The sequence below is a fragment of the Opisthocomus hoazin genome, chromosome 6, assembly GCF_030867145.1.
Source record: "Opisthocomus hoazin isolate bOpiHoa1 chromosome 6, bOpiHoa1.hap1, whole genome shotgun sequence".
Taxonomy (NCBI): Eukaryota; Metazoa; Chordata; class Aves; order Opisthocomiformes; family Opisthocomidae; genus Opisthocomus; species Opisthocomus hoazin.
The window spans coordinates 22105927-22250105 of NC_134419.1; the positions used below are offsets into that span (position 1 = coordinate 22105927).

The following is a 144179-nucleotide window of genomic DNA, read 5'->3' on the forward strand; positions in this document are numbered from 1 at the left end:
ATCAACTCCATGCTCAGAGACCATGAAAACGAAGAGAGCTTTAGGACTCATTAGGGAAGGCATGGGAAACAAATCAAAACATAACTGTGTGATAGCACTCATATATACAATTTGAGTAGTTTGGTCTGTCCATCTCTGAAGAGACAAATAGAGAAGGGTAATGAAGATTATCAGAAGCGTGAATGGCTAAACATGGCAGCAGTCATACAGGGAAAAACACAGAAGGCACAGACATGAGAGGCCTAGAACACTGTGATAAAGGCAGGAAGGTAAGAACAAAATACAGAATGATATCAAGAAGCAGGCCTAAAACAAAAACAAGCAGCGGTTTCTCACAGTGACTAATTAAATGGGAGGGCAAAAGCATTAATAATTTTTTTTTTAATAATTCATTGCACATTTCATAGATAAAATCCAATCACTGCAAATGTTCACGGTCTAACTACAGTTTCTAGCTTAGGACATCCTTGCACAGATTCCAGCAAGTAGCAAGATGATCTTGCTGGGAAGAGAAAAATGTCACTTCAGTCTTGTTACACCTCTTGCTCCAAGCATTCATTACTACCATTTCTGGAGACAATACTGGGCTCAGCAGATCTCTGCTTTGCCTTGTTGCAATTCTGATGTCCCATACATCAAAACTATTCAGTTTGTGCCAGATGAATCTGAACTGTCCCACAATAATACACTAGCTAATCATTAATTTAGAGGAACAGAGACGTAAAATGGAGCATTCACAAGTTGGACGATGAATATCCCTGCTTCCCATAAGCACATAAGTGCTGCTCCACAGATTTCCCACGTCCCATATCAACAAGAACAGAATTGCAGGAAGGCTAATCGTCTTTTTCATATGTCAATAAAGAAGCCATGCAAAACTGCAATCCACCATTAAAGCCAAATGATTTCTAAGGTCCAGCAAGGCAAAAGTCTCTCTGAAACAAAGCCAAAGCTGGGGTCCTTCTTAGTGCAGTATCATTTGTCCAGGATGACCATCACAGACACACGGTTCAGTGTCACACAGATGTTCAGCTTTTGTGGTTTACTATAAAGTCACTTTTGCACAGCGCAAGGAAGACCAGCAGAAGTTATACAGTGCTTGAATTAGCTCATGTATGAGCTAAAACTGATGGTACCAAGTGTGTCTGAAGCACTTATCCTGTGCTGATTTTGCTGTGCCGTTCCCTCAGGTGAGTGCTACAGCTCCCTCCTTCACACACATCCCTTAGAGAAGTTGGGATCAGATTGATGTGAGCAAAGAATATCTCAGAATTAGTAGCAGATCATCCCTGTTAACCATCCTTACGTTCACCTGGAGTTTTTCTCAGTTTAGCCTGCACCGAAGGCCTAAAATCACCGAGATACTAACTTCTGCATTGAAATGAGAAGGTTGCAGTTTCTCCTCAATGACTGCCATTCATCTTAAGTTGTTTAAAAAGGGATCACAGAACCACAGGATGGTAGGGGTTGGAAGGGACCTCTGTGGGTCATCTAGTCCAACCCCCCTGCCGAAGCAGGGTCACCTACAGCAGGCTGCACAGGACCGCGTCCAGGCGGGTCTTGAATATCTCCAGAGCAGGAGACTCCACAACATCCCTGGGCAGCCTGTGCCAGTGCTCCATCACCCTCAGAGGGAAGAAGTTCTTCCTCATGTTCAGACGGAACTTCCTATGCTTCAGTTTGTGCCCGTTGCCCCTTGTCCTGTCGCTGGGCACCACTGAAAAGAGTCTGGCCCCATCCTCTTGACACCCACCCTTAAGATATTTATAAACATTTATTCGGACCCCTCGCAGCCTTCTCTTCTTCAGGCTGAACAAGCCCAGCTCCCTCAGCCTCTCCTCACAGGAGAGATGCTCCAGTCCCCTCATCATCGTATGTAGATGTACCAAGGTAGAGCACAGTTTACACACATGACAAAAAAAACAGGTCACAACTGTTCAAACAAAAGCTTAAGCATAAATATCAAGGAAACACCCATTTCATAACGTCTATCTGTATGAATCTGTGTAACCTGAATCTAAAGATCAAGTTTCTTAATAAAGCTTCAGAATTTTTCCAATTAGTTCATCTAGGAAGCCTTCCTGTTTTGGGCATCCTTTACATATCTCAACCTCTCACTGACAGATTAAAGAAAGCAAGCAAAATAAAAATGCTGTTATTTGAACAACAGCACCACGCAGTGTTACAAACCCTAATGCAAAAGAAAAGGCAGGCAATCTCTCTCTAGCCTTCCCAAACGCGGTAAAGGAAAAGCATGGGCATTATTACACTGAATAACAAGTCTCCCCATCTTGTAATTTTTGACAAAGCAGAAAACAGTGTAGGGTTCAGTGTAAGGAAGAGAAACAAAGCACACAATTTCTTAGTTTATTCTGCAGCCTGCATGTCAGCTAGCAAAAAAATTATTTCAAGTAAAGCTAAGTAGCAGTGAATTCCATTGCACTTGAGATATTTGCATCAGTTAGTTTTCATTCTAAACACACACAAGAAACATGATTTTTAGTTAAGTCAAGAGCAGATGACCAGTATTTGGAGGCTGTACTTAACAACTCAATCAAAACAGTAAACTATTTGTTGTGAGATCGATCACAATTTTCTACTTGACTGGCAGTGTTGTTTGTCTAGAGGAACCCCAAAATAAATATGCTAAAGTTCTTTTGTCATCATGAGTTTAATCTAAGAGCAAGAGAACACCACAACCTTCTCAATCTCTTTTTGTGATGAAGTTTTCTTGATTTCAAGTGATTCCTTTATGAAGAAAAGCAATGGGAATTTTCTTCTATACAATATTTCATTATTCAAGAAAAAAAGCAAACAAACATACAGCATCCACCAGTGTCTCTAGAACCAAACTGCCTGTTGACATATTTTTCTGCTGATATCGAACACTCAGATTTTTTTTTTTTTCCCAAAGGAGTATGCCACAAATTTTGGAAGTCACTAGAATAAAATGACATCACTTCCTCTTACTAATCATGCAGGAAGAGGGCAGGGGTGGTGGCATGAACAGACATTACAAAAAATTAATGCCTTTCCATCAAATAAGATACAATACTGCACACAAGGCCTCACTCAAGAAACTGCACAATATTGCTAGCACTGGTGGTATGGTTTGACCCCAGCCAGCAACTAAGCACCACACACTCACTTGCTCGCTTCTCCCAAGCAGGATGGGGAAGAGAATCAGAAGGGTAAAAGTGAGAAAGCTCATGGGTTGAGACAAAGACAGTTTAATAGGTAAAGCTAAAGCCATGCATGCAAGCAAAGCAAAACAAGGAATTCATTTGCTGCTTCCCACTGGCAGGCAGGTGCTCAGCCATCTCCAGGGAAGCAGGGCTCCATCACGCGTAACGGTTACTTGGGAAGACAAACGCCATCACTCTGAACACACACCCCCACTCCTTCTTCCCCCTGCTTTATATGCCGAGTATGACACCATATGGTATGGAATATCCCTCTGGTCAGTTGGGGTCAGCTGTCCCGGCTGTGTCCCCTCCCAGCCTCTTGCGCACCCCCAGCCTGCTCGCTGGTGGAGGGGGGGGTGAGGAGCAGAAAAGGCCTTGACTCTGTGTAAGCACTGCTCAGCAATAGCTAAAACATCCCTGTGTTATCAACACTGTTTTCAGGACAAAATCGAAACTTAGCCTCATACTAGCTACTGTGAAGAAAATTAACTCTATCCCAGCCAAAACCAGCACAACTGGGAAGGAACAAGTTATCCAGACCAACTGACAATTTTGCCAACTTTAAAGCTGTATTAGATGTAGAACAAGGATGGTTTTTTTCTCCTTGAGGAAAGGAAACTCTGCATTACAGAGTGAAACTATTTTAACATTCAATTTCAATATGAGTTTCTCCAGGAAGCATTTAGATAGCTTTAATTTATAAAACAACAACTACCAAACAAAACAGACAATCCATTTTGCTGCTAGGCAAGAGTATTCTTTTCTAGTTTCTATTCGACAGTGTTTTCACCTAACTAAAAGGTACAAAAACTTTTACTAAGATACTTACACTCATGGTTTAAAAGCCCTGTGTTCATTGTTACATGCAAATGAAACAATACACAGTACAGCTATGGTATTACAGAAAGAATCCAGCATTGACTTTAATTTAAAAAGCCAGTCGCGCCTAGGCTGAGAGGTTTTCTTCTATAAACTCATGATATACGAAAAATTTCCAAAAATTTTAGCACTAGATAGGCCTGTGATTCCCAGGCTTTTGACATCAGAGTTCTCTAAAAATCCACAAATCCACACGATTAGCAATAAGCTGCTTGTCCTTCAGCCTGGGTTTTTCATATTTCTTCACAGCCCCCCTTTTCCAATCTGCACATGACTTTTCCAGCTACCAGAAGGAAGTGGGGTGATTCAACCTACACTCATTTGCAGCCTGCTGCTGACACAGGGATTAGGCCCAGCTCTGTAAATGCCCTTACAGCTAAACTAGTTACTTGAGTGCCCAAAAAGAAGCTCACTGACTACAAACAAACTTGTAGCTTTCTGAATATGACTTGTCCCTGCAACAGGCTGCACTGTGGATTTGGAGAGATGGCAGAAGATACAGAAACAGACAGCTTTATTAAATGGAGAGAACCACTACCTGACCCACATGTATGAGTATTTTAGAGCTGGCCATCAGGTAGTAGAGCAATGTTGCTGTAATAGTCTACACCAAGCCAGGCCTTGTTATTTGCTATTCTATCCAATACTCCAACACCTTTATTCCCAGCTAGCTTAGTAGCCCTAGGCTGAAGACATATTTTGAAGCGTTACAACTAGAAATCAATACTTTCCCATATCAAAAATGAAGAACTGTTCAAAGCTGCAAAAACAAATGCAAAGCACTGTACTGTATGGCATATTAAGGGTTCACTTCTGAGATGCCATTTCAAGAGTGTCCTTTCATACTTTGGCAAACCATGAACCAAAACAGCTAAACAAAAGTCTCTTTCCGTTCCCTGTACCTAGTCATAGATTTAAATAATAAATTTTTAACTAAAATATGCCGTCCCATATTCCTGTGAAGACAGTTCTATCTCCTAGAGATGCCAGTTCAAAGTACTCTCACTTAACATTAATAAAAGCTGCTTTTCCTGAAGTCAAATCAACGCTAATCTACATTTCACTCAACAGTGCAAATACAACTGCAACATTCCTGAGCAAATATTCTCACTTCAATTTAAACATCAAGTGGCATAAATCCATATGCTGCACACAGAAGAGTAATTCAGAAGCTGCAAGTGACCAAAGACAGCAAAATACAGAAATCCATACACACAGATAAGTTCTTCTTGTTTGAGTTTTGGATAAGTACAACTGGTTTTAATGCATTTATATTGCTGTCCTGGGCTTGGCCAGGACAGGGTTAATTTTCACCAGAATCCAGGAAGGGGCACAGCCGGGTGGGCTGACCCAACCCCAACCTGGCCAAACAGAGCCGGGTATTCCATACCATGTGCTGTCAGGCTGGGTTCCGGTGGGGGGGGGGGGGGCATGGTGGGAACTCACTCGCGGCTCGGGAACACGGGCGCCGGTCCGGTCCGGGAGAACGGCTCTCTGGGTCGTGCGGTTCTTGTTGTGTTTTTCTCCTTATCTGTATCGTTGTTGTTCCTGTTCCCTTTGTTTGCTGTTTTGTTAAACTGCCCTTATCCCGACCCACCAGTTTCTGCCTGTTTCTTTCCATTCTCCTCCGCACTCCTGCAGGGGGAGGGGGGGCCGCATGGCACTTTTTGTTGCTGGCCGCAGCCAAAACCAGAACATTTTAATTTGGCACCCAAGCTTGGGGCGGGGATAACAGCAGGGCCGAGCAGTGTGTGTTAAAACTACTTTCTTAGATTTTGTTAAATTTTCTTATACGCATTTTTCTGTGTTAGTTAAATAGTCGCTGGTAAAAATGTTTCTGACTTTGATCAGATGGTTGTGGTTTTTGAATCCATACTTTCTGTACATGTTCCCTGTGGCTGTTCATCATCGTGGGGAAAAGGATCAGGATGATGATTTTACTGTACTGTACGATGTCGACATATGACATGATAACATCACTGTGCATGAGATTAGGCTTGTATTTGCTTGTGGCACTGCGGTCATTTCCATACCTCGGATCCTATGTCTTAGAATTTGTTAATAATCAAACCCAGCCTGTGGGGAAAACTGGAGGGGATACCTTTCCCCACTCTTTCGCCCCCCCTCTCTCCTTCAGGGTGGTCCTAATGGCTTTTGAGAATTTCGAGTACCCGTGGGATGCTCAGGCCAGCACGCTCCTATTGTTCTGCCTCCTGGATGGGTTGCAGGTTTTGTTTAGGGTTAAACAAGTCTTTAAGAACATCGTGCAGAGACCTGCGCCGGGGCTGGATAGCTGTGAGTGGCTGGGTGTGTGGGACAGCATGGGCACGTACCTAGGGCAGTGGGCACCCCCAATGTTTTTTGAACTCACCCCTGAGCAAGCCCAGCAGGCAGTCACAGCCCCCCGACCGGCACCACCGCTGCCGCTGCCACTGGCGTTGTCCCGGCTCCCCCGGCGGGCACGGCAGCTGCTGCAGCTCCAGCTCCAGCCCCAGCTCCAGCTGCAGGCATCGCGGCTGAGCCCAATGACCAACCTGTGCCGGTAGCAGTCGCCCCTGTAAAACTAAAAAAAGACGCAAACAAAGCAGATCGCTCCGGGAGGGATGACGATGAGCCAGGGTCACCACGGGAGATAGAGACAGAGATCATCACCCGGTCCCTGTCCCTGAGCGAGCTGCAAGACATGCAGAAAGATTTCAGCTGCCACCCTGGCCAGCACATTGTCACCTGGCTGCTGCGGTGCTGGGATAACGGGGCCAGCAGCTTGGAATTAGAGGGCAAGGAAGCCATGCAGCTGGGATCCCTGGCCAGGGATGGGGGCATTGACAAGGCCATTGGGAAAAAGGAACAAGTCCTCAGCCTCTGGAGGAGACTTCTGTCAGGCGAGAGGGAGAGGTACCCCTTCAGTGACGATTTTGTATGCTATCCTGGCAAGTGGACCAATATGGAAAGGGGTATTCAGTACTTGAGGGAATTAGCTGGGCGGGAGCTGGTTTACTATGAACCAGACGATGAGCAGGTACCCACAGACCCAGATAAAGTCCAGTGCACACAATCCATGTGGAGGAAGTTTGTGCGGAGCGCACCATCCTCATATGCCAACTCACTGGCAGTAGTAGACTGGAAAGGTAAGGAGGCATCAACAGTGGATGAGGTGGCTGTCCAACTCGAGCAATATGAGGAAAGTCTCTCTTCCTTCCTTGTCTCAGCTGTGGAGAAACTGGCCCGGGAGGTGCGGCAAATCAAAGAGAACATGTCCTACTCCCCACCTGTACGGGCCAGCATCTCAGCTACTAGGGGCAAGTGTTCCTCTGCTCAGCAGAGAGGATACAGAGGCTACACACCACGGGGCACCTTGTAGTTTTACCTGTGTGACCACGGAGAGGACATGAGGAAGTGGGATGGAAAACACACCTCAAACTCTAGAGGCACAAGTGCGTGAGCTGCAAGGTAAAACAATCACAAAAGGGGATTCTGTTAGGAAAAATGCTGCTCCAGTTTCCAGCAGCCAGCTCTCCAGACCAGGCAGACAGTTTGATCTTGATTCCGATCCTCTGGAAGGGACCTCCAAGTCATTTTTACAGCAGGTGAGCAGCAAATTCTCTGACCAGGATTAGAGGGACCCTGCCTCCAGCCAGGTGGAGGAAAGGGACAACCAGGTTTATTGGACGGTGTGGATTTGGTGGCCTGGCACGTCAGATCCACAAGAGTATAAAGCTCTAGTGGACACTGGTGCACAGTGTACTTTAATGCCATCAGATTTCAAAGGGTCAGAGTCCATTTGTATTTCTGGAGTGACAGGGGGGTCCCAAGAGCTGACTGTATTGGAGGCTGAAGTGAGCCTCACTGGGCAGGAGTGGCAGAAGCACCCCATTGTAACTGGCCCCGAGGCGCCGTGCATCCTTGGGATAGACTATCTCAGGAGAGAGTATTTCAAGGACCCAAAGGGGTATCGGTGGGCTTTTGGCATAGCTGCTTTGGAGACGGAAGAAATTAAACAGCTGTCCATTTTGCCTGCTCTCTCGGAGGATCCTTCCGTTGTGGGGTTGCTGAGGGCTGAAGAACAACAGGTGCCAATTGCGACCACAACAGTGCACCAGCAACAGTATCGTACCAACCAAGACTCCCTTCTCCCCATTCATCAGCTGATCCGCCAGCTGGAGAGTCAAGGAGTGATCAGCAAAACTCACTCACCCTTTAATAGTCCCATATGGCCAGTGAGAAAATCTGCTGGAGAGTGGAGACTGACAATAGACTGCCGTGGCCTGAATGAAGTCACACCACCGCTGAGTGCTGCTGTGCCAGACATGCTAGAACTTCAATATCAGCTGGAGTCAAAGGCAGCCAAGTGGTACGCTACAATTGACATCGCTAATGCATTCTTCTCCATCCCTTTGGCAGCAGAGTGCAGGCCACAGTTTGCTTTCACCTGGAGGGGCATCCAGTACACCTGGCATCGACTGCCCCAGGGGTGGAAACACAGTCCCACCATTTGCCATGGACTAATCCAGGCTGCACTGAAAAAGGGTGAAGCTCCAGAACATCTGCAGTACATCGATGACATCATTATACGGGGTGACACAGCAGAGGAAGTTTTTGAGAAAGGGGAGAAAATAGTTCAGATCCTTCTGAAAGCTGGTTTCACCATTAAGCGAAGTAAAGTCAAGGGACCTGCACAAGAGATCCAGTTTTTAGGAATAAAATGGCAGGATGGGCACCGTCAAATCCCAATGGATGTCGTCAACAAAATAGCAGCTATGTCTCCACCAACCAGCAAAAAGGAAGCACAAGCCTTCTTAGGTGTTGTGGGTTTTTGGAGGATGCACATCCCAAATTACAGCTGGATTGTAAGTCGTCTGTACCATGTGACCCGGAAGAAGAATGATTTTGAATGGGGCCCTGAGCAACGACAGGCATTTGAACAAATTTAATGGGAGATACTTCATGCCGTAGCCCTGGGTCCAGTCCGGTCAGGGCAAGATGTTAAAAATGTGCTCTACACCGCAGCTGGGGAGAATGGCCCAACTTGGAGTCTCTGGCAGGAAGTACCAGGGGAGACTCGAGGTCGACCCCTGGGGTTTTGGAGCCAGGGATATAAAGGATCCGAGGCCCGCTATACTCCCACTGAAAAAGAGATTCTGGCAGCCTATGAAGGCGTTCGAGCTGCTTCAGAAGTGGTCGGCACCGAAGCACAGCTCCTCCTAGCACCGCGATTGCCGGTCCTGGGCTGGATGTTCAAAGAGAGGGTCCCCTCTACGCATCATGCCACCGATGCTACGTAGAGTAAGTGGGTCGCGCTGATCACACAGCGGGCCCGAATGGGAAACCCCAGTCACCCAGGGATTCTGGAGGTAATCATGTACTGGCCAGAAGGCAAAGATTTTGGAGCATCACCAGAGGAGGAGGTGACACGTGCTGAAGAGGCCCCACTGTATAACCAGCTGCCAAAAGATAACAAACAGTATGCCCTGTTCACAGATGGGTCCTGTCGCATTGTGGGGAAGCAGCGGAGGTGGAAGGCTGCTGTATGGAGCCCTACACGACAAGTCGCAGAAACTGCCGAGGGAGAAGGTGAGTCCAGCCAGTTTGCAGAGGTGAAAGCCATCCAGCTGGCTTTAGACATTGCCAGTCAAGAGAAGTGGCCAGTGCTCTGTCTTTACACCGACTCCTGGATGGTGGCCAATGCCTTGTGGGGGTGGCTGCAGCAATAGAAGAAGAACAACTGGCAGCGCAGAGGTAAACCTACCTGGGCTGCCCCATTGTGGCAAGATATTGCTGCCCATCTGGAGCAGTTGGTTGTAAAAGTTCATCATGTGGACGCCCACGTCCCTAAGAGTTGGGCCAGTGAGGAACATCAAAACAACCACCAGGTGGATCAGGCTGCTAAGATTGAAGTGGCTCAAGGGGATCTGGACTGGCAACATTAGGGTGAACTATTTATAGCTTGGTGGGCCCATGACACCTTGGGCCACCAAGGAAGAGACATGACATACAGATGGGCTCATGACTGAGGGGTGGACTTGACCATGGACACCATCGCACAGGTTATCCATGAATGTGAAACATGCGCTGCAATCAAGCAAGCCAAGCAGGCAAAGCCTCAGTGGTATGGAGGACAATGGCTAAAATATAAATATGGGGAGGCTTGGCAGATTGACTACATCACACTGCCACAAATCCGGAATGATGGGGAAGTCTGATGTGTACCTCAGGAGGATTTGATTTTGGGTGAGAATAGTCCATAAATAAATTGTATAAAGTTAATTGTTAAATAACCTTGTCACTCTCTGTTATCACTGTTATAATTGTTACATGTTATACCAGTAGTAGCATAGTAAGAATCATCCAGACTAAAGAAGGATGGACTTTTTGATGAAAACCTAGCAGAGCACAGCGATGATGGAACTGGACCTGATTTTTTCAACAACTGGCACCCAGCAACTTCATCAAGATCAACATCTCCTGCAGACTGTGAGCTCCGGATGCAGCAAGTGACCGCCCATCACCACACATCACCTCTCCTGCCACGGAAGACCATTACGACAGATGGAGCCCGAAGTCATGGATTAAATGAACTCAACAGACACTTTAGAGTGATGATCCATAGACTAAGGGAATGGTATCTGGAGAAAGGAGAAGAGGTGGTGATCAGCTGGACAATGGGGGATCTGCGCATGACGTAGATGGTATGGAATAAGGGGTGGATAATGTCCTGGGTTTGGCCAGGACAAGGTTAAGTTTCACCAGAATCCAGGAAGGGGCACAGCCGGGTGGGCTGACCCAACCCCAACCTGGCCAAACAGAGCCGGGTATTCCATACCATGTGCCGTCATGCTGGGTTCCGGTGGGGGGTGCGGCATGGTGGGAACTCACTCGCGTCTCGGGAGTGCGGGCACCGGTCCGGTCCGGGAGAACGGCTCTCTGGGTCGTGCGGTTCTTGTTGTGTTTTTCTCCTCATCTGTATCGTTGTTGTTCCTGTTCCCTTTGTTTGCTGTTCTCTTAAACTGCCCTTATCCCGACCCACCAGTTTCTGCCTGTTTCTTTCCATTCTCCTTCGCACCCCGGCAGGGGGAGGGGCAGCCGCGTGGCGCTTTTTGTTGCTTTTTGCCGCAACCAAAACCAGAAGAATTGCAAACATATTTTCTTTGTGGTTTAGAAGCACTGAGGTGGATGAGACAGAACACTATTTTGAACAAGGCAAATGGTGGTTTTACTAAAGGACTCAAGTTCCCAAACCCACATGCTTGTGTAAGTGTATTGCTCTTAGAGCAGAGAGAATAATTTTTGCATTTGACTGCAGAGATAGACAACAGCATTTAGCTCATGCATCAACTTGCATTTGTGACAGTTTTTCACTAAGGTTTTTTTTTAATGCATAAAACTGTCATGAGCAGGAAGATGTCACATCACGTGCCATAAACACAGTAAAAAGTGAACAGATATGATAGGTTCAGCATCAACCTTTCCAGATTTCCCAATAATATTCACAAAAGGTTTAGGGAACTGACTATCAAAACAGCATTTTCAGCACATCTTTCAAGTCATCTTAACCTATAAGCTTCAATCAAGTTAATTACTGCACTTAAAACATAGGGACTTCATTCCTTACTCAGGCAAAGACTCCCATTAAAAGTCCCATCAGAAGACAGCTTTTGCAGGACTCCAGCATCCTCTATAGACTTGAGTTCGGGTTCTCCCTAACACCGAGCGTGACACACATGTGCTATTACTCTTCAATTACATCTTCAGGGAAGTGTTGAGGAAAATTTGTAATAGAAAGCATTCCTTGCAGGTTTTTCAATTGCATAATATTTAATCACAAAATTCTCAATGACTTCTTTCACATTTGGTTGATTACTGTCAGGAAGGCAATGAGGAATACTATATTTCCACAGACATAGACGGTTAACACAATCTGTTTAAACAGACGACCCTGCAAGAGAAGGGGGAGAAAAGCCATAGAAGTGTCAGTCTTTTTATTGGTTTAAGCAAAGAATCACCCCCTTTCATAGTAGTTATTTACAAAATTGTGACTTACCTCTGCTTCTGCAGATGTGAGTGACTGCAGTATCTGTACTCTGTCATCCTCTATCACTTCAACTGTTAGTAGGAAGAAAAAAAAAAAAAGTTGTTTGCTCTTACAAGGAAGTGGGGTTTCATTTTCATGTTGCAGAATTTTTGATCCTGTGACTAAGTAACTAAGTCTTAAACAGCACCAAATTTGAAAAATTGTTCTAGAGCTGACCTACAAAAAGTAAATTCTGGACACTGAAGTGCCCAAGAATTTCATCTCTTTTGCTGAAGTGAATCATCAAAACAGTGATGTTTGAGCTGAACAAAACATGTGTTTGATCTGAAACCTTTTCCTTATCATTTTAAGACAAATAGACTTCATTAAGTATTTTCCATTAGCCAAAATCAGAACATTCACTGTTCAAACATTTCAGGGTCATTTCTTTATTTCTGGGAAGTAATTACTACAGTTAAATCTAAATTCACATATTTTTAAATCACTCCTCCTCCACGTGCTGCCTTATGTCACTTCTTAACTAATGCTTCTTCAGTTCTGCAGATGTCTCATCTCTCCCTTAGATACAGGTCATTTACACATGCACAGTCATCTCCTCTCAGTGACACCAGGCAATGAAGCTAAGAATTTCCTATGAAGTTACAACCAGTCTCCCCACTAGACATAACAGAGTCAGGATTTCACCTTCATTCCCTTGTTAACTCAAAATTGCATGCGTTTGTGCTCAAGTTTCTGATTATTCTGCTCATGCAACAACAGACAATCACACCAGCAATTTGTCACAATAAAACGCAGACTAAATCTGCATGAATTAACCTGGACTTTAGCTACCCAGCTGTGACCAAAATCACAGCAAAGTGATACATTCTTGGAAAATACTTACACATTTCAGTCTGCCCTTATCAACTGTGGTTTGAGAAATAAGAGGTTACTAATTAAAATGGGACAAAACCAATTTTTCTAGAACACTTTGGTCTTGAAAACTGGTTTACTCCCATTTAGTTTGTACAGAAGATATGACAACATTACTTGAGAGTTATTTCTTTCAGCTTGCAAGCTAGAAGCCAAAGAACACCTCCTGAAATTCAATCTACTCAGTTACAGTTTTTGTACACCACAACTCTCAGCAAGCAAGGTTAACAACAGGAGTTTTGTTGGGTTTGTACCTTTACATACGAGACAGTAGCTGTGTATTTCCAGAAGAACATCAATACCAACATGCCAAGCTACAAAACCAATCATTGTATAGGTGTCCCATGGGTCTGGTAGGTCAAGTGCTGGTAGATCCATTCCCAAGTACATAGTCACCACTAGTCAGTAAAAATAAGATAAAAAGACACTAGGAGTGCTGTGTCAGGTCTCTCAACACCTTTGGCAATAGATCTCCCATGAACTGCCTACAGCTGCTTGGGGAATGAGGTTAAAGGAGACCATGCAGGTAAAAGTTGTTTGTTTGGGGCTTTTTTTAAACAGTGTGAGTGGGAAGGCAGGGAGGAAAGGGGAAGGCCAAGATAGTCTTCATCCTGCTCACGGTGCTATCACATCTCAGTCCCACAAATACTAGCATTTGTGACTCTACCAACAAGGCCACAGTCACCGCAACTTTTGTGCTTAAGCTGCCTGTGGAAACTTTTCACAATTAACAGAATTAAGCCCAGCTTCTGGTTCTGTAAGTGGTTTGCTCTCCCATTAAATAACATTGAACTATGTTACTGTAAGTAGACTTTCCTCAAACCTTCCAAGACAAAAAGATATTACTCAAGATAAGAACAGGGCCTCATTACAGAGATCCTTCCAAGTTTTCTGTAATCTCTTTAGTTTTACACAGTAACTTTTTCTCCCTAAAGCTGTATGTGACAGCCACTTAAACTCACACAGAAAATGGCCAGCAAGAAAAAGAATGTTCAGAGATGCCTGGACTGGATTTCCATAGATGTTTTAGACAAGCAATAGCCCAGACAATGAACAAAGTTCCTTTAAATCACTTTAAAGAGAATTACAACTACTACTCCTACTCACCAGCTAGTATTCTAGCTGTTGTACCAGCACTCCAGTGAAACCAGTTAAACAATTGCCTCCTACAAAACAACAAAAAGCATTGTATTGATTACATAGTTTGGGGGAAAAATAATGAAATGAGCAGACATTTTTACCTACTTTAAAGCTATCTTTTCTATGTAAAAAGAATTTCTAAAGAAACAGGCATATTTAATTCTTGTGGCTGTAACTTAGTGATTTAGTTGTGAGTACCTTGGCGCATGACGAGGTGGTCTCAAACCTGCCATAAGAGCTTGAAAAACTGTCAGAGCCATCACAGTACAGCCGAGATAGGGATGAAAACCTGCATGCTAAAACACAGGACATTTTTCTTTAGTATCACATCCATATAAAGATAAAGGAAAAAAATATCAAAAAGTGGATAGTTTTATGCTTGTGTTAGTAAGTTACAATGGTGGAGCAGCAATACGTTTAGACCAGCAGAAGCTACAGGCTACAGTAAGCTGCCCCGCAGCTGGATGGAAGTGCTTCTCCTTGGCAGCATGAGGAACTGGTAAGTCTGCCCAGGCTTTGTCCCACCTTTTTGCTGCATTGAGAAATTCTACCAGCTGAAGAGCAGAGAGCAGTAGAACTGTAGAAGCTATGCTCTAAGCTCTTCGTTCTCAATCATGTGTCTTCAGAAGAGGCCTATTTTGTAACTCCTCCCAGCACTGGTCACCACTTTCACCCTATCTGTTCTAATCTTAACCCTAAAACATTTTATTCCCTTTCCACAGTTCCTAGCTCATACCTGTGACCACATTCTTCTCCCACCTTTAATTCAGATACTCTCTAGACTTTCCAGTTTATGGTATCATCTTGCACCAAATATTATACAAGCAACAGCAACATGTATACAATCTCTATCTAACATTCCAGACTAACTGGATACAGTTACCCAAGTCCAAGTTCATAACAACACTTATTCCCAGCAGGTTTACCACGTCAATAAGTCGGCCATCCCATGCTCATACCCCTCCCAAATTCAAGTTCTCTAAGGAAAAGGGAAGAAGAATGATTTAGTAAATAAAGAAACTTAGAGCAATTACTTTATGTGGGAGAAAGAAGGAAGGAAGGAAAGTACTGAAGTTTTTAAATTGTGCTTAAAGGAGTCCTGCTTAAGCACAGCTTTCACAGCAATTACCCCAGCAACAGCTGTAATCAGTTAGAGTTGTCAGTGGACCTCCTTCTCATTCATTTGGTCCGTCCTCTACATTTCAGTTCACAAACAAAACAAAAGCACACACTTACTTGGCTCCAACCACCTCGATATACAAAGGGCAACACAAAAGAAATGCCTGTAAGCATGACTGTGGTCAACATAAGCATACGATGCACCTAGAAAAGTTAAGTCTGCTTTTAGAAACTCTCCAGCTTTCTTAATATGCCATTAAAATACATTTAACAGATGTACAGTTAAAAATGTTCTTAGTGTCCTCTTTAGAGTTTGCTTTTACTAGTAAGTAGGTGAACTTCTCATCTGTAATTGTTCTATTTGATGAGAATAAAGAAAGATAAAAATCACACCAAGTTTAACCTCCTATTTCTTGGATCTCAGAGGTTTATATGCTTACAATAAAGCTAGAAAATACAGCTGGAAATATGGTGAGATTTTGCCTACCTGAAACCACATCTCCTTTCCAAACATGAATGAATGAGACCAGACAGGTTTGAAGAATCGTGCAACAATAATGCCAATACTAACTGTGGTAATCCAAGCAACAAACATTAGTGCTCCTGCAAATTGAAAAAATATGAGGTAAACATGAGTAATTTAGCTGCATATGAATCCAGCTTCAAAGACTGTATAGTACTTCAGTCTGTACACATACAGTCAGAGTTTACCAGTTATAGTTTTTAATCACCTGGTTGAGACTACAACTTTATAGCTTTTATTTTGCTAGAGGGCAGAAACATCCATATAAAAGATAATCATACTATGCCCACACGGCACAACAGAGCAGCTCTTGGCTACTGCAGATTCCATGCAGTCAGTACATACTGGTGAGAGATGCTGTTCTGTCACCAACTTAGCCATCAGAAGATGAAAGGTGACAATATCTTTGACAAAAAATGAGTGATAGTTCTCTCCTGAGCCTGTTTTAAAGTCCAGTACTGTGTGAGAAAAAAATTCTCATTAACTTCAATGGCTCTGGACTGTCAGTTGAGGGGTTTTCTCATTTCAAATAGAATTAAACCAATAATGTAACTAGAACAAATCAAACCAGAAAGATGTAAGTTTATAATTAGGACTGGTTTCTGTTTAAGCAATAGGCAAATGCAGGTTCATTTTCCTGGGCAAAAAGAATCTTGTAACGCTATTCTTGAAATCAGTAACTATTAATAATTCTACTCTGTCTTCACAGTCTCAGATCTTGCTAGCCAAGGGTATATATATGACACAAGTACCAGAAAGAAAGAGGAAATACTTGCTCTGCAACAATGAGGAAAACTTACCTCTTCGGTCTCAGCAAGTCTAGAGCTGGAAGACAAAACTAGAAGTTGCAGCTTACCATGAGCCTTGATAAGTCGTGGGGAGCGGGAACCTCCAATATCCTGAGGGAGGCCTGTGACATTGTATATTCCATTGGTGATCAGAGGCTGACGACGATGTTTGTATATTAGTCCACCTAAGCAGTGACATTAAGTGATTTATTTATGGCTAATGAAAGACACTGAACTTGTAAGCATGCCCACTCCTTATTTATGAATGCAAGCCCATTGTGACCACCAATCATAATCATACAAACTACATTTCTGACATGCAACATGGTAAGAAGTCAGTCTGAGAATCAAAATTTAAACCTAAGATGTCAGCTGAGCTGTCTTGCATACCTTATGTACAAGAACAAACTCATCCCTCCACAGAAAATATCTTTCTCCACTACATACACAAGATGTGAAGAATAATTCCCTCTGATGCTAATCTCCATTTCAAAAAGACATGGCCAGCTCTCAAGAAGCTAACACTTCCTAGCATCAAGTGGGCATGCAACACACATATATGAGTAAGTCTGACTTCCAAAAGCAAATCCATGATCCAGAGAGGCAGTAAAGATGTCTGAACTAAGTGCCCCAAACTTGGAAATCAGAGTCCTTAGTTCAGGTAAGAAGTGTCAGTTAAGCCATATCTTACTTAAGGGTTCCTAGCTCATTTGGAGCTGTTCAAATAAAAACAACCATATGCAAGTGAGGTTTACCTTCACTAGCTTCCCCATCTGCGAGAAAGATGTAGTAACTGGCATCCAGATTAAATCTCCCTTTATAAGCAGGAAGAATAATACTCCTTCTGAAAGAACACTGAAGAACACCATCCACAATCCTCCATGATATGTCTTTAAGGGCACTCTGTGAAACAGGAGACATTCAACACCCAGTCTTTTCAGACTGAGAGAGGAATTGGCTTAAAAGCTCCCTGGTGCACAAAGAAAGAGTGGCAATGATGGTGGGAGGAGGGGAGTGATAAAAACCTCAAGCATACCAACTCAGAAGGTATGTCAGTAAATCAACACAGCAACACAGAGGTTAGACCTTTTACCATCAATTTCTCTAGCTCATAACAATCTCCTCTTCCCTTCCAACCTTTAACCCAAGACACATCAATTGCAACTGCAGCTCTAGCAAAGGGACAGGGTAATAATGGGCACAAAGTTCCTCACAGTAACCTCGCACCATGCAACTTATTTTTTAAAAATTTAAATTTAGACTTCCAAAGGTAACATTTACTAGGAAGAAAGAGCCCAACCAATCTCATCTTAGAGAATTAATGGATCCATCTTACTATTTACAGATGTTGTGCAAAAAAGCACAAAGCAGCAGTACACCATTCATTACTTCAAACCTATATTTGTGGAAGTGTCTTAGTTGTTTTCAAATGTACCTCTGAATCCAAAAGAGGACGACTTTGTCCCTTCAGATAGGCAGTGCTTACATGAACACGGTGGTCCTCATTAACACACAGATATGCATCATCACCACCCTGGAGATTTTAAAAGAAAAAAGTATTTATAGCCCAATAAAAACCATTTCTGGTAATCTCCAAAAGCTCTTTGATTTAATATATGGAACAAGACCTGATACAGAATTCTCTAGCTGTCAAGCTATTATTTCCCAGCTTTCAAACACTTTAGGATTACAGGGGAACCCCATTAAGTCAGACAGATGACACATAGTAAGGCACATTATGAATTACCCTCCTCCCCGCCTCCCACGGTCACAACCATATTATTCCTTTAATTATCTAGAATTTACTAAATTAACCAGTCAAGACAGAGATGGATGTTGATGTTATTCAGAAACCGTCTTTAGTTAAAAGTTGATTTTCATCATAGCTGTAAAGTCAAAGTATTGTTAAAAACCAAGTGTTCTTGCACTAGGGACATGAGTATAAACAGCATCTTCTTTGTGCAACAGCTACTTTATGGATTATGCATTTGTCAACAACATCAACCCTTCACTTTAACACCAATTAGAAAAAAGGATCTCTAAACACTTTAAGATTGAATGGAGTCACTCCTATACAAACAATGATGAAATGCAAATGGTTTTCAGAAAGCATAGCAACTCAGCTTCTGACAGGTGATGTTTTTTTGCTAGGTAACAAAGAAAGATTGATCTAACCAGGAATTCCAGTCAGCTAGTGTGCAATTAGACAGGTTGGATTCTGCTAAGACAGATATCCACAGGGAAATTCTACGGCAAACAGCCATTCCTGACCTAAAACTGAATATCCACCTATAAAAGACAACCTGTGCTTCAGCACTGCAGGCGAAGTTATTTTGTGTGACATCTAGCAGCATTTAATTTTTCCATATGCACGTTTTGCTGGAATACCATTCAAACTTTACTAAGATCACGAAAGCAACAAAAGAAGTAGAATAGGACACTCACCATCCACTGGTCATGGGACAATGCAAATGCTAAATATCCTTCACTTGGACCACTCATTTCAATAAATACTGAACTTTTCTCTTGTTGGAAGGATAGAAAAAAACAGGAAGCACTTTCAGGATCACACTTTGAAGGGTTTCTAATGCAGAACTTCGTACTTCCACAACCTGATGCATTAAACTAGACAGTTAAGCAAACAAACATGTCGTAAGCAATGAGAGTTTCCCTCTTCCTCCTCCCTTACTAGGCGCTTCTAGAATAAAGCGTACAAGGAACAGCAACGAAATTCCATCTATGTCTACATACCAGTCTCTCAACCCATCCCTACAACTACCCCAGGACTAGTAGGTGAAATTGTGGCGAGCTCCGAACTGTACTTTTACTCAAGCTGAACTTTCACTTTAAAGACATTATAATAGAATAACTTTGAAAAGAAAGTAAAAACTTTAGAGAAACTTCCATTTGTTTAATTTTTAGAGAGGTAATAACAGCTGTAGGATGAAGGAAAAAAGAAGGGAAGACCAGCTTTTTGTTTCCTTTTTAAAGTAGCAGATCCACTGATATACAATGAGAAAACACATGGATTAAAAGTCACACTTTTTCTGGATCAAATAATGATGCTTGCTTAATCCATTCAAGAATCAGTAATGGAAGTCAGTAACACGCGTGAACCCATAGAAGAAGGCTGCTGAGCCAGCAGTTACTAAACAGGAAGTTATTAGTCAAAACCAGAGCAAGTCTTTTCCCATTCTCTTCCCAGGTATGCATAATATTTTTTCAGCACAGAGTTCTAAACGTTCTATCAACCTTTTGACCTGTGTCTGCGCCATGACAACACTTAACCCACACAAGTTCAGGCAATTCAACCAACACAACAGGGTTATTGTTCTTAGTCTCTGGTATCTCAGTTACTCATCCACTGTCTCTCCCTTTCTGTCAATAGGCTGTATCAATGTGATTTCATTAAATTCCATTGATCACAAGCATTAAAGATAGCATTATTTAAGCTTATAATTACTTACTGGCTTTGATAAGTAGGAAACGGGGTATGAAGTTGATACAGCCTCTGATGCTGCATGCAAGGGTGTTGCTGGGGACAGCGCATTAGCCTGAGAAACAATGGGACCAGGAATCTTCACCCAGAAAGTCTTGTATTTCTTCACAACTGTGGCTCTTAAAAAACACAACACACACAGAGTCATTACTGTATACATCAAAAGCTGATAGTTACTTTTAAAAAAAAAAAAAAAAAGGAAAAGCTTCTATAGTTCATACAACTTATTTGTAAAACCCCCATCTTTATGCAGACCTTTAGCATTTTAGGGATTAAAGTAGGAAAATATCTGAAATCTCAGTGGAAAAATAATTTTTAAAATACACTACTGCATGCTCTGCTGGAGAAGAAAAATTTCATGCCTGTGGCACAGATTATAACCTCAGAGAAGAGTTGCATAGCTTTTATCCATTAGTTTCCAAAAAACCTAGCAGTGTAACAGGAGGGTATACATATCTTTTTATTAGGTACAAGGACAGAAAAAGATTTTTAACCCTGTATATTAAAGGCATGAGAAGTGAGCAGTTAACCACAAATACTAAAGAAACCAGTCTCCAAACCCCCTTCTACTCTTTCTGCAAAAATTGAAATAATCATCTCCAAGTCTTCCCTGAAGAAGTGTCTGCATTAATGTAGACACTGTAGCAAGCAAGAGGTGTCGACTTTTCAGGCCCTTAGTCCAAGGATACTTTTCAGTTGTTGGCCAATATTTGACACAGACAATAGTACACGTTTACCTTATTTGCATTTTAATAAACTAGAACTAATACTAGATTTACTTACAGAAACTGTACATGTTTTGGTGCATCTCCAGGAGCAATCCAATAAACTTTTATGTATTTCTTTTTTGCTTTACTTGTGTGACTGACAGCTGAATTCTGAAAACATATACATACCAAGAGTTACACAGTGGATATGCACTAAAGGAGAATTCAGCTAACACAGTCATAGCAGGCTGCAGCTAAATCCTAAACAGACACCACACTGTTACACTGCACAGATCCAGCCAAGCTGGCTTTTCCCCACTAAGTCATGATCAACTCAGATGAAATCTACCGCTGAAACTTTAACATACTAACAAACATTAAGGCTAAAAAGAAACAACTAGTGCTCTTTCAATCCAAAAGAACTCCAGTGATGTGACAGAGGTCCCTGCAGTGTTTATGCAGAAATGGCGTGATAACGCTCCATTTTTTGATGGTAAAGGCATGAAGAAACAGTGCAATAACCATACAAAGAGAACAAAATTAGTATTCTAGAGGACAAAAACTAAAAGTAGTCTTGGGGTCAGAGAGTTATTTGTACAAGATAAACAGATCAGATACAGCACTGAACTAAGTCCTCAGAGCAGAGAGGGCACAACCCAGATATCCCCGTGGCTTGGTGACTCCACCACTTCCCTGGGAGATATTCCAATGCTTCACAACTCTTTCAGCGAAGAAATTTTTCCTAATATCCAATCTAAATCTCCCCTGACGCAACTTGAGGCCATTGCCTCTCATCCTACCACTAGTTACTCGGAAGAAAAGACCAACACTAGCCTCACTATGACCCCCTTTCAGGTAGTTGTAGAGAGCAATAAGGTCTCCCCTCAGCCTCCCCTTCTCCAGACAAAACAGCCCCAGTTCCCTCAACCGCTCCTCATAAGACTTTTTCTCTAGACCCCTCACCAGCCTCATTGCTCTTCTTTGTCCACTCCAGCTCAGATGACATTCTACATGTTGATGAAATTCAAGCAGGTTGCCAAAACACTAGTCAGAGTCATATCTCTTGCACATAAGGCAAGTTCAATTTATCTAAAATGGGTATTGAAGATTCTGACCTAATCTGTCACCGAGAAGGCTCCACTAAGTTACTGACAGAGCAACACTAAAGATTGTTCCAGTAGTTTTTTTACCATAAAAACTGACCTAAACGTTCCTTGCTGTAAGACATTTTCTCTATCCTTAACAAGCATGGAAAATGATTGATAACTCTCCTCTTCAAGGCAAGTAGAGCATACCCTCCTATTTTTAAGTACAGTAACCAGGAATACACAACATTCATTGTGCACAAGTAAAAATTGTTATGAATGCTGCATCTTCTTGCAACACCCAATAGCATTCTATCACCAGGATAGTTTAAATGGCTTGTAAGAATAGTCTGACAAAGTTGTAGAGAGCCATACCTCTATACTGCAATTTAGACCAATTTCCTGAGAGACTTGCTGAGCTCAAAGAAGATTACATAGCTTAGCTCTGTCCCATTACAGACACGGTCTAGTACAAACACAGAAGTGCCTGATGATGGGGAAAATCTTTTTAGCAAGGCCTGTTGTGACAGGACAAGGAGTAATGGCTTTAAGCTAAGGGAGGGTAGATTTAGACTAGACATAAGCAAGAAATTTTTTACAATTAGGGTGGTGAAACACTGGAATGGGTTTCCCAGAGAGGTAGTGGAGGCCCCATCCTTAGAAACATTCAAGGCCAGGTTAGATGGGGCTCTGAGCAACCTGGTCTAGCTGAAGATGTCCCTGTTCACTGCAGGGGCATTAGGCTAGATGACGTCTAAAGGTCCCTTCCAACCCAAAGCATTCTATGATTCGTTCTATGTCTCATTTTACGATGCTAGACTATACCTTGGTACGGCCACATGTCAGAAGCTGAGAAAGTCTCCGGTCAGCTAGCATGAAAAAACCAACTGCAGGGCTATCCAGGTGTTCTGCATCCCGGGCTTGCATGAAAAATCCTTCAAAATCTGGTCCAGACAAATGAACTGAATTAAGAAGAAAAATAAAAGGAAATTTAAATATTCTGCAGCGGAAGAACAAAATATTTCAACAATGGCCACCAGAAGCTCATTTTACAAGTACTGAATGACTGCTAAATGGATTCACCTGAACAAGATTCAGCTGCTTAGTATAGCTAATCAACATGTCAAAATGCAAAGCAACAGTAAATTAAACTCTTCAGCTATAACTGGCACAATACCTTCTATGTTGTCCCCTGGTTTAAATGCAGACCCATTCACTGTAATGGTGTGTTCAGGTGATAGTTGTGGAGAACTACCATGACAGGGTATCATGCTTGTGCAGGCTTCTCTTACTTTTCCACTTGGATAGCCTTCCACAGACATGCAGAAGCAAATGAACAACCAAACAGCAAAAGTGAGGCCAGGCAGCGACATCTATATAAAGTAAGAGTTACAGGCAATTAAATACAATAAACACTTACATTACAGGTCACCACTCGTGTTTAGAAGAGTCAGTTGAATACTAAAATTTGAAAACATGTTTAAAACAACAGCATGCATGACAAGACACCATTCCCAGCTGCAGAAGCAAAAAGTAATGTGCACTTTCAATAACTACCAGATTTTGTAAGAATGTTCACAGAATCACAGAATGGTAGGGGTTGGAAGGGACCTCTGTGGGTCATCTAGTCCAACCCCCCTGTCGAAGCAGGGTCACCTACAGCAGGCTGCACAGGACCGCGTCCAGGCGGGTCTTAAATGTCTCCAGAGAAGGGGACTCCACAACCTCCCTGGGCAGCCTGTGCCAGTGCTCCGTCACCCTCAGAGTGAAGAAGCTCTTCCTCATGTTCAGACGGAACTTCCTATCCTTCAGTTTGTGCCCATTGCCCCTTGTCCTGTCACTGGGCACCCACTGAGAAGAGTCTGGCCCCATCCTCCTGAAACCCACCCTTAAGATGTTTATAAGCATTTATTAGGTCCCCTCTCAGCCTTCTCTTCTTCAGGCTGAACAAGCCCAGCTCCCTCAGCCTTTCCTCATAGGACAGATGCTCCAGTCCCCTCATCATCCTCGTAGCCCTCCGCTGGACTTTCTCCAGTAGCTCCTCATCTTTCTTGAACTGGGGAGCCCAGAACTGGACACATCCCTCGTCCTGCTGGCCACACTCCTCCTAATGCATCCCAGGATCCCACTGGCCTTCTTGGCAGCTGCTGCCTCATGGTCAACCTGTCATCCACCAGCACACCCAGGTCCCTCTCCGCAGAGCTGCTCTCCAGCAGGTCTGCCCCTGGCCTGTACTGGTGCATTGGGTTGTTCCTCCCCAGGTGCAGGACCCTGCACTTGTCCTTCTTGAACTTCATCAGGTTCCTCTCTGCCCAACTTTCCAGACTGTCCAGGTCTCACTGAATGGCAGCACAGCCTTCTGGTGTATCCACCACACCTCCCAGTTTGGTGTCATCAGCAAACTTGCTGAGGGTACACTCTAACTCTTCATCCAGGTCATTGATGAAGAAGTTGAACAAGACTGGTCCCAGTACTGACCCCTGGGGGACACCACTAGTTACCGGCCTCCAACTAGACTCAGTGCCACTGATTACAACCCTCTGAGTTCTGCCATTCAGCCAGTTCTCAACCCACCTCACTGACCACTCATCCAGCCCACACTTCCTCAGCTAACTGATGTTTATTCACAAACATCGTTTCAGGTCACCAAGGTTACAGATAGTAAATGGATCCCTCCCTCCACTGGGTGGATTATTTCTCTCAGTGCATTTTGGCATCACTTTCTAAATTTCTTTTGCTTACATTTCTCCAGTTAAGCCTCTCCTGTTCTCTCTCTGACAAAAAAAACACACCAAGTCCCTTAAACATCCACACAGGACAGATGGATCTTAAAACCTGTTTCATTGATGTACAAAGGTCCACACTACTGAGGAACACAGCTAGTATCAAGCCCACTGTTTTGTTAATCATAGCTCCAAACTATGCATCATTACAGACTGCCTTTTATTTCCACGACTCGTGTCTTTCTTCACATATGACAAATAATTCCCAGGTAACAAGTTCTTCTTTCTGCAGGGAAATGGAATTTGCCAATGTCAGAAGTAGATTTTATATGTGCAAAATTATATGTGGGAATTTGGTATAAAGGTTTAGACAAAGAAATATTTTTGTTTGTTGCAGATAATCACAAGACTCCTTCCATTGAACTCTTCCTTTTGGATATTGGACCAACAGACAGTTAGTAAAACAAAATCATCTTGTCACACTCTCATTAAGGGAACAGTATACATGAAAAACATGGTGTAATAGGACTGAAGAGCCTAAAACAGTTATATGAACCCCTAATCTCAGCATTCGTCATATAATGTTTTACTCTGTCACAATACTGTTTTCAAAGTAGCTATGGAACTTGTTTTGTTACTCAGCAGCATGAAGGATTTACAGTTATATCATTGTTTACAGAACATCTTAGCCAACAAGAGAAAGCATTTGCATGCCCAAAAGGCTGGAAGAACAGAGATAAACTTTCTTTCAACCCTTAGGCACAAGAAGTGGGTAATCAGCTCTGGTGGAACATATACAAGGCAAGTAGGTCTGTCTTCTGGAAGATCCATGCCCATTTTGCACCAAGTGATAAGAAGTATCAGGTTACGAAGCTCCCTGATGGCATGCATGGACATGAAGATAAGAAAGGCACAGAGACATTTAAGACTGAACTCCAATACCTAAAAAGCAGTCAAAGGAAGACAAGGCATTTCATTAGTCTTATACACTCTAAGAGTCACTATTAACTTTTCCAAAATTCTCACACATTCAGTGCTAAAAATCCACAATATTTAGGGCAATGGTACATTTGTACTTCAATGTAAGAGCCTCTCGGCCACTTTACACCAGCAAATAGAAGAAAATCAGAGGGGAAAGGAGACTGCACAGTTACATTTCAGGAACTAGAAAAAAACCCAAGCAACGCTCAAATGCTCCTTCCAAATATACAAGATAACATTATGATAATATCTTCAACTTCTACTTAAAGTAAATCTTTACTTCTAATACTTCTGCAAACTGTCACAAATCTGCACCAACATGATTTCATTCAGAAGTTAAGGAAATCTATAGGAAGCTAAAAATGAAGGTTCGGTACAATGATGGCATTAAAGCAGATTTTACATGTACCAGTAAAATCTTCAAAACAAGTTGCTGCCAGAAGAGATAAGGCTGCACACCACAGAGATGAGAGAAAAAAAAAAGAGTATGTTAGTGTTCTAGTTTAAGTAGCAAAGGATGTGGCAGGCATTTAAAACGAAACAAGAAATACTCTTTGGCAGACTCAACTGACGCAAAAGCTGGCAGAAGAGAAAGAGGAAGAAGCAGAGATGAAGAGACTGAAAAAGGCCAAAACCTGAAAGTAGTACTGTACTTAAGAGAAATTTTCTAAAACAATTTTTTAAACAGGATTAACTGTAGAAGAGCCATCTTCGCTATGCATGTTCAATGATGAGGGCTAGATCCTATAAAGAATAGTAATTTCCATATTAAAATTTAGCCTTCCTCAAACAACACCTATTCAATTGCCTTGAGAAGTCCCTTTCCTCCTTTAACGTGGAAATATGTTGTGATAGCACTCTACATTTTCCACTTGCACAGCAAAAGAGGCAGAAGAAAGATGGGAAGCACAATACCAATCATTCTGTGGTTAAAGATTCATTTTGTTTTTTTAGGAAAATATCTCCAAAATTGTTACCATAATCAAAACAGTGCAATAGGTCAACATTCTAGATAAATCAAGCTTTAAGAGATTATTCCTTAATTTCAGATTAAGGAACTCTGGGCTTTCTCAAATACCATTGTAATCCCTTTTTTATAACACAGCAGAACTTCATATTTTAAATTGTAGTTTGGAACAGCCAAGAATAGAAGCTTACAATCACTCATTCGCTGCCCCTAATTCAGCTAGAAAGCCAGTGTGCCTCCCCACCCACTTTTTGCAACATGTACACTCACTCTTGGCCTTCAGCCAAACCTGTTTGAAACAAGCCTGATACCAATCATAACAAGCAAGAAAGACAAGGGTACAAATATAGAATATTATAAATATTCTATATAGAATATTAGAAACATAGAGGAAGGAAGAGGGGAAATCCAAGAGATGCCCAGAACTTCCTTGTATTAGCAGGTTAAGATGTCTCTTTTAGCTCTAAAACAGTATCTGTTACCAGAGCATGAAACAGTATGTCATGCCCTTGTGAACATGACAGTCTGGCTAAGAGAAGGAAAAAGTGAGTTTAGTGGTTCGAAAATGAACAATATTAAAAAAAACCTAAGCAAGCTACACAAACTAATGAATTGACAATAAGCAATTCTGAGAAGTGACAAGAAGAAGTATCCTTACACTCAGGCTGAAGATCAGTTAGCAATTATATCCATCCTCAGCCAAGTATTTGCACAATAGATCATCTGTTTTGCTAAACAAAAACCCCAATCAACCAACCAACCAAAGTCAGCCACTGGCCAGCAACAAGTCACTCCTATATAAAACAGTCACCTCCTCTTCTGTAAGATTACATGGTTTCCTCTTTTCTCTGATTCTGGAGTTCTACAGCCACAAGAGAGTTATTTCCCTCCAAGTGATGTTGTCAGGAATGACTGCATTTTCAGGCATTTAGCATGTCATATATACCACAACACAGAGCAGTTATTTAGAATTAAAGGAGTAACTAGGTTTAAAATTTTAACTAATCACAGACAGTGGTAAAGGAATCAAGGTTTGTAATAAGTGAATGTACAATAAACTGTAAAATATGTGACTGTTTTCTGATATTCCCCTTTGCAGGAAAAACAGAGGAAGACAACTAATGCTCACAACTACATACATAAGTACAACCTCGAACAAAAAGCGTTAGGCTTAATGGCATAGAAAGGATTTGTTACAGAAAGGTTAGGTTTAGGAAAGCTGAATTGTGACATGTGAAACATGCTTAACCTCACCACAAAAGAATAAATGCCTTTTAAAGAATTAAGTAAAACAAAAACAGTTCTCCACTGGTAGCAAGAAGGACCCCAGAAACTGATCAAAGCTATCACATCCTACAGAACTGTTACTCACTCTGTTATTCTACTCCTACCAGAAACACGGCTGAGTTAAAAAAAAACAAACACCATTACTTTGCATTCTAATAAAGATGAATCAGCAGATCTCTGCAAGATTGTCTTTTCTAGATAAAAACAACATAACAAACTGTGTCAAAACCTTGAATCACCAAGTATTGCCACTAAAGCTAGATTCAAAACAAGAATCTACATTAACTCAAGTTTTGAGGTGTGTAAGCTGTGGAACAGTCCACTATTACCTACAGCATTTGAAAATACTCTCCGTTTCCACTATTATAACACTATAACACTATTATAACACTATAATAAATTGTAGATTTGTCCTTGACAGTTGTTGCTTGCAAGTTGTATTAATAAGCTTTGGCCATAATGGCTTATTTATAACCCTTTAAAATACAACAACTCATTGGTTACAGCCTACAAATTAGTAGACAGTCAACTTCCCCGCACTAAAGAAGAACAGGAACTTCAGGACTGAAGCATAATGACGTGAAAAAACATAAAAGCTAATTCCTGCAGCATTTTTCAACTGGCAATTCTCCAGTGTTTTTGTTAACTTACTATCGTTTGAACAGCCTGGAAGTACAACAAGGAGTTTCAGGATTTCTGCACTATCCAGGGACTTGTTTTCCAAGATAAAAGCATTACATTGAAATGCTGGTGTTAACCAAGGGCCTGAGAGTACATATAATCTCCTTCCTCTGTCCTGCCTGCGTGCCAGGTGCATACCACATGGTAGTATGCATCAGTAAATGCATCATTCAAGGTTACAAGGATGTGCTGCAGACCATACTAGCTCCATAGTCAGAACATGATCACATAGCATTGTTAGTTTATTTTACTTAATTTTGTACTAGGCACAGACTTTTCAATAGGTTATACAAGACCAAAGACAGCGTAAAATCCAGGAGTTCTTTCTCAACAGACGGATTAGATACTAGCACATACCACATCATTACAGTGTAAGACAGTTATTCACAAACTATTGCTTTTCATACCTTCATTTAGAATGGAAAAAACACTTCAATACTCATTAGTTTGAAGCACGACTGCAAATTTATTATTCCCTCCATACTTCAATCTTCAGTATAATTCTCACACCCTCTGGCAAGAAAGAAAGCTTCAAAACAAGTTTGTTCAAAGACACTTCATCATTACCTGTAATTCTAATGGTCTTTTAAATATCATGTTACTCTTGGGGCAGAGGGAGGGAGGGCAATAACTGTATACTTCGAGCCATGAAGTATACATGATACAGCTCTCGTTAACGGAAGCCAAAAAATATAGAGCGACAGTCATCTTCTCATCCCCCTTGCCTAACTTGAGTAAAATGCTTTAGAAAGAAGTTAAACTTTTCCAAGGAAGATGAGTAATCAGAATGTCCATTAATAACTATTTCATATGGAACTTGAATATAACTGTAAAGCTCAATTTCATACAGATATTACTCAATACTGACAGATGACTTCTAAATTAATCTGAAGTTTCAGTCAAGCATTTCTTGAGCCATACTAACAAGTTATTTTATATGTTTGTTGGGCAGGTCAGAACTCCAGACAGAAATAGAGCTTTTTGTTAGAGCATCCCTTTTTTGGAAATATACACTGCATACAACCCATGAGAAATTTGGAGGAAAGTCACACAGGAAAATCAGAACAGGGGGTCCAAAGGTACTCCATGTGTGGCCAGTTATTCCAACAGTAGTGGGATGCAGAACAGTTATTTTAAGTAAGAGGCATCCAAAAGAAAGTGTCACTGACAACCTGCAATTCCTGGAAAAATGAACTAGAAACAACTATTTCAGCCAGTATGAATGAAGTAGATAACATTCTTCATACTTATGATGGACCATGACAAGACAAGGATACCTCTGTGATAATTCAGACACTAATGGTGAAAGACCAGAGTAATTATCTGTGGCTTAACCTCAAAAGATTCTGCCTGGCAAGGCAGACTGCAAAGAGAAATACAGGTTTGGTCATAGTAAAAGCTACCAGCTTCTGTCAAGTGTGAATGCAATACAGCTACACGTGCCTGAACATTTGGCATTTAAAATCCTGTTCATTCAGGAGCTATCTCCTCCACCTCCTAAGGAGGAAGGAAGAAAGAATAAGAAATAGTTGGGAAAAAAATGAGTGCTATAATTTTAGGAACAGAATCTTTAAACGCCTGAAGTACTATAATTTTAGGAACAAAATCTTTAAAAGCCTGAACCAACCGTACCAGATTTCAGTGGGAATCTTTTCATGATATTTAGTATACATAGGAATTAATTGCCCCAATCCAATCTCACGATCTTACAGGAACTGGATTTGGATAAATGGAGAGCAATAATTTACTTCCTACTGTGTTGAAAAAGCTCCAACAGTCCCTGCAGGTATCAACAGCTAAGAAAGCCCTGCTAGCCTAATTCCCAACAGCACAATGTTCACACAACTTGGGATCTCTTCCCAGAAGTTATATTTTTTCTGCTGTTTAACAGAACTTCATTAGCTGGAGAGTATGAGATCTAAAACTAGTTTCAGAGAGGAAATGGAGATGAGAGGAGGGGCAAGACAAACATGTTGCCAACCAAAAGGTACAAAAACTATCATAGCCAGGACTTCTCTCCTGAGCACCATCAGACAAGAGGGCAAGCAGAAACGGAAAACCCTGTCAAAAGGAGAATAAGATGTATTAATAGAAGGTGTCTCTTTAGAAATATACTCTTACAAAGCACAAGTGGACAGCCTTACTGTCCAAGAGTCACCTTCCCTCTGAGTTTAGACAAGGAGCTTGGATTAACTTCTCCTGCTCATTTAAATGTGGTCATATCACAATAACTCGATTGACCAAGGGCGGAAAACAAGTAGTGTTCACATTCACAATACCTCATTACTTTTAAAATACCGACACACACACCATGCCCACAAGACAACAAAACATACACATCTCAGCCTCCTGGTCTTTCTACTCAGGAAACTTTCAAAGAGAAGGCTTTTGTGTTTCAAAATGAATTTTTGTAACACTTTAATTGTAGGTACTTACGTTACATACAGTCTTTCTGTTACCCGTGACCAAGTCTGAGTAAAATTGCCCTTGGCTTTCTACTTATAGTAAGACAACTCATATTACATTGTAACCTCATTTATTTGTCCTGCCTCTAACAGTGTTAGCCTTTATCAAGCCCAGGATCAAAGGAAGTTTGTCTGAAATAAGAAACAGTACACATACAAAAGAGGAAACATAAGAGCATCCTTTACTTCACGAACACATTTTATACCGCTTCCCAATCTATGCCCTATACTTCAGCTGAAGCATGTGAAGTTGTAATGAAGCACTGACCCTGCAATTTCATTTGCTTTGTCAGACAAGTACTTCCCTCAGGCCTCAGAGTTCCATGCTAAATAATTATTTTAATAATTTTCTAGTGCAGTTGAGGGGGAGAAAAAAACTCAACCCAAAAGCAAACAAAGTACAACATTTGACACCTTCTTCAAAGCACAATGTGGTACAAACTTGCAGCATGATTTAAAAACTTGTTATGCATTTAATCTCTATGCAAGCAACACTTAGGATAGGGATAAGCGGTCTTGCAAAGGAATATAAGTTCATATTTTTTCCATTTATCCCACCAAAAATGACTAAGAGGCAAGGATTTTTCCCTGTTTCAGTTGTTTATTTTGATTATTAACCATCTGTTGGGCAGTTACTCTGCATATAATCTTTAAGGCCTCAACCTTGCAAACTTTCATCTATAGGAAGAACTCAGAGTTGCAGGCTGATCTAAAAGCTACATAGTTCATTTCCAACAAGAAAATTCAACTACAGTATCAACACATTTACTGTAACAGTTACCATACAGCCATCTCCTATGCACATTAATGAATAAACAAAACAAGAAAGTAGTATTAACTTATTAGTTAATAGTATTACTTAATTGTAACATTAAGAAGGAAGCAAGAAACAAGAGGAACACAGTAGGTGTGGTTTCCAAATCAAACCAACCAAGCTTACCTTTACTCATTAAGGCAAGCAGTTTTAAAAGTTTTCTCTAAACCAATTCAGAAATGCCTGCATGAAAGGCAGCAGCTGCACTACAACGTGCTTTAAAAGCTTCACCAAATGTTAATTTGCTGCAGAGCTGCTGTAGATATTCAGCTAAGCGTATACAGCTTTCAAAACGCCTGCAACATCCGCACTTTGAGCACTGACTGGCGCCCTTCTAACCAAAAGGCTCCGGAGCTACAACAGCACCTCCTCCCCGGCAGCCCCACGCCCTCCCCCCGGCACTGTTCCGCGGACAAGGGCCGCGGGCAGGCCGGCAGCCGCCCCGCCCCCTCCCTCCCTCCCTCTGCTCCGCTCCGCCGGCGCTGCCCGCCGGGCCGCTCTCCCGCGGCGGGGAAGGCGGCCGGCAACGGCCCGCGCCCGCCCCTCCGAAGCGGCCCGTGCTCTCGCGCAGGTCGGTGCCCAGCGCCAGTCCCCAGAGGGGCTGGGGCCCTGCGACATGCGGCGCGAGCACGTGACCCCTTCGCAGCCCCCGCCCGTCGGAGGTGGCGAGGCAGGGCCCGGTTTGCGTCTGGAGCGCTGTCCCGCGCCTGCTCCGGGCTGTCCTCGTAAGAGCTCCCAGAGCTCGCTGGCGGTGCCATTTGCATGCCTAAAGGTGTTCACACGCACAGGCTTGCAAAATCAGGTTTTTCTTACCAAGAAAGCAAGTAAGTACTGGCTGTAACTGGAGTTTTGCTGGCAGAAACTGCAGTTGCTTAAGCAGGCTTTTCACATTCTGTTTTTCTTCATTTTATCCCAAGTCCTCAGTTGCTCACAAATCAAAGCGGCACGGAAAGACAATTATTTAATAGAAATCCAGCAGGAATTTTGCTCTCTCACAGAACAGACATACTGTGTTTGTGTTAACAAACATTTTGACTGGAGGGCTCTGGTAATTCAGTTGTTTATTAGTAGGTCTGAGAAGTTCTACTGATCTCAATACTATTCATTTAGTCATATTTTCTTTAAAAGCACTATCTACTAAAATATAGCAGACTTGCAGATGCTCTGTTAGTGTTCTACTGTTTTCTCAGTTTCTATAAAAGCAGCGTCAACCTTAGAGGTACACTGTAATAGCGCATTATAAGACATATTGAATGTGAAAAACAGTAATGAACTACTTTGCCTCATCAGACAAATGATTTGACTGTTACACTCATATTATCTTGCTTGTGGAAGTCACTGAGAAGCTGAGATGTCATGAAGTGTACAGCAACTGAAGAAACGTAATGCATAATCAATAGCTTAAAATTAAATACGGGTATTTCCTCCTAGCTGGGGGGGAAAAAGTTCAGTTTACAACAGCCATTCATAGAAGTCCCCAAAATATAAAGAGTTTGATAAAATTGTAAGCCCACGTGCCTACATGCTTTATTAAGTGCTTGTGTATTTTGAATTAATTTATGCTGATTAAAAACAGCCTTCCTTGCAGATATGTTATTAGTATGACAAATACTAACACAAATACATTTACAGTATGAAAACCCTGGTGACCGCAGTGACCAATATTCTTGAAAATATTTAGGTTCACAATTTACACAGATTACAGCGGAATTAATATCCAAATATTTTTAAAGATCTTCTTTTAGGGTCTTGGCTCATTAACAGAATGGGGTGTCTACATCTGAAACATTGTTATAAGAATATATGGAAGTAATGTCCTCATTAAGACCCACAAGGAGGGATGAAAATGCATCCTACAATCCTTTGGAAACAGTAATCAGAGTTTAAGAAGAAAAATCATTTATCCGTGAAAGGTAAAGCAGGTTAGGGAGGGAATACTGTTTTGTGTCTCATTTTGTATCTTCTTTTATTTCAGCAGAGGTTAGCTATTGCCAAAGAGCTGTAAAGCAAGAACACCAGGAAAAAAAGCAAGAGAACCAAGAGAATACTGATTACAAGTACACATACTCCTTCTGCATAGGCAATCATCAATCTGTCTGGAAGGACTCTTTTCAAACATACTCATCTTAAAAAAATTAATACTCAACAGTTCTACAGCCTTAATAAAATATTTCCGTGAAAGAGTACTGCATGCTAATTTAAGTGTCAAGATGCAAATTGTATCAAGGAAATCAAATGCAGTAGGATATATGAACCATAAAAAGCCCGCAGATGCTTCTCCTTCATTAAGTGTACTGCAGTTGAAGTTCTGTTCGTATGTCCATAATGATTCTGTATTTATTGCAAAACAGAAGTTTCTAGCTTAACCAAATGATCAGTTAGAGACATAGAGGGCTTGGGGCTGGTATTTAATCTTTCTCCAAGCCTGAAGAGAGATAAAGTCTTGTAATCTACTATTGAACTAAGTCAGAGGATGAGGACGTCAAGTGGCAAATTAACATCATAACATCTAATGTTAAAAGAAGCTGATTACTGTTTTTGCATAGTTTGTTACAGGACCTCAAGGAAGTAAGTGAAAGCTTGTAATTTTGAAAGCAACAGCAATTTCATAAAGGAGACTGCATGCTGGGTATATAAAGAGGAATTTCTGTTGCTTAAGAACTCAGGAAACAATTAAGTAAAATATATATAATTTTGGAAGTTAAATATTGTGCAGTCCAAGGCATATACTAACAGCTATGCTATTTTTTAAGCCCAAAGTAACATGGAAAACAATAAGCCATTGAAGCTAGGTCTGAAGAGAACCTGTATTATTATGTGGTTCCTTGTAATCAATCTTTCTCTTAAGGAGGAAGATTGATTAAGCTAACTTTACAGCAAAACTGTTGTATTTTATAATGTCAACCCTTGCTCAAGCTTCATATATGTGTGCTTTAGGAAAATGGTTTCTTTATGTTACTGGCAAAATTATCATGGTAAAAGACTGCTTGAGTTCAAATCAAGTGATGTGCAAAAAGGCTGCATCCTTGTCAGATTGTTTTGATGATGGATAACTTGGATCTAAGAAAGTTTTGTTACTACCGTTTTCTATATTGATATATTTACAGGTGTTTGAAAAAGTGCATTTAGATTTGGCCAAATACATGCAGGAGACTGGTCTTCCTATGAAGGTATCACCTATATTTACTCACCTCCCTCTTGTGTATCCTACACTTACAAGACTAGACTTCAACATTTTTCAAGCTTTTCAGTGTTATCGCCTTAGCGAAAAATGTATTAGGGAAATAATAACAATAATATTATCTTAGATAGGAAGAATTTTTCCTAGCAAAGCAATTTGCATATGTTTTTTTTTTTTTGCCAAAGAGAGGGGAATGTTGAGGCATTGAAACAATCCTGACCACATGAAAGGAAATAAATGACGATAAAAATCACAATGTAGGATGAGGTATTTTTCTCCATAATTAAATATTTTCCCTTGAGCTTTGGCACTGTTTCATACTTCTCTATTTTACCAGCTTACTTACTGTTAACCTACAAATAAGATAAATGTATTCCACTGCCCTCCAGAAATACCCTTTCTATGCATGCTTCTCTTTGGTCTTTATTTCTCTCTACATTTTCCACTTACACAGCCTTTCTCAGTCCTTTCTACTTTCACTATTTTTAATTTTTTGTATGTCACACACAAAAATTCACACTTGGAAACGTATTTATACGAAAACACTTGCTCACCTAGAGATGAAAGCAAAACGCATTTTACGGCTTTCAGTCAATTACACTAACTAGCCACCTGGTGGCATTAGCCACCAAGTAAAATAAGGCTTTTCACTTTACACAGAAATTTCTTCTTGTATCTCTCTTTGACACATCAACAGCTGAAGTACGCGCACAATAACTTTCTGCGAAAATGTGTATCGAGTTTGACTTAAAGTCAATTTAAAAAAAAACAAAACAACTTACTTTCTTATATGAAATGAAAGAATAAAGTTTGGTTCCCTGATACCAACTTGAGCCAGGTCAGTATACTTGCTATGATACAACGACAACCAAGCCACTTTTCTGAAAGACTCTCCACTTTATTCAGCACACAGCACAATTAAATCAACGGATAAAGGACTGCAGTAAAAATCATTTTACCCACTTCAAGAGCTGTGGGCCATCGCCATCTGATGCACACTACTGGAGTTCTAGCTGACAGAAGTACTGAATTGTTAACTTCATTGAGTTTTCTGTTTTTCACCATTTCTGTGGTGCTTTTTCAAATTGTTAATTTTATTATATCAGCGAGCTGTGATGAGATCCTATTATTCAATTTCACGGGGAGCAAAGAGCTTGCTGGCAAAAGCATTGACCTGTAAGTGCTTCAGTTTAAGACACTTCAGACGTGATTGAACGAGTCATAATGTGAAACCACAAGATTAATTGAAATCCTGTACAATGTTCTTCCACACACTGATCAGTTTCTTTGCCAGCCGATCTCAATTCACCTCTGCCCCACAGCTTTTTTCTTCTTTTCTTTCACTCAGCCTAGAAACTAATTTTCCCACTCCTTCTCACTTGACCTCAGAGGTCCTTTCACAGACAACCCTTTTCCAGCATTTCACCTTTTCACCTTAAAAACACATTCTTTGTTCAGACAAAAGAATTTGTTCCTGGTATGTCTGTGGGTTTTGTGGCTGCTCTTGAGTTCAAGCACAAGCAATCGTTCTGTAGGGATGATGGTGGACAATGCTGTTAATTGTAGCAACATGATAGTACGTGCCCAGTATCTCCGTGCGGGAACCATCTGGTGATGTCCAAGTATGCTCAGCAGGAATGTTTGCAGGGATTTTAGCTCTTACTTTTGCAAGTCTCAGCTAAATGCTTGCAGAGACTTTCAAAAGCTTATAAACTGGTCAGGCTATAACAGAGCTGGTAAAAGACATATCCAACATAGGAGAGGTGTGAGAAGAATAAGAGAGACAAGACTGTTTCGTGCTAGTTTTCAAGTCCTGTAAGCAGCAATCCTCACTCGATGCACAGAGGGGAATATGAAGTGAGGTGAAAGTGACCCAGTCCAGAGATGCTATGGAGAGCTGCCTCCTGCAGAGCCAGGTTAGTACATCGTCTCTGTGCAGGCTGGTACTTCCAAGGAAGTTCCAAACTTTGGGGGAACCTGCTGCACAGCACCTGCAGTGAGCCAACAAATATGTCACTGATATACTTGGAGGCGAAATATCAGTACTGCACTACTGTATGAGACAGTGATTCCTCCAACAATAAGAATCTAGCTGAAACGGAGAACCAGTGGTTTGCACAGAGGTAAGATACTCTAAAAAGCTAGGCAGCAGCAGTTTGCCGGGACATACAGCAGTGATTCCTAGCTCCTGTGAGTTCACATAGGAGCTGCTGTCCACTTATGGGCAAGCTACTTCTGATCAGCAATCCTAAGCTCAAGTTCATGCCCAACCCAAAGATCTGACAATATCAATAAGACAAACATTAAGTAAGGACTTTGAATTTCTGGTAGCTGCATTTGGTGATGGTTCAACTGTAAATGTTGAATTAGGTGCACTGACAGTTATATAGCAAAAGATTTGTCAGTCTGAATTTTAGCATTGTAGCATTCTAGTGCAAACCACTCTTGCATCATCTTCCCTGCTCACGTTGAACTTGGCTGTAGAATGTAAAAATTGGCTGAAAAGAGGCCTGGGACTGAAAGTGATTTGGCAATGAGAAATCAGGAATTTGTTCCAAGGCACGAAGATGAGGAAGAGATGAAAATTATCTTTTAAAACAAATGCTTGCTGTAGTCATACATTTGGTGAAATATTCTCCTTCTGCAATATATTACAGCATGGTAGACTGTTCAAATTACTATGGCTTGAATTCTGTCTGCACTGAAAGATTACAAAGCAGGCCCGCAAACCTCAGTATTAGCTTTCAGATAACCTCAGGTTATGTGGGACTAGTACGTAGTTATTTCTTCGCCTAAAAATCAGATGCAAATCTTGTACAACAGGCACAAGTCCAATCAGTTGTTTACCATTTGAGCTTAAAGAGTCCTCTAGATAAGATTTGATGATTATTATTTTAGTGGACTAGGAAAATATCCATGGTATTATCACTACAGTTTGATACAGTGGGAAGGAGCATCATAAAGAAAATGTAGTGTGCAAGAGACACTCTTAAAATATTTATTTTTAAAGAGGAAACATAAAACTGAAAGAGTAGATCTGCTTGATAAAACCTTACTACAGTTCCTTTAGGAATAGACACACTGAAGTCTTAAATCCCAGCATATCTCACTAGTGTTAAATGGAACAATTTACAGGAAAAGTGCTGGTAGTGATTCACCAAACTGCTGTAATATGTTCTCCTTGTGAAACAAAAATTGGCCCAGTACATGTGAATTTACTTTACACTTAACTAAATTAAATGGGACAAGAATACCATTCAGACACTTAGTCTAAAATTTTGTTTGCCAAGTCACCACATTTGCAGACAATTACTAATACAAAATTGACATGATGCTGCCAGCTAAAGCACAGTCAAATGTATCTTAAGCAATTATATGAAAAGCTACTTTTAACCATAGAAAATTTTATTTGGACCTCTTTAAATATAAATGCATTGAATTTTACAATTCTCTATTAAAAATTAATAGCAGTCTAACTTTATACAGAAGTTCAAGCAGAGAACATTGATTGTTCGACAACCACACAGTAAAAGAATGGCTGAGCTGGGATTAAAAACAAACCAAAAATGTTTCTGCAATCCAAAAATTCACAATGACACCAAGTTCAACTTTCAAAGGTCAAACCAACACTGCCAAGTAACAAGAAGAAGGGGCATTTACATGTTCAGTAAGAACAAGCGGCATAGGCTAGTGTCCTAGCCTCTCCTTCTCATTTCTTACTTATACAGACATTTTTATTCCAGCCTACTATTTATTCCCTGCCCATCAGGCTACTGCAATCTGTTCAGCTACTTAGAAGGGATTTTAAAAAATTAGGCTACAGGTGATTACTTCAATGTTCCGACCAATATTTTCTCTCAATACTAGATTCTAATGTCCAAGGCCATATGCAAATTCCTGCTGGGCACACAATGTGTCTAATAACAGCACTTGTTTTCAGCCACTGCATAGCAAAGATCTAACTCACAGAAAAGACTACCATCTAATCAAATTGCAGAGATACAGTTTTAAAGAAAAGGAGCTTTCTTTCAAAATCAGATTTGCATTTCTGGATGAGATCTTCCTATTAGAAGACAACAGCTAGACAGAAGATTCAACACCTCTGAAGCTCCCTATTGTTTGAAAAATACCACAGTGTTAATTCATAACTTTACAGGTCATGAGTGTGGGGCATTGAGAAAAACTGTGCTATGACTGTAAATTTTATGAAGTCTCATATCTCCAGCATACAGGCCAAAGGAATCTTCTTTTAATTTTAGGTAGATTTCAGTTAAGTTCTCTCTGTTAGTTGGCTTTTAGTGTTGTTATTGGGAGCTATTGTTCTGTTATAAAAAAAAAAAAAAAGTGCTGTCATGTAAAACTCTTAAGTTCCCACACTTTACAGTCATAACCTTTAAAACAGGCACAAGCAATATGACATAAGCATGATTTGACACCTTGTGAACAGGCTCCCCAAAGTGTATTGAGGCCACTGCTAGGGTAAGTGTTCTGTAATACTGTGTTGCAAAACAGAAGGCGGGAAGGGAGAGAGTACTAGGTAGGTGTATGCAAAAGGACTGAAGAATTGTGGTATTAATATATTTAAAAAAGCTGGAAAATTATTTGCTGATAATGACATTGACATAGCGTCCACTCTATTGAAGAAACTATTGATCTTTTCCTGCTGGATTTTATCATACCACACACAAAGAAACTACAAACTGAAGACAAAATGGCACTGTGAAATCCACTGTTTAGATGCCAGTGCAGCAAATGCCATGTGTGATTGCTGTTGGCCATGTCCCATACAATATCCGCAAAGCTAAATGCTAGCACTGTGCATTGATGTTTTGCTAGTGTGGTTCCCATACATAGAAAGCCTGCTCAACTTACGTCTGCTAAATTAATGCAGGCCCAAAGTCTGTATGGGATGTGCCACCATAAGAGGTAGTGTTGATGGAGCAAGGATTAGAGCAGTCTGCTCTGATTTCCTGATTATTCATCAAGGGGCCTGCTATAGTCATTCAGTATCTTTGTAATAGTAATTCTTTTTCATAGTAAATTGAAGGCCAATGAAATTGTACTGCTCTAATTATTAAGTGATTTAATAGTACTTGGGGAACTTTCTTGCTGTATAGTGGACCAAGTCCTTCATTTAGCCTGTGGACTTCTGTTTTAGCTACAGTCACAAATGTTGGTCAAAATAACTGCTTCAGGGTTTGGAATAAGGAGGCTGTACACTATTTTGGTTTCCTAATGCTTTTTGTCTTGAGAAACTTAAAAACCCTTATTCATAAACTTGGATACATTTCAAAGCTTGTCTAAATGCATAGTATACTGGAGATGTGGCAGTGCAAACCTAGTAATTCAAGTAGGGTGAGTTTCCCTGTTAGGGAAAACAAAAAAAGCCACATTTTAAAAACTTAATAGCAGTGGTGAAATTGCCTTCAGTAACACTGTTTTGGATTTTTCTTGCTTTCCACTGGCTCTTCAGCATGCACTTTAGGGTAACTATTTATGCAAAGGACTTGGCTCCATAGGCGTTATCTGCTCTTCCTCTCTTAGAACTGTTCACTGCGTAAGCAGCTCATGAAATTTCTAAATCCCACTCCGTTTGCAGCACGTGACAGGACAATAGCAAGCCTGGAGGAAGAGGCACTTATGCAAGGCTCTGTGGCAGACCAGCTGCAAAGTCATTTCAGGATACTGAAGCCTGCTGAGGACCACAGCAAAGGTCAGGTCCAGATTTCTTTCCATGACATATCTGTTGGTTTTGTTCCTACAGTTCCCATACCTGTTCGAGCTTCTCGTACTTCCCATTCCTATGTTGCATCTTCTTTCCTAGGACATGACCAATTCAGAGAAAACAGCTAGCATATCAGGAAAGCTGGGCTTTGGCTAGGTACAAGTCTGTCAAAGACATCTGTATACAAAGCAGGCAGGCCAGCAAGCTGAGTAAGAAATAAGGGGGCTAGGAAAGACAAGGAAGATGGGAGAATCCTGCTGGAGCCCCAGGAAATACCCATGTAAAAGAATCCACGTTGAAAGTATGAAGTCTGAATCATATCTCAATGAGTCTCACTGAGGTGAATGTTGGGGGAACCGCACAAACACACGGAGGGGCTTTTACTAGGAATTTTCCCCCAGTCTGTCTAGGGACCCTAATATTATCAGGGCACACAAAAGTTGACCTATTCACTTACACCAACATGAAAACCTTTCTCAATAATACACCAAAAAATGTGAACTGTAATGAGGAACAAACCGTTTTCTTAAAATGTTCAGAGGGAGGGGCAGGTGAAGGGGGAAAGAAAAAATAGCTATCAAAAGATAACAGACTCAGTGGGTGGAAGCATTTACATGAATATCAAGGCCTTCAGACTGCCCCTAAATGCACTGTAATTAGATGAACACATTGCAGTAAGACACAGTTATAAGGGTATGTGTGGAATGACTGGAATTAAGTGGTTAAGTCTAATTTGTTTTGCAGACTCCTCCCAATTCTACAAAATATACTACCTTTGAAAAGAAAAAAAATAATAAACTGTGTAACATAGTGACTGTAAATTGAGAAGCACTGTTTGTTTGGTTTTGTTTTTTTTTTTAACATAGTTCTAGGCAGTAAAAATAGACTGACCTTCCAAAGCTGCAAGGCTGACCTTTACAGTGGGGTGCAGTTAATAACTTCGGTGGTGAGAGGCTTGGAGAAACTGTCCCAGGTATTCTGCAATATAAAGCAACTGCAAGGGCTGTCTGGTAACAGTATGCTTCAAAACAAGGGTGCTGGGGTTTGGTGGGTTTTTTTAAAACCACCTTACCTCTTGGTCAAAGACAGACCCCCGGAGCGTGCAGTCTTGTCCACGCACTATATATAGCACTTAAACCCTAGCTGACATCATGTTTTCCCTACCGCGCAGCCTACCAGGAAGGAGCCAGCCGCCTGGCCGCCGTGTGCCCGCGCCGCGGCGGGGGGGGCAGCGGGCTCCTGCCCGCGCCGGCCCCTGAGGCAGCAGGGCCGGAACGCTGAGGAAGCCCTGCGGCGCGGGGTTTCCATCACGGCAAGGAGCGGCTGGGCCCAAAGGCGTCAGCCGGGCTACTTTAGGCAGCCTTTGAAGTCCCATTTTCTTCAGCGGAATGCCCGTTAAATCACACGGAGCTTCAGTTTCAGGTGCCTGAGCCCCCTCGGTGGGCGGCCCCTCGTGCCGCTGCGCACAAGCCGTGTGTAACGGCGCTGGTGGGGGCTATGGCTGTAAATAGGCAGAGGATCAGGTACTACCACGTTGCGCTCCCCGAAAACCCTGGGGTGCTACGGGGCCCGGACTCGCGCAGAGCTCAGCCGGCTCGCAGCCGCAATAACGCCGGGGACGCAGACCGCTCCCGCGACAGCCTCTCCCCTCGGGGCGCGCTGCCCGGGGCCGGGGCGGGGCGAAGGGGGAGAGGCGGAGCAGACCCAGCCTGGTCCGGCCGCCTCGCACCGCCGGCGGGGCGGACCCTGCGCTCTCGCGGGAGCTGCGCCGGCGCCGCCCGTCTCCGTGCGCGGCGGCGGAACCAGTAAAGTTTGTTTCAAAAAGAGCAAAGAAAGGGGAGGAAAACAGCGGTCCCACCGAGTCTGTCGCGGCTGCTGGCGAGCGCAAGAGTGACTGCCTGCCCGGCCAGCCCGGGGCTGCTGCAGCAGCAGGCGAGGGCGGACGGGGCTTACTCCAGTCCCCCGCCCCGGCTCCGCTCGGCCTCGGCAGCCGCTGCCGCCGCCCTCAGCGAGGAGCTGCGCCTCCGCCGCTCTCCGGGCCCGCTCGTGAGTATGGTGGGACGGCTGAGGCGGGCGCCGCTTCCCGCAGAGGCAGGGCGGTGAGAAGGGGCCTGGCGATGACTCCCGGCAGCGCCGGGGCGAGCAGGCAGATTGACAGCTGTCAGGCTCCCCCCCAACGGGGGCGGCTCGGGCTGGGGGCACCTCCGTGCGGCGCTGTGGGACGGGGACTCGCGCTGGGGTGCTGCCGGCAGCGGTCCCGGGCCAGGGGAGGGCTGAGTGCCTCCTGACAGCTCCCTCATACCCTTCTCCCCCCCGCCCTGCCCTGCCGCGCCTCGTCTTCTCTCTCCCCTGGGGCCGGGGAATATGTAAGCGAGGCCGGCGTGAGGCGTTCCCAAACGGCCGCCGTCTTCCCGGGGGTCGCGGCTGACCGGTGGGTTTTTTGTCTGTGTTCCCTCACGGCAGGGCTCGCTTCTGCCTCTCCGTAGTGAGTCTCCTGGCGCGGGAGGAGCGCAGGGTAGACGGCCGCAGCCATGCCGAGCGGTAAGGAGACGCGGCTGCTGCACCTCGGCGAGATGGAGAAGCTGGACAAGACCCTCTTCAGGCTGGAGCAAGGTGGGTCGGCGGCGGCGGGCTGCGGCCTCCCGAACCTCCTCCTCGGCGGGGAGCCTCCAGGGCCGTGCGACATGGAAATGGCTGGGAGCTCACCTCGTTCTTCGGGCAGCGGTGGAAAGGAAGCTCAGCCTGCGGTGGTGGTCTCTTTTTTGTTTGTTTGTTTGTTTTAGTACATTTATCCTTATTTTAATAGGAAACAATTTCTGACATGCATACTTCCACTGCAGAGCTCTGTGGGCTCCAGTTACTGTTCGGTCTGGCTCATAAAACTTTTAAGAGATGAAGGGTATATTGGCTAGGAGCCGTCAGACTTTGTAGGAATGAACTGCAAAGCGTTTTTAGACAGGCCCTGCAGGACAAGTTCTCTTCTTTTGTACTTCAGTGATCAAAAAACACCCTGATAAGTCAAGCTCTCTAGTATTACCTGCAAAGTGTTATGCAACACCCCATCTTTAGTATTATACTTTTGAAATATATCAGCAATACAAACATTTTGATAAGTCTGAGGTAATATTTCAGAACATGGGATCTTTAGCTCTTCCTAAATGTTATATTGCCTGTCAGATTTTCTTACAGCTGTGCTGTGTTAGTATTCTGGCCACATACTGCTAAGAACTTGCAATTATTTCTCTCTGAAAATGTTCTTAAGTCTATTTGCAAAAAAAACAAACCAACAACAGAACAACCAAACCAAACTGAAAAATACCCCACTAATTGATCTACTGTTATGCTGGTCAGCAAATTCAGACTATAAAGCTAAAGCCACTGTCATTTTTTAATGATGCAGCAATTTTTATTACTCATTAAATTTTGTGGGGTTTATTACTTTATGTTACTGATCTAGGAACCTAATAACAAAGTGGTTTAGTAGAGGAGTAAGATCTTGGTTCTTGTGAAAAAGAATTCTTTTCCACTGTATAGATTTCAAAATTTTCTGACAGTTTAATCTAAGAAAATGACAGTAGTGAAGTGCAGAGTTTATCCTAACCTCTATTGTTAACTCATCGTTCCAGTTGTGTAAATTTTGTGGAAGGAGTCACACAGAAGTGCATGGCTATCAGACATTAAAGTGCCTCTGCTGGCAGCAGTCTCTGAGAGGGCATAGCTAATTTTGAGTGCAGCATTCCTGATGTCGGTATAGCTGTTACAGGAAAGGAGATATCAATGGCATATATCCGTGTGCTCTAATTTTAGTGATCCCTGTAATAAAATGTCAGGACAGTACTTGGGATAGTGTACTTAACCTTCCAAAAGTGATTTTTTTCATGTAAGGGGGTTTTTTTTGGCAATAAAATGAGCTTCATTTTGTCTGACAGACATTCATAGGCTAGAACTACTGCTTTACATGGTGTTTTGGTGCAGTGGTGATTATGTTAAGAAGAGAGACTGCGAGCTTGGTGAGACTTGCATTTAAATATGTTCAGACATTGAATTCTGATACAAGAGTCCCCATGATTCTACTTACTAAGCAAGTAGGTTTTTTTCAACTTAAGATACTGGAACTTGCCATTGTTCAGGGATTTTTTTACACTTTATAACTAATTGTCTGTGTGTTAATAACTTTCTCTTTGTACAAATACTCAGGTTTCTTTTACTCCCAATTTTGTAGACTGCTAGGGCTAGGTGTATTACTACAGTTAACTACATGACTGGCAAGTAGTTTAGTGAAACTTGCTGTGCAAGCACTTATATCTATTTCAGTCACTTCAAAGAATCCTGTATTTAGCCATGCACATGATGATGGCCCTCAAACCTGCAAGTGGAAACCTATTCTGAAACCTGTTGACTAAACTGAATGTTTCATATCCAGCTGAACAGACTACAGTATGGTTTTAGGTCCCAATATTTTAACTTAATTTTGTTCTCATTATCATGGATATATTAAGCCTAAATAGTGCTCTTTGCATGTGTGGCCTGCAGCACATATGCAAAACTCTCTTTGATTTGTTGAGCTCTCTGAAAATTTAACAATTTGTTTGTACCTTGTAGAATACACACAAAGAAGTATGATTTTAGAATTAAAAACATAAGGAATTTAGCATTGTATAGTGAACCCTTAGTGGAGAATGAAGAGATTTGAAATACTTTCTATTTCAAAATGTGCTCCTAGTTTTTTTCAGATGTTTTCATGCATCAGCTTAGTATATAGACTTGGTAAACCTAAATACTTAAATACTACGTAAACCAAAATCTGCATTAGTCTGATGATCATGGTGTTTTGCTGTATTTTGTTTTTAAGACTTTTTATATAGGAAAGAGGAACGAATTGGAAAGGACATAAATAGTGCCATATAAGTAAAGGAAAAGAACTATATAAAAAGTGTGCAAATAACAACATTGGGAAAATAGGGAGAGGTGATGATGTAGAAATATACCATTCTGCCAAAATTCTTGGCAAATATGTTGGTGCAGTTGCTTCTTAAAACAATAGCAAATTATGATTTGTAATTACGGAATAGAAATATCTAGTCCTCCTGATAAAGTGATTTTATCTTTTTTTTTTTCTTGAGGTTTTGAACTACAGTTCCGATTGGGCCCAACTCTTCAAGGCAAGCCTGTTACTGTGTACACAAATTATCCAGCTTCTGGAGAAGTATTTGATCGCCACAAGTTCAGGACACTACTGTGGCACAATCCCACAGGTAAAGAAGATGACTCTGACAAATACTGCAAGCTGGATCTCCAAATCTCTGGGTCATACCAGTACTATTTCAGTCTTGGGTAAGTGAAATTCTGTACTTAGAGCCAAATGCGGTCTTTGCTCCCTTGGTCTACATTTTAACCTGAAGAAATCACTCTTAAGAATAAAAACGTTTTTTCCATGCATTTTTCTAGGCAACTATGGGGCCTGTCTGAATTTGCTAATGAAAGACTATAGCTGTGGTGATTGTTTAATACTTTCTGATGCAGAGATACTCTGGAGACTATACGGAACAAAGTTGATCTTCCAACATCTGTGAATGTTGGAAAGTCAAGCCATTTTTAAAAGTTTCTAAAGTCATCAACATTCTAAGTATCTGAATTATTAACATGTGCTTTCTTCATTGACTTTGAAAATTGTTGGTTCGTGTTTTGTTTTGGTTTGTTTTTTCTTTCTAGCACAGAGGTTCTGGCAGTCTTTACTTCATTCTTTACTTCCTCCTTTTTTCAACAGGGCAAGTGCAGAGGAGAATGCCAGTATCTGTTATGATTGTACTCTGGTATTCTGAGTTTCTGGAGGATGGGTCGTTGAATTCCCTCAGAGTTAAAAGGGCATATAGCTCAGGTCTCTTCCAAGGATGATGCTCTAAATAGAGGTCTTTCTTTGTGTAAAAGGTGGGCAGTCATGCTTGCTTTGTTTCTGTCCATGTCCTAAAAGGAGGAACCAGTACCCTGTCTCAGAGAATAACAAAGGTTTCTCACTTCTGCAGAGAGTTTAAAGCTCTATATCCCAACTGTATTCTTGTAAGCATCTGGCATTAAGTCCAGTAGAGAGATGATGCCTAAGAGAAAAATACATCTTTAGTGTTTCCTGTTTTTTTCAGGTGCCCTGCAGTCCTGTTCCCCACCTTCCACCAACCACTGTACTGGGCTACTGTGTTTTTGAAATAGTTGTGCTTGTTGGATTCACTTTCTGAAACTGACTGGTACAGTGTGTGTTTACTATACCAATGAATATTAATTTTTCCTAGAAACGAAAAAAGTGGTGGAGGTTACCTAGTTGTGGATCCTATTTTGCATGTTGGAGCCGATAATCATGTGTTACCTTTGGATTGTGTTACGCTCCAGACATTCCTCGCTAAGTGTCTCGGACCGTTTGATGGATGGGAAGACAGGCTTAAAGTTGCAAAAGAAACAGGTAATGCCAGTACACATGTTAAAAGATACACGTTTTTGTCTAATGATCGAAAAAACAAAGTAACACTGAAGAGCTTCATTGTAAACAGCTCGTTTGTTCTTTATTTTGTAGACTAAATATTTTTTGCTGGATTCAATTTAGTTAACAGATTAAGTCAGTGGAATGATTAAAATATTTGTGGAGGTGCAGAAATTCAGGGATTTCCTGATACGGGAAACCACTTTTGTTTTACTGTTTTGATTTCAGATAGACCTGGAAGTTTGTAGAACTGACAGGGTGATTTTTAAAGCTTGTGTTATGTCGAATTTCAAGGGGAAGATTCAGATTAATTTATACTGGTTATTCCAAACACTAGCTCTAAATACATGTTATAACTGTAACTTATACTTCTTTCAATAGACTTTGACTGAAATTTGTTTTTCTTATTAAATAAGTGGCTTCTTATTACATAGGTTACAACATGATTCATTTTACACCACTGCAGAAGCTTGGACTGTCTAGATCATGTTATTCACTGGCTGATCAGTTAGAAGTAAATCCTGAATTTTCAAGCCATAATAAAAAGTGCACTTGGAGTGATATAGGAGCTCTTGTGGAAAAATTGAAAAATGAATGGAATATGCTTTGCATCACAGATGTAGTCTACAATCATACTGGTATGCTTTTTGTGTGTGTTAATAACCAGACTGGTCTTATAATCACATTTCATTATTTCCCTTATCTTTTCCCCCTTGAACCCATCTTTTAGTAACTGTTCTAAGCAAGTAAGTTGCTGTCTCTCAAATCCAGGCCAATTCTTTACAATTATAACTCGTATGTTGCCATAACAGGTGTAAAAGAATTTAGTATTGTTGCTGAAAAAGTGAATAGAGCCCTTCCCAAAGATAATTAATGAATTGTGTGTGTGTCTGTATTTTTATAATATGCTTATTTTTATGATCTGTGATGTGCAGCTCCCACATAAATGAGTGGAATCTGCATTATGAATTATGAACATAGTTAAAATGAGTACTTTCTTGTTAAACAGGGTATTATTCTTGTAGCTGCCTAAAAGTAACTGCTCTAATTTGGATCTAACACGCAGACAACAAACAGAATAGGAGCAAGAGGCTAGGATTAAGGAGGAAATGTTACAGTTTGGTCTGTGGCGGGGGAAAAAAGATAGCTTTGTGTTTGGAATGGGTGATTTTTAAGTATAGATACACCAGTACTTTGAAGGCTTTACTTACCATAATTGCTTTTCGTAGCTGAAGTTGTCCATTGTGCAGAGAGGAACAGTGGGTTTTCTTGAGTATGATCTGATGAAATTTAAATTATAGTACTTAATGATTCATAAGTTTGATTACTTGGATAATGGGTGTACTTTGATTATATTTACAATACAGTTTTCATCTTATGCTGTAATTCTAAGATCACAATGATTAGCATTCTCATAGCAGAGAGTACAACAAAATGTTACGTACGTCGACCTTACAGTCCTTTGAGGACTTAAAAAAAACCCCAAAAAACTAGCCGCTGATATCTGTAAATTTGAAGCTTTATTTCCTGTACTACTTTGGTGTTGACTGCTGCCAAACATTCTTATCCAATCAGTTTGCAATGCAGTGTGGGCCCTGTTGTTTGCCCTGTTTGTTGAAAAGTTATTAAGTATAGTTATTTGCTGTATGTCTGAGGGAATTAGGCTTTTAAACATTCTCCCAATTTCAGATAAAAATATCTTGCACTTTACCAGCTAGAAGTCCGCTTTCTCTCACATATGCGTGAGATCCTGTCATCTTTTTACTGTGTATATTTGCATACTACCAAGCAGAATGTTTCTATGGACAGAAATATCTAAGTCTAAAACTACTTTAGTATATATTTGAGAAGAAAACTGCTCATGATTACCTGACTACATCTGTAGAAAGACTTTTTCAGGTTACATTCAGAGTTCAAAGTAATCTTCACTGGGATGGATGACTAAACATTTATACTATTGTGAAAGAATGTTTGTGTCTTCTAACAGGATAGAAATATTCAAATGACCATGGTTCAGACTTACATAATTAAGCAAGATATACTTGATAGCTTTGTTTCCTGCTTTCAAAGTTTTAAACTCAAATTTGTTTCGCCTCTTTGTTTTTTTGTAATTAAAACCTCTTGATTTACAACTGACTCCAAACTTTGTTAAATGCTAAAATTAGCATGAGCAGAAAGATACATTGATAAATGTCTGAGTAAGCAATAATGTTGTATATGCCTATGGAGGTCAAATATTTTGGGGGCTTTTGAAATAAGAAAATAGACACATAGTTTTGGGGGTTCTTTCTGCCTGAGTCATGATTAGATGGAAATTTAAATTTACTGGGTTTTGGTGTTTAAATGAACAGTAATTTCTAGTAATTAAATTAGTTCATTCCTGCACATTAGGGTGATTTGATTGTAAAACATGTTTCATAGACCCATTTGAATGTAAAAGACACAAAATGTATAGTCAGTTATTTTGAGCAGATTAAGGATATTTATACATTGTTACTAATTCTGCAGCACATTTGCATTAAAATCTGAAGTTGTCTCACAGTAAATCCTCTAATGCTGGTAATTCTAACAGCTCATGACCTTTCAGCTTACAGAGGTTGTATCTGTTGGTAGTTTCGGCTTTCTAGCTGACACCACTGCATAAAAATGGCAATGTTTCCCGTCTGTTCCTCTTGTAAAGCCAGATAGCTCACTTTCAATATTAAGTGGTTAAGCTAAGGTTTTTGTAAAGGAGAACAAACTGCTTGCACAGTAGAGAAACAATTTTTGATGTTAACATGTCTGTCAGTCTCTAGTGAAAGCCAGCATCTATGGACTGACTTTAAGGTAGATGCTTGTGCTAACGTTAAATATAGATGCATCTTTGCCATGTTAGCAGGAGTATCTTGTAAACCCTGTCTGGTACAGAAACTTGTAAACGCTGTCTGTAACTGGGTAGATGTGCCCTTTTTGGGCTGCCATTTCCTTCAGAGTGTTCAAACCCCCTAAAGTAAGAAATACTGTGTTCGCTAGCATTTATTTTTCACCAAGAGATAGAAAAAGGAGAGTTGTTTTTTTCTTTTCTGAGCTTTCAGTGGCTGTAATAAATCATAAAATAAACTGATATATTTTCTTTGTCTTTCAGAAGAGGCTACTATTATCTAATTGCAATTTGACGCTTGAGTAAATCCTATTTCCAAGCATGTGATGAATCACATTAAACACCACCTTTTCTCAGTATTTTTAAGGGAAGAAAAAAACCCCAGAAGTCTTGGGCAATGAGCATCACCACTAAATATTAAGTTTGTGTTTAATTTAGATAAAAATTAATTAGTCCATTGAAAAATGTGAAGTTATTTTCTTAAATAAGAGTGCATAGACTTTTAGAAATCATTTTCTGTAATTCCTCCTCTTAATGTTTCCATGTTTTTATACTTAAGTGTATTTTCTCCCTAGCTGTAACAAATGTAATATGTAATGTTTTGGGCAAATCTTTTTCTGCAGAATTGGAATTATTTTGGTGTTGTGAATCATTGGAGCTTACCTTCTGATCAGAAAACATCATTCTGTTCTGTACCAGAATTAGTGGAAGGCCTGTTGACCTTTTTTTTTTTTTTCATTATAAGACCTTAGATTTAAATGATGTATTGTCTTTTTAGAATTAATTGTATTTATTTATGAAACTCCTTTTTAGTAAATCATGGTTCTTGCTAGATGAATACAGTAAGCTAGTTTTGCTTTTTGGAGAATTTTTTTTTGCCATTTTTGTAATTGTCTTTAGATGTAGTGTAAGGGTCTATAGAATAGCTGTTCATGCTATACACTGAGTGAGCACACTCTTTTCTTTCCCTTTGACATTTTTATTTGAGCTTCTTTGAACTAGGAAAACTTGTGGTTTAGGTGTTAATTGTTCTGCTAGCATTTTGGACATGTTAATGGCTCTTTCTTCATGTTTCCAATATGCTAATTGGTTATATATTTTTCCTTGTGTGAAGTACCACTACTATTTTTTCTCTGCTTTTCTAAACCAAACGATTAATAAGACGTGTTCTATGAAAAATGATTTTTAAAAGAACTTGTAAACCCTGAGTAATAGTTTTGTTGTTCTTATGCACTCTGTGGTGGTTTTTTGTGTTTTGTTGTTTTGTTCTGGTTTTTTTTTTACACTTTGCATTTCAATTGCAGACATTCATTTAAAAGAATGTATGAAATTTGTTTTCAGTTAAACTGTGTTTTGGACAGTTCCCAAAATGGAAAGAAATTAACTCAAGGATTTTTTCTTTGTTGTCATATGTCCAAAATCAAAAATATCTCTGATATGTATGTATTTACTCATACTGCTGCGTGCACACTACTGTCTATATTAGAAGATTACACCCATTTTTCTAGTGAAGGCTCCTTACCTTCCCTGAATTAATTCTTAATTTCAGCGTATCTTCTGGTGCTTGTTGATTCTGTGGGAGAAGTTTAGAAAATACATATATTAGAGTGTAGTGTTTGATCTGAACTAGTATTCTATTTACATACACCAGACAGTGCTCTCACTTCCTATGTAAGACTCGGTGGCGTTGCTTCCCACCCCTCTGCTTCTTATTATGTGCACAACAGTGTCACAGCTAATTAAAGTCCGTTTAGCTACGTTTTCCATTAATTATTTCTTGGGCAGTGTGTGTATATCATCTGATAGGGTTAAGAATGTTAAGAAAAACAGCCCATCTTAAATCTTGGTTTGGGATGTAGGTTTGGCTTTCAACACATAGAGCACTTCATTTGATGTACTTCCTGCAAACAAAAATGTGATTTTATTTGTGTGTGTGTGTTTTAGAATTGGTGGTACTATTGCATATTTTTATGTAACTAACAAAAAAGTTTCTCTGCAGTCTCTGCAACTGTATTTGTTGCAAGACAGTTGCTATCAGTAATGCACACCTCTTCATAAGACATATTTTTCTGTTGGCATGGAAACTTCAGTTGAAATGTGAACTAACTGTACATGCCATAGTACCTTAACTTCTTGGTGTCAAGACATTTGCACAAAGCAACCAAGTGTTCAGCTTCTGTACTTTTTTTTTTTTTTTTTTTCCCCTCCCTCTCCCTTTCTTGGATAAGCAACTAGCAGTGAATGGCTCAGGATGCATCCAGAATGTGGCTATAACCTTGTAAATTCTCCTCACCTGAAGCCAGCTTGGGTCTTGGATAGAGCTCTGTGGCATGTGACTTGTATGGTGGCTGATGGAAAGTATACTCCTAAAGGGCTCCCTCCCTTGATTGAAAATGATCATCACCTGAATGTAAGTGAATGAGAGCTAAGTATAAGCTAATAAACACCATAAATCACTGAATAAATGTTGAATATTTTTAAGGTAGTGGAAATGCACAAAAAATGGTGTATACTTTGCAGATATATTTAATGAAATAACACTACTCCCCAGTCTTTGTTCTGAACAATTCATTAGAGCACTTAGCTTTTCTTAATTATATTAGTCATCAACATTATTAACTAACATAATTTTTATTTTTACAGTGCATCCGTAAAATAATTTGGGAAGATGTATATCCAAGAATTAAACTATGGGAATTTTTCCAAGTGGATGTTAACAAAGCTGTGCAGCAATTTAAAACTCTTCTAGCTCAAGGTAAAGGAAGGGTACGGTGCTGAAGCACGTGGATTATATATTTATAGTTCAAGAAACTTGTAGGTAAACTTAACAATAAGCTGGAAAACAAATTAATCATATCTTTTCCAATGTGAGAAATCTGTTGTGCTGATTTATGCGTACAAGAATGCTTCGAGGGCTAGTAAAGCCTTTTTGTAGACTTTGCATCCCTCCAAAGCCTTTATCTACCTGTACCTTGCTTATGCTAGAATTATTAAAGTTGTATGTCTTTTAAATGTAATGCCTAGTTTTACTTTATGAATACTCTTTTCTGTCTTGTTCTTAGGCAAAATGAGCACTAAATCTGATCCAAATCACCATCTTCAGATAGTTCAGGACCCTGATTATAGACGATTTGGCTGTACTGTAGATATGAATATAGCATTGGCAACATTCATACCACGCAGGTATTGTATTATTAGTTAGAAGTTAAAATCACAAGTGAAGTTAAATTTGCAAAAACAGACAAATGGAATTGTTTGCAGAGATGGGAAAAATTTAATTTTTCATTTGTTCCTTTTAGTTATATATACTGCATGTTTTAAAAATAAATTATTCTAATTGTTCTCTGCTTTTAATGTTCTTCTGATAAGCAATGGACCAGCTGCCATAGAAGAATGTTGCAACTGGTTTCGCAAGAGGATTGAGGAACTGAATGCTGAACAATACAGACAAACTAATCACCATCAAGAGCAGGTCTTACAATTACTGTGTGTTAATGCAGAATTGTTTTAAATTGCAAATAAATGCACGCATTTCAATAATGGATAATTTAATTACTTCTAGGCTGTCAATTGTCTTGTGGGGACTGTGGTTTATGAACGACTGGCTGGTGATGGTCCCAAGCTGGGTCCTATCAGTAGAAAATATCCTTTAGTTACCAGGTATTTTGTTTGTTTGTTTGGAAACTACTGGAATCTGTGTAGGGAAAATGAGTTGAAAGTTCATTAAAAGTGTGCATTTGTATGTACAGGTGTATGTTTTCTTTCCTATGGGCAAGTACCACTTAGTGAACTGAGTGTCTTTTGTAAGCAACTGTAGTAACTCTTTAATGAACAAATGTGACCATAGAGCATTAAACAATACTCGGAGCACATTGAAGGCTTACATAGTGCGAATTGCTCTTGTAGGTGGAAGAGGGGTGGAACTAGGAAAGCTTACACCTTTCAAGTTTGAGGTAGTTGATGCCACTCATGTATCTGAAGGGCTAGGGCTTTAATCTTACACTACCAGCTGACACCAAGATAGTGGCAACACCTGTCCTTTCTCCTTCAAGGCATGCTATAAAATAGAAAGCTCCCCATCATTTGCAGTGTAGCAGCTGTGTGTTTTTGTATGTCTGTTTTATCTGAGAGTCAGTTCATAGATACTTGAATTTCAAAGACAATTAATTTCAGCTTAGGTTACCTTATGAGGTTGTGGGGTTTTTTTAATTGCCTGTCTATTCCATAGGTATTTTACTTATCCATTCAAAGACCTAACTGTGGAGGAAGAAGAAACTATGATCCATCAGCCAGATAAAGCTTGTTTTTTCATGGCTCATAATGGCTGGGTTATGGGAGATGATCCTCTTAGAAACTTTGCAGAACCAGGTTTGTAAAAGAACTTTGAATCATCTTATAAACATTTTGATATTCTAGCCAAAGCAAAACAATTTTATTGAATCTATTTTTTTCCAGATGTATTCCTATGAGCTGCAGAATAGTAGACAGATATTCATATTATAGCATATTATTTCATATTCGATGTATGCGTCAGCTATAAGAACTGGGATTTGAGGTACAGTTTTGCAAGATTTGCATAGAAAATCACCAACTTTCTGCTACTGAAATGGGGACATTCTGCCTCCCCACTTCTGTCATTGTCTTTGCTTACTTTGTACTTTGTTCCAACACAGCTGTTTGCTGGCATTTCCATAAGACCATGACAGTGTGGCAGAAAACTAATGCTATAAAAAGGTGAATAGTATTTTACTGCGTTAGTGAGCAAAAACTGGATCCTTGAAAGTTCCAGTGAGTGGCAGTCAATAGGTGACCCAGTTAATCCGAAAGAAGTATGTGGATTTCTTGTGAAAGTAACATAGGGTATGAATTCACCATGCAGTAAAATACTGTATTCAGACTTCTTTGGGGACAGTACTGATATCCAATAAAAGCAAGGCTGGCTACTCTTCTTTTCAGAGTACTCATTCACTTTATAAACTGAATCGAACAAAGGCTAGTTTAATTAAAAAACATCTGTCTAAGAGTTAGTTGAGTCTGCTTTAGAAGCTAATCTGATTGGTATTCCAGAGTGATCTGGAGTTAGCAAACAGCTCATTCCTGCAAAATAATCTACAGCCCTTTCACTGCTTTTTATTTGCCTTTTTTTTTTTTTCCCTTGTTCGCAGACATGAAAATAATATGTATTTCAAGAATGTTTTTGTTCAGTTGCCTTTCAGCTAATTTCCCTTTGTTCTGGGCAGACTGTTGTGTTTTTTTCCTTCAGTCAACGGCTTTAGTTCGCATACCTAACTTTTGTTACTGAGTTTTCTCTCTTAATTAGTCTACAGCTTCTTCACTGCTTTATGCTTGTGTTATACCTTTATTTTACGCTACACATTATTTCAACTGACAGTACAGAGTGAAAAGATGATACATAAGATCACAAATACAGGAACTGCAAAACAAATGCAGCTAATTATGTAAATGGCCCTTAAAGATCATGGTGTACATTCAAAGAAAGACAGTTTTTCTGTCCATGTAGCTATGTTGCTGTTAGTAAAGATAAAAGGTAGGCTGTGCTTAAGTGAATGTTTTTGGAAGTAGTGGTGGCCTACAATCCATGCTCTTTATTTACTAGTTGCTTACTCTTGTTTTGTGTCTTTCATTGTGTAGGCTCAATCACTTAGGTGTCTGTAAAGTGAGCCTTAGGAAATTAGTCTGAAATAATCTCTTTGCAGGATTACATTTCAGATGAACAAGTCTCCTGGTCTAATTCAATGTTCAACCACCAAAATAACTGGTGATGGCGTCAGTATAGCCATTCTGGGAGTAGCAGAACGCAATGGAGTAGCTGTCTTACCATCCTGAGTGATGCTGACACTGTTCATGCTTTGATCAGGTTTAGATAAAATGAATGTAAACAGACCTTCAGAAGACTGATGGCTAGAAGATAATTGTATTTCTCTTATGAGATTATTGACAATTCCATATTTGTGCCTTGATATTACATGTTGCATATAGTGTGGGGTTTTGGTGGATTGGTTTGTTTGTTTTTTAAATGATGTTATTGCCATTGTCAAATTCGTGATTTATGTGGGACAGAAGTCACTTTTTTTAGATATGACTTATTTAAGTCTTTGTCACTGTTAAACCTCTGTCAGTATATTCTGTGTGGTAAGTATATTACAGGTGAAATCATATTTAAAGATTTTTTTTATTGCATCAAAAAGAAGGCAAAAAATAGTATATGAAACTAGACTAGATGGAGGATAAATATTTTCATATACACAAAAATTATTTAGGGACTTTGTTCATTTAAGTGACCTACTTGCCTAAGTACTTAGAAAATATGCCTTACATCATCATAGTCTGCTGTTAACAGGAGATAGTCTAAGTTGTGGCTGTGGCATTTATTTATGCTAATGCACTGAGATGCTTTTTTTAATTTGGCCAGTATAAATAATGAACTACCAATTTTGTTCATTTGTTTGCTGGGTCTTTTTTTGTATCAAGTACAGATTTTATACTACTTTGAAGAATTAAAAGGAATTTGATTTCAATCTGAAGAATTATTTCAATATCACTGTAGAAGTTAAATGTTCCCTTGGAGTAGTCTGAAATTATACAACAGAGTAGGATATATAGATTTTGAGTTGAGATGGTTATTGTTAGAATTTTTACTCTTCATCACAGTGTTCTACAGCAGTAGAAAATTAAATACCATGTTTTTGTTTTGGTGCACATTCTATACTATATATATACACTGTAGTGATTTTCTTTCCCTTACAGGTTCAAATGTTTACTTGAGAAGAGAGCTTATTTGTTGGGGAGACAGCGTGAAACTTCGTTATGGTGATAAACCTGAAGACTGCCCGTACCTCTGGGCACATATGAAAAAATACACTGAAATCACTGCCAAATATTTCCATGGTGTTCGTCTTGACAATTGTCACTCAACACCTATTCATGTAGCTGAGGTACGCAAAAGTAAGCATGCTTATTATAAAGCAGCTTCTGTCTGTGAAATTAGTCCTGCACAGTTGCTATAAAATCTGCAGGACCTATATGGCAGAGGTTATGTGTGAATGAATCTTCTTCATAGCGTAAGCAAGGTTTCTTGATTGGTAATGTTTAGGTACGGTTTCAGCTACTTTAAATGGTCAGTAGTGTGGTGTAGCTACTGTATCTTTTAATTTTCCACTTTAGCTGAAATACTGCAGATGTGCATGGAGCTGGCTAGCTTCTCCCTCACGCAGCTATGGACTTAGTGCAATGACTGCCAGTGTCCAGTATGTCAGTTTTAGCTGGGGTCGTTGCCAGGACTTGGTTGAAAGTCTTAATGTTTCTTTGCCATATATATTTTGCTATTTCTGAATTAAACAGGAAGTGGTTTACTTCCCAGAACTTAAAAGATGGTAAAGAACACCTGCAAAAAGTTTAGTCTGGCAAGCTTATTGCTAAGATTAGTGCTTAATTGTTTACTATGGAGCTGACTATATTCACAAATTCAATTTATCTTGTAAATTAACTTAAAATAGTTTTGAGTAGAGCAGCTTGTTAGTGCTTAGTCTTAGCTTGGTTACAAAGTTTACCTAAATCTATGAAAAGCTTTCTAAAACAAGTTGATTTGCCTACACAAAAGTTGTAAGTGGCTCTTAAATGCAGCCATTTCCAAACTTCTGCCATTCTTTCACTTATTGTTACTATTTTTGGAATGGTAACTTCGAAGTCTTAAACTGAAGTCCTCCTCAGATATTTTACCTTAACAGATGTCTCTTTTATCCAATCTTTGTTCTTGCATTTTGAGTTAAGATTTTGTTTAAAAATGGAGTTGTAATTAACTTAGTCTTCAGAGAATTTCCTAGAATTACTCGGTCCATAAGTAACATCTGTAAAATATAAACATGTTTTTATGAATGGTACCTGTTAATTAATATTTTTTTAATGAACTGCATATATCAACATCTCATATATGTTTGGTTAAGTCATGTTGATGATTGCATATACAAAGCTGAAAATTAATGTCTTGCATTAAAAATGTATTATGATCTATAGGAGATGCTAGCAACAGCCAGATCAGTCAGACCTAATCTTTATGTGATAGCTGAACTCTTCACGGGCAGTGAGTACATTGACAATGTTTTTGTCAACCGTCTGGGAATTACCAGCCTGATTAGAGGTACAATAAGCAGTTAAAAATTATGTAGGATTGTCGTGTATGGTTTGGAGTTTTTAATGTGACACTAACATTGGTATACTTTTTTTATTTTTCTTACGTATTCGTGTTCTTTGCTTATGCAATTACCTTTTTCTTCTTCATGTTCTATTTAACTTCTCCTATGTTGTATGCTAATTCTTCATTTTGCTTGCATTTGTGTGTCCTCTTCTTTGTAACAACTTTATTCCTTAATTTTGGCTTTTTCTTTCTTTGCTGCATGGCATTTTTCTGTTGTCCAATCCTTGCCTAGCTTTGAAACTTGTCCTATTTTGTATCTGCCTTTCCCCTTTCTGTGGCTTTTTTGGCTGTGCTTTTTGCAGTACATGCTGGACACAGCTAGAAAATTGCGAGCCGATTTGTATGTAGTGGCTGAACTGTTCACAGGAAATGAGGAGCTGGACAATATCTTTGTGAATAGGCTGGGCATTACCTCCTTAATAAGAGGTAGGCTTGCTGTGTGTGTGGTCTCTTTCCAGCGAGAGATTATAGATGGCGTGCTTTTTCCAAGGAAAAGGTTTTTTCTGGATTATGCACTTTTAATTACATACTCTACGTAATCAAAAGTACAGTTTCTGTATAGTGACTTTTTTGATATTCAGTAAAAGATACAGTACTAGCTGTAAAGTAAAAGGAGGACATCCTGCATTAGTTCACAGAAGATTAAAGATTTCACTTATTCTAGTGAGAGAAAAAGAAGTTCTAGCACAGTTCTGCTATGCAAGTGCTGCATCATGTCTGATTTTTGTTGTTTGAGTTTCTTAAAGCCTATAAGAAATAGTTTCAGATCTCTGCTTTTTTCTCCCTTTTTTTCACTTAGCTTTCTCTACCTTAATATGTTACAGTAGATAGAATGCTCTGTGGTTATGTATCCACACTGGAGAATATAGTTATGTGGTTTGTAGTTTGTTTTGTTTTGTTTTTTTAAATTGAGTACACCAAAACAACAACAAAATGCTGCATTGACGTCTTTGTGCATGATGTACTCGGTGGTAGTTATTCTTATGCAAACACTTACCTATTTTGTTCTTTAGAGGCAATGACTGCTTATAATAGCCATGAAGAGGGAAGGTTAGTTTATCGTTTTGGAGGTGAACCTGTTGGCTCTTTTGTGCAGCCACGTTTGAGACCTTTGACACCAGCTATTGCTCATGCGCTGTTTATGGATATTACACATGATAATGAATGTCCAATTCAGGTGAGCACCTAAACCAAAAACCAAAGTTTACATTTAATGTTTTCTGAGTTGATATTTATGAACCATGGGAGGGCTTGGTGCAATCTGGATGTTTTTCCTGAGTGATATTTAGGAAAAATGTGTTTCACATCTTCATGTTTTCATAGAGAGAATGAAATTTTAGAACAGCTCCCTCTGATGTTCAAGATTTTGTCTTTCAAGGGGAAAAGTACATTAAAGCTACTTAATAAGCTGTTTTGATTCTTTCATTGCAGCTACTGTAAGTGGTTCTGTCTCTGCTTGTTAACGTGTTCTCCTAAGCTCCTGTTTTACAGGAGAAAATGAGAATGCTAGGAATTGGAGTATTTTTGAGGGTTTCTCGTAAGTTGCTTCTTTTTAATAATCCTCTTGTGATTGAGGAACTGATGATTATGTGATTAGCAATTCCTCTGTTAAACTGAGTATATCTTCTGTATGCTGAATTGGGAGGGATGAATTATGTTTTAAATTCATGAATTATTACCTATTTATTTTTTAACATAGCACCGATCTGCATATGATGCTCTTCCAAGTGCAATGATTGTTTCCATGGCATGCTGTGCTACAGGAAGCACCAAAGGCTATGATGAACTAGTACCACACCAGGTATGTGTCTACAGTTTAACGCCTAAGTTACTTTTAAAAATGTAAGCTTTATTCTTGTCCTAGGATATATATTTATTTTAACATTGTTTATTTGAAATTCCAAGCAGTTTACTAGCTGGCATTACTTTGGATTGTCCAATTTAATATGAAACTTGAATTGATGGTATAGTTGAGACCTCCAGCTGGTTTTTTTTGTTGGCTTTTTTTCAGAGTAGTTGATATTTGCTTAAATCTTAATTTTTTTACAGATCTCTGTAGTATCTGAAGAGAGGTTTTATGCAAAATGGAATCCAGCAGCACACCTGACTTCTGGTGAAGTTAATTTCCAAACAGGAATTCTAGCAGGAAGGCTGGCCATAAACAGGCTGCATCAGGAGTTGGGGACTAAAGGCTTTAATCAGGCAAGAAGTGAGGTTAACATGGCAATTTCTCCATGTTTATGTTCTGAATGAGTGTAGTTGCAATGATATGTCTTTTCTAGGTGTATGTAGATCAAGTTGATGAAGATATAGTGGCAGTGACAAGACATTGTCCAAACACCCACCAGTCTGTTGTGGCTGTAAGTCGAACTGCTTTCAGGGATCCTAAGACTTCCTTCTACAGTAAAGTAGTACCTGAAATGTGTATCCCAGGTAATCAGATTTCTTTTCAAGAGATGGCAGGTGTACAAAAAAAATGCAAGGTATTCTAGTGCCATACTTTTTAACTTCAAACACGTGAAATCAATATGAGAATTTTCAGTATATAACTCTCCTTATGTGTACTAACCACTTTTGGTGCATGCATATTAAAGAAACAATAACAAAATTACCTTGCTTAGGGTTTTCAAAGACATTTGTAGTGAGTATACTTCCTGTTATAAGCTCCCCATGAGGAAAAAGGGAAAAAGGCTAAAATCTTACCATATTTGTCAATGTCATTGGTATTCAGCTTTCTTGTGTATACCTGTTTTTGTGGTTTTAAAATATATCTTAATAAGAAACAACATTGTACTGTGTAAGTTAATATGAAGATAATATATAGTACATACAGAATATTAATCAAATATGCGAAGTATAACAACTTCTACACATTACCTGGCCATATTTCTGAACAGATGCTTTCCAAACTGGCTTTTTAAGTAATCTCAGTTCTTTAAAACAGGCACACACATGCACACAAAGTCAGTTGCATTATATGTTAAGACATTTATGAGTGGCTGCAAGACTTGGATACCTTAGTTTCTAGATTACTGAAAGGATAGAGAAAATTATTTTAATATTAACATAAGTTGTTACACTTTTGAGATAAACAGTCTGTAGCTGCGGTTTGGAAATCAATCTAATACAGTCTCCTAAAAGATAAAAAGGAAACTAACAGAGCTGGTGATCAGTAAAAGACAGGTTGTAATTCACTAATTGTTGACTGACTCTTCGGGTTAATTTTATTATAAAATAACAAAATTACAGTTTTATATACAATACAGCAAATGAAGGAACATTTGTAGGATCTTTTAAAACACTTCCCCATATGTGTTGTCACATTTGGTTGTTCTTTAGCTGTACAACTGAGACTTGTATTTTGAATATTTAGATTCTTACTTTTAGGTTTTGCTTCATGTTTTTGAGAGAAACACTTTAAATAATGCGGCATGATTTAACTTTTCTTAGGAAAAATAGAAGAAGTAGTACTTGAGGCTAGGACTATTGAGAGAAATGCTAGTCCTTACAAAAAAGATGAACATTTTATAAATGGATTGCCTAATTTCACAGTGGAACTCAGAGAGCATATCCAGGTAATTAACCGCTTTCATCCATGTTCTGGTGTGATATTTTGTAATTTGTGATATTTTACATTAGAGAAAAAGACATTTAATTTCAGTTGCAAATGTGTTTTCTTTTCTAAGATTAAAGACAGTAAAATCATAAAGCAAGCTGGAACTGCCATAAAAGGGCCAAATGAATTTGTTCAAGAAATAGAATTTGAAAAATTAACGCCAGGAAGTGTAATAGTATTCAGGTACGTTATTATGGTTGCCAAACGGCTGTGTGAGTTAAAATAAAATGATAGGATTCTTTGTTTTGAGACTCGGGAATAGTTGTTGTAAATGCTACATTTCTACAAGTTATACATTCATATTTACAGAGTTAGTCTTGACCCAAAGGCACAAGATGCTGTTGGTGTACTCCGCAATCATTTGATCCAGTTCAGTCCTCATTTTAAATCCGGAAGTGTTCCTGATGATCATTCAGCACCTATATTAAAAACATTGTTTTCTTCGTGAGTATTCTTTATGTTTCTGAAGTAGAACTGAAAGCGCCACAGTGGGAGCAAAGAACAGTCTGTAAACTTAGTGAGGAGGAGTGTGGTTTGTGGTTTTTGAGTTGGTTGGTTTTGGTTTTGTTTGTTTTTTTCTTCTACTATGGATGGCTTTGGGTTGTCACAGTGTATTAAAAACTCTGAGATACTCTTTTTATATGTGTATTACTAAGCAGGGTTAATACTTATAAACTTCCTAGGCTCTTTTGTTTGCGTTCTGTGTGGTTGCTACTTAAAGTATACTTACTAACCTGGAGTGCTTGTCAGTGTTGGGGAATGATTGTCCAGGGTTTGTACTGAAATATCTGAACAGAACATCTTAAAGTATCTGAAAAATCAGGCTCTTCATTTCCAAGATTAAGTGGAGAGAGAGTGGTATATATTGAATTATTTTAATGTAAGTCCGAAACTAGAATTGTTTGTGAAATCCGTTCTGTTTCCCTACTAATGTTGCTTTTGCATTTGGAATTTTTTTTTCCTCAATCATTTTTTCAGTATTGCATCTAAACTAACTTTGGCTGACCTAAATCAAGTACTGTATAGGTGTGAGGCAGAAGAACAAGAAGATGGTGGAGGTTGTTACAATATACCAAACTGGTCACCGCTGAAGTATGCAGGTCTCCAAGGTAATAGTTGCAGCATTCTTCATTTTCGGTCAAGAAAAAAAGTAAAATCAAGCTACTCAATCTACATCATACCTTCATGCTGTATGGCTAGTGCTATTGTTTGTATAAAAAAACAGTAAATTTGTTTCTGCTTGACCATACTACTAGTCAGTGTTGTACCCAGGAAATCACGTAATAAAACAAGAACCCTCTCTCTCAATACTCTGGGCTGGAAAATTAAGTTTCAACATGTGTTTTAAAACCAATGCCCATGCTTTTAAAATAAAAAAAAAATACATACACCTCCAGTGAAAATTCACACAAACCCTAGGCATTACTAGATTGTGGAAGAGTGTTGATCATTTATCATATCTCTGAATTCCATTATGATAGCTATTCCACAGTGATTTTCATAACTGTTTAGGATGTGTGCTGAGGAAACTACAATTGAGTTGTATCCTAACTCGTTCTGCAGATCAAGAGAAGTAATACAGTTAAATCCAGTTAAAGCATCTGTTGCTGTGTACCTTTTCCTCCTGAATTGTAATTGCTGCTTGTGATAATGATGTGCCTTTTAATACAGAGTTGGGTTTGTATCTTCAGGGTTAATGTCAGTGATGGCAGACATTAGACCAAAGAATGATTTGGGTCATCCATTTTGTGATAATTTAAGATCTGGAGATTGGATGATTGATTATGTCAGTAATCGTCTGATTTCACGCGGAGGAGCCTGTGCAGAAGTAAGTAAAAATACTTATTTAGTGACTTTGCGGTTTTATATTACTAGTTTATTTCCTTTTTAATTACTGTTATATTTTTAAATTCAGTCTGTCTATAATGTATTTCTTGTCTAGACAATTTCTTCTAAGAGATTAAACCATTAGTGTGTCTTTCCTCCCTATCTTCAATCCTATTTCAGAATAGACTGCAAAAGAGAGCTGAAAAATCTGTAGGGCATGAAGGGGTTGCTAGCTCTTATATAAAGGCCTGCAATGGTCCTTCCTTATTTGTTTATTGCTTTTCCTCAAATAAAAATGAAGTAACCATTTTTTTTCAAGTAAGTACTTTGAAAAGAGGGCCTAAATACTACTGAGGCATACATGATGATGATAGTTATAGTAAGATTGTGCAGTCAAGCACAGAGAAGATAGGAATTACTGAGATGCAAGTTAGTTGTATAGCTGCATTACAATACAATCCTTTTCTTTCTTTGTGAGATTTTATTTTCCTGCACAACAGTTGCTTTATTCATTTCACAAGATGAAGACTTTATTTGAGTAATGAATATAATAGTAAAGGCTTTAGCATTCTTATTTCACTTTGTTCCTGAAGTCAAGTGTAGTGATACAAAACAGAAGAATGGATAAAGCAGTCTGATGTTGTACTGAAGTGAATGCCGAATCTGACCACAGAGACAGAGCTTTTTTGGAAAGGAAGCTAGTCTAATACTTGCTGGATTTACTGGATTTACTGCTCTTCAAAGAATGTTGCTTATTTTTTCTGTGTATTTTTAGGAGTTCTTCATTTGTAGTGTCTCATTCTGTTCTGCAGAAAATACGAAGTGCCTATAGCTATACTGAAGTCACATGAAACTGAACTTTACAATTTCACTCTTTACATAAGTAACTTTCCCTTCATTATTTCCAGGTTAAAAGTATAATGTCATCATGTAATATATTGACATGTACTTTCTTCATCTGCACAATTTTCATCTGCAAGGTTTAAATCTTTAGTGACTTTCTAGTAGGTTGTCATGTTCTTCTTTAACAGTAGTAGAAGGGAAAGAAGATAAACACTTCCCAAATGTCAGACATTTTGCAGTGACACACGCTCCAGAATCCTGAGTCCTAGACCCAGATCTGCAGTCATTTTCACTAATGACCGTACATAATTTAGTCTTCTGATAATTTTTCTATACCTGATCTCAAGCTTCATCTCTTCAGTCCTCTCTTTTTAAGCAATGAGAAACCTCCTTCCTCGGTTTGGTTGAAGTGATGCCTTTTGACTTTCAGGTTTCTTTTGCTACTCAGTTTTAATAGCTTCTTTGTGATAGCCGTTTTTTTTTTTTCCCCCATACCAGGCTAGCTAAATATAATCTGTTTCTGTATTGATGTTCTTGCCCATGTATGTCATAGTACAGAGATAGTACAGATTTTTCCTTACTATTTTTCTTAGAGTTCATCTCGTTTGAAATTTTGAAGCAAGAAGGTACAGCAATTCCACCACTAGTATCTAGCATAGACATCATCTTAGACATGAATGGTTGTATGCCAGTGGTGTTATTAATAACTGAAGATACCTCATCTTTGTGGTGGTCAGGCATAACTTGGGTCTAATAAATGTACAAAAACTTTGATGAATACTTTAACTGGATGGATCCTGAAAGCACTGATTTTTTTGAACCCTAGTGTTATAGAATTCTAATTATATTGTATTTTAATAGGTTGGTAAATGGTTGAAGGCCATGTTTGTCTACCTGAAGAGAATTCCACGTTACCTCATCCCATGTTACTTTGATGCCATATTAGTGGGTGCATACACAACGCTTCTGGATGTGGGATGGCATCAGATGTCTAGGTACGCTTGGTATATCAGAGGTATAGAGGTATCTGTATGTATTTGCACCTTTGAAGTTTTATCTGCTGGAGAATATAATTGGAAGATTTTCATACTCATCCAAAGTAAAAGGGTAATATTGGTAGTGAGTGTCAAATCTGTCTTCTAACAGTAGTTGTTTGGAAGGTTAAGAGTTCAGATGTCTATCCAGGTTTTGAATTTATAACTACTGTTGGCATTGTGCAGTAGGAGGAGGAAAGCTTAAGCCAGCATTTCTTTGCCAGGCTTCAGAAATTTTTTTTGGTATCATTTTAGTACAACCGCAATGATTCCTTAAAGTTTAGGGAAAAACAATAATACCAGTTGTACTTGATGGTGATGCTTTGTTCAACATTGCTTCTCTAACACAGCTAAATATCCTTCATTATCTGAGCACTTTGCTTAGTTCTTGAATTAATTGTTTAATGGTCAATGTCTGCTTCTCTTTTGTTTCTTAAAAAAGGAAGGGAAGTTGACTTAATAGAGGCTTTATTCTAGCTATGAACATTCTGAACAAATCAAAATTGTTTTGTAAAAGTAGAGATGTTAAAATGGATGTAGAATTTGGTATGGCTGTGAAATCATGTGGAAATTAGTATATTTTGTGAAAAAATGCTTGGAGAAGAACTAGTCAGGAATGCAGGTTGCATTGTTTTAGACTGTGTTAATTGAGTTACTGATTTAGAATTTTTAATATGCATGAATATACATAAAACTATGACTATCTGTAAGAATTCTGACTAGGTTTGGCAGAAACTTTCGTTCATAGTAAAATACATTTTCTCATATTTTTTTGAGATTTTGTGTCTGTAGGCATCAGGTAAACCAAACCAAGTTCCTTTTTTTTTTTTTTTTTTTTTTTTTACCCTTTTCCCTGGGAGTATTTGACATAAACAGTCCCATTGGCATTAATAAATTAAAATTTAAGGCTAACATTGGGTATCCATTTTGGGGAAAAACGTGATTTACAAATTAAAGCTTATGTACAAAATCAGTTAATACAAAATGCTAATATTAACTCATTGTTTATTATATTTATTAAGCATAATATGTCTTCTGTAAATGAAAAAGGGTTCATTTTATAGACTGATATTGCTGAATGCAAAGTTATTTTAATTTGTGTTGAATTACAGCTTTGTGCAGAATGGATCAACATTTGTTAAACACCTTTCCTTGGGTTCAGTCCAGATGTGTGGGATAGGAAAATATTCTTGTCTGCCAGATCTGTCTCCTTCCTTACGTGATGTTCCCTATAGGCTGAATGAGATTACAAATGAGAAAGAACAGTGTTGTGTTTCCTTGGCGGCTGGTAAGTGAGGACAACTTTAAAAAAAAAAAAAAAAAAAAAAAGACTTCCGAAATAGTTAAACTGTTTTTAGTAACTATATTAAAATGGTCTTCATTGTGCTTGGGCGCTATACGTCAGCAACCATGTATGAGATGTAGGCAGCAGTTTTCCTCACTTTTCCCATATGTTTTAACTTGTGTTTAAAATAAAGATTTGCCCATATTAAAAATGTGGGAGTTTTGTATAGCAGTACTTCTTGGGGACAGCCATTTTATTACTGCTCTTGGTGGGGGTGGGGAGGGAGGCTTATGAACACTTTATTTAGAGACATTTTTAGCTATACCCACTTCTGTCATATATTGAGATCCACAAGTATGTTCTCTTTCTTTCCAGAAGACTTGCTTAAGATAAATATACTTAGCATAGTAAGTTTTGGGTTATCTTTTTTAAACATGAATTCAAGAACTGAATTCTAATGAAGTACAGAGGTGAATTTATTGTTTACAAGTTCTCAGAAAAAAAAAAAAAGAACTGTTAGCAGACCAGAAGAATGCCTGATCTGAAACTGTCTCCAAAAGGAAAGAGAATAAAAGCAGTCAGCAAATAGTATTTATATCTTTGGATGTTCTGCCAGCATCTGGCAGTCTTCAAACTGGGCACTTGCCTATGTCAGAAGTATTATCTGCTGTGTCTAGTGGCTTAGAATGAATTTATTTTTGTTCTGAGTTGGCCCATTTGTTTTCTGAAACCACAGAAACTTTTAACTTCCACAGATTCTATGGCATCTGTCTCACTAGGGTGTTTATTTTCTTCTTCTTTTTGCTGTCTCTCTTTCTCTCATGGAATTCTGTTTCTTTTAGTTTCTGTTTTTTAAGAACATTCCATTTGCCTGCCTCGGTGTTACCTAGATGCACAGAGGCACAGTGTTCCCTTGAATTGGTCATAAAGATTAATTATACTAAAGGGTTTGGTTTTAAATATTCCCTTCACACGTTCGCTGGTAATTGTGAGATTTTAACTCGTGGATTGTCATTCTCAACTGCTGTTGCCATATACTATAAAATTGCAGAGGTGTGGAGGCCATATTTCAGTATTAGCAAATACTTTGGAAAAGTAAGTGACAGAAGTTAAAATGTTGTTCTATCAAGCATGCACAGCAGACTGCCATTTTGAAACTTTACCATATGGAATTTTTTGATTGTTAGATTCAAAAATTTAATAGGTGGAAGAAAAGAGAAGGATGTACCTTACTGCTGTTGTTGTTATGCTTTATCAGTCAGAATCTTTCTTAGTAAGACGTAGTTCGAGAAGCTGCTGGAAGAGAGGAGCAGGATTCATTTTGTAGTGGCTGAAAACAATTCTGGATTGAAGAAATTCATAGCTCTCCAGTCTTCTCTTTTATGCTACTGAGATGGCATGGCTCTCATACATAAACTCCTGACAACAAACCATTATAAAACTTGTCATAGTTCTGGCTTTTGGTTTATTGGTTTTCTTTCTTTTTTTGTGTGTGTGTTTTTTAATTAAAGGATGTCATTTGGTTAAGTAACAAAGTGATTTAATAAAAATTTAAAGGTGAATGTTAATAGTACGAGAAATTCTGTTGTGCAGTCTTGACATTCTAGATTAATTGTTCTAAAATGAGGTTTTGTTTCATTTTATCAACAACTTGTTCTGGAAGGTTGTTTAAATATCTCAATCTAGGAAAAAATATAAATGTGAATATATTTTTACTTCTGGTTATTTTGGACATACGTGTGTGCTTGGAGGTGTCTGCCATATCAATAAATGAGATGAACAATGACATTTCTTTTTAGGTTTACCTCACTTTTCTTCTGGAATTTTTCGCTCTTGGGGAAGGGATACCTTTATTGCACTGAGAGGTCTAATGTTAGTTACTGGGCGCTATCTAGAAGCAAGGTAAGACTGACTTATTCTTGGTTCTTACTGGTTTTGCAGTAGTTCGGAAAAAGACAACTCTCAAAACCTGAGGTGACACACAAGCTGTTAGAAACAGTCAATGTGCAGTATAAAACTTTAATGGCCTTAGATGGATTTGGAAGTTGTCTCCAAGTGGAATTAAAAATATTACTTAAATGATTTTCATTTGCTTTCTTAGCATTGATGTGAAGCTGATGTTCTGTATAGATAAGGTGGGTTTAACCCCTGTAACATTACTGCTTGTCCTTAAACAAAGTGATTGTGTTTTGTATGTACTTTCATTATTGTTGCTGAGCAATAATTTCAAAATTACTTCTTTAAAATTTGAAGTAGCAAGAGAATACAATTTTAGTCAGAAAGATACGATTGCATGTCTATAGTGATTTTTTTTTTGTGGTAAATGCTAATATTTGTCTATTAATACTATAAATCAGCTAATTATGGATTGTTACAATTTGATATCTGTTTGTAAATGTTTAACCTGACAAATAGGGCAAATATAAGCCAGATGTATTGATTTGGTATTTCCATTAATCTTTTTAATTTGGGTGGAGCTTGCCACATCATACAACCATAAAAATTAGTTGCTTTAAATTAGTATGTATTTATGCTGTTGTAGACTTGGCCAACTATTACCTTTCTTATGCAGTGAGATCTGCAGTCTACTGGTATGTTAATATTCCCTTTTAAAGCTAGTTGGAGTCCATGTTTTCTGCAAGGTATGCGCAACGGTACTCAAATGAAACTTCTCATAACCTCAGTTGCTGTCACCTCTCTGTATTTTAATAGGAAATTCCCATCTACTCCTGCCCTCCGTCCCCATTCTACCCCACCCATCAGAATGGATACCAGGGTAATCATAAACAATGTCAATAAAAACTTTCCCTATGACCTGAGTGGGATTTGGATTTAGGCTCTGTATCACTACCTATGAAAAAGCAATGAAAAAGCAAACTAGCTTTTCCATATTAGCAGATATTGTATGTTTTGTACAAACTGATTTAAATGTATTCATGTTGGGGAATTTGTAGGGAATAGATGACTTTTTCTTGTAAAGGAAGTTCATGCTAAATGAAGTAATTTGTGGCTTTCAACAGAAAACTTTTGGCATCTGTCTTTAAGATCCTGTTTGTCTCTGACTTACCTTGCTGTTAAGGCAAACTTGTGTGCTTTGTACTTAATGCTTGGTCCAATAATGGCCTTGAAAGCAACTTAGTCAAGGCTGCATTTTTCTTTTGTTCTAGAAACATCATTTTAGCATTTGGTGGAACTTTAAGACATGGTCTCATTCCCAATCTGCTTGGCCAGGGGACACATGCCAGATACAACTGTCGTGATGCTGTGTGGTGGTGGCTTCAGTGTATCCAGGACTACTGTAAAATTGTTCCAAACGGATTAGACATTCTTAGATGTCCTGTTTCTAGGATGTACCCAAAAGATGAGTCTTCTCCTCAGCCTGCAGGCACTGTGGTAAAGATCACTTCTGATTCAAGTATTGAACACAACAATAAATTTTTAATGAAGGGATGTTATTTTTCTAGGTACAAGAACCTGCCACTATCTGTTGTTTATGGTGAAATTTTATTATAGCACAAGAATTCAATTTTTTAGGCACTTCTCATTAAATTTGCGTCACATGGTTAGACCAGGTGCAGGGGTTTGGGAATGGAGGAAAATAAATTCCGTCAGCATCTAAATTTTTTATTTGCTTTTGCTCTTGAAAAAATGTTTATATTAAAAATTGTATAGTGTATTGCCATTGACAAAAATCCTATGAAAACGTTAGATGCTTTTCTTTTAAAGTATCATAAACTAGAGGCTAAGAATTGCTACTATTTGCACATTAGATAGAGCCTTTCCTACTCATTTTTCATCTTGCCTTTCATATATCATCCAAACGTGCCATCAATCTAGGATCAGCCACTTTATGAAGTAATACAGGAAGCAGTGCAGCGGCACATGGAAGGCATAAACTTCCGAGAAAGGAATGCTGGTCCTCAGATAGATCAAAACATGAGAGATGAAGGTAACATATATAGAACACTTGCTATGCAATTCAAAAATATTGATTATATTTTGTATTTCTTTTCCTCTAGCTATCGAGTATAACTTCAAAAAATTAATTATGCTTAATGCAACTTAAACTATGTTACTTTAAGTACATTTGATATTTTAAAAGTGCCTAATTAGTTGTTTATTATTAGCAACTGTTTATATGTTGTGGTACAAGTTCTCTTTAAATGAAAGTTCACTTAAAGTACAGATCTCTTGTTCAGAGTTATTTTTTGTTTGTTTAGGAGGTTTGGGATGTGGGGGGCAGTTGGGGTTTGGTTTTGTTTAAAATATAGACTTAACACCTGATATTCTTTCTTGGCAGGCTTTAATGTAACTGCAGGTGTTGACTGTGAAACTGGCTTTGTCTTTGGAGGGAACCGCTTCAATTGTGGCACTTGGATGGATAAAATGGGAGAGAGTGACAGAGCTTGCAACAGAGGAATTCCAGCTACTCCAAGGTACAAAATCCAGGCTTTTGGGTGGATTTTTAAAATTTTTTAACCAAAATTTCTCTGCAGAACTACTATGTCTTCCACTGACACATCTGAGAGGTGATCTCTCAAATGTTCTAAATGTTTTTGCCTACTAAAATGTTAATGATAATTTTTTAATTTGTGCTCATTTGAAGAAAAACGGTGTGTTCATAGCAGGTGAAGCCCTCGGTTGGTGGCATGGTCTTAGCTGCCTGCAAAGAGTCAATGTTTGAATTCAAATAGTAAAATGTAATTTAGGAAAAACTGTGTACTTGTAGTGCTAGCAGTACTTTGTTATTTAGACTTGTTATAGGAGATAGATCTTGATAATTGTTGTGTCATTTCAATTCTTCTTATTTAGAATTCAAAAATATCTACATCATCATATGTTTTTAAAGTTAAGATTAAAAATTTTAAAAATAAGCTCTTTACTATGTGTTAGTAAACTGCTGCAGACATCCTTGCTTGAGTTCAGTACAGCATCACAGAATCTTGGAATGGTGTGTGTTGGAAGGGACATTAAAGATCATCTCGTTCCAAACCCCCTGCCATGGGCAGGCACACCTTCCATTAGACCAGGTTGCTCAAAGCCCCGTCCAGCCTGGCCATGAACACTTCCAGGGAGGGCACATCCACAGCTTCTCTGGGCAACCTGTTCCAGTGCGTCACCACCCTCATAAGAAAGGATTTATTTCTTAGATCTAACCTAAATCTACCCTCTTTCAGCCTGAAGCCATTACCCCTTGTCCTAATCACTACATGCCCTTGTCAAAAGTCCCTCTCCAGCTTTCTTGTAGGCCCCCTTCGGATACTGAAAAGCTGCAATAAGGTCTCCCTGGAGCCTTCTTTTCTCCAGGCTGAACAGCTCCAACTCTTTCAGCCTTTCTTCACAGGAGAGGCGCTCCAGCCCTCTGATCGTTTGTGTGTCACTCCTCTGGACCTGTTCCAACAGGTCCATCTCTTTCCTGTGCTGGAGGTTCCAGAGCTGGATGCAGGACTCCAGGTGGGGTCTCACCAGAGTGGGGCAGAGAGGCAGAATCACCTCCCTTGACGTGCTGGCCATGCTTCTTTTGATGCAGCCTAGGGTACGATTGGCCATCTGGGTTGCAAGCGCACATTGGTGGGTCATGTTGACCTCATCAACCAGCACTCCCAAGTCCTTCTCAGGGCTGCTCTTAATCCATTCTTTCCAGGCTGTATTTATGCTTCCGATTGTCCTGACCCGTGTGCAGGACCTTGCACTTGGCCTTGTTGGACTTCGTGAAGTTTGCACAGGCCCACCTCTAGAGTCTGTCAAAGTCCCTCTGCATGGCATCCCTTCCCTCCAGTGTGTCGACCGCACCACACAGCTTGGTGGCATCAGCAAACTTGCTGAGGTTGCACTCGATCTCACTGTCCATGTTGCCAACAAAGAGGTTAAACAGTGCTGGTCCCAGTACTGACCCCTGAGGAACAGCACTCGTCACTGGTCTCCACTTGGACATTGAGAAATTGGCCATAACTCTTTCAGTGCGACCATCCAGCTAATGCCTTATCCACTGAGTTGTCCATCCATCAAATCCATCTGTCTCCTATTCAGAGACAGGGATGTAATGCAGGGCAGCATCAAATGCTTTGCACAAGTCCAGGTAGATGATGTCAGTTGCTCTTCCCTTATCCACCAATGTAGTAACCCCATTGTAGTAGGCCATCAAATTTGTCAGGCATGGTTTGCCCTTAGTGAAGCTGTGTTGGCTGTCACCAGTCACCACCTTATTCTCCGTGTGCTATAGCATAGTTTCCAGGAGGATCTGCTCCATGATCTTGCTGGGCACAGTGATGAGACTGACAGGCCTGTAGTTCCCCAGGTCTTCCTTTTTTTCCCTTTTTAACAATGGGGGTTATGTTCCCCTTTTCCAGTCCCTGGGAACTTCACTGGACTTCAGGACTTCTCAAATATGGTGGATAGTAGCTTAGCAACATGAGGCTACTCCTATCTGCTTACAGAGGGCCTTGTCTGCTCGGTCTTCCTCATCAGGTGGTCCACCATAATGTCACCAGTCCCTGCCCTGCCTTTAATCCTGACCCATAAGCTCTCGGTCGGCTCCTCATCCATCAGTTTCAAATCGATTGCTGTCTGTGGGCAAGAACTGAAGAAAAACATTTCTCTTGCTTGACAAGTCAGGCACTTGAATTGAGAACCAAGAGAGGTTGAGGTATCTGCCCGAAAGAGGCTAAAACAGTGGTGCTGGAGAAAAATTTTACATCAAGCAGGCACGAAAACTCAATATGATATAATATGAAATTTATGCATATAGGGATTGTCTGAATAGCACCTGAAAAAAGAAGTAAACCCAAGAAATGCATTTAGTGCTTAGTTTAATGCTTCACTTTTGACTTATCTATTATGTCAGAAACATTACCTAAGTTACCGAAGTTCATGTGCAGATGAGAACCTCTGTATTGAACACAGTTTTAACATCAGAGGTCCAAGTTGTTTGACGCTGATCCTTTTTTCATGTTCGTAATCACTGATATGAAATGATCTTAAATCCGTGCAAATTACCTGGGTATGGTAATACCACTTTGAATTAATCTATTGTACAGAAAAAAAGTATCTGTTAGCCAGTTTAGTCAAGCTCATTCCCTGGCTGTTAGCTGACACAAAACCTCACCTGTTTTCACCCTTTCCTCCATTGTTTCCTGGTGGAATCGTGCTGATCTAAATAAAAGTAAATTGACATGGTTTGCTTATGCTAATGTTCTCTTCTCATACTCTTGGCCCTTCATGAAACTCAAAAGTACCCTATAAAACTGAGTGTGCCTGAAAGTGGGAGACAAGCTTCAGCGTAGATAAAGTTAAGATACACATCTAGGGGAAAAATAGCCTAAACCATGCCTACACAGTGCTGTCAGAACTGAGCTACAACGCAGGAAGGAAATCTGAGTCATTGGTAGCTTTCTGAAATCATATCTTGTGTACAGCAGCAGTCAAAAAAGCTAATAATAATTAATACTATTAGCTGTCATCGGTAAAGTTTTTTAGAACAAGCCAAAGGGCATCACTCGGCCTCTTTGGGAAACACTACACCTGCAAGATGCATTTGTGTCTCGAGTGTTATGTGTAGTGCTGGTCTCAAGAAGGACTTAGTAAAGGATGGTACAGAGAAAGGCAGCTAAAACTGAAAAGGATAGAGTAGCTGCCTTGCAAGATGAGACTGGAACATCTAAGGACTCTTCATTTTCAACAGAATATGGGTGAGAGAGGTGTGACAGAAGTTTAGAAAATCATGACGGTAGTGATAAGATGGAGCTGTTACAAAACACTGCAATACTGTAGAACTTTGGGATGCTTATACAGGAGAAATAAGGGAATAGTAGGAGAATAGGGAAAAATCAAGTGTCTAAATAAGATTTTTTTTTTTTTACAGTTACTTATTGAACTTTTAATAGTCTTTTTAAAGTAATTCTTGGGCTTTTTTTATTGTCATTATTTTAGAGATGGCTCTGCTGTGGAAATTGTTGGCCTGTGCAAGTCTTCTGTTCGCTGGTTACTGGATTTATCTGGGAAAAATGTGTTTCCATTCCATGGAGTCACTGTAAAAAGACATGGTAAAAACAGGCATATCTCATAATTGTGTTATTGGAGTATAAAAATAATTAAAACAATGAAATTGTGGCCATGTAACATCAGGAATGATTATTAAATTACACAAGAAGGTTTAGGGGTAAAAAGGGAAAATTTGGGAAAGTGTCTTGTATGAGTAAAATATTCTGTTACTACAAGAATTTAAGAGTTGATATTGTCTTACCAATATTTCAAATATTTTATTCCATCTATTAAGGTGTGGGTTACAAAGGAATTTTGAAGCCTAAATACCATTTCTCAAAATGGACATAAGGGATAGGGTTATTATGTATTATGATGATACGCGTCATTCATTACAAGAATGCTAAGTAAAATGATACAAGACACTTCTTTTTCTTTTCTTTTTTTTTCAATATTCACAACACAGAAAACCACTTCTTGTGAGTATTTACCTAAATAGCTGCAGATGTCCATTATGTTTCAGAATGATATTGTTCTGGTTACAGAGTTACTTCACCTTGAGGTTACCCAACCTAAGTGCATATACGTGCTCTATAAAGGTGTTTTACTCTTCAGTAAAGGATAATATTGGAAAACAATTAATTTAATGGTTCTTTTATTCTGTTTTAGAAAATGTGGATGTAAGTGGGGCTTTTTCTCCTGTCGGTCCTAGACAGTACAGATTCTTAGATCATGAACTTACTTGTCACTTGAGGATTTCTTAAAATATATGGCTAGAGTAAAATAATTTAGAATTCAGTACACAGCAAGTATTACAATCTGCAGATGCAGAAATAATATTCATAGGACTTGTCTTGTCTCTTCTTGTTCCAGAATCATAAGCAACTTTTTTAGATTCAATGTGATGTGTGTCTGCTCCTTACTGTTGTTAATCTCATGTAACTGGGTTTAAATTTCATTCATCTACTGCTGAATATAGTTAAAAGACAAGCTTAATTCCTATTTATGATCTGTGCCTTGTTTCTTAAGAATAGGCTTAGTGTTAGAATTTCTAGGGTTTTTTTGTTGTTCTGGCAATACCGTATTTCAGTTTTAGTAGTATTGTCCTTTTTAAGTAGTATTGTCCTTTTTACTATAATCAAGGTGTAGTTTAAGAAAACCAGGTAATACTCCTGTACTCACTTAATGTAAAACTAATGTACAATACTATTTTGGGGTCTTTCATAAAAGCATTGCTTATTTAAGATGTATGTGTGTCTCATACGTGTCTTCTCAGTCAGGAAGATATCCCTAGCACAATTCTGCTGACTAAAATCTGATGTTTTTCTAGTCTCACTTGAAGTTTCAGTGAGCTGTTCCTGTGAACTATAGAATTGGTCTAAATGTAGGGAATCACCAGCTGGAGAGAGACAATCCTGAATCTGTTCCTGTTCTGTTAAGTGTCAGGAGTTCAGGAAAACAAAGCTTTTAAAAGTGACACAATCAAATGTTTTGACATAGTCTTTGAAGTCTCCAAAATAGCAAGAATATGTATACCGAGTACTATAAAAGAGCTGACGTTACCATGCTGAAATGTTAATTATAAAATTTAAACTTACTCAATTATATATGTACTGTAGATCACAGTACCTCATACTGTTTGCTCCTACCTAACTGTAAGTTAGAAAATATTGTGTAAAAAAGCTGTGCATGTGTTGGAGTTGATCTGCAGTATAATTCAACTTCTGGATAAGAACTTTTTGCAGTGCTACTATGGCCTTTATTGTGTTAGGCGTATCTTCAGTAAAACTTCAATAAGCAAATCAGTAAAAACAGACACAAGCATACTTCCAGTGTTACCACTGTGACTGTTTTCAGAAAATAAAACCTGTATGTAACATCTTGCAGGAAAGGAGGAGACAGTCACATATGATGAGTGGAACAGAAAAATCCAAGGACACTTTGAAAGGCTGTTTTTTGTTTCCGAGAACCCAGCAGACCCTAATGAGAAACATCCAAATCTTGTTCACAAACGTGGAATTTATAAGGACAGCTATGGAGCTTCAAGTCCATGGTGTGATTATCAACTCAGGCCAAATTTTACAATAGCAATGGTTGTGGTAAGTGAAGGGGAATGGGGAGAAGCATTTGAACCTAAAATTTTCGTTCTTACTGAAGTAAGCTTGCATTGTAAGGTTCATCTGCATGGCATTGTATCAGGAACATACATTGCTTAGAATAACTTCTTGAAACCTTTTATTTTCCATGCTTTTAAGATTGGTCAGTGTTGGAGTAGCTCCTAAAAATGCATCATTGACAGGACTTGCCTAAATGAAACTGCTGTCCAGTGCATAGGTAGGATAAATTTGCAGTGTGTGCTGTTATTCAGAATGTCTTTTAAGGTTAGGTCTGGGAGGTCACTTTTCCCGTCTAATTAGATAAAAAACATGGGTTGTTTGTCTTTACTGGGTTTGTAAAGAGCTTCATTAATAATTCTTGGCAAGTCTATTTGAAATACAATTTTTAAAAAGCACTGGATAGCTTTTGTCTTCTTGCTTACTCTGACTTCTAGGTTCTGGAAGTTGATTCAGTAACAGAAAACTTGGGCTTTTTGTGGTCTTCCACAGTTGTATACACAGTCTTATGTGTGCACATGCACAGAGTTTACTCATCAAATCTTTATTATTTTATTAGGCCCCTGAGTTGTTCACACCTGAGAGAGCTTGGAAAGCTCTTCAGGTAGCAGAGGAAAAACTACTTGGTCCATTAGGCATGAAAACCTTAGACCCAGAGTAAGTATACTAGAGACAAGAAGTGTTAGTTACAAAACATGTCAGGAGTTATTTAACATGTGGGGGTAGTATTTCTTTTGTTAAAATCCTCGTACATACTTGTGAAATAAGGCTGCAATAAATACTTCCGGAACGATTATTTTACTGTTCTAAAAGTCCATGCAACTGATTTTATTTATGTAGTCAATTGCCAGGTGGTTTTGGATGCCACACAGTAAGCAAGTCAAATCTGGTATTATAGAAGATGTTGAATTTGCATCTTTATACATACTTATATATGATGCAGTGCACACCGCTACAGTTTGAGTAAAAGCATAAGGGCAAAATTATCAATTCAAATCATTCCAAGACTTTAACTGTTTTACTACTAGTTTAAACTCTGTTTGGAATTCCATTGTCATGTAAAACACGAAGTAGTGGAGACCTCCCAAACTTAACCGTTATTAAATGTAAATGCCCTGGCGAATTTTTGGTCCATTTCTGCTTTCTATTTTTATGTATCATTTTTGTTAAGGCTTTGTTTGCATAATTTTTATTTTTTCTTGCAGTGACATGGTTTACTGTGGAGTATATGATAATTCTCTTGACAATGACAACTATAATGTAGCCAGAGGTTTTAATTATCACCAAGGACCTGTAAGAGACAGTTTCTTCAACTTTAGCAAAAGTGCCATCAACTTTTCAAACTGACAGCTATAATAAGAATCTCTTTTCATTCTTTGCTTAGGAATGGCTGTGGCCAATTGGATATTTTCTTCGTGCCAAATTGTACTTCTCAAAGCTGATTGGTCCAGAGATATATGCAAAAACTGTAGTTATGATTAAGAATGTTCTTTCTCGCCACTATGTTCACCTTGAAAGGTAAGGTACCAACTAACACAGATTCAAAATACTCGTTCAAGCTAGTGGTATCCACTATCCAATTGCATGTACAGATCTATCGTATAAACAGCAGCTGTCTTCTACATATAAAATTCACGGCTGTATGCGCTATTGCAGGTCTCAGATCATGTTTCAAGTACAGCTGAGTTCTAGTGCTTTTTATAGATTGCAGAAGTGCTAATGCTTACCCATGGGAAGACTGGGTGAAATAAATCTTATGTAAAAATGAGGATCTAATTTCATACAAAAAATGAATTTCAGAAAAAAATGTTGGTGAGTGAGTTGTTTTTTTTTTTTTTAAAAATCAAAGTATGTCAAAACAACCTGCAAAACTGAATAGTTAAAGGGCTGGTAGCGACAAATTAAAATGGTGGCAGATAAGCTGATGCAAAATATTGTTAAGATTTCATGTGTTATAAATGAGGAAATTAGTATGAAAATGTTTCAGAGTCTTAACAACCTTGATAGTCTAAGAAGGCAGAGGAACTTGCTTGGGCTATAAGCATTTGTTTGTACCTGTAAGAGTAACTCAGTAGGACTGGTCATGACAGAATTGGTGGTCTGACCACACCAGGAAGAATAGATATTTGTTAAGCAACTTTTTACCTTACTTAGTGTCTTGTTGCAGTGTCTTGTCTGGTAGTACTAACCAAATAACTTGTGGTTTGGTAATATTCTTTGTTTTTTCTGTCTTGATAGAGTAGTGTACTTTTACTCTGTTTTGGTATTTCGTTTGTGTACAGAATTATTAATGTAGCAACAGGCTGAACTTAGGAGTATTTCTGTATGTTAGTTTGTGAGGTTTTTTTGTATTCCTGTGCAGGAAAAGAGGGCTTATGTAATCATGCTATCTTCCAGCCATTACCACTTTTTAGCACCATAATCCAGTTTCAAGTGTAGTTTCAGTATCATTCAGTTATCTCAAAGATCATCCATATTCTTCAAACTGCAAAACTACCTGAATGAGAAACAGGGGCAACATGCCAGTAGTGTAAGTTCAGCTATTACTAGTAGCAGAGAGTCTGCTTTGAAGGAAAGGCATCCCCACAAGAAACTACAATTCCCAGCTGCATGGGGATAGGCGTATGGGTGGGAATTGAATTAGATTTCAGTTCTTAAAGAACATGCTGTATCTGGAGGACAGCAGACATTTAGTCATGGTTTGCAGTTTCCTACTGAGATAATCTTCCATAAGGTTTTAAAATGAAATGTTCTTTTAATTTCAATATATAATCTAACAACAACAATTGTTTTGTTTTTTTTCTTCTATCAGATCATCCTGGAAAGGGCTTCCAGAACTGACCAATGAAAATGGACAGTACTGCCCTTTCAGCTGTGAAACTCAGGCCTGGTCAATTGGTGTTATCCTTGAAGTCCTTTATGACTTGTAAAAGTTTATTTTGATTGATTTGATGAAACATCTGTGGTCTTGTTATTGTAGCATAAACGAACACTTGGCTTATAGTGCAAGGGAAATGTCCTGTTCTGCAGAACCACTTAAGCTGTGTCCTGACTTTCAATGATGCTGAATGCCAGCAGCTCCTATGCCCTGTAACTGTGTGGGGCTTGGGCTGTTTTTTGAAAATCAGGCCATGACAGTAGAATAAAATTGCAATGCACACTTGATGCAGAAACTTTTAGTAAGGAGAAATTTTAAGAATATGCACAAACTTAATTTTAAGAAGCTTTGGTTTTTTAGACTTTTCCAATCATAATCTTACAGTAACAAGGTGAGGTGGCTCTTTCCTGAGCTACAAATAAGTAGCGCAGCTCTTAGGGTTTTTTTTCATTGTCTCCTAAAGACTAGATGGATGTTTTGCAAATGCATGCTTAAAGGGGATTAGACTAACCTATAGCTTTCTGAATGTGGTATGCTTTGTGCTGTAGCACCATACATTAATTAAGGCATAGTATGTTGTGTCTCTGAACTGTATTAGGAGGATTATTTTTGTATGTGTTCAGTTGAACCACTCTATTAAGCAACCACAAAAATAAAGTTTACAAATACTGTAATAAACCAAACTTTGAAGTTATATATAAAATTTTCAGAAACTTTAAACTACATTGAGAGTTAAGCAATAATGAGGTAATATCCTATGCTAATCTATTTGTATTTTTATTTAAATAGTGGGCCATGCAGCAAACCTATTTCTTCATTTAAATCTGTTTCTCACTATGAAGAATTCATAAGAAACAGGTGCATATGTATACAATACACAGCTTATCTGTTGGGGGAGGCCAAAGATACAGAAGTCAATGTGCTTGACTGTTTAATTTACTGAAGAGGTATGGTCACCTCAGCCCTTTATTCATAGAAAAATCCTAGCTGTATTGAAGCACGTAGAAACGTTTAACATTGGTGTGAAGAGGTATTAGCCTACCACCAGAGAAGAGAAGTTAAGGTTTCTAAGCCTTTTGAAATTATACTAATAAGCATGCTACATCTGTGTTGTTCTTTGGTAACAGCATCCAGTGAACATGATGCAAAACACATATGTTCCATCATATTTCGATGCCTGCATGCCCTTACTGAGTTCAGTTCAGTGTTCCCAAACTGAACGGTGGTTGACAGCAGCGCAGCTGGTAATTCTGACCTCTCTATTCATGTGACTTTTCCATCTTAGTGCAATGAATAGACAGAGAGTGAGCCTGACAAAACTTCCCACGTCACATGGGGGGAAAGAAAAACTCATACTGTATTTCTTAATGTTAGACAACGTATGCTGAAAAAATATACACAGGATGTAATTATAATGCACTAGTAACACTTAGGTCAAAACTATATTATATCCGTATTTTAAAGTTTCCATACCCTGTCTGAAGTACAGTGTAAGTATGATGTCTTGTTCAGGGAGACGTGTTACAGATAGATACATTTAAGAGCAAGTCAATAGGCTGAAGATAGATGAATTGCAAGAAGTGGCTATATACACACTGTTTATTTGAAAGGTTACTAAGTATTTGAACTCCCTTGCTGAAGCGTTCAGTACTTAAAAGTTATGATTAGGGAAGGTCTATTTTATACCTCAGCTTTTGAGCTGCTGCAGTACATGGGTTGGGAAATTTTTATTTTCTCAACATAATGCGTGAGAGATGTCATTTGGTTGAAAATGTTATTGAAATGCCAGCCATAGATGATTTTTTTTTTAATGTGCAAGAGGCATATAAAGTGTTTTTCATAAAGTACTGAACTTTCCAAAACTCTTGATAATGATTGAGGTTTATGTCCTACTGTATCACTAGCTTTTTACTGTTTTCCTTTTTCCTGGATACTTTTTCTCATTTATTATTTCAAGGTATGATTTATAGCTCCTATGGATTAGGAAGCAGGAACAATATGGCAGAATAAACTGCTCTTACTTGATAAAAACATTTTAAAATTGGAAGTGCAGCTTAAGAGCTGTCACTGTTGAAAAAAATTTCCATAAGGTGTCTAATTAAATACATTGGCGATAACACTCTTTCAATGTTTGGGAGGAAAAAGCCAACCAAACAAAAAAAGATAAATTATCCATCAAAACCTTCCTATATTATTACACATGACTTTCCACTGTTTTGCAAAGTATACTGTGTACACAAAAATACACGTCATGGAACTTCTAAAGATGCCCATTTATAATGTTGCTTCTGCACTGATTAGTGGAGTATAGTTTTAGTGACAGAAATGTTTTGAGTGGGAAAAAAATATGTATCAGATTGATTGACTTTGCTGTTAAGTAGCAACAAAAGTAAGATTTGAGGTTAGAAGTGTTGGGGGTGGTGGTTTTGGTGTTTTGTTTTTGTTTTTTTAATCACAAAGCTACTCAACACTTTGTCAAGCCAAACAGTTTAAAAATGAAGAGGGATGGAAGCAATGTTAAATCTAACACTTGTATGAGCTGATACTCATCTAGATAAACTCTATACCTAAGTCATCATACCCTAAAAATAGTTGACTTATGTTGACTAATCCTGAACTGTGTTTTCATTCATTGTTATCATTTATATTATACACTCAAAAACTTCTGGTAATGCAAGCTGATAATCAGTACAATATGTTTTAGAAATACACTAAAGAACTTAGTAAGAACTGTGACTCCATTGCGTTCCAGTTGGTGTTCCTTTATATGGTATTGACACATCTTTTTTTTTTCTTCCTCCCAACTGAAATAGTTTTGACTGTTACCAGTGTTCGTACAGTTGATAGCTCTTAATTTATTCAGAGATGATTCACTTGAGAATTCAAGTAAAATAATGTATCATTCTCGCACTGCATGTTATAATGTAAAATGGAAAGATGAGTTTTACATGTGTCTGTCTAGTACAACAACAACTGATTTTAGCAAATGTAATCATTTATTTCTGAAATGCATAAAAAATAAAATTCTGTAATTCAGAGTTAACATTTTCATGTGGTTGTTTGGAAAAAAGCCAAACATAAGAGATGCTGCTGCTTGTTCATTTGTTGGCAATTTTGCACACAGTGGAGAGATATGAACTCCCCAAGTCAAATACTAATAACAAGTGCTAGCAACAATAATCAACTCATTAAAAAAAAACAACAAAACACATGAACTTGAGCCCTATACAGATTCTTATGTTTGTGTCAATGTCAGCTGTCTTAGCCTGGTTTCAGTAGGATTGGACTAGAAGAGCTCTGCATGTCCCTTCTGCTATAAATTATTATAGAATTTCAAGTCTTCCAACCCCGAACATTCTGTGATTCTGTGAAGTCACGGTATTGCAGATTCCCCAAGATAACAGTCCTAAGGTGTACTGATTAACAGCTGCCCAAGTGATACACAGTTATTAGTTAACTTGCTGTGCAAAATTTCTGTCACTAGAGAGAAGAGATTTCACTTTCCAGCTCTGCTTTGTAAAATCGAAGTCTCACAGCACAGGTGACAGTGATAGAACATGAACGAACCTGAGAGCAATACAGATGGAAAACTGTCCCTGGCGGTTAGTCAGGTGGCACTATTAGCCATCTGTGCTGTTGTAGTCTCTTGAGTTTCTGTAGCCACTTGCACAGTCCTGGTGCCTGTAATGCGTTTGTCTCATTGTGTAATGCCTCCTTGAACCTGTTTCTGTCACAAATCTTTATCTGTTTGTTACATGTCTGTGCTATCTACAACCTCTCATCCACATGTGGCTGTTCACCCTGTATAATAATCTCAGAGTACTATACAAATGAAGTTCGGTATCACTGACTACATTTGACAAATAGTAAAATTGTTTACCTCAATTCATGTAAGCTTACGTCATTTGTGAGACCCAGGAGCACTTCCTTTCTCTGTGTCTGTTTGTGTGCCACAGCAATATCTCAGTACAACTTCAGACAGAGACACTACTTTCCCTGTAGTGCCTTTTTTCCAAGGAGAATGAAAGCTGGCCACAAAAGAAGAGAATTGTGCTGCAGCCTGGCAAGGGTCTTAAGTTGGATGACCCGTTCTGCAATTACTAATAGAGACAAGTTCCCCATATTAATTTTTCTAACAAACATGGAGTTCTGTATTGCTGAGTTCTGAGTCTGGAACCTAATTTTGTGTAGTGATGAGGAACGTAAGGTGACATCTAATCAGTTCTAAATGAAGAAAGGTATTTGCAGTCAATTGGGACTCAGACTTGTAAGTACAGTTGTTTTAAAGCTTAATGTTCTAAAGTGGGGTTAAATGAGAATAGTGGCAGTTGTCTTTTTTTAAAAGAATTTTTTAGAGTCACAATCAAATATAAAAATTCAGGAGAGCTGAAAGAAAGATTTCTTGCAAGTGACATCTCAAGGGAAAGGTTTCTACAAAATGAACAATCTGTTCTTTTGTGGGGTACACTCAGGAGCTGGTTTTTAAATTTCTGTGTAATTGTTCTTAAGGCTATTGTCTGTAAGGGTCCTACATACAGCCTCAACCTGGAGAGTGTTATCTGCTCTAATAATATGCGATTAAAAATTGGTTCTAAATGCAAAAGTAAGGCTCACAGTTCATGGCTGCACAACACCCTGAAAAGTAGCAAAATAATGAGGTAATACTGTCTTAGCAAGAGCAGTCATTAAAGGGCATTACTAGGTTAACTGTTGTCGAGATGTTTTTGTAGTATTATGCCTAAGGAGAGTTTGGAGTAGAATCTTGAAATAAGTTGGTACATAAATTTTGTGGTTGTGAATGATTGATTTAGACATCATGGGTGACATGTTAGGAAGGATCTAACTTGAATGTATGGTAACCTAGAGACTAGCACTGTGGGCTGGCTGGAGGTGAACATCTCAGTAGAAAGCTGGGGGTGATAGATCGGGTAAGAATAATGCAATGTTTCATCATAGCTGAAAAATTAACATTTCCAGCTTCATAGTGGAGGGTGGCGGCAGTTCACCACCTTCCGTTGTTGGGGCTCACGCCAGACCAGGCTGGGCGATTCAGTTCTCCAGTTCTTCCTTCTGTGGATGTCTGTGTATTTCTGTCCGGCCACACTCGCTTCTCTGTGTTTTAACGGCTGAAGTGTCTGTTCCCGCAAGCCCAAATCGTAAGAAATTTTTTTAGATGTTTATAAAATGTTTCAGTAATATATCCCCGTGCGGGGAAAGAGGAAAGGAATACATCTTTGGAAGTTTGATGTTTTAAAGTGATAACTGAAGCTAATGAGCAGATTTCAGTATTAAAAAGTTGAAGAATCTGTTTATCTGTTTTATTGCAAAGTTCAAGAATCTACGTATCTCCTAAAGAATGGGAAATGCTAGGATATGAAACCAGGTGTATGTTCTGTGTTTACTTAATTATTTGTGTGGTAGTTCATCTAATGATTCCGTAATTGCTCACATTTGTATCTGTCTCCTTATATGTTTTGTTTATGTACAAATAAACTTAATGTGAAAACTGAAAATAATTCTGCCTGTGCAATCTTTCACTGTAACTGTGGTTATTTGAACTGAAGTATTTTGTTACATGGATTTTCTTAAGACATTCCACTTGCACACAGCATTTTTCTAGGACAATCAACTGCAAACAGTGAGGCTAAAAATTATGAAACTGTAACTGAAAATTAATATTTTGTGACTCAGGAAAACTGTGTAGTGCTTATGTTTAGTTGCCAGAGTTTGTTTTGAATGCCTTTGTTCTCATAGAGTATGAAAGATTCATAAGCCTGAGATCTCTACTGTGATATTGTTAGTTAAAGACAATTGTAAGGCTGTACTCTGTGAATGAAAGAAGGTAATAGAGAAGTCTAGATAAGAATACCTACAGTAGGAAGGAATCTAGACAGATTCAGGCATGGAGGCATGGTAAGAATAAAGAATAAAAAGTGATATGAAATGGCAGATCGTTTCAAGTGGCTCAGAACAGCTTTATAGAAATACAATGACAAAAGGAAAAATACTGAGTCTGTAGCTGAAAAAATCCAGGTGCATCTATCCTACAGCTTTTAAGTTCTAGCCATCAATTTTATGTGTTTTTAATGGGCTACATTTTCTGGCAGTTATTCCAGATGTTGAAGCTGGATGCCACATTTTGCAGATAATTTTGTAATTTGTAAAACCTATAATCAGACCTACTGTGACAGCTATTAAAGAGGTGGTTTTGCTTTCCTGTAACAGCTGTCTGGCTAGTATTGTTCCAGGTCTCTCCCCGGCCTTTGGGGGCCATATGGATGCGTTTGGTACAGTTAGGTTACTCCAGAGCTTCTCCCAAGGCCTCCAGGCGCCATTCAGTTAAATTTAAGCACCAGATTCTGTTGTCAGCTGGATCAGAGTAAATATAGGGTAATTTAATTTCCGTGCCTTGAGTAATTGCAGGTTTACTTTTGCATAATTTTGGCTTTAGATAGTTTATACACCTTTACAAACAGCAGGTAAAAGTAGAAATCAGAAGTATTAATGCTGTAAACTATTATTTATTCCAGGGTAGGCCTGCCTGAGCTGTGATTGGATACATTGTCACAATAGGTTCTTTAAAATAGGTCATACATAGGGGTTTTTTGCCTTCCTTGAAATATAAAGTTGCTACATTTTGGGGAATCTAACAGAACAGACACTAAATTCTACTGTATTCCCAAAAAGCTTCTATAATTTTGTACTTTGGGTTTATTAAATTGGAGAAAACATCCCCTGCAAGAATATTAAAAGCAAATAAAGGCTAGTTGATAATAAGGTATATGTGTTAGTAGGAGTGGACAGGTGTTCATCTAATTATTTCTGTGCTGAAAGATTAACTAAAGAAGTTTGAAAGTTATAATCAAAAAGTAAATGTTTATTAGTTTAGTAGCTCAGATAGGAAGCCTTCAGTCAGGTAATTAAACCTTTCTTCTGAATTTCAGTACATTTTATCAGTGATGAATTGTTCTAAACTGAATGGTGCTGTTAAATGTCATCTTGCTTCCTATCCTTCTCCCTGGTTTCATTTAACCCCCTATTTAATTGTGGCTGGTGGGTGTTTCTATGTCTGCTGTCAGAGTTCAAATAAAGTACTTAAATATTTGTTGAGAGGAAGAGCCACAGCATTGTTATTTGGAAGAGGATCTCTTGGAAGGCAGAACCTCTGTGTTTTAGTCCATGCTTCAGTGCTTCAACTTTAACTTAAGACTGATCGTCTGAAGAGCAACCTACTGCTTTGTGGTTAGTGAATCCTTCAGGAAAGTCAGAGATGTGGTGATGGTTACGAGCAGGACGTGAGAGAAAGGGAGAAGGACTTCTGTGAGGACACCAAAGAGGGACAAGGAGGATCTTTCCTCAGCTGTGGAGTGTTTCAAAGGGAGGAGGCAGGAAAGAGAGGGAGTTCTGGTGTCTTGTATGGTGGCATGCTGCAGTACAACAAAAATGATGGAGAGGGAGAAGCTGAAATTTAATGTTAGTCTGGCCTACTGGATGGTCTGTATGACCCTGTATTTCAGTGGAGGGCAAAAGGAGGAAGCTGTTCGGAGTGGGCAAGATTCTTTAAGGAACAGAGTTTGATGCACAGCAGAGCAAGGATTTGGTAACACTGCCAACAACCTTTTTTTCTTCTTTGGAAATACTGCCAACTGCCTGGTGAGATTTGTACTCCTAAGTAAATTATGTCCTGTTTTTCTGTCTCCTTAACTGCATAGTATGTCCTTGCAGGCATCACAGTCATAGGGCTCTAGGGATATTATACCAAAATGGAATAGTAGTCTGACTAGAAGTTCTGAACCACAGAAGGGAAGAGCAACTTGAGAAACTTACTGTAACCATGGATGCATTTCCAAACTTATTTCAATTGTTATCAGATTTTCACTTTTGAAAAGTAGATACTTTTTTTTATATCGAAATCTCAGGGGAAGAAGAACTCCTGTAGAGGCTGAAAAAATATTTTCCAGTTGACTGCATTCAAAATTCTGCATTATTTTGTCAGCCCTATTTCTGCCTCTTCAGACAGTTCACTGTGGTCTGTTAGAGGACTCTCAATTTCTCCATCCTTCACTTCACCCTTCTTCGGTACAGCTAAAATACTACTGCAAATTTCACCCAGAAATCATCAAAATCACTGGAAACATAAGTACTACATCAGACTCTAAGGTTTTATGTGCTTGAACTTCACATTTTAAAGCCTTTTGATGTCATATACAAAAGTAACTCATATTAGTAATTACTATAATAGTAACTTTTGTCTCATAAAGTTAATTCTCAGTGTTCTCTATTTACTATAATTATATACTCACTGTACTGCTAATAAATATACTCTTTCACAATGTATATATGTTTGATGTGTATATGTTTTCAAACATGGGGGAAAGCAGTAGAAATCAAGGATACTACAACAGTTTTAGCAGTTTTTAGTATTAATGCTTTATTAACTATTGTATTACATTAAAATTTTGGTGTGAAACTCAGACATGAGGAAGCTTTGAAATGCTGAACAGTGGTGACAGTAAGTCGTACACACCTCTCACACTGGTGTGTTTCCAATGCTAAGAATTTAAGGATTGCTCTGTATTAACAGAAGAAGCATCTGCATAGTATGTGGGTGCCTCTGTGGCCTAAACTTCCTTTCCTGGAAAAAGACTTTTCCTTTCTTGACTGCTGTACCCTGAGGACTTTTGGTAGCTTCAGGACGTGGGGAAGTGGATGACAGCTAGTGCTAGCTGGTTAACACAGTTCTTCTGGAAAGTTTTGATTTTGGTTTCCTGCTCCATCATTTTCACTGCCCTTCCTAATTGATCAGTCATTGTTTTCTGCTGAAAACAAGAATGCTGCTAGCCAAGCTCCTATTTGGCTGAATGGTTATTTCCTAAGCAAAGAACCATCTATTGCTGCTTCTGGATGTAATCTCTAAATATTGCTGCTTCCATTGCTGGTGGTGCTATTAACAGAAAAAAAACCCTCTTCTTGTTAACACATGGATGAGGAGTGACTGGTAGTGGGTGATATTCTTAAAGAGTGTCAAGTTGAGCAGAACACAGGCATTTGAAAACAGGACATCAAGAATTAGTTTTTCATCCATACAGTGTTAATTCCGCCTGCTCACATGATCCCTAGAGTGTACCAGTAACACTAACAGTTGTCTGAGCACTGCACTCATCAGGAGCTACTTATATCTGTCCTGTCATCAGGACTGTAATGAGGAGTGGTAAAACCTTGGACTCACCCTCCATCTGTGCTTGATATGTAATCCTAATGTATGTGTGCCAGGGATTATACAGCAGTTTACACTGTGCCCAATGCCACGATGCTTTGCAGTAGGCCTGAAGGTCTGCTTGTGTATGTGCCTTCAGATTGCACTGCCTATAGTTAAATACTTAGTTTGTAATAACTAAATACTTATCTCCTACAATTTGCAGATCATTTACTCTCACATCTGTCACTTCATGTCATGTTTAGCCATCAGGAAACCCCACAGCCTGTGCTCATCTCTGCCCTAAATTTACACAGCTTTCTGGGATCTGTTTCAAGCACAATCTCCAAATTGAGTTCTGAAATGTGTCACAAAGGTTTCAGAAAGTCCAGGACAGGTCTTTCATTGGATCATTATATGGCTTTGTACAATGAAACAGCTCAAATACCTATTGAATGCCTTTGGAGATATTACTGACCATGCTGCATCCTGCAGAAAATTACATGGCGTGTGAGGAACCGATACATGAAAGTTACATCTATGTATTACTTTAATGCAGGGGGAATGATTTTTTTAAAAGATTATTCCATAATTTAGATCTTTGGATGTAGACCATGGGTTTATAGACCATGATTAAGAACACCCATTTCTATTACTGCACATTCTTGACTGCTTAACTTTCACATTGATGGAGAAATCATTGGAAATGTAAAGATAAGAAATTCCTTAAATGAAAGATGAAACTTGTGTTTCTGTGAACTTAGATGTGAAGCTAAAAGTATCTGACTCCACAGATAAATCCTGTGGACTACTTAGTTGTGAGATGTATGTGCTTCCTCAGCTTTTTCTGACTTGAGATGTGTCTGTATTTTCCTTTTTTCTCTTTTCCTATGCTGTTTTTCACTTCTGTTCACTCTTTATTCCCAGTTGTATTACTTCCTTTGAATTAATGTTGAAAACTATACACTGTGACCTAGTTTCAAGTATCTAGTTAATATCGTACACTGTGGATGTAGATGTGGTTTAACCCTTTTAAAGCAGATGTGCAAAGGCATATTTATGCACCAGTAATCCAAACAATAGTACGAGTATGCATCTACAGCAGACAGTGTAATGTATTTTCGAGAGTTACTGCAGAAATTCTCATTTGGTGCTTTATGAATCATTACAGTGTGGTGAATCACTGCCAGGTGGTCCTTAGAAGTCTGACCGTGAGTTGACTGTCCAAAATATTTTCACTTGCTAAACCTAATTGAAAGATGCATGAAAGATATTTGTATTACTGTAATTACAGTTGCTACAAGGATGCTGTTCTTTTATGAAAGTGTGATATTAACAAATAATATGCCTTTCATACTGTGGATAGCATCATATTACTCTTGAAAGTCTTTAAATTAGTGGTTTATAGTAAATTAACACTTCTGCATAAGGATGGTTACATATGATAACTGCATTCAAATTTTTTTGAAAAAATAATGCATTCTGTAAGGAATCCATTTAATAGACGGAACATGGAGGAACTCAAGAAAATTAGTTTGCCAGCCCTCCTAAGCAGGATTGTAGTGATTTGGCCATTGGATCACTACCTGATTGTAGTGATCCAATGGCCCAAAGACAACTGGGCAGTAGATTCTTAGTGCAGAGCAAAAATATTTAAAAATGCTGGAAAAATAAGAGAACTTAAAAGTTATATTTGCCAGACATGCCACGCACAAATTTATTACCCTGTATTTTGGTATGCGCAGTCACTACAGGTCTAGCACAGCTGTGAGGGACCCTGTACCAACAGCAGCCTTGTTGGTCAGCAGGTTGTCTGTGGAACCACCGTAACAAAAAAATCCCACCGAAGACCAGAAGGGGCCTATGACCTGGACGCAGAGCACAATCCAGCACTGCACTAAAAAGGCTGAGTTACACTACTTACTAATAAGAGTACTGTCATCTCACTGCTACTAAGTATTATCATCCTACTATCATTTGTCTTCAGTAACAAAAGCTGCAGAACACTGTGCCATATTACACCTACTCATAACTGAATCTGTTATTTTATTTAGCATTAATATAAGTCTACAGTTTGTACCAGGAGCAGGAGTTTGTGCAATATGAAAAGCTAATAGAGAACATGCTGTTTAAATTTAACATGAGTACTACTTTGTTAGCGTAAGAGCTGGATATGGGCCAACAGTAATAAAGACAACTGAGAAACATGGACTTGACATAGGATTTTTTAATGGTGATTAAAACATAGACGTCAAATCAGGTAGAGAACTAATAGCACTTGTGGTTGGTCTTGGAGATTGCATAAGGTTGTTGAACTGCAACTGAAAGACTGAGACTTATGTATTTTGGGTTTTGTTTTAACTGGACTAGGAAGAAAACCGGTATGTGTGAAATTCTTGCTGCTCCCTCATTTTGTTCAGAATAACACGGTGGTTCTTAAAGCAACTAAAGCAGCTTATGTCTGTGCAGCACTACTTTCTCTTCCTTTAAGCTCATATCCATTCTGAAACTCTGCCTTTTATCCACAACTATTTGGGAGATATAAAACATTGTTCTACTTGTAGAACTTGAGTCTTGAAATGGTAGCATTATGCTAATACATGCCAATATTTATTTGTTTATTTACATTTGTATATATTTATGTATGCTGATACCATTACACAGATGTAGTATAACTTCTCCTTGTACTGGAAAGCAAAAAATAGTTGTAGCATGAAATCATGGTTTGAGTGTGTAACACTTAACTGTGAGCCTGTCAGGAAACAAAAAATCCCCTAACTTATGTTAGCAACAGAGCATTAAGCAACATTTCTGGGAATGCCAGAGTTCAGTGGTCAGTAGGAACATCAAGCATTAGATCAGAAGCGTCGTGGAGATCAGTTTGTGGTTTTGTCCAAATCATCTTGTAACTCTTGGGTATACAGGGCTTTCACACTCCCTACTGAGGGCTTTTAAATCTTATATTGTGACACTACCACCTAGCACTCCTTTGCCCTTCGAGTAGAATCATCTGTGGCTTTGACTGTTCCCTCCATAAAAGTCTCCTGCTTCTCCTCCCTGTCCCCTGGCTAAATGGAAGAGTGGATTACTAGCAGAGGAATCTAACACATCCAATTTGCCACGCAGGTGGTAATTGCTGCATTCCAAAGAGATTACCACAGCAAAACTCTCAGAGATACACGTACCTCAAGTAGAAAGAAAGTATAGCTTCACTTCAAGAGCTTGTTAAATTATAAATCATGTTTAGTGTGACACCTAGTACACTTCATCTTAGCTATTTCAACTTTAAGGAAAACCCAGATAAATAGGTATCTGTTTCCTTGGGCGGCCGGCTTCTCACACTAGTTTTCCCTATCAGTCCTAATACAAAGTAATTATTATGATCTCAGCCATTTCCTTTTCCTCACCTTCCTAGTTTCCATTACATAACTGTAATTATTATTGATTATACCTAATTAGGATTCATTGTGCTTCAAAAACGTAATACTTGGTCTCTGCCTCCAAAAGGTGATAATCTTACATTTAAGCTTAACATCGTAAGTAACAGCAAGAGACAAGGGGACAACTAGATGGAAAGACAAGAGTGACTACTTCAAAAACACATGACCTTTTCCTTTATTAACTAGCTAGCTATTTGTAATTAAGTAAATTCTGAGTTCAAAGCATTTTCTTGACTACGATATGAAAGAGAATGCTAGTAGTGTGAAGTAGTTTATTTATTTACTTCAGAAAAATGTGTTATCTTGAGGGCAGCTGTATTTATCCCATGTACAGAGCACTTGCATTTCACTGGTCTTGTAAACTGAATGGCTTGGATACACAGCAGGAACTCCTTTCTTCCATTTCACAGAAAGGTACCCTGTGAGTCATGCTTCCCTGTAAACAGGCTCTGTTTATGTGCCTGTCCGTCACCCGTTTGGAGCTCTTTGTTGCTAATGTTGTCTTTAGTTCATTTCTGCATTTTCTCCTGTGCTCAGGTCTCTGTATGCCCCTTATACCTGGGGTTACATGATAATGAAACAATGATAGGAATTGGACTTCTTTGTGTATTCCATTCCCCCTGTCCTCCAAAACAAAATTCTCCTCCTCAGAATACTGGGAGTTGTGTGTATTCTCATGTTATTACTTCATCTGGGAAGTCACATGTCATTGTTGATATGTCACTCATTTTGCCATACCTTGGATACTACATGGGAGACCAAACTACCTGACAGTCGGGTACTTGAGAAAACAAAGATTCTGTATTCTAGTAAAAATTATGACGTCATCTCTGGCTTGGTCTATAGGATGGAGAATTTTGGTTTGTTAATCAACCCTCAGGTTTTAAGTTTCGGCAGAGGGACATGAAGGTTTATAAACTGACTTTGCAAGACAGGAAGTTGATACAAGCCACAGCTCACACAGGAAGACCATGTTCCTTCTGATGGAAGAGTCAGTGGTGTTGTAGGGAAGTGATTAAGAGTAAAAAAAAAAAAAAAAAAAGGTCAAAAGGGAAAGGTTAAGAGGCCTCAGTGGAAATATTTTGTCTTTGGCCTCTAGCTCCTTTGTCTGATACTATGGTCTCTGTAATGAGCAGTCTCTGCAAATCAGGCTCTCTAGCTGCTTGCACTACCAAAGCATGTATGATATATTAGCTGGTCTGAGGGTTTAGCCATTACAGATTTTATCCATTACTGCACTTCTATCTATTGCCATGCAATGGAAATATCAAATAGAATCCAGATGCTTTTGTTTTGAGGATGAATTGGTGGGCATTCTGGGGATGATGTTGGTAGGCATTAAGAGACTTTATTCCAATCAAACAGTTGCAGACTGGTGAGTATAGATGTGCGTGAAAACATAGCAATACTAAATATACTGTACCTCTAACTATTTATTTCAGATATGATTCCAGACATGATTAGCATTTTGAAACAAAATGGAAGACATTGTTCCAGCTCTGAGGAACTGTTTATTTATAGAAAGTAAGTTGTTTTTTTCCTTATAGTAGAGAGATGTCAAATTCACCATGAAAAAAATGTTAAGAATACTGAACAGAAATTGTTACCTGAGTATTCTTTATAGTGTCCTATCCTTTGCTGCAGGAGTGGGACTTCACCTGCTTCTGCCTTTGAAAGTGAAAACTCAGTACAGCCCTGGTGACATAGCATCATGAGAACACATCCTGCGGTGACTGCTTGCTGCTATGCAGAGTGAAAGGAAGGGCTTGGGAAACAGTCAGGGAATACCTTTGAAACTCTCTGGACTCTGACTGACTGACAAGTCCTGAGTGCCAAAACTGCCACATCCCAGGCCTGGCACATCTGGAGGAGGTCTTTGAATATTAAACAATAAAGATCAGATGATTCTACTGAGAAAGGTCCTAGTTAAACTGTTTGTTTGTGGGCTTCTCTCGTGCTTTCCAAGTCCCTATTGGGATATTAATATATTTGTTTTAAGGCAATATCTAGAAGCTGCAGGAAGGTGTTCTTGTGTTGAGTATCATGAGATAAGCAGTCATAACCCTTGCTCCAGTAAGCTTACTACCTCTGATTGCAAACATTTTTTCTTTATGTAATAGATGTCTTTTTATTTTTATAAATTTAAAGAGTCTAAATCTAAGTGCTTGAAAATGTTAATTCATTATCCAATGAAATTAAAACCTCTTTAAATTAGTCAGTCTAGTAGGAATTTAGCTAGATACATGCAGCATCTCCACATTACCCACTCACTGTAGCTCATCAATAGCCTTCTGCAAAGAAACATGAGAGAGAAATCTTTCGCTCTGTGTCTAGTCACCAAAGTCAAGCTATTTTAGATCAATGAATGAAGAAACTTCCAGACTTTAAAATATTTGAAAAGTAGTTTACACTTACACAAAATGTAAAATTACAACACCACAAAAAATTATTTAACTTATTATAAAGTTTATTACAAAGTTTTATTACTTATTATTATAAAACTTCTTATAAAGTAAATTTATAAAACTTCATTTAACTTAGAAGATTCCTTCTTGATATGGTATGACAGCTATCTCTTAATAAAAGAAGGAGGAGTGAACAGTTAATGAGAGGTGGCGACTCAGCATAAATAAGGACCTTGTGGATCAGGCAGAATGAGGCACAGTGTAGTTATTGCCAAGGCTAGATGCACTAGAATGAGAGCTGTGAAGGACCTTGAAAAATGAGGAAGAAGATAGATTTTGCTGAAATAAAGAATGCAAGTGCTTCAGGAGTGATGCAAAAGTGTACTCCTGGTCTGAACTATATGGCATTAACATAGGTGCAGCCAGACTTTGCTTAGAATCAGGAGGACTGCCTGAGTCTGAGATGCAGTTGGCCTAATCAGTTGTCTATTCTGCATTACAGTTCCAATGGTCAGATTCCATCTTAGATCATTAAAACCTCCTCATTCAATTTTTGTCAGAAATATTACTTGACAGTGACACGTTTGTTGGGTTTGTCAGACAAATTTTTTGGAATGTTTTTGCTTAGTCTTTTGCTCTGCCTTCATCCAATCCGAGGCAGGCAGACTAGGTTGTAAGGGAGATATTTTTCAATTTTCAGATAAATTCTTCAGCTTCTTCAGGACTTCTCAGGACAGGAGAGAAAAGGAGTGTCTTTTTAGGTGATCACATTCACATTCTTTCTACTGCAATTATCAATAGCTCTTTGCTAAATTCTTATTTAATTAAGCTCAAGTTAAGCTACTGATGCTTGATCTCAATCAATCTATCGCCTTGATTTATAAACCTAAAGGTTCTACTGGTGATTGTTTAATTTAAAACAAGATCGAGTAACTAATTTATCAGAAGTAACCAGGTAACAACAGCAGTATTATTTCCAAAATCTCAAATGTATGAGCCGACCTTTTCTGAGTGCTGTCTTTCCTGGACTGCTCTGTTGTAATTGTTATTTTGTTTCTATATTTTTTCTAAAAATTTGTTATTGTGGTGAGAATGGAATGCTTCTCTGAGAAAGAAGGCCATAACAAAAGCATTTTTTTCAGCTATCCTTTCCTCTGTGGTTCCAATTACTGCATTTACATGAAAAGATCTGCATTGTCATACAGATGATCATTTAGATGTTCATCTTTTAAAAATGTTAACTCAGATCCTGTAATCTTATACATAGTTCTGAGCATCAAAAATTCTAGAAGTAATCCAATAGTAATGATTGTAAATAAAAAAAAAAGTCTGTACATTTGAGTTACGTTTGGTTTATGAAATCTTGGTGAAGATACAGACAGAAATTTCATTTCCTGACTGACCATTTTATACATTGGTTTTAAAAACTTGTCAAATTAGTGTTAGTGTATGATTTCTTGCATCATAATGTTCCACTGGGTAGTCTAGAAGTAGCTCACAAGCTGAGGATATAAGGAAATTACTGTCAGCAATACTCATGCCTAAAACGTGAAAGTAGGTCACATCCAAGAAACAGCTCTAGTTTCAAGTCATTGTGAAATCTTCATCTATATAAATTAATAAATTAAGTTGAACCACCCAGTAAGTTTTTTCTTCTGCTGTTTCAAAAAAGATGAAAAATGGAGATGAAACAATAATTGCTATTTTCAGTTACCAATCTAAGCATGTTCAGATATTGGTGTGCAACAGAATTCTCATAATTTATCAATACAGAATAAGCATACCATGTGCAGTGCCACTGATCAGTGCCGTCTGCCTCTTCCTGTGTCATTTGTGTTCTTCCTCATCGTTTGTTTAAAGTGCATTTCCTGTCATCTTACACCTGTCAAGTGCTTTGGGATGAATCTACTTTTGGAACTGCAAAAATGGTTTGGGTGTAAAGTTGAAAATGGAGTTATGATGCAATGGCACCCAGTCAAGCCCTTGGAAATAATTATCATAAGACTGCAGTGTAGTAAGCTATCTGCAGAAATGATAATAGGCATTGCTCAAGCCTGTCACGCCTAACTTCTTGTTTCCCAGGCCATATAAATAAATAGTTGTCTTTGCATGTATAAGTGTATCCACACCACTCCTGTCCCATTATATCTGAGCTAAGAAGGGTCCTTCACCTAGATTAGCAGGTAGATTGAAGCAGACACCCTCCTATTTTCATAACACCAGGTATCATTTTGATATGCTTGCAAGTGGAGAGGATAATTACCATTGCTGGTACTAGCAGTGGCATTGCTGTTACTGGTTTCCAAGCTTCAGTTTTAGGAACCTGTTTTTATTCAGTCATAGAAAAAAACAGCTGCTTAAAACTTCGGCTCAGCTAATGATTTTCTCTCACATTCAATCATTATTTTTTGGAAATAGTTCTGTTAGGAAAAAGTATACTAAGAAATAGCTGTAGATTCTGTACTTACAAATTTGCTTCTAGTCTTTCCAATATACTGAACATGCTCTACAGATAGTTTATGCTTTTAGTCTTGTTAACGAAAATTACGTTAGGCCCTCATACAGTATATGCTATGTTTTTAATTTTCATTCTTCATTAGCACTTCAGTTTTGTAGGATCCATTGGCTTTCTGTATGTCAAGCAAACAATTTCTTGAAGTGTTTCATTTTTTCTCATTCTAAGCTCCGACATAATAGCAATAGGTAGGAAGTAAACTCAGGTTACTAAGGCGTGTTACCAGCTCCCCAGAAGTCCAATTCAAGACTAATGCTATTATCCAGTACTTTGGAATGTAGCAAACAATTTGCTTTATTGATTTTTGATGAGCTTGGAAGACGTTTATGGTGTAGAAGTATCATCATTTCAGTGTGAACTTCTGGAGCACAGAGCCAGGAAAGAGTAGATAACCTTAGGGAGCTGCAAGATCTGTTCCTAAAATTAATTGGAGGCTAAGCCTAATGAAACTGTTCAAAACAGGATATGGTGAAACACAGAGCACTCCCTCGGCTCCCTCACAAATCCCTCCCTCCTCTTTCTATATTCTCTCTTAAAATAAATAGCTGTGGCTAGCTGGAATCAGAGTGCCATTAATACTACACTTTCAATTTTAATTTCTGAGTTCCTGTGGTTGTTAAATACTGAGACTGAGATTTTTGTAGATGTGAGTTTCATCTGTTTCCCATCTTTTTGCTCTTTTTTTGGTTTCAGAGACTATCTCTCTCAGTTACCCACCATTCGTGTTTACTTAGATAGAAATTCAGGGTCGTACTGGATTGGTATTTCTTTAGGACTGTGAGGATTAAACCTGCTTCCATGTTGCAATAATAAGTTCACAGTTGCACCCTGTTCCAAGTTTTTCACTTTAGTGCATAGCAATGCTGCAGTCTGTGTAGAGTATCTAGGTCTTGTATTACCCAAAAGTTAAAAAAGCTTTATTTCACAAGATATCTTATATAAAAAAGAGGGTCAAAAAGGGTCTGATTAAAACAAGAATCTACCTAGGAGTTTGTGCCTTGAAGACATTTAAACATACATTTCCTGTTTTAGTGGTAAGTGCAAAATACGGCTCAAATTTACTATTATTAGCATTTCTTAAATAAGTTAGCAGTTCTAAGGAATTGTTATTTAATGGTGTCAAAGGTCTCTCTCAAGACACGAGATAAGAAGTCCAGTTTGTCAATTCTATAAGCGGCATTGCAGATCAATAGCTGCATCATGGCTAATATCCTAAGCCAAAGCCAAGGCATTGATTACATTTAGGTCCATTTTTGGTGTGAGGGAGTTCTACAGCAGGAGAGTCTCCCCTTAGCTAGAAAAGAAAAAGCACTGAGATGAGATCAGGATTGCATATTCAAACATACAAAGCTATGAGGTTTGAAAAACAATAATCACTGTTCTCAGTATTTAAAATACAGATGATGTTTTCAATTAATTTTTTTTTTTGCAGAAATTGAGTGAAAAAAGGAAGCTGCTATTCTTGTGTAATCACTTTGCTTCTGGCCCTAAGGAAATTCATTACAGAATCATGAGAACTGACAATACTGTGTTGCTCAAATTTTTTTTTTTTTTTTTTTTTTTGCAAAAGTCTATCCATTGGATGCCTCCTAAAGAATTTGCCCAGATTTTCTGTTGAGGGTTTTTTTTTTCTGCTTTCCATTTCATTTGTATGAAATTACCACAAGATACTGATGAACATTTATATCCTATCTTGTGATTCTGTAGCAAGGGAATGAGAATTGAGGTTACCATTAACCGAGAGGCCAGAAAAATTTGTGATGTGTCTCAGCCAGCATCTTAATAAATTGAATGACATCCCAGTTCCCTAGGGCTCCAAGTCATCACCACATAGGTCAGTGTCAGCCCTTGAACTTTGGGCTGCACCCTTCCAACAAAATGGCCCTCTACAATTAAGAGACACATAAACACTCAAAGTACAAATTCTAAATGTATAAAACTTTAGGTACCTTGCAGCTAACCACATAAACATTACAATTTGAGCATATTTATTATATATATAAATTTTGACGTTTATTATATATATGAACTATAAAGTTAATTTTTCTGCTCTAAACTTTTTAACACCATATATTACAAATATGAATTATAATGAAAGCTAATTTTTATGCTCTGAAATTTTAAACTTCCCATAGTTACCCATTGAACTTTTAATATTGATGCAGGCAAAAGGAGGAAATTTCATTCAGAGGGTAGCTAGGCCATTGATTATTTTGTTCGTTATCTATGACTTGCTCTTTTAACTGTCTCTATGGGGGGGTTACATGGAGAGAAAATGGAAAGCATACGACTTTCAAAGACCTCTCATTGCTCTTGCCAAAAGGTGAATGGGAAAGAGCTGCATTTGAACGTGGTGGTTAGTATTCTTCTCAGTCCTTTAGAGCTACTTTGGGGTCACTCAAACCTGAAGCTTTGAAAACATTAAACTGGAAATTTCCTACTGTTTACAATTCTTAGTTTGGGGACTCCGTGCAGTGGAGGACTTGCTTCTCTGACTCACTTTCTCCCCGTTTACTTTACTCATTTCAACCACTGTATGCTTCTGCCTTCTTAGCAAGGTACAACTGTCTGTGCAATTTAAGAGCTCCGCAGTCTTGGCACAATAGTTTCTGTAGCTACATAGTATGGTGTATGTCCTTTATATTTCACACAGTTCAAATTAGATGGAAAAAGAATCAGCTGGGGAGTTTGAGAATGAGCTGGGCATGATATACAATATTATATCTTTTTTTTCCACCCATATAGCCAGATACCTATGAAGAGAAAGACTCAGGGGAAAAAAAGTAATCTGTAGCTTCTTCCTTTAGTGTTTTAAATGCCTCTTCACGTTTTCCTAAATTTTCATAATTGATAATTTGCATGAACTTGTCATACACATTCTTCTTCGTAACACTTTTTTTGAAGAGTGGTTTATTTTTACTATTTTTTACATACCAACTGTATGGTACCTTGTCCCTGTACAATCCTTCCATGAGCATTTCAGTAGAAGAAATAGGCCAAATTTTAATAGTCTCGACCTTGCCTATTCCAGTTTATCCACTCCCAGCTGTACATCTAATGCCTACCTTAGTCATGCCAAGATCACATTTTTCTCCACTGAGTGCTAGGTCCCGCTGGCAGACACTGCCTTCTGAGTTAAAAGTAGGACTCTTTCTCAGTTGTAAAACTCTGTGTTGTTACAAGCAAGTGTAGATTTGTACAGACCTGTCAGTGATGTCAGCTTATACAGTGTAGTTACTGCATTCCTTTTGCTGAAAGCAAATATTTGGAACTTACATGCCCTGAATTTATTTTAAAAATATAGATTCTAGAGCATAAACACATACTAGAAAAGCCCCAGCTTTAGTGGCTGACCAGTTTTAGGTGTTGGGTAGGCCTTGTCACAGTACATTTGTTTTTCAGCAATCTGCAAAACAGGTGAATCCTTCTTGTTCTAAAATTGGGAGTAAAGTTAATCCAAAAGTTTTCAGAGGTTTAATGTTATCTTCTGCAGTATATCTGCTATGGTATGTCTTGCAAGAGTTTGTATCAAGCACTTTAGAAGACCTATGTATTAAAATTATTCTTGTTGCAAAGGGTTACTGGAGCACAGAAACAGGCAGAAAACAGTAAGAGAAGAGGAGCGGTCCATTCAGGTATGCATCTAATTTGTAACCTTAACACAATAATTATTTGTCACCTACTTAATGTACTGCTACTAATAGAATTTGCATTATTCAGATATTGCCAAGCAGAAGCAACCACAGTGGTCCTGTGTTACAAATTCCTATTTCAACACTCATTTGTAATGGAGTTTTTGAAAATTTTCTAGTAAATGGTAACTTTTTCTTCTTTTCAGGACTTTGACTAATTCTCATGTGTGTTTCCCAAGGTACTGATTGTAGAATGAATATTTTAACATGTTGGCCCACTACATGAGTTCTGGCCACTTACATATCATAACTGGTCTTTTATTTCACTTGGGAATACATGAATCAAGTAATTTGGTGATGGAACTCAAAAGTGCAGCTGCCTATAAATCTATTTAAATGACATCTTTTTGTTCCTTTCAGAATTGCTCACTTTCCAATGATACCGCAGTTCAATAGACACTAGCGTGATGTTGTGACATTTCCTGATCTTTAAGATATGAAACCATGAAATGTGACTTTGCCGTGAAGAGGTTGCAAAACAGTGTAATGAAATCTTAAAAATTGGGTAGCTAGCTAGTTGCCCTGTGTTTGACAGAACAATATGTGAACTTCCTGTTTATCCCAAGATCTCGTATTTTTTCTGAAATACAGATCTCCTGTGCACAGAACTGAATGGATTAGACAGGATCAATGCTACAGTTTCTAGTTATGTGGCACTATAGTCATTAGAAGACTTTATTTCTACTATTATAGTAACATTCCTAGTAATCATAATCCATGCCTTACCTTTAAGAATGTGTTCTGTAGACTGTGATACAAGAATAGATTTCTCTGTCTCTTGTATACTGTTTTCTCTATTACATAACTCTGTTCTAATTCCTTGTTATTTAGTAACATGCATTTGGTGAAAGTGAATGCTTCATTGAGTCCTTTTTTCAAGTAATAAGGTGGCTTGTTATTTCCTGTAGTCAAGGTACTGGCTATGGATATCAAGGATTTTTTAAGGTATCAGTAGTGGGGTATTAGGTATTTACAAACAGAGTATATAAACAGGTATATTTACTTCAAGTGACCTTTTAATTTGAAGACAAAACCAACACACATTCAGTGGCATTTCACCAATAATAAAACATCACAGAGGATTTAAGTGACCAGTATTAATGCCTTATCACAAATGCAATGAGGATTGCTATGGTGGAAGCAGAAACACCAGTTTCGAGTTGTTGCCCAAAAATAAGTTACCAGTCATTTTGCCAGCATGAGTTGTTGGAGGTTGTAGGAGACAGTCATGACATTTTTCACGTTATGCTGGTGAAAAGCAATACAGAAGATTATTTGATGTCATGCCCTTTTCTCAGTTAAAGGAATATAAACCTAAAAAAACCCAAACCCAGGAGATACTGATGAGAAGGAGGGAGAGGATGGGACTTTGGAGGGAGGTGAGGCTTTGTGAAAAAAGAACTCCCGAGTATGTGTGTATATCATTAGGTACCTACATCCACAGAGAAGTTCCAACAGAGGTTGTGTGTGTTTTTTCAGAGATTCTAAGAATCTGTGGTTCTCACTGGTTGAATGACTTAGATATTTTTTCACAAATGGGTTCAGAATCCATAGCTACATTCTCATCTAAGAGTATATGAATACCAAATACATTAGTTCAAGACCCATTGTTTTCTAGAATATCAGGAAAAATCAACAAGGAACTAATATCTGTGCTACTGTCTATGAGACTGATCTGTCTCATGGAAGAATGTGCTAGTCTGTAGCAGATGTCAAAGCCCACAGGCATGTTTCTAAACATTTGTAGGCTGATGCTTGCAGCTAGTTTCTAAGACTAGAGAAAAAGATATGTAATTCTCTAAAGAAGGTATCTCTTTCCACTGACTTACTGGTGTTAATAATTCACCTTGACTTTGGGGTCCAGACAGCATGCATAGGTATCACAAGTGAAGTTAAACACAGATTTCTTGGTTAGTGACTCACTTGATTAGCCAGGCTCATCTGTGTAATGCAGAATTGTGATACTGATGTTACAAAGTGACTCTCCTAAAACCTTCCCACCAAACATAATCATGCTATTACTGTTTACTCTGACAGCAGCTTCCTTCCATGGAAGGAGCTCAGCACATTTCACAACCATTAAGCCTCCCAATGAAATAGTTAAATATCATTATCCCATTTTCTAGATGAGGCATATAGAGATTAATGACTTGCTAGAGTAGAATACACAGGAAATCTGTGACAAAGCAAGGAATAGATGGCAGCTCCCCCAGCTCTCATTCCTACTCGTCTGTTTACAACATTACTTTCTGTCCCCAGAGAAAAGGCACTCCTGGTTTGGAGCAGCACTCCTAATGCGTGAACTGAAAAGGTGGATTGCTGAATCAGTAAAAGAAAAAAACAAGAGCTCTGCTTCTTTTCTATTAACATAATGGAGGAACTGAGCTATTATTGGTATAGGATTGCTTTCAAGTAGAGACAGGTTATAAAGAATGCAAGAATCCTAGACCTGAATTTGAAGAAGGTGAGGGAGGGGAAGTGGGATTTCGGCAGCACAAGAAATCTAGTATGACCAGCATAGAAGAAATAGCTGTTAATATGGTCTTAAGTCTTGAAGATACAAATTCATTCTTGGGCTTCTTGATTTGGCTGTGGCTTAATCTCAGCATTTCTGTTTCAGCTGAGCAAATTGCAGTGTTCACTGTGTGGGTCACGGCGTGATGATGTTGTTTTCCCTGGTGTGTGAAAAGGGCACAGACCACTTCTGTGGCCCATATATGTATCCATGATAATTCCTTTGCTTTATATAAAGACGCCCATACTTAACTGCTGACTCACGGGCTATGTGCAGTTTCTCAGTTTACAATTTAATGCAGATGAAAGAGTAATGTTTCTCTCTTTCCCCATCCAACATAGCTAACTTCTCCTTACAGGTTAACTGCAGTCTTCCCAAATTCGCACTGACTATTTGTTTTCTTCACAGAATTGGTTGCTTTATTTGTTGTCTGCCATGTTGATCTTACAAAAAGACCGGTATTCGGTGGAAAGACTTGTTTCCTAAGATGCATTTGAAATGCTTATGAAATGCAAATTAACATAATGTAAGTTAAAAGTAAATTAAACTAAACTACTAAAGGTATTTGTGCTATCAGGGTCTTCTGAAATTTCAAAGTGTATAATTTAACAAACTATTAAACAATAGAAAAAAAGAATATTCCATTGTAATGTGCATAAAGTAGAACTCTTTGAAACAAGAGATTTGGGGTGTTTTTTCAAATTCAGGAACAGAAAAATTAAAGCAAGGAAGGTACAAAGAAATTTCTTAAGTTAAGACAAAGTTTGGGCAACTGAAGATGGAAGACAAAGCTCAGGTTTCTGTTTTACCAGCAAGAAGAAAGGGACATGATGCGCACTTAAGATTTTCATCACCCAAGGACACCACCCGAACTAAGTACGCTAACTATTCTGGTACACAAACAGACATAGAAATAATAATATGTGAAACGCGTCACAAATGCTTATACATAAAAATACATTAGAGATTTTCATTGGAAAGATACTGTGAAAGTGAAATACTGTAGCATGTGAGTTTTAATTTTTTAAGATTATTCTTGCTGGTTTTACTATAAGAATTCTATACTTAGGGGTTTCCATCTATAGTATAACAGTGTCTATACAGGAGGTATTATCCTATTTGTGATTTGTCTGTGTGTGTGTATATATATATACACACATATAGTATGACATGAATTGTATGAAACTTTGAGGTGATTTATATTGTGTAGAGAAGGAAGGTCGGTTTTTCTAAGTGCTGGTGTAGAAATTGGGAGGTTTGTGTCCTGTGTGTGTTCTGAGAAAAATACATATGTATCTTTGAAAACAATTACTGCAAGTATTTATTGTATGGTCTATTTGTGCAATATTATCCTGTCTAGCTACAGAGTTTTAAATTGTAGGGGTCCATTAGGGGGCATTCCTGTCAGAGGTGAAAATTAAGTAGAATCCTGGAGCTAATCAGGAATCCTAGATGAAACAGCAGGAAAGCCATTTACTGAGGATCATGCTCAGCCTGACCCTGTGCTGGGCTGATGAAATTTCTTCTTTCAGTCAAGGTTAGCGTGGAAGATGATACATATGAAATCTTAAAGATGCTGGCCTGCGCAGAGAAGGGGTTGAGTGAACTTTTCAGGGAGTGTCACTGAGTGCTGACAAGGACTGACGCATACCATGAGTGGCAGCAGACTTTCTGTATGACCTTGGCCGAGTCACTTAATCCCTCTGTGACTTAGTTTCCTCATCTGCAGAATTAGGCACAAATAATAATACTTCTTTGCCTCACAAGGAGCTGTAGGGATTACTTCATTACTGTTTGCAAGGCATGTTCAGAGACAAAGAGAAAAGATGCAGTGGAAGTGTTACTATTTATTGCTGGAAACCTGTACAATATCAAATACCTTGTTGATCATGTCCTGGAAAATGTATTGTTAACTGTCTCTTGCTCGGGAACCTGATATTATCAGAAACCACATGAACCCATCATACCTTCCCTCTTTCCTCTGCTTCCTTTATGCTCTTGTATTCAGGTAGTTGTGAATGTGTTTTTACGCAAAATTAGACAATCATTCTGTCTAGCAAAAAAGTACATCTGTTCTATGACAGCTGCTTTTTGGCTTCTATAAATGAAGAACCAGGGATCCCCCCAAAGCTACAATCACATTCTCTTACCTAGGAACATCCTGTATAGATTGACATAAAGATGAGTAAAAAACTTCCTTTAGTTCCGTTTTCAAACAAGTGGTTCCCACATATTTAAGTTGATTTTGAAGTCCAAAGGAATGTCCACGAGTGTGAGCATCTCCCTCTTCGCCTAGGAGATTAAAAGAAACTCTTATAAACTGCAGCTCTATACTTATTAATACCAGATCTGTGCACTGTCTGATCACATAGTAGTGCAGATTTCATGGGTATCAGTTATGGACATGCAACAACATTTCTCTCCAGTTAGCCAAAACTCAATTAGCCTAAGCAGTGAAAATTTTTGAATGAATGAGAGTACATCAGCAAAGTGAGTTTATACCAGTGAGTGTTTTGTATCATGTAGCTATGGTATTTTTGACCTGGTACTGTCTGATTTGTGGAAACTGTAAAGCTAAACTTACATTACTGAACCCTAGCTGCTCACTCATGAGTGGACCACACATGCATAGATATACATTGCATTGACTCCACTATACAGATGAATCCTCTAGCCACAGGGACTTACAAATAGCCCGTAAACATATTTCAACTGTGCTTGAAATATTCTGGATCCATAGACACAAATTACATACAAAGAGAATTTTTCAGTAATATCAGGAGGTGGTATATATGAAAGAGATTATTTATTTAGCTTCTCTGTGACTGTGAAAATAAAGTGAATTTTGATTGTCAGTACTAAGGCTTCAGTTTTCTTTTGGACTTTGTATCTCAGTAATGGGATCCCTCTTCTATAATGTCTTCCATTCCATGAACAGATGTTTACATTTACTTAAATCTGAGTACAGAGTCTGGTAAATCACTAACAAATGGTAGTCACTGTGGCTTATATGAGGTATTGCATGTGTTTGCAACCACACCCAAGCACTCACCTTAAAAGCACATAGGGACAATACTATTTGTTAGCTTGCACAATGCATGAGATAAGATGATGCAATGTTCATATGTCATTACTGTTGTATGTGCTGTTCATGTCAGGTGTTTCTGCTGAGCAGCACGTAAGCATATGTCATCAACAAACTATGCCGTCTTTTCGCCCTCATGGTAAAAAAAGTAAAAAGTTCAGTAGAAGTAACCCATTTGATCACTCCCATTCTATCTTTTGTATTCAAGTCAAACGCTTTTTCTTCTCACTAATTCTCATGTAAGGCTCCCAATGACATCATCTAACTAGGACTTTTGGGTTGTGGACCATTATTGTTATTTATAGAGTACCAGACTTACATTAATGTTGGCGGAGTTTAAACTTTCATATTTTCTTTTTTTTTACTAGAAAAATGTGTAAATTACGGGTTTGCTTAATTATCAGATAGTTAGACGTTTATCAAGAGTACATTTAATATATTTCCTTAAGAGTGAAAAATATACTATTTTGGTTGTCTCTTACAATGTACTATTTTAATGTAATATTCTTTTTCTGAAGAACAGCACTATACTTCATTATAGCTAGAGTATTTTTAGCAGTAAGCAATTCTACTGTATTATACGTTGCATTTTTAAGAAGGGACTATAATTATCAAACATAGGAAATATAATGTTCCTGTGCAAATAACAAATATGGCAATACTTAAAGGCCTTGGAAGCAGGAGATAAATATTGACACACTAGTATAAGGCTGAAAAAGTACTGTTTTTGAAGGAAAAGTTAATAAATATATCTCTTCATATAATCAGTATGATACAATTCATGTAGCCTATTAAGAATCCTCACCACTAAATTTAGACTACAATGTGTTTCAAAATAACTTCAGTTGAGTGCTTTCGAGTTACAGAAAGTATGCTGGAGGATTGCAGCAATGAAAACATCCTCTCAATAGCACTAATACTGTACTCTGAGCAAATCACTTTCATTTGGAGATTAAATGTAGGATATTACAGAAATTCCTTGTGATTGCCAAAGTGTCAGGAAAGCAAATTTTTAACATTTATAGGAAATTTTCTTTCTCTTTGAGCAAGGAGGAAACAAAGAAGACTGAAAGAGCTTGGGAAGGCAGCTGGCACATAAGAGGAGACAAGGATATTAAGTAATATTTGTTTTCTTTGTCAGAACTATAGATAATAGTGTTTGGAAGAAATAAAGTTTCTTTCCCTTCCCACTCACTTTTATTGTTTCATAGAGTCAGTTTGGAGTACTCAACAGAAGCTGTAAATGGTTATAATCTTACTTCTTTGTATCCATAAGACTATTTCTTATGCACATTTTCTCTGAAACAATTTTGGAGTCGTTACTGTTTTGTCATTCATTGCCTCCTAGCACACCTGAGGAATCCAAGCAAATAGTCTGTCAATTCTCCTGCGCAGTCCAAGACTCAGTGGTATATCAATACCACATATTGGAGACATCAAAGCAGTTTGATAAGGATACCAGATCCTAAAAAAAATAATCCTCGCTTATTTTACCTTGTTATTTATGTATATATGTTGACATTTGCTGAAGCTTTGTTATAATTTTTAGCATTTCCAGTCACAATGTAAGTTACTAGATGAAAACTAATCTTTGGCTCAGAAGTTGCAGGAAAGGAAATAGGCTGCTTGGTCTGATTTGGTCTAAATAGCTTTTAGTAGAAACAAAATATTTCTAGAAAATTCTGCCAGGATTTGCAGTCCTTTATTCAAGAAGATACTCTTTTACTTAGATGAGTAGCTGGCTTCTGCTTTGTCTACCATGTACCCTTTAAAATTTTCACCCACTGCCCAGTAGAGATCCCCCTCCTTTCAGTGTTCTGGACCCTGACCTCTCTCCCATGTTCCCTGGCTTGTTCCTAAAATGAATTGACTCATGCTTGGTGGCATGAGTCTAACGCGATTACTTTGAATAAAGACCAGCTAACCCGATATGGGCTACCATACAATCAGAGGTCTAAAAAAAAACAAAGAAAAAAGTGGCCAAGATTCCCACAGGAATATGCATTGAAGGCATTCCAAGCACCAGGGAAGTCCATGTGCATACAGCATAGGGTTGATCTGCACTTGCACAGTAGTTTCAGTACATCGCAAACTTTGTAATGACAATTTCACCGGAGTGAGGAATTCACCACTCATTCAGTTGGTGTTTAATTTGTGATCTCAAAATTGTCCTTTCAAGTGTGGAGACCTTAAAACAGACTTTTTTTTAATAGGCAATTCTGAGTACAGGTAAGTTAATACTGAATCAGTGTTTTGTGTTTGATTAAGTGGAAACACTGTTCCTTTGAAATAAACTGCAAGCAGTATGTTGAGTAAGAGCTGGGACAGCAGGTTTACAACTCTCACATTATAAACTAATGGTCTGAGTCTTTACCAGCATATTCAAGATAGTATTTTATTAATGTTGCAGCCAACATAAGCATATTGCTTGTGTTATTTGTGCTTCTTTTTAACCATAATATTACCAAGATTACAGCAATTCATTGCCTGACATTTATATATATGCCTGTCAAAGTGAATATTCATGGAGTACTCATTGCTGCTTAGAGTAGCCTGGAGAAGTAGTTCTGATCCCTCTGGTTACCTCTCAGTATCTCCTAGCTGGTAGTGAAGGAAGTCTTGCGTATATACATTTGTAAGATCCCATGTCTTTGTTTATGTGTTTCTAGTGCAATCAGCGAACATTCCTTTACTGTGTCATTTATTTGACAGTGTTGCTGGTATGCTATTGCATTTGTGGTGTGTAGCATGCATTTCCATTACTATTTATAACATTGGTATCAATGGTAAGTTTGATGGTACAATGAGAGAAAGAAGATTATCATCTCTTCCCCAATGGATAGTAGCAGATAGGAAGTAATGTCTTTCATAATGGAATAACATAAATAAAATGCTACTCATTAATTAAAGGCATTTAACTGAAAGAAAATACAGTTAACTTAAAAATAGACACTGTTCTTAAAATGCTATCAGCATTTTGAATTTTAAGTACATTTTAAATGCACAAGTATCAAGAAGTTGAAGAAATTTCTTGTGAACCGTCTTTGGTTCATGGATTTCCTGTTATTCCCTGGTTAAACAGAAATGTCTGTCATACTGTTAATGTCCTGGAATGCTTCCAGAGGAAGGCAACAAAGCTGGTGATAGAGCTGGAAGGCCTGTCCTGTGAGGAGCGGCTGAGCACTCTGGGTTTGTCTAGTTTGGAGAAAAGAAGGCTGAGAAGTGACCTCATTGTTCTCTGCAGCTTGCTGAGGAGGAGAAGCGGAGAGGGAGGTGCTGACCTCTTCTCCCTAGTATCCTATCGCTGGATCACTTGGGAATGGTTCAAAGCTGCACCAGGGGAGGTTTAGGTTGGGCCTTAGGAAGCATTTCCTTACCGAGAGGGTGGGCAAACACTGGAACAGGCTTCCTAGAGAGGCGGTCGATGCTACAACCCTTTCAGTGTTTAAGAGGCATTTGGACAAAGCCCTTAATAATGTGCTTTAACTTTTGGTCAGCCTTGAATTGGTCAGGCCATTGGACTAGACAGGTGATTGTAGGTCCCTTGCAAGTGAAAATATTCTACTCTACTGTATTCTGTATGTCATCCAGCTTTTGGACTCCTCCCAATCTTCAGCAGAGACCTTGTGAAAATGCTTCTGAAGAGAAAAAAAATATTTAGTTTTTAATGCGGGTCAGATGCAATAACTTCAGATCCTTCCTACAAGGTACATGAGATAAACCACCGTCATTAACTCTTTGCTCTGAGGAAACGTTTGGCTGTACTATGATGACTGGAATTTTCCGTGTCTTTTCCACTGTAAGAAAGGAGTAGAAAAATGAAAAACTAGCAGCAGAATACTCTGAGGTCAAATTAAATAGACTAGTGTAGAATATTTTACTAGAACTGCTCATGAAACGTCGGCAAGTCTTTTGTACAGCACAATTCTGTAGATTTTAGTCAACACACTAGTTTGGGCTATCAACCTTTCAAAGCCTTACCTATCCCAGACGCCTAGTTAGAGGTCAGAGGGGGCATGACTCACCTGTGAGGAGTGTGTGTTGTCATCACCCGTCCGCACAGGAGAGTCCCACCTGCGGTGTCCTAATTTCCACAGCAGGAGCACGGCTGAACCCGATTGGCCGCACTGGCTCCCCACCTCGCTGCGGATTGGCCGAGCCCTCTGCCTCCCCTCTCTCATCTTGCTGGGGCACCTGCACTGCCCAGCTGCAGCTCTTCCACACTGACCACAGAGGGACCAGGGGATGCCCACGCATCAGCACTCGGTCGATAAGGTGTGTTGCTGGGGATGTGGTGGACAGGGGCACACTAACTGGTGACTCTTATTCTCAAAGGCTAAAGAGTAAGTCTGTGGCTCCTCAAGAGCATTTAGGAGGAGAAAAGAAAGGAGAAAAACACTCATAAAGAACGGGATTCGAAAGGGGTATACAGGACTGAGTCTTAAACTGTTGGCAGGGTGGACTTTCCAGGACTGTGTTTTTCAAATTACAGAAAAGTATTTATCATATTAATTAAATACTCTATATTTAAAGGCTTTTTAAACATGTTTTGTCTCTACTCAGAAGTTTGCCCAAGGCTTTAGAGAAGCAAACCACCAGAGTGCCTCTTCCCAAGTCCACTAGACTTTGAACGTGGTAGCTAACTAACTAGCACCCAGGGATGCAATTGTTGGCCTGAAGCTGTGTGAGACTACATGTGGAAGAGGATTCTTAAGGTAGCAGTTCATGTACTGCAAAGATGAGGGCCATACAGGCTCATCGGAAGAAGGAATTGTATCTGTGATTAAAAAAGAACTAGAATTTTTCCATCAGATGAAGGAACTCAGGATACAGTTAATTTTTCATAATTATACCCAATTAGAAGCTTGCAAATAATATTTATTTGCCAGAATTCCCTATGTTTCTACTTTATAAATATTTTCTGATAGTTTCTTTACATTTTTCATAGAGAAAATGTAAATTTGTGATGCAAGAAAACATGATTGCATTGAATATGTATTGAAACTTGGGGTCTATGGAAATTATTTTCTGCTTCTGCCTCATGTCTCGACTTGGAATTTTGTAAGATGCTAATGTCTCTCTCTTTGTCAGCTAAGACCTAGTTCGAAAGGATGGCATGATGAGACTCTGCGGATAGCTCTTGAACTGCTAAATCAGAAAGCTGATGCAGCAAGAACGCATCTGAGCAGTGTTTCAAGTCATTGTGCTCATGTTTCTGGCTCTCTTCTAGCTGGAAAAAGAGGAAAGGAGGTTTCAGACTGGTTTTCTTTTGTGGCAGAGAGCAGCTCCAGACAATTTTCCAGTCCCAGCTAAACTAGTGCTAAGGACTCTCTGCTTTGAAATAGAACATCTAATTAGAAGCAGATTTTTTTTCCATCTCTCTGTGAGTCAGATAAAGATTTCAACAACACATAGGCTGGTTCATATTAAATCACTGTTTACCACATCTGTTAATATAATAGCACCTACATGCTGTATTTAAGATTTAATTAGAGGCGGGCCGTGTCAAAATCGTCACAGCAGATTGGATAACCACACCCAGTGTACTGATACCAAAACATAATGCTTACCTAGATCACATTTAAGTGACATTTTCATGAGACTTTTGGGAGGGATAGCCTTCATCTGCTTTAAGACATGATAACTTGCACATATAGCTTTCCTGATTGCTGCACGTACTGGTTGTGACACCTTGCAAGCCTTTATCATCTTTCTATAGGAAATCTTTCAACACTTCATTCACCCATTTTGTTATCTGTTGACTCAATGACTTTTTAAAAAGTTGTTAGAGTTCAGATTTAAGTGCATGGGTGTTTGGAATTGTGCTCTGAAGTTTTCCCCTCTGCTTCCAGATGCTTCTGTTACTTATTTCTTTACCACATGAAAAAACATATGGTCTAATGCATTCAGGCACAAATTAAGATACACAGGCAAATAAGACAAATAGAACATATCACGTTGTGTTTCAAATGCTTTAAAATATCACAAGTGAATATCTCCATTCTTTCTGTTACAGCCTGTTGTATCACACAAGGCAATCTTGTCGCTGACAGCATGAAATATAGCATTATTAAATACTTCCTGTGATTTAACAGTTCTATCAGCATTTTTGTAACTGGTACATTGAGATATTCATAGCATGTAATGGCCTTACAAATTATGTGGTGTCATGGCTGAATGTTTAGATGTTGAACATAGGCCATAAAACCTAGCCCTGAGAATACTGCTGGGAAATGTTTCAGCTCTCTTGGAAACCATTTATTGTTAGTGTCAGTGTTACAAGTGAATTATAAAGAAAATACATTTCTTTCCGCTGAAAATCCATGAAGTCTGGGCTTCAGTCCTGCCTCTTAATTATTTTTTGTGAATTTCTGTACTGGGTATAATTTATTCTAACACTAACAAATTAGTACTTTTAAATTGTTTAGAAGTTCCAAAAGACTTTTCGGAAGTCTTTTGTGAAGTCTTTCAGGAAACAAATATTTTTTAAAAACTTCTAAGATTTCTCTAGGGCATTTAATAATAGATTTCTTGCCTGTCTCTTGGAAGTGGGAGTAGTCAAAGCAGTCAAAAGAGAGCATGCTGGTCATGGTTATATCTACAAAAAGCAGTTTTAAAAATGAAAGATTGTGTATTAGCTCTTGAATAACGAAGGAGCTGAGCTAAATCTGCTGGCTCAACACCAAAGAAGTTTGTTTAAAGCCTTTTCTAGTCCAAAGCCATAACGCAGCAGACATGGCTATTAATGGATTGCTGCCATATAACCAGAGAATTTAAACTTCCATTAATAATTCAATACTTTAAAATGGAAATATTTGTGTCATATATTGTGCTGTTCTTCCAGTGTATATAGGTATTTTATTTTAATTTATTTTCTTCAAAATAGATGAACACAGTGAAAGCCCAAATTTCTAGGCTTGTTCTGTTTGCTACCCTAGAGAAAAGCAGATATTTGTCAAACATGGCAACTACTAAAAAGAAATTACTATAATCTATATTGTCTTTTTGTTCCATAGATGAAGAGACACTTCTGCTTTGTCTTTTTGTTCTGTGGGATATTTTTGCCTGGAATCCTTGGTTTTCCACAGACAAATACCTCAATTGACTGCGATTCTCTGTTACCGAACTATGAAGCTGAACCACAGAAATCTGCACCACCATATATTATTGCTGTATCTTTTGATAACTTTGAGCCAGGAAATGAAATCCAAGGTAAATAATCTGAATGACATAAAATCTTTATCTGTGTCTCCCAGAATTATCAGTCTTCACCAAAATTCCCCCTCTTCCCTCTCAGTCTAGTTAAATTTGTTTTTTAATTTCAATCTCATTCATCTATACCTGAGATAGTAATCTTTTTTGGAAAGCCTTTTATATATGTAGTGTGTGTATATTTGTATAACTGACAATGTATTCTATCTTTTTTTCTTTTCCCTATCTAATAAATATATCTTAACTTCGTGCTGTAATTTTTGTGACAAAATTAAAATGAAATGGGACAGCTGGCCAAACTGGAGTATCAATTAGTTCCTCTTTAACTTTGTGTTTGAGTATTTGCTGTCGTATCAGGCCTCTGCAATACACAGGGACTGTACTCATTGGATGTTCACATGCTGTCATCTTACAGGAAAATAAAAGTTCAGGATACAGTATAAGGCAACTCAAGAGTGAGAAATTTTGAGTCATCCTTCTAAGAGCTGCACCTCAGATTTTATCAAATTGTAGGAGGTAGAGCTATGGTGATTTAAACCACCTTTTTATCTTCCTAATCCCAAATCACTATCTGGATGGAACACCTTGGCAGCCTTGTGTCTCCACACTATGATGCCATCTCATCTTGCTGTCACACTTTAAGTGGCTTATGAATGCTGCTTTTTCTAGCCATTTGCTAGAAGAAGCATAGAAGTGGAAATGAGTTGTAACTGATCATGGGTCCATTGTTGAAGAATGGAGAAGCTTTAGAGTCCTATTATAGCTGCAGTTCTTGGAAAAACATGTGAATAACTCCTTCAAGGATGGAAGGGCTGTTTTATTACTGATAGCTATTTTTAAAACAGTATTGCCAGCAAAACGATGGATGGATTTAAGTATATGCAGACTGTTCTCTGTGAGGTTATATGAGATTTACCATGACAAATATATTGAATCCCAGAGGCTACTAACCTTGCTTTTTGCCTTTTTTTTTCCAACCATGCCTTTCTTTCTTTAGCACTACTTTTCTATTGCTTCATATTGTAAACATCCAGTACCTGGTCTCAGGGAGCTGTATGAAGTTGCCCTTCCATTGAGTATATTGCGGTTTCACAACAATATTGCAGCAGCGTGCCCAGGTGGCCAAGAAAGCCAACGGTGTCCTGGCTTGTATCAGAAATAGTGTGGCCAGCAGGAGTAGGGAAGTGATCATCGCCCTGTACTCAGCACTGGTGATGCTGCACCTCGAGTACGGTGTTCAGTTCTGGGCCCCTCACTACGAGAAGGACATTGAGGTGCTGAATCATGTCCAGAGAAGGGCAACAAAGCTGGTGAAGGGCCTAGAGTACAAGCCTTATGTGGAGCAGCTGAGGGAACTGGGATTGTTGAGTCTGGAGAAGAGGAGGCTGAGGGGAGACCTCATCGCTCTCTACAACTACCTGAAAGGAGGTTGTAGTGAGGTGGGTGTCAGTCCCTTCTACTAAGTAACTATTGATAGGATGAGAGGAAATGGCCTCCAGCTGCTCTGGGGGAGGTTTAGATTGAATATTAGGAAAAAATTATTTACTGAAAGAGTGGAAAGGCATTGGAACAGGCTGCCCAGGGAAGCGGTGGAGTCACCATACCTGGAGGTGTTCAAAAAACGTGTGGACATGGCACTTCAGGACATGGTTTAGCAGGCATGGTGGTGTTGATTTGGCAGTTGGACTTCATGATCTTAGAGGTCTTTTTCAACCTTAGTGATTCTATGATTCACCTGTGGCATGCCATGTGCCAACACTCTTACAGTCACATCTGCGCTTGATTTAACACTGCATTTAAGTGTCAGATGTCATCCCACCTGTGAGACCTGCAAAAATTAGTGAATTAGGACTGAAAGTTGATGACAAGTTGGAAGGCTAATTATGCCGGTGTTTGGAAATGTTCAGTTGTGAAGATATGATTGGTCCTTGCCTTGACTTCTGTGTTATTCCCAGTTTATCTACCCTTATTTTTAAAGACTACAGATACCTTTGGGCATAAACTATTATTCTGATTTTATTTGAGAAAGTGTCTAATATTTGCATTAGCAGAGCAAGCTTATAATAGATCATTACAACTTTGATTGTGCCTCTTGAAATTTAATTTCAATTTGGATGTACACAAAGCATGAAACGGCTCTCTTCCATATTTTTCTGAGCTCCTTCAGTAACAAAATTTGAGTAAAATTGACTAGTTCATAATTATTAATTTTTCATATTTAATATAGAACATGAGAACAAAACTGTCTAGTTTATCTTTTTACAGTTGTAATACATTAAAAAAAAATGCTTCCACAATTCAGCCTTAGGCAAAAGTTAGTCTTCTCTTTTGAAACAGAGGTAGAAAGAAATGCAATTCTCTTTCTCCTGTAGATATTTTGACTTCATAGGCCTAATTAGACAGAAAATAAATAACATTTTGGTAAGCATGGCTATTAGTCAATATTCTGAGTATGCATGGGGAGCAAATAAGATTAATAAAAAGTTGTAGTCATTTGGTAGAGCAGAATTACTTTTACAATTATCAGTAAAACATATATTTCATGTTCCTTTACACATAAATGCCTCTCCAAATTTCTTCCTTTTTCTTCATTGTCATTCTCTTAATAATTAAAATCTGTAATAAATACCAACATTTTTTGATATTGTAAAAAGTTTTAAGTAATTTCTGTACATGCAGTCTTGTGCTTTGGAGTGAGGGAAATTAGTTGTCAAACATTTAAGATGTTTTAGTTGTGTATAAAACTTGAATTTCTAAAAATGCCTGTTTTCACAGTGACTTTAGAAGCACTTAAAGATGTTGGTTTTAAAGGATTTAATCTACAAGCTCGAGAAATAGAAGGAGATGTTCCTGTTGGCACTTTTAAAATTACAGATCCAAACACTAAGGGCTTGGAATGTCATAATGTGACGGTATGTATTTAGTCTTTGTAATACTTACTTAAATTGGTTTTCCTTTTAAATACTTTAATTAGAATTGATAGAAGAAGTGACCTTTTTTGTATGGAAAAGTTATTTCATCAGTAGAGTTGAAAAATTCAGACTTTCTCAAGAAATACATGTATCTTCTATATGTGATATGAATCTAATGTAGAAGTTACTTTGCACTTTTTAGGAGAACATCAGTGTTTCCTGTTGAAGTAGAGACAATTCCCCTAAGAATATAGGTAAAAGTCACTCTCTCATCTTAAATAATTATATGTATTTCTTTTTAATTGCAGAATTCAGCGGTAAGTCATGCAAATTCAGATGTGAAGCAGAAAGTTACAACAACATGGATTGCTCCACATGATGTTAGAGATCTTCAGTTTATGTAAATAATTGCTTTTCTCTTTTTTTTGCCTTGAAATTTTATTTTTATGGATTATTTTGACATGGATCTGTGTTGCTGTTTCTGATATTGTCATCTTACCACAGTCATGGGGTTTTTCATAGTTTGTTGTAACTTCCCGCTGTGTCCATTAAATAACATGATTTCCATTTCAAGGTATAAGTATAAAAGATAAACACTGTCCTACAGGTGTTAATATATGTAAATAAATCCATTAAGCACAGTGTTATTAGTGGGTCTTTGAGGGACCAGTTTTCACACTGACCTCTTTAATTACAAGAACAACAATATGAATGTAACCAGTTCCCTGAATATATGAAGTTCAGACTATGTTTAGCTACAACTTTTTTCTCATTTTGAGCGGTCAAAGAATAGTAGTTTAATGTAAATGCTTGTAAGCTAAATTTGAAAATAAGTTTACAAGCCATGAACTAACTGCTGAAAAATGAGAAGACAAATTTATCCTACGTTTAATGGCACTTTTCTTTCAGAACTGAAGCTTGTAAAATGTCACCTGGTCTAAAAAAATGCATGCTTGATGTAATTGAAAATATCTAAATATTTGATAGCTTAATATTGTTTGAAGTGCAGATTTATGACAGGGACATCTTGGCCTTGCTTCATTAAATCTTGAGGAATACAAAAAGGAGCAAAAGGACACAAATTAAAAACACCACCACTTCCATTCACTAATGCCATGAAAATCAGTTCACCATACAGATTGTGGGAGTCAAAAAGAGGTGTGACAATTTTTAGGGACATTTGAACTGATACTCCCCACTGGAGTCAGTGCTTGTTCAAATAGTGTCCATTTCTCTTCTGCTCCTTCTCAGCATCTATTTTATATACCTTCAATATGATGTTGGATGGTAATATAGTAACTAGAAAAGTATTCTGGAAAATTATGATGTTCTTTTCAAACTTGCACTGTATACCAAAATATATAAAACCGTATCAAATATGTATATGAAAATGGAGTGGATTTTCTTGGAAGGCTGGGGGGAACATATTTTATTGGTATTTTATACTGAAATATTTTGATAGAAGAATAATGATTATTTTGTTTACTTTCCAGTGCAACTGTTGTTCAAGATCTAGAGAAATTTTGGGTTGGAATTCAAAGCAAAACTCTCACAGCTATGCGTTCTGAGTCAGTTAATGGAACAGGAAAAAGTAAAAGGAAGGTATGTTTTGAGTGTATTTGCATAATAGAAATTAATACAGTAAAAATATGTTTGACTTGATACAAGATCTACTTTAGTTATCATGTACTCATTAACTAAGATAGCAAATATAATTGAATATTTCCAACGCTTTTAATTTAACCACCTAATCCTCTCAGTAAATTGATGAAAAAATAAATATTATTTTCTCTCCACAGAAATAAGGAAACTAATAATCTAGTTATCAAACCAATCCATAGCATAAAGACAAAGAAAATTGGTCATAAGAACTCTAATGTACTTCTGGTATACTGTGCTGTTCTTAACTGCTGCCCCAGTCCCTGGGATCTATAGCTGTGTAGCATATTCTTAGAAATTAGTTTGGTTTTTTTTGGCCAAGAATTATGCTTATATTAAACATCTTAAACACGATAGTCAGCTTAAGTAAAGAAAGTCTGTTCAAATCTACACTATTGGTTCTTGACTGTAGCAGCACTGATTTATGTCATTTTGTGATCTAACCAAGAGTGAACACCTGTCTTTTGTCCCTCGCTTCACCAAATGTATCTCCTATCTCCTATAAGCTGCTTTTTTTCTTCCAGTAAATAATTTGTGTTTTGTAATTTTTTTTCACAGTTTATGATAGAGGTAGAATGTAACAAGGTAAGAGCAATTTTTCTTCAATTTCCCAATTTTCAGTTATCTCAGTTTTAGAATTCCTGTCCTACTGGCCCAGTTGTTTCATGGTTGTAGCATGAAGATTATATTGCACCATTCGAATTACTTTCCCGTTGAGATCTCATTTATGCTTACATTTTTTTATGCAGTTTTAAATGTATTTTAATTTTAATTTGCTAACATCAGTTCTCAGATCAGACTGTTACAATGTATAAGGTATTGTAACCAATGAAATCCTTGACTGCTTCACTCCAACCATGGATATGAATTCAGTTTACTTCCTGTTTAAAATAATTTGGTATTTGTACACCAGTCAATGAACAGTAACTGGAACCTGTACTTTCTTGCAGCGTGGAGGGACTTACACAACACAAGGCCGATGCATCATGGTAAACATTCTTTCTCCAAAGCCATTGACGTACTGCTAACTGCTCAAGATCTGAAGACCTAGGCAAAAACTGCTTCTAGTCACCTATGTATCCCTCTTGTCGCTCAATTTATTTTTATTTTTTGGCAATTTACCTTGGCTGATTAAAAATCTGAAACTTTCTAAATGATTGTCAGCCTTGTTGCCATTTCCTCCTGCAGGTTTTTCTCTAGCTAATCTGGAGTAACTTGGGTAACTTTCTCATAGAAGGGGTTTTTTCTTCTGTCTTCACTTTTTAGTCATAGTGCTTGCTTGCCTTTCAAGATCACTTATTTCAACAGCTCTGAAACCTTGCCTTTTGCACATTGTGATCTAGGTATAAAATGTAGTTATTTGATTTTTTTTTTTCTGAAAACTATCATTTTTGGCTCAGTGAAGAAGCCTCTTTTTCTTCTTTCCTTCCTCCCAGCAAATCTGCGCTGCATTTCATAGTGTCTAGTGATTACATAGCCATATCACTAAAAAGTTTTCATCTACTTTTTAATGATCTTGACAGTGTAAGTCTCCTCCTCAGTGGTGGACATTATGTGTGTGAGGCCAGATAAAAAAAAATGCAAGCAGCAGAGTTATGTTAAATTATATCAGCTGCACCAGCTGGTAAATTTTTGACTATGTGGCTTTAAAGATCTCTGAAATAATTTTAATAGTATCAGTTGGTGGAATGAAATCACAGAAAACTACTTTGTGTATTTTTCATTTTCCTACCAAGTAGATCTTTCTTTGCTGAAAATCATTTATATAAAAATCAATTTCCTGCAAAATAATGAACAGCATTTTTGTGTCTTTACAGGTTGGACCTTCCAGTTCCACTCAGAACAGCTATTCAGGCAGTCAGGTAAGAGTTCTAACTTCCAGCAATTGTACATTTTCCTTTAGTAACCTTGAACAGCTAAAATTCTGTAACTAGAGTACTGAGGTGATTTAATACTGTATGAAATATCATCTCTGCTAGTTAATGCACAATGCCGGAAATATTAATCCAGTAAACTGTATATTCAGTACGTGGGCTAGGTTCAGCTACCTACACTGTTGAACCCGGTAGTTTGCTGTCAATATTCTTACCTACAAGATGTTTCACCACCTCTAATTTCACACATTAAGCATTATTATCAAGTGCTAACTTGACCCTTTTGAGGAAAAAAAAGTTTCCTTCCATCTTCCCAGAGGTTTCCTACCTGTCTGTGCAGATGTGCATGCAAACACAGTCACAAACCATTTGTTTTACAGTTTTAGAGACATCTGGCATAATGAAAATGAAACTGTAGTTATTATTAATTGATTTGTTTGGCTTTTTTCTTATTTCTTTGATAATCAAAATAAAAGGACTAATTATAACTGTGTTTCACAGTCTTCTCCGCAAAAATTTGCAAAATTTCTCCAAACTTCACCAGATATTCACACACATATTAAAACTCCAGTACGATGTCTGTATCACTTTTAACACGAGGTTATATTTGCAATTGAAAATGTGGGGATTTCACTGCCTAGTTAGCCTTTTCAGACTTCTGGGGTAGGTATGTCTGCATTCTCACTAATCGCTTTCACTTCTTTAATCACAGAAATGTATACTTGGTTTTTAGTTAATTATCTCCACTACCATAGTGTGACCATTTGCACTTGAACTGTCAGATGCTTTCCAGTATGTCTCCAGTTTCTTGAAATGAGCTTCTCAAGGATATATTTCTTACTATTTACTAGTGATTATATTTATTAGTGAATTATCTGGTAATATTTCATTTGTTCAATCTTCCCTGCTTGTAAGTGGAATTTCCAGACTCTGAGAAATACCAATTATTCTTACGTAGAAAATAAATGCTGATTTTCTTCAATGTATTTCTTTCCTATATAAGACATAACCTTTTCTAAGAGTTGAGTTTCTCATCTTGTCATGTAACTACCTGAAGTTATTAATTTTTTCTAAAATAGAGACCATTTAGTAAAACAGCTTGTGGATTTTGAAAGGTTACTTGACCAGTAACAAAGATATATGAAAGCCAGATAGTGAATAATGTCTCATACTATATTAGAATTGTTACAGCCAGTTGCCAGTGAACTGGTAACCTCTGTACTCTCTTGTCGTATATTTGCACATACACATTGTCAGTTGCACAGCTTCTCATGCCATTAACAGCAGGGCGCTTTTTTTTTAATTTCTGCCTCCCCCCTTCCCCTGTTTTTTTTTTTAATATGGAAATAAGTGATTTCTGTTTTTGTTTCAGAGTGGAGTAGTCTACACAATAAGCAAGAGTGGATGCGGCCCCGTAAGCATTTTTCTTACGTTTACTTTTTTGTCCTTAACATAACTCTATTTATAGTAACTTCTAGCCTTCAATTGCATTATTTATATGAGTGTTCATGTGGTAGTTTCTGTTGCAAATAATCAAAAATAATTTAGAGAGCTAGAAGAAGAATATTTTCTAATTTATTCAACGATATGAAGTACTTGACAAACAGATATTTAAAAGTTAAGTAGAAACATATAGATTATAGAATCATGGAAAAAGGACTGGAAGGGGTTGTCTGTTACATTACACTCATTATACAGGTTGTTTGTTCTCCCCTTCTACCCAAGATAAGACTCCTGCAAACCAGTCTGCATGTTCTAAGTTGTTCCTCCTCTCAGAAGTGATCACGCAGATATCTGCAATGACTCAGTCTATTTCAGTCTGTCATTCTTTCATGCAGCAAGGAGACTTACGGAGTTAGGAATCTTAGATTGGTCAAGCCAGTCATCCAGAAACAGAGAAAGAGTGCTCTAATGTGGTGCTGAACAGATCAAAAAATTAGCTGAATCATTTGCATCAAGATGATGACTAGTTGTATGGACTAAAATATTTGCAGATTTATGTCAAATATATGTAACTATTTTCATCTCCTTTCAGCATTTACAAGATAAGTTTTTTATTTTTTAATGCAAATTTACTGTGTTCAAACATTTACTCCATATAAAAAACGAGAAAAAACTTGAAAAGTTAATGAAAGCATCAAGTTTACTCTTTCTATGTCAAAGACAGGGTTTTTTCCTTGTTTTTCCTAGTTTAGAAAGTAAACAAAAGTAAGCTAGTCATGTAGTTCTATGGCTAAGCACTATCAGTTGCCACTTCAAATTAGAAAAATGGGGATGACTCAACACCAACAAGGACAATGTTTCGTAAAATACAAAACATGCATGTCATCAGCACTTGTAAAATGTAAAATTCATCACAATGTATTGGGTTTTTGCAAAGAACAGAAGTACAGTTCGGGGGTCACTATTGATTGTATTAATAAGTGAGATATACTTTAAAAAAGGAACTATTACTATTTATGCTGGACCTTGATATATTATATGTGATTGAATGTAAATCAGGTAAGTGTTAATTTTTGTTTCCTTCCAGTTTCTGCTTCCTAATTTTTACATGTATGTGTATGTGGATATTGCATACGTGATATGTTTAAATTACAAGCATGATATTAAAGATTGATAATTTGTCTCTATCAAAATAATGTATAACAGTGTCTGTTTTAAAATGTTTCCTGAGTGCCACTAGATAATCACTAAGACACGAAGAGCTAGTGTGCCTGGTTCTTGTGTTCACACGTGGGTGTTCACACATTAATAGCGGAAAGTACATACTCTCTTCATCATCGATTCTTTACATACTTTACATAAGGATCAGTCAGCACTGAAGGTGTCTGAAGTGTGTCTTTTCTGCTTAAGCAATTATAGAAGATAAATAACTGGTTTCGTTTTTTTTTCTTAGGGAGGTGCTGCTGGTGCATATAGTCAACACGCCTGCAAAGATGTAAGTTGCCTATGTGTGTATTTACCAATTTTCCACTACTATGTTTCTTAACTCATCTCCTTATTGCAAATGGCATCCGATTCTCTTCTGCAGAGCTTTATTATTCTTCCTAAATATATCAAGGAAAATGGTGGTAGTCTGAGGTATTGTTACGACATTAAAAAACAAAATTAAGAGGTGTTACATTGTCACTTCCTTTAAGTGTAATAATTTATGTTATAGGGGCTACTCATCACCTATTATAAACACTTAATTTGTTAAGCCACTAAAATGTCAAAATTCGTACTGCATAATGCTTTTTATCTGTTAGAGCAATTATCTTTGGATATTGCATATTACGCAATACTATTTAGGTTTTCTTACAATCTTTTTGTATTAACCCAATAATTCTGTAATTGACAATAGAAACTTCTCTACTAATCTGGTTTATTTCATTTTCACCTGAGAACAGATTTATTTTAAAATCTAACATATTTTCCATTTTTGAAATCATGAAAGCAAGTAAAAAAAAAATCTGCCAGAAAGACAACACATTCTCTAATGTCTGCTAGGAAGTGAAACCCTAGCCAAGAAATTGCTTAATCATATGCTTAACTTTAAATACATCATTAGTTGTATTAATTCCTAAACAGTAAATGTATTTTATCTTTGTTTAATACGTAAGTATAAATTTTGTGATAGGGCAATGTTAATCTTACGACTATAGTAGAATGTTAGAAAGTTTTTACTTCAATTGTCTTTAAGCAAGTTCAGTATACTTTAGTATTGCCTTAAATATATGAAGTACAGTAGAAATCATTTTGAAGTGTACATCATCTAGGGAAAAAAATGATGACTTCTAGCTATAATTAACAAATTATTATATAAATAAATACCTGATTTATGTTTTTATTTCAGAGTGCATCCTCACCCAGCAGTGGTCTTGCGTATGGCCAGGTAACTATGTGCTTTCCAGCATGTTTTCATTTTCAACTTCCCAAGCTATTCAGAAACTAAGCATTTATGCCCAACTTTTACCAAACAATAATAAAATTTGTGAAAGGGGATAAAGGAAGACTGTCTGCAAATGGTTGAGTAGCAATCCTATCTAGAAATAACTTCAACAGATGGGTTACATGTTTAGTGTACGTTGTAGCATCAGCTTTCTTAGAAGTTACTCACTTCTGTTTTACACAGAAACTCAATTGTATTTATTCTGTAAATGAACAGCAGTTACTTTTATTATGATTTTCCAAAATTCAGTGCTTTCTCTGGTAGTTACTAAGAATTAAAGGGTTTTTTTGTGGTATTTGCCTATGTATTTGTACATGAGGGTTGATGAAATGGTAAGCTTTGCTGCACATTATTTTATGCTTCATTTAAAACATTTCTATTCTTATGGTGCATCCTGTTTATTCCAGTTTATATTTCAACAGTAGGTCTTTTAGTTTTGGTAGGGGTAGATTCTGGGGTTTGGGGTGGCCTGTTTTTTGGTGAAGGTAGAATAGCTTAATATTTTTTTCCTACCAATAGATTATTTTTCTTACAATCAAACTTCCAATCTCATGTTAGATGAAGCATTGCAGCTTCCATAGAGCACTGTGTAAAACTAGCAAAACAGTTGGAGTTTGTAGAAAAAATTAAACCAGCTGGTTTATTTCAGTTGTTCATTTACTAGTTGCCAATACTTCATATTTTTCTCCATAATCTTATTTTGTTTGGTACTCTAGGGAAATGATGTTATCTATAACATTCTTGTAGGAAATAGTGCTGTAATTAAATTGTCATACATTTACCTAAGCAAAAAATGGATTCTATGTTCTTCACAGTCTGTCCCTTCAAGTGCTTCAGATTCCAGTAAGAAGGTAAGCACTTCTTTTCCTTTCAGTTAAAAGGGAAAAAAATTCTTGCAGTTGTAAGTTGACATGACTCCTTTTATTTCAGTGTTACCGCAGTTCCTTTTACCAGTTAAGACTTTTCAATGTTTTAAGCCAGATTGATTTATATGATTTGAATCAATTTGGTTCTTAGATGCCTTATACTAACTAGATGTGCTGTGGTGGCTTTTGTCAATAATTGACTTAACTGTATATAAAATAAAATTTCATAGATGTTTATGGGGATTGTTGAATTTGATTCGTTATATTTACATAGGCCCTTCCTCTCAGTTCAGTCCCCAGGAAGCTCAGGGCTAATACTAAGAATGATGTGTTCAGTAAACATACAGTGTACCCATTCATGTCCTCGCAGATAATTGTTTTCATTTTAATTTCCCATTGCTTTAAGAAATGAAAAACATATTGATCAATTTTTTTTAATAAGTTAGTTTTAAAAACATAATACTTCTCCCTGTTTTATACTAGAATTCTTTACTTCTGATAGCACCAACTCTCCTTTTCCTTTTTACACCACTGGATAATACAAACTGTTTTCAGTTTTTAAAAAAAAAGGGCAAAAAAGTGCTTCTAATTAAAAAACATTGAAGCCTCAGCAGAAGATACAACTATTGCATTTGGCTTAATTTTTTTAATGAATTCAATATTCAGCCTTTTTAAGCATAATACTGAATAAAGAGAAAAAAAATTGTTCTTCCACTTTGGGCTGGGAAGTTGAAGATCAAAAAGGACACACAGTGTAGGCCAGTGGATATGGTACAATACATAAAATCCTACTTCTGCCTCTACAGCTGAGTCATTGTGTGACTGGGAGCAAGTCTTTTATCTCCTTGTACTTTTGTGTGAAGCATGTATACATATATATTCTTCTTTGCTTGGTAATGTACACTAACAATTTTTAAGAAAATAGTATTTTATAAAAGCAATCATTCATAGCATTATTATCAGAGTTTGTGTGTTTAGAGAATTCAGTATTCTTCATTCTCATAACATATTTAACTAGTTAAATAAACCCTATGACGAGTAAACAGCTTTTTCCGGTTTCTCTATAGGTAGTGGTCATTGCCAACAGCAACCCTTTTCCACCTGTGGTAAGCACTTTTTCTCTGCAGTGCTCAGAATTTTGACTTTAAAAGCTTTAAAATATCTACATCACACAAAGATTCCCAGTACATAAGACAACTGTTTGGCAGGCAAGGTTTACCCTACGTGCATAGTTATCTGCAGAGAAAGCCAGTAGTAAGATAACTACAAATCTCGTGGTTCTATGATTGTTATTAGTACTTGCAGAGATATTGGATTAGCTGCAGATTCCGGGTCTCTCCATGCATACAGCCTCTGTGTTCCTGAATAGTTTTGATTTTCTGTTTCTACTGCTACTTTCTTTTGTAAGTTCACTTCCATTCTCATTTTTAAACTATTAAATTTCCACTCTGCTTACTTGGAACTCATACAGTCAGTCAAAAGTAAGTTTAACCTCAAGGTGGTTAAAGTGAGTTTGTATGACGTAACATTTGGTATGTATGTTTTTCTGATGTCTAGTTTCTAATCAAATGTGTTGTTATTCTAAGCTGAATGACAATTAAGATGCATTTGTTCTATACTATCCATAACTTTCTTTCACATTTGGTTGTGTATTGCATCCAAAAGATAGGGCCCTTTTTCTGCTGCAATATTCTGGTTGGACAAGTCCTTGTGCAAAAGAATGAAAGATTGTTATGTTTCATTTGCAGCGTCATACCTACCCCCAGGTAAGCATACTTTTTTTCTTATGATTCCTATAATAGTTACATAGTTCTTATGGGACCAAACCAGTTGCCTCATGATGGTGTCTGCTACCCTTTTATATTTGTCCCTGGTGCTCTAAAATTCAGCAAACAAATTACTGGATCAGGAATTGAATTCATATTTGTGGTGATATATATCCAATGCAGGTGACAGTGAGACAGGTTGGAGGGATGATGATGTCTTAGCTTCACTCACCACATTTGGAAAAGCCAAGGTGACTACAAAAAGCACATAGCCTGTGCTCTGCTGCTCTCCACATCAGCTATAATAGAAGCAGATGCAAGTGTAGAAAACTACTTAGTAGGGTCAGGCTGCCTCCCCAGACTTTCAGAGCAGAGGATAAACTAGTTTAACACTGGGTGTTAAGAATTTGATAGTCAGTACATCACACATACGACCTTTCCCTTTATTCTCCCAAGCAAAATAGTGCAACTTAGTATTTTCTGTTTAATGGCATTGCATTTAAACAAATTAAATTGCATGTTTTCTGTTGTGGTGTTTTGTTTTTGTTTTCAGAGTTTGGGAAGTTCTGCTACTAGGATTGTAATACAGGTAGACATTGTTTCTCCATTATATTTAGTTTTAACTGAAGCCCTATCTCAGTAAACTAAATAATTGTTCATCTCTGGGAATAAATAAGTATGGATAACTTACAGCTATATTAGATTGACACAAACTACAGTTGTGGAGGAGGGTGTTTCTGTGGTCACAACAAAGTGGATATTTTACTTGGTTGCTGATTAAAGACAATTGCAGCTGTTTTCTACAGTCATAAAATATGAAAACCTCTGTATCCTACTTCCATGGTGCTCTCAAAATCTGCAAAATTTAACCATCTCAATCTGTTCAGAGAGGTGGATGGAATTCTAGACCTTAAGCTTGAATGATATTAAATCAATGATATTTGATATTAAATCAAAGATGCATAAATCATAACCTGCACAGTTCCATGTTCATTTAAACAGTCTATTTCTTTAAGGAAAACAACTAATTTAGCAGCACATTTAAAACCCTGCTAGTTAATGCTTAGGTCAACTTTTGTTTGCTGTTGTAGTTATAACATTGCTTCTTGATAACCAGGCAGTTGAAAAGTTGATTACACCCCAATGACATATTTACAGCATGTTTGTAAAGTATTATGGATATCACTCAGGCATATTTTTTCTGGGTGCTTTGCAATTTTAACCTTCTTATCACTCTTCACAGTTTAGGCTTTGCTACCTTCAGACTACAACGACAAATTCTTGCTTTCATTGAAAGCTCAGTAGCAGGTTACCCCAGCTGAAATTTGTCATTTGAAAATCATTGCTTTCAAAATGTATAGCATTAGAGTCTTTCATAACTAGTGGGGAATGTTGGCAGAAAAAGCAATAAGATGTCCCTGTTATTTCATTTCTGAATTTAAGTGTATAGAGTTTTTATTACACCAGTTAAGTATTTTCAAGGTGTATACACAAATAAAACTGAAGAATATTTGATTGCTCTTGTGATCCATATATTTCACGGGAATTGAAAGATTTTCTGCAGCAACTTTTCCTTTGGTTAAATTGTAACTGTGGCTTTTCCAATTTTTGTTTTGACAAAGCCTTTGTTAAAAGTTTATTGTGCTTATTCATGAAAAAATCAGTCATAACATGAATATAAATGGATATGAATTTAATGGCAATGTGCGTGATACATTTGAAGGGTAGAATTATTTAAACTCACTTGAAATACCACAATATGACACAACAATGTATTATATCATGGATTTTCATTAAGAAAATGACATCAAGATGTATTAAATACTTTTAGCACTTTATTTATGAGGGATCTTTATATAAAGAAGTATTGAACATCGTAGCGCATGGAGATGGCATAAATAAAATAAGAAAGGGCATAAGGAACTCTTTCTGGCTTTCATATTGTCTAGTAGATATGAAGATAGAGTTGCTTCTTGAAATGGCTTAGCAGATAAGGAATTCCTTTTAAATATAAATAACTATTTTTTCTGTTCTTGTTTAGAGTGGACAAAGACAGCAAAGCAGCAGCAGTACTTATGCTCAGGTAAGTGAACTTAAAAAGGAGTAGAAATATTCCTGTAGACTTCACTAAAAGAGAGCCAGCACAACTTGGAAATAAATACTTTCCTATGTTTTTCAATGCATTTCACAGGGTGCAGATATTTCTATTTCTCTGATTTTTGTTCATAAAATTGTCATCTGGTATTGGTGTTCAGCTGTTTTTATTTGGAATGCTCATAAATGTATTTCCATGTGTGACTGGTTGCAGTGAAATGACTGTGTTCCACTCAGTGTGTCCTTTAAAAGGTGCATAAAAGCCATGGCAATAAGAGGAAGTGATACTGGGCTCAGTATCACGTCATAAATCCCATGCTGTTAGATTCAGACCCCACGTATATTAGATCTCAAATTTCTGAACAATATGAAGGATAGTTGCCTATTCATATCAAGAATGATGGAGAATCATAACTGCAGATCCTCGTGAAACATCTTTCAGCCTTACTTAAAGACATGCAGATAAAATTACTTATGTGAAAAAAAAGCATGTGTATTTTACAAATACTAACAAAATGGTAACATAAATTGGTGCGGAGTAACACATGAGAATATTCATAGTATTAACGGAAGTATGAAGGCTCTTCAGACCTCCTCGTCTTTGGGGAGGGGAAAAAAAGCTGAATGTCTGTCAATATTCTCTGTACCACTACATGCAATGATGGAAATATTTCACAAGGGCAGATAAATTTGATTCATAGCTTTTGCTGAGACTAGAAAAATCCGCTGCACGGATGCTAGCATACTGCTCTGCCTCCTTTGGCTCAGGAAGAGCCTTTCTGGGAGTCCCCTGTGCAGCTGTATTTCCATAAACATTATGCTCTTTACAGAGGCCTCCTTGTCAAGGTGGTAATTCTCTCTTTCAAAGGGTTCCCAAGGCAGCCAGTCCTATGGCCAGGTGAGACTTTATTGCTCGAATGTATTGAGCTTTTCTGCAGGGCCCTGCCTCGTAAATGGATTTTGGGGTTTGGCTGGGTTTTTTCCTTCCTGGTGTGGCTGAATGGTCCTTGATTATGGTTAATACCACTGCATTACTGTGAAGGAAGAAGAGGAACTTTTAGTGGAAATGGGCTTTTCTGTTACAGCTGTGCTAAGACCACAGCTCTCATCACGAATGAGTCCTTGTCTTTCTTACAGGGCTACCAGCCTCAAGGTGGTACCTCCTATGGCCAGGTAAGCATCAGTCAGTCACCAGTCAGAATACAGAATTTGAGAAAGTGGAGTGTCATGGCACTGAAAAAGCACTTGGCAACCACTCGGAATTTGAACTTTAGAGGATATTTTGTCTGAAAGTGTGTATTCTCACACTGAAAATGTATCCACGTGCTACGTACTTACCTGGAGTCCCAGCATGTGAAATCATCACACTCAGCATCATTGTGAGGGTGAGGAGGAAGGCCAGGCTCTTCATACTGCCCTGCATAGCTTTAGGATGTAGTTGCTTACTTTTGCTAATGCAAGCTGGATCCCTTACAAAAGAGAAGTAACCAGATGGTGTCCTTGTCATAGGGTGGGCCAAGTTACTCGGGCAGCAGCAGTTCTTATGGCCAGGTAAGGAAACTGGATATTCTGTAGGAAGTTCTTCACTGCTCTCCAGCATGACTGGCAGATTTTTGGGAGTGATCTTTCCTTTGGTAGTCTGCGTCTTGATTTGATCGATGGCTTTTGCTGAGACTAGAACAATCCGCTGCACGGATGCTAGCATACTGCTCTGCCTCCTTTGGCTCAGGAAGAGCCTTTCTGGGAGTCCCCTGTGCAGCTGTATTTCCACAAACATTATGCTCTTTACAGAGGCCTCCTTGTCAAGGTGGTAATTTTCTTCTCTCTTTCAAAGGGTTCCCAAGGCAGCCAGTCCTATGGCCAGGTGAGACTTTATTGCTCAAATGTATTGAGCTTTTCTGCAGGGCCCTGCCTTGTAAATGGATTTTGGGGTTTGGCTGGGTTTTTTCCTTCCTGGTGTTGCTGTGCAGTTGTTCATTTTTGTTTGTACCGCTGAATTACCGCAAAGGAGAAAGAACATACTACAGAGGAACTTTGAGTGGAAATGGGCTTTTCTGTCGCAGCTGTGCTAAGACAACAGCTCTCTTTACAAGCGAGTTCTTGCCTTTCTTACAGGGCTACCAGCCTCAAGGTGGCACCTCCTATGGCCAGGTAACCATCAATCAATATACAGCATTCGAGAAATTTGTGTGCCATGGCACTGCAAAAGGTGGCAGATATTAATTTTTTCTCAATCTATATTGAGTTCTTAAGAAAAAAATTTAAAAAAAAAAAATCTCTGAATCCATTTCACAAGTTTTGTTGTGAAAATGACAGTTGTGCTTTTGATGGATATCTCCAGGAAGCATGGATTCCCATTGCTATCTTATCTTTTCCATGGGCATGAAACTTTAAAATTTGTGGTAGAAATAGTCTATTTGGTGCTGTTCCTGTTCCAGTTAATTTACATGGTACAAATCAAGTTATAGTCAGTTCTTCGCTGTCTCCTTTTATCTCAGTACAGAGACAGAGTGTTGAGGAGCTAAAGAATGTTGGGTCAGGTCCTTAGCTGCAGGAAGATTTGGTCTTAGAGCCTGAAGCTGATGAATGTTTACCTCCCTTTACAGCTTTTATGCAAATTAAAGCAACCCTAAAATAGCGATGAGTTTTGTCAGGATCTTTATGTCAGATAGCAGAAACAGACAAGATAGGTCAAATCCTTTTTGGTAATCCCTGTCTCCATAACTGTCCCAGACAGCTGTGGCACAGGTCTGTATGTACATGAAACATTTGCTCTTTTTTGACATTTTATTGGAGGCACATCGCAAAAGCAGCTTATAGTTGCCCGCAGTAACTTTATATTACTGAAAATTTTTGAAAAGGCGCTGGCACACTTGACTAATTAATTTGAAGTGCTACTTTTAATTGTGTTGTTTTATTTTCTTTTTATGAATCTGTATTTTTTTCTAGGATTCTTTCTTAATTTTTTAAAACTATTTTTCACTTTTATTTTTCCTAGAAGGAAGGGAATTGCACAACTGGGGCCCACCAAAAATACAAATATAGGAAGTCAGTATTCACCTACCATTAGCCATCTAAGCTCAATGTTTGAGAAACCACAGGCAAAAGAAGCATAATAAGAAAATGTTGTGTCCCTTCAATGGCCTGGAAAACACTCCTAAGACTAGAGTCTGGTCTGAGACAGATGTAAAACTGCTCTGTGTTTGTCATTTGATAAATACAGTGTGATCAGATATTCATCCAGAATAAGAAATAAGAAATAAATTCTAGCTAAGCAGCAGAGTCTGTACATACTCTATTTTATTCTAGGGTTTCTTCCACACAAGGAGACAAATAGGAAAGAGGCATCTTCTTCAAAAATACAGTAATTATTAATCAATAATTCCTTTCTTACAGAGCTACCAGCCTCAAGGTGGTACCTCCTATGGCCAGGTAAGCATCAGTCAGTCACCAGTCAGAATACAGAATTTGAGAAAGTGGAGTGTCATGGCACTGAAAAAGCACTTGGCAACCACTCGGAATTTGAACTTTAGAGGATATTTTGTCTGAAAGTGTGTATTCTCACACTGAAAATGTATCCACGTGCTACGTACTTACCTGGAGTCCCAGCATGTGAAATCATCACACTCAGCATCATTGTGAGGGTGAGGAGGAAGGCCAGGCTCTTCATACTGCCCTGCATAGCTTTAGGATGTAGTTGCTTACTTTTGCTAATGCAAGCTGGATCCCTTACAAAAGAGAAGTAACCAGATGGTGTCCTTGTCATAGGGTGGGCCAAGTTACTCGGGCAGCAGCAGTTCTTATGGCCAGGTAAGGAAACTGGATATTCTGTAGGAAGTTCTTCACTGCTCTCCAGCATGACTGGCAGATTTTTGGGAGTGATCTTTCCTTTGGTAGTCTGCGTCTTGATTTGATCGATGGCTTTTGCTGAGACTAGAACAATCCGCTGCACGGATGCTAGCATACTGCTCTGCCTCCTTTGGCTCAGGAAGAGCCTTTCTGGGAGTCCCCTGTGCAGCTGTATTTCCATAAACATTATGCTCTTTACAGAGGCCTCCTTGTCAAGGTGGTAATTTTCTTCTCTCTTTCAAAGGGTTCCCAAGGCAGCCAGTCCTATGGCCAGGTGAGACTTTATTGCTCAAATGTATTGAGCTTTTCTGCAGGGCCCTGCCTTGTAAATGGATTTTGGGGTTTGGCTGGGTTTTTTCCTTCCTGGTGTTGCTGTGCAGTTGTTCATTTTTGTTTGTACCGCTGAATTACCGCAAAGGAGAAAGAACATACTACAGAGGAACTTTGAGTGGAAATGGGCTTTTCTGTCGCAGCTGTGCTAAGACAACAGCTCTCTTTACAAGCGAGTTCTTGCCTTTCTTACAGGGCTACCAGCCTCAAGCTGGCACCTCCTATGGCCAGGTAACCATCAGTCAGTCACTCGTCACTGTACAACATGTATGTGATGTTCCCATATACGTATTGAGAATTCTCTTGTTTGTTTCTTGAAGTAATATAGTAAGTTCTCATTATAAGTAAGATTTGTGAACTTTTTTTCATGTCAGTCTGGGAACAACAGGCTCATTGAAGCAGCTCTTTCCCACACAGAAAGGTGATCATGTAGGTGCCAGCTTTTTGATGCTCTATAATATTCAACATACACAATACTTGACAAGAAAATTCACAGTAGGATGTAGTTGGTCTTCTACCTTTTAAGCAGTACAGGCAGCTAAAGCCCTTTAAATTTTATTTCTGTGTTTGAAAAGGAGAAAAGGAATATTTGGATTACTGAGCTGCTCTTTTTTGTTTTTCCAGCAGGGTGGATCTACTTCTTCAGGTGGCAGCAGTGGTTGTGGACAAGTCAGTCCTCTTTCTCCAAACTATCTGAAAACTAGACCCAGCTTTCTTTGTAGTAGTAACACATTTTTCAATTAGTTATGTAATGTTTGTTGGTTGGAGTCTTTTGCTTTCATTGTTACATGGAATTATCTAGCTCAGAGATCAAGAATAGCTGATACTGTTGGTCATTGTAACCAAAACGAAGTGCCTTCTCCTGTGTAGTGTTACACATAGACGGACAAGTAGTGATTCATCTGTCTACTCAGTAAACAGATCAAACCTCTGCTTGGGAATCATTTTTGGATGTTGCTCCATTTAGTTCATATAGAAAGTGACAGGATCAGAGTGTGGCTCCTGTGGAATGAGAATTAGATTAGTGGTTTTTATTCTGGATCCATTTCAACTTGTGTATGCCTACGATGGTGTGAATACCATGTCTTCAATTATGAGATCCTAGGTGAAAGGGTCATGAATGAGGCCATGATAGTAAACCTATGTTCAAATAAATACATTGGGGAAAGCAGTGAGGATGAAAGAGAAGTATAAATAGAGAAATTTTTAGCAGAAGTATTTAGCAGAAATATTAATATTGGTATGAGTTAAGTATGAATGGAAATGCATTTGAAAATATCATAAAAAGAAGTACAAGGACACAGTTAACAGCAATGAAACTGATAAAACCTGAAGAATGTGTTACTTCCACAAAAACTGTGTCACAGGTTGCCCTATCAACGGAAAATCTGTGCTCTAGTAATGGGAGAGTGACAACCAGGGTAGAATTCATTATGTGTACTGTTTCTCACTCTGTTATCCCAACAGGAAGACTGGCTGTAGCCAAAACATACCCAAAACAGGGAAATGAAAAGCACTGGGCAGCAGCCTTGCCTAAGATCTGTGATGGGTGAATCTATCAAGATTCTGAGGTAGATAATCACACAACTGTAGCTGTTGATTCCTAAAAGGACTGTCCAAAAAAACCCAGTTCATCTTTACCAGTCAAGAGGAACTAGGATCATACAGAGAGATATCAATTGCCAGCCTACCTCACTTTCCATGTGGCACCAAAGTAGTCCTGCGTTTGTCATCTGTGTGCACGCACCTTGGTGCTTGTTGGTATGGGAGTGAAAGAGGGTAAAGCCACAGACCTAAAGGGTTCAATACAATTAAACTCACCCTCAGTAAAGTTTTATGTTGAGTTTTGTTACATTAATTCTAACATAAGTAATTTTTAATAAAGCTAATTACTTTGCAAGAAAATGAAAATTTGGGCATTTACCTTTTGGTTTGTTTGTTTGTTTTTTAACAGGGTATTTCGTATGATAGCAATCCCTGCCACCAGGTAAATGTCCTTCCTTCTATGATTTTAAGATGCATCCAAAAGGAGTTTTGCCACTAATTAGTACCAACTTCAGATTCATAGAGTGCAAATCCACGTAATCTTACCAATTATGAGATTAGAACTCACTGCCTTCTTGTATACAGGAACTTGGGGTCTTTTTTCTCCCTTTTTCATAGCATTATGTCTGTAAAATATCTAGCTTTATATATGTATTATAAAATACATATATTGAAAATAATCCACAGCCAAATAATAAGTGTCTAAAGCATGCATAATTTTTGTCTAATTTACAGGATGGATCACAGGGTGGTCAGGTAAGTAGCTCTTTATTCTCTATTGGTAAAAGCTTTTTAAGCAGTTCTAATCCAGAGTATAGTTTTCTTGTTCGGGAGGGTATAGACTCTTACAGAGTCTTTCCAGCTCCAGCCCGTAACTCATTGTCTTCAAACATACTTTTTATCAGCCCTGAAATTCCACTTACATACAAAGAACTCAGCAACCTGATAAAGTTAGCTCTGTGGATTTTGATCAAATTCAGCTCTCCATCATTATAACTGTTGGTGTTTTGTTTTCACAGGGTGGATCATACTCCTCACAAACCTATGGTGGTGGCCAAGTACGTACCAATTAATATTTCCTCCCACTGAGGTTTTACTTCACACAGCTTCCATGATGGCTGAACAGTATCTGATCTGCAATATTGTAATATTAATTCTAATTTGTTTTTGGTGGTGTTAGCAGAGTGGATCGTCATCTTCAAAAAATTATGGTAGCAATCAGGTAGGTAGACCTTGATTTTCTCCTGGTAAGAATTTTTATCATGTCTGATAAGTTACCTAGATATCTGGAAAGTTGTATTTGTTCAAAGGAATCCCAGGCAATTGTTTGTTCCACCTTTACAGGCCCCACACAAAATCATGTTTTTTTCTGAAGTAGGGTTTATATTTGTTTGTTTTATAGGAAGGAACATTCTCGCAAAGCTATGGTGGTGGCCAAGTAAGTAATGCTCTGTTTTGTTACTTGTATGTCACTTCATACAAGCTTTAGCCTCTGTTCAAAATCAGGTTTTCTATATCCTGATTTTCTCTGATGTTCATTTGTTTGTTTGTTTTAAAGGGTGGATCATCCTCCTCAGACAGCTATTATGATAGTCAGGTAACTAGCTTGTTCTTTCTTCTAATTATATATTATTTCATGCTAATCTTTGTAGTCCCTGCATTGTCTTTCTCATAGTTGTAATAAAACATAATAGTTTCTCTGGTCTTTCTGTTTTCAGTTGGTTATGGTTTTTTTCTTTACTGAAGAACGGAACTATTGCAGCCATGTATTTGGCTCCTAGTTTTCCTTATAAAGATCTTACTTAAATTAAGCTCAGCAGCTTTTTCTTTGCATGAGCCTCAATTCTGTCTTGCAGTGTACAACATCAAAGTGTATTTTTAACAATCCATTTTTGTGAGGAAATAACTGATATCTGATGTCCCTCTAGGATTCACAGGATTCCTCAGACTATAACCCCAATGCCTGTGATGATGTGAGTATGCTTTCTCCAAGATATTTTCATCCCAACATTTTTCATGTAGAAGGGAAAACATTGCACTGCTAGATACAGTGTTGTGACCAGAATAATCCAGAAAGAATGTTTAGTTCCCACACTAATAGCTGTTTCAGGAACTGCATGTTCTCTTACTGAAAATTATCATGTAAGTGTTTATGCATACATTTTGTGCTTTTAAATACATTTAACTTGATGAAATAAAAAGTAGATAAAAAGATTTCAGTAGCTTTGCACTAACAGAAGATTTTGCCTAAAATGTAAGGATACATTTTACAGTAATTTTCCACAAAAATAAAATCTCATAGACAAGATTTAAATACATACAATGAAAGAAAAAAAAAAAAGAGATACAGTGGCAGATATTCCACTGCTTTTCATGTTACATTTCTACCAGTCTAAAGTTGCTATTATAATGTTTTTCAGATTGGAATGTTAGGACTTAAAACTAATTTAGGCAAGGCTGTGGAAGATGCGAGCAACAAATTATTTTTGTTATATCTGCATGCAGTATCAGAAAGAATCAGGTTTCTGTAAGCTTATTGCTTTTAAATAATTCTGAAAGAAGGAAATAATTTATTCTTTTCAGAATGACACTACCTATAGTGCCAATGGTCGGGTAAGTGGTGGTTTTTTTGCTGCAGTATTCAAATTCTTATGATTAATGGCGGTGTTAGTAATTGGACACTTCTACATAAGACTTGTGGGCCTCTAATTGTAGTGTATGATTGCTTTATAATACCCTTCCAAAAGTTATTAAAGAATGAGATATTTGGTGTAATTTATTAAGGGACTATTTGATGTATTTGACTAAGGACAAATCCTTCCTGACAAATTTGGTAGCCTTCTACAGCAGGGTTACTACATTGCTGGATAAGGGAAGAGCAACTGATATCATCTGCCTGGACTTGCGCAAAGCATTTGACACTGTCCCACACTACACCCTTATCTCTAAATTGGAGACACTTGGATTTGATGGATGGACAGCTCAGTGGATAAGGCATTGGCTGGATGGTCGCACTCAAAGAGTTATGGCAAATTGCTCAATGTCCAAGTGGAAACCAGTGATGAGTGCTGTTCCTCAAGGGTCAGTACTGGGGCAAGTGCTGTTTAATGTCTTTTTTGGCGATGTGGACAGTGCCATCAAGGGCAACCTCAGCAAGTTTGCCGACAACACCGAGATAAGTGGTGCAGTCGACACACTGGAGGGAAGGGATGCCATGCAGAGGGACCTTGACAGGCTCTAGAGGTGGGCCTGTGCAAACCTCATAAAGTCCAACAAGGCCAAATGCAAGGTCCTGCACATGGGTCAGGACAATCCCAAGCACAGATACAGGCTGGGTGGAGAATGGATTGAGAGCAGCCCTCAGGAGAAGGACTTGGGGTTGTTGGTTGATGAGAAAGTCAACATGACCTGGAAATGTGTGCTCACAGGCCAGAAGAGACCATATCCTGGGCTGCATCAAAAGCAGTGTGGCCAGCATAGTTGAGGGAGTGATTCTGCCCCTTTACTCTGATCTGGGTAGGACCCCACCTGGAGTCCTGCATCCAGCTCTGGAGCCCTCAGCACAGGACAGACATGGACCTGTTGGAGCGGGGCCAGAGGAGGCCATAAACTGATCAGAGGGCTGGAACACCTCTGCTATGAGCAAAGGCTGAGAGAATTGGGGTTGTTCAGCCTGGAGATGAGCAGGCTTCAGGGAGACCTTGCAGCAGCTTTCCAGTATGTGAAGGGGCCTGCAAGCAAGCTGGAGCGGGACATTTGACAAGGGTATGTAGTGACAGCACAAGGGGTAATGACTTTAAAACAGGGTAGATTTAGGTTAGATCTAAGACAGAAATTCTCAACTATGAGGGTGGTGAGGCACTGCACAGGTTTCCCAGAGAAGCTGTGGCTGTCCCCTCCCTGGAAGTGTTCAAGGCCAGGTTGGATGGGGCTTTGAGCAACCTGGTCTGGTGGAAAGTGTCCCTGCCAATGGCAGGGGGGTTAGTCCGTTCCAACCCAAACCATTTTGTGATTCTATGATTCTATGTTACATTTATTCGTAATCAGTCCCCTCTAGCCGTTCTCAAGGCTGCTGCACAATTACTTAAAACTGCACAATACTTCTAAGAATATATTCTAACAGGTTTTTTTGTAATATATGTGCTTTGACTGGATAGTTATTTGGGAATTAACCATCTGTGTACATGAGGCATGTAGCCACCTCAAGCTTTTTCCACTTGTAGTTTAAACTCACATATATGCTAGTGTTTTAAAGTAACATTTATGCCCTGGTAATACTCGCTCTGTCAAGACTTCCATTTGTCCTACAAGCAGGATCTGTGACTAACATGGATAGCTTGTTACCAAGCAAACATACTGTTGTGTAGCCTCCTTTTGTTTTACTGCCATCTAGAGTGACCTTCTGTCATGAGCCACTTGCCTTCAGTTGTCAACTGTATCATACCACTTCATTATTTTCCCCATTTTTCCTCTCTAATACTGTAGTACTGCATCAAACGTATATTAGGAAGTAAGGAGGCCTTCTGAAAACATCTTTTGTTTTTGCTTCTGTTTACCTTGAATGCATTGGATTAGGTTTAATGCAAAAGGTTCTGCAAAGAAAATCCTTCAGCAGCAAGCCCTCTTTAAGTCTCATCACTTCCTCCTTTGTTCACAAAACATGCTATAATTCCCTTGATTTTCGTTATCCAGTGCATAGTCCTGCACTTCCTTGTAAAAGAATATGCTTCTAAACATTCTCACAAAGAAGGGTGGGGAATGTTCAAAAACAAAACCCCAAAAATTTCCTTATACAGATTGTTCTCTAAAGCATAGTGGTTGAGCTGAGGGAGACTCTGCTAGGCAGGAACTTCTGATGAGCAGTGACAAGATGAAAGGAGATAGGAATATACTTTTTAAGTATCTACTGATAGTAGAATGATAGTTGTGGCAGCATGTAGCTAACAGCAGATTGCAGAGCTCCTGAGAAATTGGCGAAAATTCAGGTGATGAGCTTGACACAAACTTTTCGCTTTTGTTACTACATCCTTTACTGATACTCAAGCCAATTTACTGGAAAATTGGAATAACACTTTGAACATACTGTAGACATAGCTTCGTAAACAAACTGTTCTGTACTTTCACAATTTCATGCTCTGTTGGGGTGGGGGTGGAGGAACAAACTAGAAGAAAGTGAGACCTTGTTACTTCACTGTTTAGTAGATGATGCAGTTAAGTCCAAATTTTGTATTGCTTCCACAGGAGTAGGCTGATGTGGTTTGGATTCCTGTTTGTACAATGTGAGAATTTTGGCAGCTCAGTGAAACTTATCTCTCTTGCTTTAAAGCTAGTCTATCAATGTTACTTATTTTTATTTTCAAATAACTCTAATACAATATTTTCCACTGTATTATTTAGTGAAAGTGAGCTCAATTCTCTGGACATTTTCCTGTCCCAAAATATGCCACTTTGACAAGTTTAGGTAGTTTTTGCTGAAAGTATTTTGTATGGATGGCTGCATCTATAAATTAATAACAGGCTTCTGGCTCCTTTACAGAGTTTTGGTTGTGCAAACAAGAAACTTGTTGCCCGAGTAAGTAACTGTTTTCTTTCTTTCTTTCACTGCTTGTAGGATTTTTGTCCTAATTATACTGAATTTGTCCTAGTTATGCCTAAATGTTCCCTAATTATGTTTGTCCTAATTAATATTCTCCTATTTAAAAAAATATAGCTTGGCTACTTGCTCTTTGGGTGGATTTACTTTAAAGGAAGTATATATATGAAAAAGACATGTAAATACTGCTATGAGGTATAGAACAGCTCAAATTCCTGTTCTTCAGGGAGCACACACTGAGTTTGTCCAAGCTAAAGTTCAGATTAAATGACTGTCATACAAACAGATGACAGCTCAAATTTTACCTGAAGTAAGTTAGAATAACAAAGAAAGAAAGAATAACATTTGGTAATTTATTGTGCTCAGCGTGTTGTAGAGTAGATACAAATATGTGTATGGTACAGCTTCAAGTCAGACTCGGCAGTAGCCTATAAAAATTGTCAGCAAATAACCTTTTATTTTATAATAAGGCATTCCTACTCAATGTATCCATTAAAGGGTCTGGAGTTGTTATAAATAAATAATATGGAAAACAAGAAGGCCTGACACTGATCATAGTTTTCATCTCTTAACAGTAACTGTTTGTGTTTTTTACAGGATACATCACATGTTTTGAGCAGAAGAGACTATGATGTACAGGTAAATCATTCTTGTAACTTTTTCTGAACTTCTGATGTTGTTACAGCCCCTTGGTGTGTTACCTACAAAAAGAAGAACCAGGATCTAGTTTCTATAACAGAGTACTCTATTTAGGGTTAGGTAGTTCTTTCCCAATAGAACTATGTATTTTAATTTATTACCCTTACAGAAAAATGAGTCTTTTCTTGTTTCTTCATAGAATGAGTCTTCTACTTCAAATAGCAGCCACATTAATCTCCAGGTAATAACATAGTGTCTACTGCATGATCTCACTGCAAGGAATTTCTGATAAATTATATTTCATTTCTGAAAATTAGGTTCCACTAATTTGTCTGTGCTGAAGGATGCTATTTTGATTTGGCAGCATTTTCCCTATAATGTTATAATTTTTCACAGTTGTAAATAATGATAAAAGGCCCAGAATATACTGTCTCCTCTGTTCCTCCTCTGTTACCTCCACTAAGCAGGTAAGCATTGCAGGTGTTTCTTTACACAGCATTTTGTAAAAGTTTTTTGCAAAACACAAAAGAAATAGTTTTAGAAACTTTTTTTAGAAAAAATCCTGCTCTAGTGATGGTGATGGCCAGATACATAATTCTGTTTCATTCAGAATTTGGTGACAAGATACAACTTAGTGATTATGTAATTCTGATACAAAAGTAGGTCCAATTTGCATATTCTGTAGATATCTGTACTGCTGCAGCAGTGTGTATGTTACAGAATTATGTGAAACAACTGATCCAAAGTGGCACCTGATCCTGTTTTTCTTAATATTTTGTACTGTATTGGTACTCATCAGCTTACCAGAGCGCTAGAATCCCACTATTTCCAGCATGATGTAGATGTAACACTAGCATAGTCCTCTGTCTCAGAGTTTGAAGTCTAATTCAATAGTACAATCAGATCTCCGAGCTCTAAAGAGTAACAGTTCTCTTAATTAGTTTTCCTGACATCGATTCCCTGTGCATTGTATGCAGTCACTAATTAAGCTTCATCTAAATCTATTTTCACAATGATTCGTACAGGGAGTTCTGAACAGGTAATGTTTGTTGGTGCAGGGAAGTAGTACAAGGAGCATGTCACCTTACTTCTCACTACATATTTTTATACTTAGATTCTGATAAAATGCATCTATAAAAAATCATTGGTTTCTTCACAGGGTGGATCATTTATTGCAACAGGTGGTGGATCAAGTAGTCAGGTCAGGAATTTCTCTGTTTTTGTCTAGTCTTGTCCAGGTAGCTTCCTGGTAATTAAACTAATTAAGTTCAGGAGTCAGAGTAGAAGTCCAGTAATTTTGCATGGGTGATTGGTGATGATATGCATTAAACTGTAAATGAAGTGACCCTTTGTCAGATTTTGCTCAGATTAAATTTATCTGAAATGACTCTGAAATCACTTCTTAACATTGTTTCAGTTTCACACACAACTCATTGGTGAGAGCACAATGGTGATTCTCGGTACTCTTGAATACCCAGATAATTCTCTCTTGATGAGGCCATCTGTCACTGAGACATAGCACTGGGAGATGTAGCATCAGTCTAACTTCCAAAGCAAACATTAAATATATATAGCTATGCTGTCCCCTCATTTGTTCTAGGTATAGGAAAAGTCACAGCTACTCTGTAGTCCCAAGTCATTCTTCCCCAAAACACAGTTTTGTATCTGAAATAAGATTTTATTTTAAACTTCTACAAAGTAATAATTGTTTCCTTTTTTTTTTTAATTTTTAGGGTGGTTGTATTTGTCCTGATGGAAGCAGTGGTAACAGACAGGTAATCCTTTTTTCCTGAGTTTGTACTTTCATCTACATAATGGAGTATTTTGAATTAATCACGTAGTAAGTATGGACGCTTGGGTAACATTAAACATTATTGATAATTTCCTTAGTATGGATAGAATTACATACAATGAAATGGAAGACTGAGTCCCACTTTAACTGCATAATTACTGTTTGGCCAATAACCTTCTCTAACTGTCCTGGGTAATCCAAATGCTCTGTCAGTTGACTGTTATGTGCTAATTATTCCACTGTTTTAAAAAACCAAAGTCAATGTGCCCTGTAGTAACCACAGAATTTAACTGCATCCAGCTTAGGTTCCTTCTCACTGGTGCAATAAAGTATTGTGACTAAAATGAAAAAATCGATAAATATTTCAGAATATAATCTCATAAATCAATATTTAAACTATTCTTTCCCTAAAAGGAATCACTGCAATTTCGTACTCAGTGGTACTGGATAAACTTTTTTTCTTAGGCAATGCCTCCATGCCAGGAAAAAGCACAAGGAATGCAGTTACATGGGCGTTCTAGGATAGCTTTACCAGGCTTCTAGCTTGGATTTTAAAGTCACCTATCTTCTACCTGAAAACTTCTTTTTGAAGCTGTTATTGAGGCTGTGTTTACATAAACCCATTTGAATGTTGTAATATTTTTTTAGTTTTCAGATTCAACAAGAATCATACTGTGGATTATTATTTCTATAAAAAGCATGCTGTTTAAACAAACTAATTCTATCAAGAAATTCTGCTTTCTGAACTTAACTGTCATTGACATATAGCAAGAGAAATTTTTGCCAGGTAAAATACCACCTCTTCCATATAGTTGACACTGAGCAGTAATCATGACCTCCATGCTTTAAAATATAGGCTAGTCTATTACAAGAACTAATATTGAAACTTCATTGAGGAAAAACATTTTATTTGTCCTGTGACTGTAATGCTAGATAAGCAAATCCATTTCCAAGGAAAAGGTTGGACGTGTTTATGCAAGTTTTCATTCTAATGGGGCCTTTTTCTTTGCATGCTTAAATTGGTGCAAAAAGAGGATTAGTTTTTAAATGCAAGCTACCACATCTTGGCTGGAGGAAGGAGACTGTATTTAGTTGCTATCAAACAATAATTTTCAACATGAAGAAAGCAAGGCATCTAAATTGGACGTGTTAGAAAACCATTTCTCAGTGCAGGTGTGTCCACTTTGATACATTTGTATTTCAGTTTGTGATAGTATCAGCTGAAAGAATTAATTTATGATAAATTAGGTAGCAATAGTCTTGATATTTGTCTTCACCCAACAGTAAAGCTCAGTGATCTTTACAAAGGAATAGACTGAATTAGAAAATAGACTTCTTTTCATTTTCTGCCCAGGGTCAATTCTCTACCTATGGCAGTAGCAGTGCCCAATATTAGCATGTGAACACGCTGGCTATGATAGGCAGGTTCATTCTTCTGCATAAAAAAGGCAAGCTATG

General features: G+C 38.2%; 2 protein-coding genes and 1 long non-coding RNA gene across 7 annotated transcripts; 2 read left to right on the forward strand and 1 right to left on the reverse strand.

Annotated features, from left to right (window-relative positions):
* Positions 1 to 11307: 11307 nt before the first annotated feature.
* Positions 11308 to 41640, reverse strand: FRRS1 (ferric chelate reductase 1). 3 transcript variants are annotated; one of them, XM_075424990.1, is made up of 16 exons: positions 41582 to 41640; positions 23044 to 23239; positions 22692 to 22828; positions 20858 to 20952; positions 20043 to 20193; positions 19021 to 19200; positions 18011 to 18109; positions 17331 to 17478; positions 16644 to 16760; positions 15752 to 15867; positions 15382 to 15468; positions 14344 to 14441; positions 14113 to 14171; positions 13260 to 13403; positions 12103 to 12164; positions 11308 to 11997 (listed from the first exon to the last, which is right to left on the reverse strand). In XM_075424990.1, exons 2-16 carry the CDS (start codon positions 23237 to 23239, stop codon positions 11905 to 11907), a joined length of 1782 nt encoding a protein of 593 aa, XP_075281105.1. In that variant the 5' UTR covers positions 41582 to 41640; the 3' UTR covers positions 11308 to 11904. The 3 variants fall into 3 exon arrangements, with proteins under 3 accessions (XP_075281105.1, XP_075281106.1, XP_075281104.1); XM_075424991.1 differs by lacking the exon at positions 41582 to 41640 and adding an exon at positions 31911 to 32153 and having other exon boundaries at positions 23044 to 23175; XM_075424989.1 differs by lacking the exon at positions 41582 to 41640 and adding an exon at positions 31911 to 32153.
* Positions 41641 to 42447: 807 nt separating this feature from the next.
* On the forward strand, positions 42448 to 82854 carry AGL (amylo-alpha-1,6-glucosidase and 4-alpha-glucanotransferase). 3 transcript variants are annotated; one of them, XM_075424993.1, is made up of 34 exons: positions 42448 to 42736; positions 43154 to 43303; positions 45814 to 46024; positions 46975 to 47141; positions 47594 to 47797; positions 52248 to 52429; positions 52663 to 52774; positions 53082 to 53202; positions 53389 to 53491; positions 53582 to 53679; positions 54248 to 54387; positions 56788 to 56975; positions 58054 to 58177; positions 59248 to 59411; positions 59934 to 60035; positions 60284 to 60436; positions 60517 to 60667; positions 61685 to 61809; positions 61921 to 62033; positions 62160 to 62294; positions 62829 to 62959; positions 63542 to 63678; positions 65382 to 65515; positions 66667 to 66842; positions 68639 to 68741; positions 70007 to 70232; positions 70677 to 70788; positions 71140 to 71275; positions 74769 to 74881; positions 76707 to 76918; positions 77493 to 77590; positions 78139 to 78226; positions 78318 to 78451; positions 79746 to 82854. In XM_075424993.1, exons 2-34 carry the CDS (start codon positions 43222 to 43224, stop codon positions 79861 to 79863), a joined length of 4593 nt encoding a protein of 1530 aa, XP_075281108.1. In that variant the 5' UTR covers positions 42448 to 42736; positions 43154 to 43221; the 3' UTR covers positions 79864 to 82854. The 3 variants fall into 3 exon arrangements, with proteins under 3 accessions (XP_075281108.1, XP_075281110.1, XP_075281107.1); XM_075424995.1 differs by lacking the exons at positions 42448 to 42736; positions 58054 to 58177 and adding exons at positions 42919 to 43056; positions 58537 to 58660; XM_075424992.1 differs by lacking the exon at positions 42448 to 42736 and adding an exon at positions 42920 to 43056.
* Positions 82855 to 140887: 58033 nt separating this feature from the next.
* On the forward strand, positions 140888 to 142131 carry LOC142361682 (uncharacterized). Its single transcript, XR_012764328.1, has 3 exons — positions 140888 to 140929; positions 141129 to 141170; positions 142089 to 142131. It is a non-coding gene; the product is annotated as an uncharacterized LOC142361682 (long non-coding RNA).
* The last annotated feature ends 2048 nt before the right edge of the window (positions 142132 to 144179 follow it).

Coding starts and splice junctions, on each gene's coding strand:
- AGL (XM_075424993.1), top strand. CDS start 43,222: ATGCCGAGCGGTAAGGAGACGCGGCTGCTGCACCTCGGCGAGATGGAG. Junction 60,437..60,516: donor GGACTAAAGGCTTTAATCAG/GCAAGAAGTGAG, acceptor TGTCTTTTCTAG/GTGTATGTAGATCAAGTTGA. Junction 62,295..62,828: donor TTAAAAACATTGTTTTCTTC/GTGAGTATTCTT, acceptor TCATTTTTTCAG/TATTGCATCTAAACTAACTT.
- FRRS1 (XM_075424990.1), bottom strand. CDS start 23,239: ATGTCGCTGCCTGGCCTCACTTTTGCTGTTTGGTTGTTCATTTGCTTC. Junction 22,829..23,043: donor ACCAGGGGACAACATAGAAG/GTATTGTGCCAG, acceptor TTCTTAATTCAG/TTCATTTGTCTGGACCAGAT. Junction 12,165..13,259: donor CTACTGTCTCGTATGTAAAG/GTACAAACCCAA, acceptor TCCTACTAACAG/TTGAAGTGATAGAGGATGAC.